Here is a 144,179-nt window from a genome sequence, read left to right as displayed (position 1 = left end):
TAACTGAGGCACAGAGAGGTTAGGAGACTTGCCCAGAGTCGCAGGCCTAGAAGTCAGAGGGAACTAGGTTCTAATCCCAGCTTCGCCACTTGTCAGCTGTGTGACTTTGAGCAAGTCACTTCTCTTCTCTGTGCCTCAGTTACCTCATCTGTAAAATGGGAAGTAAGACTGTGAGCCCCGTGTGGGACAGGGACTGTATCCAATCTGATTAATTTGCATCTACGCCAGTGCTTAGAAGAGTGCTTAACACATAGTAAGCGCTTAACAAAAGTAATAATAATGATAAGGATAATAGTAATGATAATAATGATAGACTTTGCTACACCTCCAGCTGGAGGAACCAGCAAAATAGTCAGGTCAGACGTAAAAAAAGACATCCCGCAAGAGCTCATTTTCAACTTGGAAGGAGGAGGGAAGTGAAAAGGACATTGCAGTCCAGGAGCAGTTGGGTTTTTAATCTACCTTTCTGAGCCCGGAGGGGATGATGTTCCAGCTTTGGTTGTTCATATTTTTAGAACCAACTCCTTAAGGACATGGGTCCTTCAGAGAAAATCCCTGTGTTTGTGGGGAAAAAAAGCCAATCTGCTTAAATGGAGAAGTCTCCTATGTTCTACTGTGATTTTTAATCATCAGGTCATCCAAGGAGTCAACATAATGCCTTTCTGGCCCTCCTATTGTCTTAAATAAAGAAAAAAAGCAGTGTGGACATTTGTCTGCTGAGTGAACTTGGGCAATTCACTTTGCTTTTCTATTCCTCAGTTACTTCATCTATAAAAGGGGGGTTGAGACTGTTAGCCCTGTATGGGACAGGGACTGTGTCCGACCTGATTATCTTGTATCTTCCCCAGCACTTAGTACAGTGGCCAGCACATAGTAAGTGCTTAACAAATACCTTTTTTTTTAAAAAAAAAGCCATAGCAATTGTGTATGTGAGCAATAGTGAGGAGGCTCCCTCTGCCTTTCCCAGCCCACTTATCCAATTTCTACGCATGCACTAAGCTATTTCAGCACAGCATGACAAGACATAGTTCTAAGACATTCCTTTTGACAACATGCAAGCCAAGAAGACAGTGTTGGAAGCAGGGGAAAGGCATGCTGAACTTCCATAGCATGACACGAGATTCGACTTTTTGCATGTCCTGACCCCCAGGCTCTGTTAAACACACATGGATGAGCCCAGCTAGAAGTTATTGCCACAGAATCAGCACATTTTTCTCCTTTCCCTGGCATCAACGCTGAAGAGGAAGATTATCTGAGCGGGCGGGGAGGTGAGAAACTCTTCTTCTCTTCCTGATCAGAGAAGCAACGTAGCCCAGTGGCTAGAGTACAGGCCTGGGAGTCAGAAAGACGTGGATTATAATCCCAGCTCTGCCACTTGTCTGCTGTGTGACCTTGGGCAAGTCACTTCACATCTCTGTGCCTCAGTTAGCTCATCTGTAAAATGAGGATTGAGCCTGGGAACCGAATGTGAGACAGGGACTGTGTACAACCCAATTATCTTTATCTACCCCAGCACTTAGTACAGTGCCTGGCACATAGTAGGCCCTTAACAAGTACCACAGCTATTATTATTATTATTAATAATAATAATGTGTGCCCTCTGACACAAAGGGGAAAATCTGGTCGGTTGCTCCGACTAATAATCACATGCAGTGGAGGACTGTTTCTCTCTCTTAGGATCCCTAGGACAACACAACACTGTGTCCATTACGCTCTTCAACCCAATCCACTTGGCTTGTTTTCCAAGCAGCTAATGTTTTCGATTATTTGAAGTTCAATTCAATGCGCTTACGGGTTTAGAAGGCAGCGGGAGTTGGTTTTTTGTGTTCTGTGACCTAATGCTGACTCCATTTGCTGTCTATCTGAGCAGCTAGTGGAGCAGAAAATGCAGGCAATACAGCACAATTAACAACAGGGCTGGAAAACCACACCAGGTCCCAGGAGGCAGCAAAGAAGGACCCCCCCCCATACAACGTGGGCTTCTTTCTTTATCTCTAGTGTCACAACACTTTTACATGTTTTAAAGTAAACATTCCGATTTCTTTTCTGTGTGTTCAACTGAATCCAAACTGCCTATGAATTGCGAGAGCCAGACTTCACAGGATGACATTAGGAAATATACCAGCTGGATAACATCTTTTGGTCTTGGGGAAAAACAAAGATTTTTTAGGACACGAGGCAATCTGTCTCTTTTGGCAAATGTTTGAAACTCATAATATTGACAGCTCCAGCGGCAAACAATGTGGCATTTTGCATTCATTGGAAAAAATCTAATCTATGGAGAAACAGGGAGGAAAATGGAGAGAGATCTATATCATTAAAACAATAAATGTGCCATATCTCTAGCTACTGTACTGCCCTCTATCATTCTGTTGCCCATGGAATAGCATTCAGCGTAGGTCCGTAAATAGGGACAAATAGCTATTCACGAAGAAGATGGCAGGGTCTTTGGTTTCCTCCTTGAGCAAAACATTTTCCAAAGTGAGGAATATAATTTCCAGCCTCACTATGAGAGAGATCTGGGAAGAGAAACCCAAATGAGACTCAGTCTGGAGTGTTTGTGGTGAACAGGGCTGTGGCTCTGGAGAAACCACAGAACTCTCCAGAGTCAACCCACTGAACATCTGGGCAAAGAAGAAAGTTCCCAATCAGTCCTCGACAACCTATGCCCTTCCTAGTTTCCGTAGTCGAGGTCCCCAACTACTATCAGTGCCCACTGGCTACCTCCTGGAAATGGTTGCCCACTTCTTTCTATGAGTGTCCTGTTTCGCAGGCCGGTGATGTCTGAAAACCATATCCTAGGGGGAACAATCTGGTGTGGGGTGGTTAGGCCATGCTGAGTGGATGTTTCCCCAGAGATATCTGCTTGGGATTCCTTATAACAATCACTGCATAGGAAAGCACTAATCAAAATCCGGCTTTGGGAGAAAATGGAACCCACGGAAAAATAGGGTGAAATGTTCAAACCCTCAGGCAACTCCTGTAAAAGCCGAAGTCACTCTGCACAGTTGGGTGTTCTGCTGAAGGTGCTGAAATTCCTCGTGCTTTTCTACTTGCTGAAGAATTTGTCCCTTCACGACAATTTTCCTGATGCAGAAATCCCTTCATCGGGTACAACGGAAAAGTTCTTGCAGTGGTCTTTTCCGAGGTGATAGGAAACATATCCACTTCCTGGGGGTGTCTGCTGTATTCTGAGCCCAGGAGAGCTTCATTCATTCAATCAATCAGTGATATTTATTGAGCCCCTGCTGTGAGCAGACCACTTGGGGGAATTTAATGTAACAGAATTGATAGACACGTTCCCTGCCCACAACGAGTTTAGAGTCCAGAGGGGGAGACAGACAGCAATAAAAATAAATCAATTATGGATATGGATATGGGCATAAACTTCGCTACTCTAACTTGGGGCAAACAGAGACACAACTTGTTCAATACCTGTTCTTCCTTCCTACTTAGACGGTGAGCCCAACATAAGCCAGGGACTGTGTCCAACCTGATTATCTTGTATCGACTCCAGCGTTTAGTACAGTGCCTGGCACACATTAAGCAATTAACAAGTACTACAATTATTATTATAACAACCTGGATGCCCTTCACAGGGCCCTCAGTCTGAGACCCTTTCAGATGACAGGAACCTTCAAAGGACGAGACCTTCCTGAGGGAAACTGAATGAACTGCTTAGTATATGCTCTGCGCACAATAAGCGCTCGATAAATACCATGGATTGACTGATTGAGAGTGGAGTGGTGCCTCCCACAAACGAGAAGCAATTGTCAACGAGTCTCATTTTGGCTTTGATGTGGACCAATCTCTTCCAGGCCATTTTAGAAAAGTCTTGGGGAAAGAGCCCAGTGTTGGTATTTTGGACCTGCTGCTCCACAGCAAGAAAATCAATCAATCGTATTTATTGGGTGGCCTCTTCAGTTTCTCTGCCACAGCCTCTCCTCAATCGTAGGCCAGAGAACTATTACTAGAGAAGGAGAAGGTTCTGAGTCCCACATTCCTAACTCTCAGCAGATGGCAGCTTCTCATTTCGCTGCTGCCTCATTGAATTAATAACAACAATAATAATAATAATGTTGGTATTTGTTAAGTGCTTACTATGTGCAGAGCACTGTTCTAAGAGCTCGGGGAGATACAGGGTCATCAGGTTGCCCCACATGAGGCTCACAGTTAATCCCCATTTTACAGATGAGGTAACTGAGGCACAGAGAAGTTAAGCGACTTGCCCACAGTCACACAGCTGACAAGTGGCAGAGCTGGGAGTTGAACCCATGACCTCTGACTCCGGAGCCCAGGCTCTTTCCACTGAGCCCAGACACAGTCGAAATAATCTTTCAGTCCATAGAGATTTTTATCAGCTTTTCTTAAGATTACCAAATCTAGATGTGGGTTTTATTTTCAGGTTCCATTAAAATCCTTTATATTTTAGGTCCTGGGGTTATGGGGCTGTTTTAAATTCCATGTGGGCTCCCAAATGCTCATGAGACTGTAGAGGTTAAACTCCCTAGGCTCCTTGCAGACTTGGGAAAGGTACTTGAGAAGACAGATCTGGGACATCTCCATGGGAATGGTCAATAAATGCTGGTCTGCTGCTATTTTCATTTTGGGACGACTTTATGCTGATGAAGGAAGAAGGCTCAAAAATCCCCATGTAACAGAGCAGAAGAGAGACTAAAATGGTCTAGTGGAGACAACTTATTGAGGAGTCAGATGTCCTGGTAATCAAATCAATCAGTGATGAGTAATAATGATTTATTTTAATTAATAAATTACTGTAAACTCCCAATCTAACATATAAGCTCCTTGTGGGCAGGGAACTTTTCTACCAACCCCGGAGTACTGTTCTCTCCCAAGTGCTAATAAAGTGATTTGTACACAATAAGTGCTCAATAAATAGGTTTGATTGATTGGACAGATACAAGGTAATCAGGATGGACACAGTCCTTGTCCTATAAGGGGCTCACAGCCTAAGTATTTATTGAGTGCTTGCTGTGTGCAGAGTAAAATATTAAATGGTTAGGAGAGCACAGTTCATTAGATTTGCTAGACACTATTCCTCCCCTCGAGGAGTTTACAGACTGGCAAGGAGTTTAAGTCTAGGATTTTACCTGAAGTTTTGCCACTGATTTGCTGGGAGACCCTTGACAAGTCTTCTATTCTAAGAGCTCCTCATCTTCCCTCCCAAACCCTGTCCTCTCCCTGACTTTCCCATCAGTGTGGACGGCACTACCATTCTTCCCATCTCACAGGCCTGCAACACTGGTGTCATCCTTGACTCCACTCTCTCATTCACCCCACATATCCTATCCGTCACCAAATCCTGCCGGTCTCACCTTCACAACATCACCAACATCTGCCCTTTCCTCTCCATCCAAACCTCTACCAACGTAATACAATCATTCATCCTAACCCCACTGGATTACTGCATCAGACTCCTTTCTGACTTCCCAACCTCCTGTCTCTCCCCACTTCAGTCAATACTTCACTCTGTTGCCAAGATGATCTTTCTACAGAAATGCTCTGGGCATGTCACCCTCCTCCTCAAAAACCTCCAGTGATAGCCTATCAACCTCTTTATCAAGGAAAATCTCCTCACTATTGGCTTCAAAGTTTTCCATCACCCTTGCCCCTTCTTACCTCACCTCCCTTTTTTCCTTCTACATCCCAGCCCACAAACTCCACTCCTCTTTTGCTAACCTTCTCACTGTGCCTCGTTCTTGCCTGTCCCACCATCGACGGCCCATGACCTACGTCTGGCCTAGAATGCCCTCCCTCCTCAAATCCACCAATCATACTCTCCCCACTTTAAGCCTCCTCCAAGAGGATTTCCCAGACTAAGCCCCCCTTTTCCTCAATTCCCCCTCCCCTCCGCATTGCCTGGACTCACTCCCTTTGCTCTACTGCCCCCGACAGCTCTAGTGTACATATCTATAATTCATTTATATTAATGCCTGTTTACTTGTTTTAACATATGCACATATCTATAATTCTATTTATACTGATGCCTGTTAACTTGTTTCGATGTCTGTCTCCCCGCTTCTAGACTGTAAACCCGGTGTGGGCAGAGACTGTTTCTATTGCTTAGTTGTATTTTCTAAGCGTTTAGTTCAGTGCTCTGCAAACACTAAGTGATCAATAAATAAGAATGAATGAATGAATAATCTCTTTAGATCATTGATCTCCACCTAAAGAATGAAGCTAGGAGTTTGCGATGACCCATACAGTAGTAGTAATAGCATTTATTAAGCACTTGTCGTGCATAAAGCACTGTGCTATGCTCTGGGAAAGAATACCCAGGGAGGAATTAGAATGGGTCCCTAGCCCTTGGGGGCCTCAGAATAATTTCCTTTAAGATCCTTGGACACAGGCCCTCTTTGGTCTTGGCCCTCCCTCAAAACTCCTGCCTAATCCCAGGAGATTTGGGCTTCTCACACTTCTGAGTCCTAGAGCTTGAACTTAATCAGAATTCTAGAGCTTCTACCTAAATGGAGAAAAATCACAAATTGTTTTCAAAACTTGTTGATCTGCTCCCTATTTCTTTCCAAGTAACCATTCCGAGGGAGAATTTGGGTTGAGATTAGGAGATTATCGAGGCTAGTCTGACTACCTAATTTGCAAATAGATGAGAGGGTTGAAGAAACATGAACTATTTGAAGAGAGCTCATTCCATAAAACATCTGCCCATATGTCCTTCAGTAAAAATAAATTGCTAGTTTCACATGGGAAAGTAGCTTCCCATAGAAGTCAGTCCCCAGTGTGAAGCCCACATCCCCCAAGTTTTCAAACCCCAATTTTATTTGATTCCCATTTTGTCTTGCCATGCCATCTAGTCGTCTCTCACCCACAGTGACACCATGTACATATCTCTTCCAAAATGTCCCACCTCCATCTGCAATCGTTCCGAGAGTGTATCCGTAGAGTTTCCTTGGTAAAAAATACCAAAGTGGTTTTCCGTTGCCTCCTTCCAAGCAGTAAACTTGAGTGTCCCCGCTCGACTCTATCCCATGCCACTGCTGCCAGGCACGGGTGAGTTCTGACTTGTAGCAGATTGCCTTCCTTTCTCTAGCCTCTGCCCAAGCTAGGAATGGGTGGACGTCTGCTTAACTCTCCTTCCTATAGTCAAGACTGGTAGAGTACTGGAAAGTCTCCAGGTGTAACCCTGAGAGGACATTTCATGATTAGAAGTAGAAATCCAAATAAACTAGGAAACTCACCATCACTAGCTTAGTTTAAATGCCAGCAAATCCTGCAGACCTGGCAGAAAGCCCTATCCCTTCAACTCCACAGAACAATTCAGCGGGCAATTATCCTCCATCCCTCTGGGACTCTAGCAAAACACCGTAGAATATATTTTTACATTATCTTTTCTCGCTTCAGTATTTAAACACATTGTTCATGTTTATTCACTAAAGTTCATCTCCTGATCATTAAACCTCCAAACTCCCATGTCGCTTGCACGACAACCTGCTATTTTCCAGTAAAATGGCCATCTCCAGCCGGAGGCCCAGAAATGCCAATTTTAATTAAAAATGGGATTCTCAAATCCATTTCACAGTTTAGATAGGGTAAGAAATGATTTTCACTCTGTGAACTTTCCCTGCTACTGCTTTGTTGATCAAAATGGATGCGGCTTTAAGTACATTGTCAAGTCTCCATTTAAATACTGAGAAAAATGACATTTACAAATTTACACTGTGAAGGAAGTGATATATTGAATTCACTCCTATTCCTGGATAAGATTGCTTTTGGATTATGGGATCCTTCAAGATGAAAGGTGCTCTTCAGACATGTTTATTATTGTGTTGTAAAATACTTTAGCCCATACTGGGTTTGACTTTTCAATTATCTAAAGACTTCTGAGCTTCACTAAATGACTGAACCCCAAATGTACGTGATAACACTTCAGCACTCTCCCTAGCTTCAAACCCTATTTAAATCACATCTCCTCCAAGTGGTCTTCTCTAACTAAAGTCCTCACTTCCCCTATTTATTCTCCCTTCTGCATAGCCTGCACACTTGGGTCTGTACCCCTTAAGCACTTTGATTTTCATTCCATACTCACAGTGCCCTGGTACATACCCATCTGGAATTTATTTTAATGTCTCTCTCCCCGACAGGTATAGATTATGAGGATGAGGAACCATATCTAATTCCCACCACTGATTTTTTTTAATGGTACTTGTTAAGCACCTACTGTGTGCCAGGCGCTGTACTAAGCAATGGGGTAGATACAAGTTATTTAGGCTAGACATCATCCCTGTCCCACATGGGGCTCATACTCTTAGTCCCCCTTTTACAGAGGAAGAAACTGAGTCACAGAGAAGTTAAGTGATTTTCCCTAGGTCTCGCAACAGACAAGTGGGGAGGCGGGATTAGAACCCAGGTCCTTCTGACTCACAGGCCTGTGTTCTATCCAATAGCCATGTTATTTCTCATTCTTCCCCAGCACTTTTTAAAGTGCTCTGCACACAGTATGCACCTGAGGAAAAAAAAACATTACTATTGCTGTAAGTGCTTAATTCAGTGCTCTCCACACATCAAACACTCAAAATGTCACTAACTGATGGATCGATTATAGTTTAATACATTAGGTGCCTTAGAGGTCACAGATATGACCCTTTCCCAGTGCAGGTGGTCACATTTTAAGGGCATGCAAATATAATCATTACCTCAAGATACAACTGCCACTCAAGTATACAGTCTCAGTTTTATGTCTTTAGTTGGATATTTGATTTCTTTTTTTGCAATAATAATAATGATAACATTTATGGCATTCATTAAGCATTTACTATGTGTCAAGCACTGTTCAAGCATTGCCCTGTCCCACATCGGACTCACAGTCTATTTAGGAGGGAGAAGATGTATCCCTATTTTGCAGTTGAGGAAACTGAGACACAACGATGTGAAGTGATTTGCCCAAGGCAATTCAGCAGGCACACGTCAGGGCTGGGATTAGAACCCAGATTCTCTGATATCCAGGTCCATGTTCTATCCACTAGGCCACACTGCTTGTAGTTTGAGAGACTTGCACAGATCCCACTTGGGATACCAGCCCCTTCCCAGTCTGGGGGTGGTCCCGCAGGGTTGGGTTATGAGAAAGGTCTGGACTCCCTGGGATGGACTGTGGCATAAGGACAGCAGGGTAGAAGGAAGGTGGGCCAGAGAAAGTGCTGAAAATGGGTAGAGGGTAGATTTGCTTGGGCAAGACAGAGAGTCCAGGAGGGGGAAAAGGAGGATGATGGAGCCAGGAGGAGAATAACAGAAGGACTTTTAGGGGTGAAAATGTTCAATTCCACATTTAAGACTGCACTAGGAAAGCAGCATGGCTTAGTGGAAAGAGCACGGGCCTGGGAGTCGGAAGACCGGGGTTCATTCACTCAATTGTATTTATTGAGCCCTTACCGTGTGCAAAGCACTGTACTAAGCAGTTGGGAGAGTACAGTATAACAATAAAAAAATACATCCCCTGCCCTTGAGCTTTCATTCTAGAGGCACAGATATATAGGTGTACCTATATACTATAGGTATGGCCATTTGGGGATTCTTCTAAAAGGTTATAATTGGGAATGTACTTTATTCAATCAATTGGAAGTTATGTGCATCAGTAAAAAAGCTCTCAAAGGTAGAGATAGGACTAAATGATTGAGCTACCTTTGCTCTCAAAGGGAGAATACAGTAGCGAGGCAATAAGCTGAACCACGTAACAGTGGTACTAATCCCGGCTCTGCCACTTATCTGCTGTGACCTTGGGCAAGTCACTTAACTTCTTTGTGCCTCAGTTTCCTCCTCTGTAAAATGGGGATTAAGACTGTGAGTCCTTTGTGGAGCAGGGACCGTGTCTGACCGGATTATCTTGTATCTACCCTAGCCCTTAGTACAGTGCCTGGCACATAAGTGTTTAACAGATACCACAATCATTAATATTATTACTGCAGAGAGCTAGAAGAGAATCTCTCTCAGGGGAGGAAGTGATCAAAGATCCTAGCAAGGAAGAGAGGACAGTGGTCACCAGCAATAAATGCATGAATCAAAGGCAGTTCCGTTGCCTTTCCCCGAGCCCCTGTCTGCAAACTAAGCATCGTTTATGGCTGGATGGGTCTAACGAAAAGGCTGCTTCCCACCCAAAATTATGTGTGGCTTGGATTTAGCCTGATCTTGCTTGGTCCCAGAGGGCAACCAGTTCCAAGGATCCTAGGAAGCTGAAATCAGTTGTTCAAACTGAGCCCCTGTTGGTCCTCCTGGGGGCTTCTCTGACCAAGAGCAGGTGGTGACCGGGCTGGAGCTAAGCTGGAGTTTCAGGGAGGAATGGAGACGATTTCGAACTTTCACAGACCGGCAGTACAGTCTCCAATTAATAAAGGTAAGAAGCCTACTTATGATTTACCATTAGATGTTGTCAAAATAACAAACAATCCAGGAGGAAAACTAATTGTCCACCTTGGTTCTTTAATTAGTGTATCTGGAAAGAGCCTCTGAGCTCCAAGAGACTTTTTAAAAGTAAGAAACAGCAAATTGCAGGTGCCTCACATTTAAGACCAGGCCCTGAATTTGCTAGCTATTTAACACATTTATTACTCACTCCAACTTATTGAATAATGATAAAAAGCCTCCAGAGACCTTTCAAAGGTCTTCCAAATTGATGCTTAAAAGCTTTCTATTTTCTCAAACAGTCTGAGCTAATGAATTTTATTACTTGGAGGACAGGCTATTTACATAAAGTGGAATTTTTATTATTGTGGTCAGGTGGCTGCCGGAGTGCGGGATTTCTTTTTTTCCTGAGAAGCAAATATTCCATTTCAATGAGCTTTTACCATAAATTATCCACTGTGACTTTGAATGTTGAGAAGAGAGTTGCAAAGACTAGTCTTTAATACAGGACAGGAGGTTGGAATTCAGAGATGGGAAGGGTTAGGATTGACGAGGTTCATGCTTCAGGTCCAAATGCCACCTCTGGGTCTTGGTTTGAAGCAATTTTAGTCAATCAATCAATCAACAGTGTTGATTATTTACTGGGTGCAGAGCACTGTACTAAGCATTTGGGAAAATACACAAAGTTGGTAGACTACTTGCCCACAAAGAGCTTACAGTCTACAGTCTAATTCAATAGTTGCATAAAAAGAGGAAAAAATAGGCCATAGGCTTGAATTTTCCAGGGATCATACGGGGAAGGCAATGTAGTCCCCTTATACTGATCAAAAAATCAATCTCCACAAGGCAAGGGGTTGTGGCAGGAGCTTTTAGTAGACAACAGGGGTCCCTTGTGCCTCTTGGGCATCCTGTGGTCTTAAAAGATATCCTATAGACACTTCTAATAATAATAATCATAATCTTGGTGTTTGTTAAGCACTTACTATGTGCCGAGCACTGTTCTAAGAGCTGGGGTAGATACAGGGTAATCAGGTTGTCCCACGAGAGATTCACAGTCTTAATCCCCATTTTACAGATCAGGTAACTGAGGCACAGAGAAGTTAAGTGACTTGCCCACAGTCACACAGCTGACAAGCAGCAGAGCCAGGATTTGAACCCATGACCTCTGACTCCCAAGCCCGGGCTCCTTCCACTTAGACACGCTGCTTCTCTACTTCTGAAATCCTTTCCTTTGCTGTGTCTGTGGGTCCCACTATCAAAGCGAAGCAATGGATAAATCATGCCAAAAAACCAGTCTGGGTCTTTTCCTCTTTGATATCGTGAATCACCTGGAAGCTCAGTGCATCAAAGAGAAGACACAAAGGATGCTAGTCAGTAAGTCAGTTGCATTTACTGAGCGCCTACTGTGCGCAGGGAACTGTACTAAGTGCTTGGGAGAGCACAATAGAATGTAACTGACACATTCCCAGACCATACTGAGCTTGCAGTTTAGAGAGGGAGACAGATATTAATATAAATAAATTACAGATATTTCCAGAAGTGTTGAGGGGTTGGGAGGGGGGATGAACTAGGGGTGATGTGGAGGGAGAGAGAGAAGAAGAAAGGATGGTTTAGTCACAGAAAGACTCTTGGAGGAGATGTGCCTTCAAAAAGGCTTAGAAGTTGGGGAGATGCTAAGGAGAAGAGAGAACCAGAGGTGAGGAGAAAAAAAATGTCCATCTCGCTTTGTGCAGAGCCCTGTCACCAATCATATCCATTAGTGGCATTTATTGAGCACCTACTCTGTGCAAAGCACTAAACTAAGCACTTGTCTGTGTGTGGCCTTGGGTAAGTCACTTCACTGTGCCTCAGTTACCTCATCTGTAAAATGGGGATTAAAACTGTGAGCGCATGTGGGACAACCTGATTACCCTCTATCTACCCCAGCACTTAGAACACTGTTTGGCACATAGTAAGCACTTAACAAAAACCATCATTATTATTATCATAAGTTGGTAGACAGCCTAGAGGGGAGTCAGACACTAAAATAAATTACAGAAAGAGGAAATGGCAGAGTGTAAGGATATGGATATAAGTCCTGTGGGACTGAAGGTGGAGTGCGTATCAAATGCTAAAGTCAGTTAATCATATTTATTGTGTGCTTGCTTTGTGCAGAGACTGTATTAAGTGTTCGGGAGAGTACAATATAACAGACACACGCCTTGCCCACAACGAGCTGGGTACAGGCCGGAGTGCATAGGTTACTCGTGGTGGGAGTGGGGAGGGGGAATGAGGACTTAGTCAAGGAGGGCTGCAGAGAAAGTTGTGGAGAAGCCCTGTCTTTATTCAGGGCTGAGTTTCTTTGGGGACCGTTGAGCGTGATTGCATCATTTTCTATGTCAGAGTGGATGAGACTGGCGCTACTCGCCTCTGCCCCTTGGCATCCCTGGGGAGCTACAATTGTTAATCTAAACTGACTGGCTTGCTGCGCTCGTCTCTACAGCTCCTTTCAGCTCCCCACTCGCTCCTGCTGGAACACATTAATGCAGCAAATTAACATCGTAATTGCCTTTTAACTATTTATCAATGAGGAAAAAGAGAGGCAGCGGGGAAGAGACCAGTCCCAGCACCGGACGGCGATTCTCAGTCCACACCTCAGTGTCTCTCCGTCTCAGTTGATAGACACTGTGAAGCTTTGCCAATCGAACCCCAATATTTATTGAGCACTTACTGTGTGCAGAATACTGTACTAAGCATTTGGGAGAGCACAATATTAGAATAAACAGATACATCCAGCCTACAGTCTAGATGGGGAAACAGACATTAATGTAAAAAAATAAATGGCAGATATATACCTAAGTGCTGTGAGGCTGGGAGAGGGTGGTGAATAAAGGGACCAAGTCAGGGTGATGCAGAAGGGAGTGGGAGAAAAGGAAAGGAAGCTTCTTGGAGGCGATGTGCCTTCAATAAGGCTTCGAAGTGTGGGGGAGAGTAATTGTCTGTCAGGGGAGGCATTCCAGGCCAGAGGAGGGATGAAGAGGGAAGGCATTCCAGGCCAGAGGAGGGATGCAATCCAAGAGTTGGAAGTGAGAAAGATGAAATCGAGGCATAGCGAGAAGGTTAGCATTAGAGGAATGAAGTGTGTGGGCTGAGTTGTAGTAGGAGAGTAGTAAGGCGAGGTAGGAGGGGATAGGATAAGTGATTGTATTAACCTGGTAGCATTTAGGATGCAGAGGAAAGATTTTAGTGATGCTGTGAAATCATCTCGCCCCCTCCTACCTCACCTCACTACTCTCCTACTACAGCCCAGCCCAGACACGCCCCTCCACTAATGACAACCTACTCACTGTACCTCAGTCTCATCTCTCTCGCCACTGACTTCTCACCCACATCCTATCTCTGGCCTGGACCGCCCTCATTCTTCATATCCGAAATACAATTACTCTCCCCACCTTCAAAGCCTTATTGAAGGCTCCCCTCTTCAAAGAGGCCTGCCCTAAGCCCTCCTTTCCCACTCCCTTGTCACCCTGATTTATTCCCTTTATTGCCCAACACAGACCCATTGCAGTTATGTATATGTCAGTAATTTTATTTATTTATATTATCTGTCTCTCCCTCTAGACTGTAAGTTCACTATAGGCAGGAAATGTGTCTTATATTGTTAGTGTACTCTTCCCAGAACTTAGTACAGTGCTCTGCACACAGTAAGTGCTCAGTAAATATGACTGAACAACTGGTTGACTAATTTTAACCACCTCATTTCTGGATTACTGCAACAGTCTCCTTGCTGGATTCTTTGCCTCCAGTATTTCTGTTCCCGGCTGTCCAGACGTATCGGCAAGCATCACCTTTCTCAAGCATTATTCTGATTATGTCACTCCCTTTAATCAATCATATTTATTGAGCACCTATGTGCGGAGCACTGTACTAAGCTCTTAAAGGAGTGTGCTATAACAGAGTTGGTAGACATGTTCCACACCCGAAAGGAGCTGACAGTCTAGAGTTTCAAAAGCATGCAGCGGCTCTCTGTTGCCCCAAATTTAAATTTCTGACCCTGGGTTTCAGAGCCTCTCATCCATAGCGCCCCCTTTTCTATAGCCCCCCCCCCCCCACATCTCCCCTGCTCATATGCTCCTCTCCAGCCTAACCTATTGCATCCTATCCCATTTGCAGTGCTCCTAAAATAGGCCATCTCTCACATGGTACCTCCCAACCCAAAAGCCGGCAACTTCTTCACCCAATTAAGTTCCTCTCCTCCTTCAAAGCTTTGTAAATAGTAGACCTCCTCCAGAGAGCTTTCCCAGATTACCTGCATTTGACTGCAGTCTTACCTTTTTCTCCAGCTACTACAGTGCTTTTGTTTAGCTCTATAAATAATATGTGAGCCCAGATATTATTTTCACTCAGTAAACATACCCTTACATCTCCCCATAGCATCTAGTGACTCCACACATATTAGAAATTCAATAAATCCAGGTAATTAGGAGAAGGCACAGAAAAGGAAGGAGGAGGAGCTGGAAGAAGAGGAAGAGAAGGAGAAGAAACAAGAGGAACCAATTCAGCCTAGTAGATAGAGGTTGGGCCTGGGACTCAGAGGACCTGGGTTCTAATCCCAGCTCTTTCACTTGTCTGCTGGGTGACCTTGGGCAACTCACTTCACTGCCTCAGTTACCTCACCTGTAAAATGGGGATTAAGACTGTAAGCCCCATGTGGAACATGGACTGAGTCCAACCTGCTTATCTTTTATCTCAGCATGGAATACAGTGCCTGGCATGCCTAAGTGCTTAACAAATAACTTTCAAAAAAAAAAAAAGAGAGACAGAGGAAGAAGAAGAAGAAAGCTGATTTTTTTTTAAGTTTTAAGATTTTAAAAGTGTGCTGTACACGGCTACCAGCAGAGAAGGAAATGGTCCCTGAAAGGCAGACTCTGTGTGAGGTTAGCACATAGAAAAGGAGATATGAGTACTAGAAAATGGTTTCTTTTGTGATTGTTTTTCCCCTCAGGCTCCAGAATAAGTCTTCTACCTGTGCCTTTTCCAGTGCCTCCCAGAGAAAAGCTACAAAACCCAATCTTGTTCAAAAGGCTTATTTCTTTATTATTCCTAAAACACAAAATAAAGCAAAAAATAATGATGATGATGATGCGCTAAGGCTACAGTGGTCCTGCTCTCTGTGCCTCTCATTCCCTCTGGATGTCTTCTTCCTGTCCACCCACACAGCGCACTTGATCGGAAGAAGAGGGTGGTACATTAAAATTTCATTTTATTTTTAAACAGACGTCCTGCCATTTCAAATGCTCCCTGGTGAGATGGGGATTGGCAGCCTGAGGAAAGAGTTGAGGGGAGGGAATGAGTAGCGGGTCGGAGAGTGAGAGGGGGTGTGCGGGGAGAGTGAGAGGATGCAGGGAGTGAAAGAAAGACTGCTGGGAGAGAGAGAGGCTGGTCGGGGAAAGAAAGGAGGCAGAGGGAGAAAAGAGTTGGAGGGCGGGGAAGAGAAAAGAGGTGGGGTGGAGGCAGGGCGGAGAAGCTGGTGGCACCAGCAGCAGCAGGAGGACAAGGAGGAGACGAAGAATAAGAAGAGAGGGGGAAGGAGGAGAAAAAGGAGGGGGAGAAAGGAGAAGAGAAGGAGGAGGAAGAAGATGGGAGGAGGTGGCATGGTGCCAGGGAGCGCAGCGAGGCTAATCACCTCAATTCCACACGCTTTTCCCGGAGCCAAGCCCGGGGTCCCTTTGTATTCCAACGTCACCATGCCCAATGCAAAACTCCTCAGCAGATGGTCCCTGACACATCGGGAAAACAGAGTGCCGGGTGGGGCGGAACTTATCAACCAACAGCTCTTTTGCTCCCCCTGAATTGGCCCAGTGTGGTAGGAGTACCCCCAAATCGATGGGCCTACGCACTGTTGACTCTGGGGGTGCCCTGAATCGGCCTCCCCATTTAAAGGAATCCCCCGGGTCCTGTTCACTCAGGTCTGTGGGGGTTTACTGGGTGTGGCCCAACCGCGAATCTCACAGGACCTGGAGTCATACAAGGACATAAGAAAGAGAAAGAATACAAGAAAGAACAAGGAAAGCAAGAAGAGTAGGAACATACAGTTGGCCAGAACTCTGTGGCTTATCTAGCCTAAGTTAAGTGTACCTTGCAATAATAATAATATTTGTTAATCATTTACTATGTGCCAAGCAGTGTTTTAAGCACTGGAGTAGAAACACAGTAATCGGGTCGGACATAGTGCCTGTACCAAATGGGGCTCAGAGTTTAAGTAAGAGGAAGAACGGGGATTGAAATCTCATTTTAGAGATGCGAAAACTGAGGCACAGCAAAGTTAATTGAGTTGCCCACAGTCACATGGCAGGCAAGTGGTAGAATCCAACTTCTGATTCCCAATCCCGGTATCTTTCCAGTCAACCAAACCGTCAATCAGTGGAATTTAGTGAGCTTAGTAGAGTGCTCTAAACGAAATAAATGCTCAATAAATACTACTGATTGATTGAGCACTTGCTACTTTACTAAGCATCTAGGAGAGTCAATAGAGTTGGTTAGTAGGACTCCAGCCTTAAATGAGTCGTGCTGAATGTGCCTCACACTACCCAGCATGCTCTGAGCGTGTCTTACTACCCAGCACACACTGAATTTGCTTTGCTGCCCAGCCATGCAGTGAGATTCCAGCTGGAGGAGGAGGAGGAAGAGGAGGAGGCGAGAGAGCACAGCAGAGGAACAGGATTCCGGGTCTTCCCCAAAAGATGCTAGGAGAGGGTGGAATAGGGCAATGAGGAGGAATCCAACTGTGCACTGGAAGTGGCTACAAGTGTAGGAAGACTGGAAAAGGACGCTGGCTTCCCCCGCTAGACTGTAAGATCATTGTGGGCAGGGAACATGTTTACTGACTCTTTTGCTGTACTCTCCCAAGCACTTAAAACAGTTCTCTGCACACAGTAAGTACAACCTGGAATTGGAGCAATCCATCAGTCTGCTCTGAGGATGTGACAACCCTGAGAGGGGGGAAAGCAGGTGACTGGTTTTGAGAAACCTGAGGGATAGCCTTAGGGTCACCACAGATTTGCTCTGGGATAAAAGTCCTTCCCCTCTCTGTGCCTCAGTCACCTATCTTAAGTTGGGCATAAAAATCCATTATTCCCTCCAATGAGGCAAAGGAGCTCTTATTTATTCAATCATTTATTGAGAGCTTACTATGTACTAAGCATTTCAGAGAGTACAATACAGCACTATAAACAGTCACATTCTCTGCTCACAAGGGCTTTAGGAAACAAAATAATTCCTTCCATTTTAATAGCACTTTTTATTTTCCCAATCCTCTTTCACATTTTGTCCTCTCAACATCCTTGTAAATAAGGGGGAGAGGCAAACACTATTATTATCCCCAGTTTACAGGTGGGATAACAGAGGCATAAACTTGCCTAAGGTTGTACAGCAGGCCAGTGGAGCAAAGGAGTTTCAAAGTGTGACTTAGAAGGAAGTTTTCTGAATAATTTGTATCCAACCCATCACTTAGTACAGTACTTACAATAGAGTCAGCACTTAATAAATACTATTGATGGATGAATGATTATTTGAGTGCTTCTGTGCTTGGGAGAGTATGATTCAACAAAGCTGGTAGACACATTCTCTGCCCACAAGGAGCTTACATTCTGGGCTGGGGTGGGGGCGGGGGGGAGAATGGACATTGATATAAGTGAATAAATTATGGATATGTACAGAAGTCCTGAGGTTGAGTATGAATATCAAGTGTTTAAAGGGTAGAGATCCAAGTGCATAGGTGACCCAGAAGGGATGATGATTATGGTATTTGTAAAGCACTTACTATGTGCCAAACACTGTTCTAAGTGCTGGACGGAGAGTGAGAGAGAGTACGGGAAAAGAGGGTTTAATTACAAAAGACTTCTTGGAGGAGACATGATTTTAATAAGGTTTTGAAAGTGGGGAGAATGTTGATCTTTGGGATATGAAGGGGGAGGGAGTTCCAGCCCACAGGCAGGACTTGGGCTAGGGGTCAGGGGTGAGATAGACGAGATCGAGAAACAGTAAGTTGGTATTAGAGGAGTGAAATGTGCGGGTTGGGTTGTAGTAGGAGAATAGTGAGATGAAGTAGGAGGGGACAAGGTGATCGAGTAGTTTAAAGTTCATGCAAAGATGAATGGGCAACCACTAGAGGTTCTTGAAGAGTGAGGAAACATGGACTGAACTGTTTTTTAGAAAAATGATCCAGGCAGCAGAGTGAAGCAGACTGGAGTAGGGAGTGACGGGGGCTGGGAGGTGCTAGATGACTGCATTGGTCAAGGCAGGAAAGGATAAATTCTTGGATCAACAGAGTAGCAGTTTGGATGGAGAGGAAAGGGTGGCTTTTAGCAAGATTGTGAAGGTAGATCCAGCAGGATTTGGTGATAGATTGAATATATGAATTGAAAGAGAGAGATGAGTCGAGGATAATGTCAAGGTCACAGGCTTGGGAGACGGGGAGGATGGTGGTGTTGTCTACAGTGATGGGAAAGACGGGGTGAATAGGATTTGTATGGGAAGATGAGGAGTTCTGTAAATAATAATCGTGATGGTATTTAAGCGCTTGCTATGTATCAAGCACTGTTCTAAGCACTGGGGTAAATGTGAGCTAATCACATAGGGATCACAGTCTTAATCTCCATTTTACAGGTGAGGTCACTGTTGCACAGAGAAGTGAAGTAAATAAATGTTGGTATTTGTTAAGCGCTTACTATGTGCCGAGCACTGTTCTAAGCGCTGGGGTAGACATAGGGGAATCAGGTTGTCCCACGTGGGGCTCACAGTTTTCATCCCCATTTTACAGATGAGGGAACTGAGGCACAGAGAAGTTAAGTGACTTGCCCACAGTCACACAGCCGACAAGTGGCAGAGCTGGGATTCGAACTCATGAGCCCTGACTCCAAAGCCCGTGCTCTTTCCACTGAGCCACGCTGCTTCTCAAGTGACTCATCTAAGGTTACACAGCAGACAAATGGTGGAGCCGGGATTAGAACACAGGTCCTTCTTACTCCCAGGGCCATGCTCTACCCACTAGGCTGTGCTGCTTCTCTAGGCCATGTTGATTCTCTGTGTGTAATATGAGGTGTTGGTGGGTCAGGTAGAGATATCCTAAAGGCAGGAAGAAATGAGAGGCTACGGAGGAGGAGGAGGTAAGGGCTGGTGAGGTAGAGTATAATAATAATAATGGTATTTGTAAAGCATTCTCTTTATACCAATCACTTGGGTTCCAATCCTGGTTCTGTAAAGCACTGGGGTAAATACAAGACAATCAGGTTAGTTATAGTCCCTGGCCCACACTGGGCTCACAGTTTAAGCAGAAGGGAGAACGGGTATTGAATCCCTATTTTACAGGAGAGGGAACTGAGCCGCTGTAAAGTGAAGTGACTTGCAAACTTGACAGCAAACAAGTCGCGGGACCAGGAATAGAAAGCACATCCTCTGACTCTCTGGTGAACACTGTCCACTGGATCACACTGTATATTTGGGAATAGTCCTGGTAGAGACGGTAGTTGAAGCCATGGGAGCAAAGTAGTTCTCCAAGGGAGCAGGTTCATTCATTCATTCGTATTTGAGCGCTTACTGGGTGCAGAGCACTGTACTAATCACTTGGAATGTACAATTCGACAACAGATAGAGACAATCCCTGCCAAACAACGGACTAACAGTCTAAACAGGGGGAGACAGACAGTAAAGCAAAACAGAACAAAACAAGTAGTCTGGCGTAGATATCATCATCATAATAATAATGTTGGTATTTGTTAAACACTTACTATGTGTAGAGCACTGTTCTAAGATATAGGGTAATCAGGTTGTCCCATGTGAGGCTCACAGTCTTAATCCCCATTTTCCAGATGAGGTAACTGAGGCACAGAGAAGTTAAGTGACTTGCCCACAGTCACACAGCTGACAAGTAGCAGAGCTGGGATTCAAACCCATGACCCCTGACTCCCAAGCCTGTGTTTTTTCCACTGAGCCACATTATAAATGGAATCATAGCTATATACACATCATTAACAACATAAATAGAGTAATAAAAAATATATACAAATATGCACAAGTGCTGTGGGGAGGAGGAGCAGAGGGAAAGAGAGGGCTCAGTCTGGGAAGGCCTCCTGGAGGAGGTGAGGTCTCAGTAGAGCAGGTGTAGATGAAGAATAGGAGATGCAGAACTGAGTCTCGAGGGCCTCCCACAGTTAGAGGATGGGAGGCAGAGGAGTAGCCTCTGAAACAGACTGAGTAGAAGCAGCGAGGGAGATAGGAGGAGGAACAGAAGAAATCAGTGTCAAGGAAGCCAAGGTGGACTCAATCATTCGATCAATTGTATTTACTGAGCACTTACTGTGTGCAGAGCACTAAGTGATTAGGAGAATACCATTTAACAGATTTGGTATGCATGTTCTCTGCCCAAAAGGAGCTTACAGTCTAGAGGGGGGATAATATTTTAAGGAGAAGGGGACGGTCCATAGTGCCAAAGGCAGCTGAGAGGTCTCGTAGATTGGAGTGGAATAGAGTCTGATTTGACAAGAATCATAATGATAATAATGGTTATCATTATTATTTCCCGCAAAGGTGGTCTCATGAAAAAACAGATCATCCCCTCTCTGTAAGACAGAGACTCCAGAAATTAAGTCAATAAATCCATCAGGTGTATTTATAGAGGGCTTTTCACGTGCAGGACACCATACTCGGTACTTGGGAGAGTACAAAGGAGTCAGTAAACATGATTCAATATCACTCTGTTGTATGGGACCCTCCCCAGTGCTTAGTAAAGTGCTCTGCACCCAGTATACTCAAATACCAATGATGGATTGACTGACAATACTACATCCAGACCACCTGTGCACAAATATGAGCAGACATTCAGCTGGAAGCAAGGGGAAGTAATTCCTCCCACTTCAGCCCTTTTCCTTCTGACAGTTCTACCGACACCAGTCAGTTTTGGAAGGTGACTCAGAAACCAGGGAGGCCATCATGTTTTTCACCCTTTCTTCCCATCCTTGCCATTGGCAGAAACAGGGTCTACACTAGCAAATAAGCCAGGTAATTTAAGCCTCTAAATACACACTGACCTCAATTATTCAAGTGTTTTTTTCCCTTAACCCCCATTATTTTCACCTGAAATATTAGGTAACTGGTGCTCAAGTGCAATCTTGAGAGACGACAATGTGCTTTCTGAGTTGGGGCAGGGGTGGCAGGGGTTGGAGGGAGAGGGAGGAGGGGAGAGAGTCACTTGTTGCATCTACCAGTAGATTTAGTGGATCCCATCTGTTTCAGAGCATTTTGAATCACGCGCTAGCCTACATCATTCTCTGTGCTAACTTACGGAGGCCCTGTTAAAATTACGCTTCCACAGAGGATCGAAGCTTTTTTTACTCTCTTCCTGGAACGAGGAAGGTGAGGTTATGTTATGTTATTGATATACTTGGCAAGCAGAAATCCCAAGACCTAATCAACGACTCCCGGCTGGGAATGTATAACAGCCTCAGGCTTCAGCTCAGCGATTGTTCCTTAGCTAAGAAAGCTTTTTTGTTTTAACCTTTGTCTGATTTCACAGGATTGACTCGTGGCAGAATCAATCAGAGAAGGGGTCACTGAAGACCAGTAAAGTTATTGAATTTTGTCCTTGTTTGTTTGTGTTGAGTGAAATAACTTAGAAAACTATTCACTGGGTATTAAAGGGAGTCTTGAAGCCAACCAAGACTCAACTAATAAAGCAACCCCCCTGAAGACAGCTTTTCTTCTTGCAGGGCTCGGAAAAGCTGGACATAAACTTAGAACAGTGCTTGGCACATAGCATTTAACAAATACTATTATTAAACTCAGTTCTTCGCTCCGCTAACACCAACCTATTCACTGATCCTCACTCTCAACTCTCTCGCTGTGGACCCTTTACTTACAAACTCCCTCCCGCCTGAACTGCATCCCTCCTGGAACTTCCCCATGCTTCATATCTGGCAGACCACTACTTTCCGCACCTTCAACATCCTGTCCCCCAGGAAGTCTTCCGGGATATATTTCTCAACTCCCCATCGTATTCCCCCACCCTTACATCACCAGTGTCCTTGAATCCTCACTCCCATTCATCTCCTCCACCCCAACTGCACTTGTGTACACATTCTTGTATTTGATTGCGTTTCCTAATAATAATAGTATTTAAGTGTTTACTATGTGTCCAGCACTGTTCTAAGCACTTGGGTAGAAACAAGCTAATCAGGTTGGAAACAGTCCTTGTCCCACATGGGACCTCCCCCCGTCTTAATCCCCATTTTATAGATGAGGTAACTGGGGCACAGAGAAGCTAAGTGATCTGCCCAAGGTCACACAGCAGACAAGTGGCAGATATAATAATAGAATATTACAGTAATAGAAATGCATTGCAGTGTATCTCCCACACTAGATTGTAAGCTCCTTAAGGGTGAGAATTTTGTCTACCAACTCTATTGTAATATACTTTTCCCGGCATTTAGTAGAGTGTGCTGCACAAAGTGAGCACTGAACATGAGAATGTGAGAAGTCTGTTATACCGTACTCTCCCAACCACTTAGTACAATGCTCTGTGCACAGTAAGCACTCAGTAAATATGATTGAGTGTTTGGAAAAACGTGAATACTTTCCCCATTCCTATTTGGAAAGAGGGTATGTGGAGTAGAGTAAGGGCCTGTCAGTTGTCTTCAGCAAGTAGGGGAAGGAGAAAGAAGATTATCATATCTGGCTGTAACCAGAGAACAAGTGAAGCAGCAGCATGTCCTAGTGGTAACAGTACAGGCCTAGGACTCAGAAGGACCTGGGTTCTAATCCCGGTTCTGCCACTTGTCTGCTGTGTGACTTCTGGCATATCACTTAACTTCTCTGTGGCAGTTACCTTAATTATAAAATAGGGACTTTCACTTACATAATCAAACACGTAATCAAACACTTTGATAATCAATTTGTATTATTTGACATGATGATTCTATTAGTTAAGCGTTTACTAGGTGCCAAGCACCGTTCTAAGCACTGGGGCAGGGACAAGGTAATCAGGTTGTCCCATGGGGGGGCTCACAGTCTTTATCCCCATTTTACAGATGAGGTAACTAAGGTCCAGAGAAGTTAAGCGACTTGCCCAAAGTCACACAGCTGACAAATGGTGGAGCCGAAATTAGAACTCAAGACCTTTGACTCCCAAGCCCGGGCTCTTTCCGCCAAGCTACGCTGCTTCTCCACCATCCTGTTGCATTTACTCAAACTCCACTGTGTTCCATGCTCATCTACTTCCCCTACCTGTAATTTATTTCGTCCACCTTCCTCTCTAAACCATAAGCTCCTCGTGGACAGGGACTGGGGCTACCGGCTCTATTGTATTGTACTCTCCCAAGCATTTAGCACAGTGCTCTGCACACAGGAGGTGTTGAAGAAACCCAAATGACTGATAACTGGACACTGCAATAAAAACACACCTTCTCTGTTGGAACTGTGCTGTCCTGGCTGAGGGAAGAAGGGGTTGGGAAAGAATCACAGTCAGAGCCGAACCCAAATATCTACATTGCTATTTTTTCTGCAGGGACGTAAGCCAGTAAAAAAGAAAAGAAAGAAGAGGAAACAAGGATGGAGCAGTCAAAGCCCTTGTTGCTGTTTGTCTCAGGCCCGTGGACTCAATGCTGATTAGATGACAAAGGCCTTTCCGTGTTATGGGAAGATAAGCCCAGGCCTGTACACTGCAGGCAACTGATAGCAGTAATTCCCAGAGCAGAGCTCTTCTTCCAGCCTGGGAAGAGATGAAATTGAAGCTATTTCCACCGCCCCACTGCAGAAGGGAAAAGCGTGAACTTTGCCGATGTGTGCTTGAGGAAGGGGCAGGTTTCGATTTCCTCAACTGTAGAATGGAAATTCAAATCTTCTTCTCCCTCTCCCTCCCCGTGTGGGACAGGGGCTGATGATCCTGTATCTACCCCTTCAGTTGGTACAGAGCTTGGCGCATAGTAAGCACTTATACCATGTTGACCTGCGTATTCAATTATTTATTCACTCATTTTAATCTACCATTTGTACGACACCTGTTCCATCCTTGTTCATCCTCCTACTCCTATTACTTGTAAATAGCTCTTGTCTGTCTGCCTCCTGTATAAAATTTTAAAATCCTTGAGGGGAGAGAATGGGAAGCGGTGTGACCTCTTAGAAAGAATTATGCACCTGGGAGTCAGAGGACCTGGGTTCTAATCCAAGAGGCCTTCCCCAACTAGACCCTCATTTCTTCTTCCACTCCTGTGTCATCTTGCACTTGGGTTTGCTTCAATCATATTTATATTTTATATTATATATTATATTATATAATCATATTAGAGAAGCAGCGTGGCTTAGTGGAAAGAGGCTGGACTTCGGAGTCAGAGGTCATGGGTTCGACTCCCGGCTCTGCCACTTGTCGGCTGTGTGACTGTGGGCGAGTCACTTCACTTCTCGGTGCCTCAGTTACCTCATCTGGAAAATGGGGATTAACTGTGAGTCTCACATGGGACAACCTGATGACCCTGTATCTACCCCACTGCTTAGAACAGTGCTCTACACATAGTAAGCGCTTAACAAATACCAACATTATTATTATTTATTGAGCACAGAGTCCAACCCAATTTTCATCTATCCATCCCAGCACTTAGTACAATGCCTGTGCTAACCAAATACTACAGTTATTACTACTACTCTCCCAGACAGTGCAGTGCTCTGTACACAGTTGTCGTGAGCATCCCCGACCCCCACCACCTCATACCAACCAGGACCTTCCCGGACCGGGGGGCTTCAGTGACACATAGTAGAAGTCAAACCACACCTCTGATCGCCAAGGTTAATGTGGAAGTTTTTTACTTAGTTTTACCAACATGCAAGGGAGTGACACGTACATCACTAAATCACTCACTCACCAGGGATCCAATACCAGTCTGCGGCCAAAGGAGCCCACTCTGCCAATGCTGCTTCTTTCTGCTTCTAAATGCCAGTCTCCTGCTCCAGCGCTTGCTTCCCTCTGCAGCACAACATGCTACCTCCAAGTGCCCCTTTGCGCTTCAAAACAAGCACCTTTTATCTGCCTTAGGTGTGACAGCTGGGGCTTTATTGGCAGTCAGTGGTTGGTCCAGGCATGTTACCGGGTAGAACGGAAAGAGAAGGCGATGCCTCCCTCCATAATAATGTCGGTATTTGTTAAGCGCTTACTATGTGCAGAGCACCGTTCTAAGCGCTGGGGTAGACACAAGGTGATCAGGTTTGGATCAGGTGGGGAAGCAGCATGGCTCAGTGGAAAGACCCTGGGCTTCGGAGTCAGAGGTCATGGGTTCGACTCCCGGCTCTGCCACTTGCCGGCTGTGTGACTGTGGGCAGGTCACTTAACTTCTCTGGGCCTCAGTTACCTCATCTGGAAAATGGGGATTAACTGTGAGCCTCACATGGGACAACCTGATTACCCTGTATCTACCCCAGTGCTTAGAACAGTGCTCTGCACATAGTAAGCGCTTAACAAATACCAACATTATTAGGTTGCCCCTCGTGAGGCTCACGCTCTTCATCGCCATTTTACAGATGAGGGAACTGAGGCCCAGAGAAGTGAAGTGACTTGCCCACGGTCACACGTGCTCCACGCACGCAGGCCAGCAATCACCTGTCTCAGGTAGAGCTCATCAGTGGCTTCGCCAAGCCTCTTCTTGTTGTTCACGGGATCATGAAGTCATTAATGAGGCAGATTGTTGTGGGCTCGCCACCACAGGAAGTACTCAATAAATACAATTGATTGATTGATAAATCCTAGCTCTACCACTTGTCTGCTGTGTGACCTTGGGAAAATCACTTCACTTCTCTGTGCCTCAGTCACCTCAACTGTAAAATGGGGATTAAGACTATGAGCTATTTGCGATATGGACTGTGTCCAACCTGATTAGCTTGTCTCTACCTAAGCACTTAGTATAGTCCCTGGCACATAGAAAGCACTTAACAAATACCATTTAAACAAACCAAAAAGCACACCTTGCTTCTGTTAAACTCTCCCAAGCCATTTTTACTACAGTTCTAGGGCAAAAAAACGTTGATTAGTTGATGAACATTTCTGTCTGAGCTCAGATCCAATCCCCGCCATCCAAGCAACGTGAAGCCACCCTTGCCTTGAATCCCATGACCTCTTACTCCTGTAAGTCTGCAATACCCCTTCCCTCCAATATTATCTTTAATCACAAGCATAATGGAGGTTCAATTTTAGTCTTCAGCCCCAATTTCTTCCTCTTTATTCACAACGCTGTAATTTTCCCTGAAATAAATAATTTTCCTGCTCTTTCCCGCATCGATCTTGCCAGGAAATTCAAAGAGGGCCTTTTACTTTGCGTTTGCATGATTATTTGGGAGCCTTTGGCTGGTAATGAAAATGAGGCTTTGAGGCTCTTAAGGGGAGCAGTCCAAAGCCCATAGCTACAGCCAGGATGGTGCCCCTTCCCTTTGTTCTTTTCAAACACAGTCCATGGGACTGATTACTATCATTTGCTGCCATTTACTGACAGCCCGTCTCCCCCTCTCTTCTCCTCTCCTCACAGCCCCAGAAAGAGCCTCTCCGTTCTTTGCGGGGAGATCGCCTGTTAGCAAAATAGCCCCTTGTGCAGTCCTAATTTCCCTCTCCTGCCGTCTTCCCCGGCGCATGCCCGATCCCCTCTATCAGGGTAATGCTTTGGGGTGGGGGGGGGGGGGGAGGGCAGGCCCTCATTATCCTGCAGCTGCATTTGATTACCCATGGACACGTTTTCCTTCCTTTTTTTGTGTGTTCTTTCTAATGTCTCCTGGAGTAGCCACTTTTCTCTCCCTTGCCGTCCGAACAGCAGTTGGTGTAAATCATTCCTGATTGCAGACACTCCAACTCCTCCCTCTCCTTTTTTGCTTTCCACTCCAGCTACGGTGGCAGACTTCTGATCGTGCCAGGGGATATGAGCCGAGGTGTTCGGAAACAGAATCCGGCTGGAAATGTCTAAAGTGACAGCAGAAACAGGCCGAGGGGATCAGAAAGGGATCATTTTATGCAGGCAAAATAAAAACAAACGCATCTGGGTCTGGAGAGCGGCAACTGGCTTGCCTGCTGTGTGTGACTGAGATACAGGCCAATTCGGATTATGAATGTAAAAAGGAACCTCTTATAGAAACGGCAGAATTCCCTTTAGTTCTCTTCCTTTCCTTTTGCATGTGTTAGTAAAAGGGATACAGACTCTGCCAGCCTCTTCGGCTGCTCTCTGTGGTGCCCGCTTTCGAGTTAGGATAGGGATTGAGAGCTAGGAATTTTGGATTCTAATCTTGACTGCTGCCTGTTCTCTGTGATCTTCAGACACAATATTGACCTCTCGGGTTATCCCAGCCCCCACTGAACACATCTGAACCAGATTCTCCCATTATTCGACAGGCGAACAAACCCAAAGATGCCATAACGTACCCTTGTAGGTCGAGCACGGGCCTGGGAGTCAGAAAGACCTGGGTTCTAACCCCAGCTCTGTCATTTGTCTGCTGGGTGGCCTTGGGCAACTCATTTAACTTCTCTGGGCCTCAGTTACGATGATGATGATAATTTAATCCATTGTTAGTATAAAATGCTACTCTTTAGATCTCAAGGGTATTCCTGATGTCTTCCTCTGGTTCTGTAAGGGACAGACTGTGTTGGTGATTACAAGTGGATGCTTGGTACCCAAACAAAGAGAAGACAATTACTCGTGAGCTTTCAAAATGGGGGAGGTACTATTATTTTTCCCCGGGCCTGAGAGTCAGAAGGTCATGGGTCCTAATCCCGGCTCCACTACTTGTCTGCTGTCTGACCTTGGGCAAATCATTTAACTTCTCTGTGCCTCAGTTGCCTGATCTGTAAAAAATGGGGATTAAGAGTGTGAGCCCAATCTAGGAAATGGATTGTGTCCAATCTGATTAACTTTACCATAGTGCTTAAAAGAGTGCTTGACACATAGTAAGCACTTTACAAGTACCATAATTATTATTAGTGAACTCTACCAGGTCAGTCAGCTTGTCAGTGTTGGCACCGGTGTGATGAACTTACCTCCATCCTTATAGAATTATTTCATTTTCCTCACTATGATCAATCAAGATGGGGAGAAGCAGCATGGCCTAGGGGATAGAGTACGGGCCCGGAAGTCAGAAGGACCTGGCTTTTAATCCCAGCTCCTCCACTTGTCTGCTCTGTGACCTTGGGGAAGTCACTTTGCTTCTCTGTGTCTCAGTTACCTCATCTGTAAAATAGTGAAGTAGACAACCTCTACTCCATCCTAATCCTCCCCGACCTCTCAACTGCCTTCGACACTGTGGACCAGCCCCCTCTCCTGGAAACATTATCTAACCTTGGCTTCATTAACTCTGTCCTCTCCTGATTCTCCTCTTTTCTCTCTGGCCGTTCATTCTCAGTCTCCTTCGTTGCTCCTCCTCTGTCCCCCACCACCTAGCTGTGGGGGGGGGGGGTCCCTCAGGGTTCAGTTCTGAGTCCCCTTCTATTCTCCATCTACATCCACTCCCTTGGAGAACTCATTCACCTCCATGGCTTCAACCATAACCTCTTTGCGGTTGATACCCAAGTCTACCTCTCCAACTCTGATCTCTCTCCCTCTCTGCAGTCTCACATTTTCTCTTGCCTTCAAGCTCATTGTGGGCAGGGAATGAATTTAGTATATTGTTGTGGTGTACCCTCCCAAGAAATTAGTGCAGTGCCCTGCACACAGGAAGTGCTCATTAAATATGATTGAGTGATTGATTTATTTAGTTGAGACATGAATTTACCGTAGACATAAGAACTGACTTTTAGAGCAGTTCCTAGGTGCTCTTTCAGGTCAAATAGTAAACAGGATCACAACCAATTAAGTCCATCAACATCAAAGCAGTATAGGCAGCCCTTGACTTAAGGAAAATAGCACTTATAATTTTCTAAATTTTCAGGCTATTTCAGTTTTGACTTAACAAAGCCAGGCTCCTTCACAGCACCGACTCTGGGGAGCAGGGAGTGGGAGCCAGGGAAAAAAGGAGGAACAATTTGAAAAATCATAGTGGGCGGGGGAGGGGGGAAGGAGCACTTAACAAATACCATTACAAAAGAGGGGTGAAATGGCAAATAGAGACAGCCATACCCTGCAGGAAGCAAATACAAGAGCACAGCAGAGACTGACCTCACCTGGATGCAAGGTAGATATTCACAGGGTAGAATTAATGGGGCATCTACTATGTGCAGAGCACTGTATTAAATACGTAGGAGAGTTCAATAGTAATGGACCTGAATCTGATGGTTTTAATCCTTATGGGCTTAATCCTTAGTAGTGTTCTCCTAATGACTTTGAGGCTATTAATAATAAGAATGATGGCATTTGTTAAGCATTTACTATTTGCCAAGCACTGTTCTAAGCACTGGGGGAGATACAAGGTAATCAGGTTGACCCACGTGGGGCTCACAGTCTCAATCCCCATTTTACAGATGAGGTCACTGAAGCACAGAGAAGTTAGTCACACAGCTGACAAGTGATGGAGGCAGGATTAGAACCCACAGCCTCTGACTCCCAAGCCCGCACTCTTTCCACACAGCTACACTGCTTCTCTTATATCTGCTTCACGAGAAGCAGCGTGGCTCAGTGGAAAGAGCATGGGCTTTGGAGTCAGGGCTCATGAGTTCGAATCCCAGCTCTGCCACTTGGCTGTGTGACTGTGGGCAAGTCACTTAACTTCTCTGTGCCTCAGTTCCCTCATCTGTAAAATGGGGATTAAGACTGTGAGCCCCACGTGGGACAACCTGATTCCCCTATGTCTACCCCAGCGCTTAGAACAGTGCTCGGCACATAGTAAGCGCTTAACAAATACCAACATTATTATATCTTCGGAGGGAGAAGCTCTCTTTGAGAGAGAATCTCTTGCATGCTTTTAAAAATACACCATAGAAATACAGGAACACAAGGTGTTACATAGTCTATTTAATATATCAACTTTGGGATTTAGAGGAAATGCTTGATTTTATCAAGGGGGAATCACGCTTTGGTTGCTAGAAGGAGGATTACAAAACGTGAAACTCTTTAAGGAAAATAGCAAAGTCACAGCACCCTTAATTGACTCTTTAACTGAGTAAAGAGCAACACAGGCCCTGCGAAAAGCTACTGAGAGCCAACGGGGAAGGAGCGATGCCCACTCCTCCCCGTCTTGGGGAATTGGGCTCAAGTTTCAGAAATGACATTTCTGTTTCCTTTTCCAAAAGACTTTCATTCAAAAGGTCACTGTCTTCCTCAGAAGGCAGTTGTAGAAGCAGCTTGCCTCTGTAAGCTTCTGTTAATTCATTTGTGAGAACAGAGGCTATAATGAGGACTCTTCTCAGGACTCGTGAAAAATTCACCAGAAATATCAATTGTCTCCATTTTACCTTACACTCTTCTTCTTTGCTGAGCTTACCTTATAAATTGCCTGGATAATTCAAGCCCCAAGTATATTCCTTAGTAACATCATTTGTCTGATTATTTCAGATCCAAGAACATTTTGTGGAGCCAGAATTATCCACATCATTTGCTCGTGTAATCTTGAAAGGATGGATTATTTTGCTCTTAATATGATCCAACACTGCTAGTGCCTCCCTTCCCACTCAACGTATCTTGGAATTTCATATTTCCACCTTCCAGTCTTCTTGAACATCAGCTACTATGGCAGTAAGGAACGTAACCGCGAGTGGGAAAACGTACCCTCCATGCACTCTGACCTCTTTCTCTCCAAATCTAATGGTCTCCACTTCATCCTAATCCTTGATCTCTCAAGTCACCTTTGACCCTATGGACCATTTCCTCTTGGTTGAATCACTGGTTTAGCGTCTACAACTGAGAGCTTTTTCTTCATCTCTTTGGCTGACGTCTCTTCTGTTTCTCACCCCTTAACTGTGGGTGTCCCTATAGACCCTTGATCCCATCCTTTTCTCATTTTATACTCCCTCCCTGAAGAGGTCATCCACTCCCACAGCTTCAGCTACCACCTCTAGGAAAACGACTCCCAAATTTATCTCACTAGCCCAGACCTCTGCCCTAAACTTCAACATCACATTTCCTTTTGCCTGCAAGACCGCTGTTCATTGATGTCTGGCAGGCATCTCGAGATCAATATATCAAAAATTCCATCATTTATTTATTTATGTTAATATCTGTCCCCTCGCTCTAGACTGTAAGCTCCTTGTGGGTGGGACTGTGCTTACCAACTCTGTAATATTGGTCTCTCCCAAGAGCTTATACATTGCTCTGCACACCGTTAAGTGCTCAATATATACAATCGATTGACCGATTGAACTTTGGGCAGGGAATGTGTTTACCGATTCCGTTATATTGTACTCTCCCAAGCTCTTAGTACAGTGCTCTGCACACAGTAAGTTCTTCTAGCTGTCTTTCAAATGGAGCTGGTACAGGTGGCCAAAATCTACTATAGTCCCTTCCGATTCAGGACTCCTGCTCACCTTAATAATGCTTATAATAATAATTGGTGGTATTTGTTAAGCTTTTACTATGTGCCAGGCACTGTACTAAGCACTGAGGTAGGAACAGGTTAATCAAGTTGGTTACAGTCCATATCCTTCATGAGGCTCACGGTCTTAGTCCCCATTTTACAGATGAGGTAACTGAGGTACAGAGAAGCAAAGTGACTTGCCCAAGGTCACACAGCAGACAAGTGGCAGAGCTTAGTGGATCAAACATGGGCCTATGAGTCAGAGGGACGTGGGCTTTAATTCTGGGCCTGCCACTTGTCTATTGTGTGACCTTGGGCAAGTCATTTCACTTCTCTGTGCCTCAGTTACCTCGTCTGTAAAATGGGGACTAAGACTGGGAGCCCCATGCAGGACATGAACTGTATCCAACTTGATTAACTTGTACCAGTGCATAGAACAGTGCTCGGCACCTAGTAAGCGCTTAACAAATACCAACATTATTATTATGATTACTTACCTCAGTGCTTAGTATAGTGCCTGGCGCATAGTAAATGCTTAACAAATAACATTAAAATAAAGAAGAATGCTATTACAGTCACAGGGCTTCCTACGGATTGATGGTCAAGGAAACAAATGGGAATTAAATACCTGTTCTTCCTCCTACTTAGGCTGGGAGCCTAAAGGGGGTCAGGCACTGTGTACAACCTGATTACCGTGTGTCTACCCAACACTTAGTAGAGTACTTGGCATACAGTAAGCACTTAACAATTAGCCTTTTTAAAAAAACCCTCTCCAGTCAACAGTTTGTAGCAATTTTATCTTAATTCAAGATGTCAGGGTTCATTCCAGTGATAGTGACATTCATTCTTTTTATGCTACCTTCTATTCTCCCTTTGTTAATTTCTAGACTTTTAACTTTACATCTTTCTCTAGTCCAATTCCTCAATTTATTTTTGACAATTGTTTCACACACCAAACAAAACTGAAATCTATCTGGTATTATCTCATCTATGTGGTTTAGTGGAAAGAACAGGGGTCTGGGAGTCAGAGGATCTGAATTCTAAACCCAACTCTGCCACTTGCCTGTTAGGTGACCTCGGTCAAGCCATTTCACTTCAGTGCCTCAGTTTCCTCATCGGTAAAATGGGATTCAACATGTGTTCTCCCTCCAACTTGGAGTGTGAGCTCCATGTGGGACAGAGACTGTCTAACCTGATTATCTTGAATTTACCTCAGCACTTAGTATAGTGCTAAGCACATAGTAAGTGGTCAATAAATATCACTATAAATGCTTTGACCAGGGGATTTCTGGGTCTAACTCAGTGCATAGGAAGATGGGGGGAAAGTTGTTTCTCCTTCCTGCATTCCAAAGGCATTTTAGAACGATGAAAATGAAGCGTACGTCTGCTTAGTACACCCTGTCGAGCAAGGAAAGGAATGGGCTGGTTCTTGAATATTTAAAGGAAATTGAAAACTAAAAGAACGTGAGACATCTGTGTGTATCTCTTGGCGAATGGGCCCCCAGAGGCTTAATGTTAATTACACAGCCAGTATAAGGTCATTGCTTATATCCAGAGCTGTGTTTTGAGTTATGGTTTTGTAATATTGGGCTATCAGTGATTGATTATTTGCATTCCTGGGTTACGATATCCAGTATATTGCTGTAGTTTTGATTTTCAATGCTCTGGGCTCTCTGGTCTGATGATTGATAGGTTCTTCTACTTTATCATAAATACCAGGCCATCATCCTCCGTGCGATATGGATCTATAGCCCATAATCCTCAATCAGTGTATATCCTGCATTCAATCATCCAAAGACTCATTTCTTTGGAACGTGCTATTATCAGCCTTGCTAAAGTAGTTTTCTAGCCCAGAAAACTTGCATTTAATTTGAATTAAGCATGTGTGTGGCAGTCACTTCTGCCTCAGAAAGAAAGTCAGATGAAGGAATGTAAATCCCATCTGGGGAGTTGATTCGTTTAACCTGTTGCACTCTAGGATTATACATAAAGGTTGAATTTTTTTGGATGCTTTTTCTCTCCACAAAAATTGTGCCGGGACCTATGGCCTGAGCGGATGAGGTGGAATTGTTCCCGCTTAAGCAAGAAGCAGCAGCTTCTTGCGTTGTTTAGACTGCTGTTATTTCTCAGTCAAGGGACCAATAGGAATAGCCAGAGGGAAGTTGTCAGAGGATCTAGGCGACTGTTGTACTTGCTCAAGCAGGGTCACGAGCCACAGAAGAGTCCAGAGTCCAGGAATACCTGCTGGAAATCTGGCTTTCATTCATAACACCCTTGGAGCTTGAGATGGGAATCGTGTCAGCCAGGCTTCTGAGGAGATGCCAGAAAGTTGAGGAAAGGCAGTTTGGACAAGAGAGTTGAACTTGGTGAGTCCTGATTCTATAAAGGGCCAGAAGCCTCAGGGTAATAAAAACCAGGATCAGGCCTAAAGTTGAAGGTCAATCAATCATGCAATGTCCAGTAGAACCTGGAAGGCTCAAAGAATGGGATTGTTAGAAGAGACGTCAGAGGCGCACCTCTGTCTGCAGAGTGCTCCAGACAGCCCTGGGATCAAATGACTTGCCCTTACTATGAAGATTCCCACTCACTTCCTCTTCAATAGGCCTGGAAAATTGTGATGAATTCTTAAATCAGTCAATCAGTTGTATTCATTGAGCACTTATTATGTGCAGAGAACCGTACTAAGCACTAGGGAAAGTACGGTATAACAGAGTTAGTAGATACATTCCCTGCCCACAATGAACTTAAGGTCTAGTGGGGGAGACAAACATTAATATAAATAAAAAAGCAACAGAGAGGTATATAGTGTTGTAAAGCTGATGGAGGACTGAATATAGGGAGCAAATTCAAGTGCAAGGGTGATGCAGAAGGGAGTGGGAGAAGAGGGAATGAGGGCTTAGTTAGGGATGGCCTCTGTCTACATATCTCAGCTCCAAGGTCCAATTCAAGGAATGGATGTTTTTTACTTTTTTATTATTATTTGTTAAGCATTTAATACGTGCCAGACACTCTACTAAGTGCCGGGGTAGATAACAAGACACAGTCCAAGTCCCACGTGGGGCTCTCGGCTATAATCCCCATTTTAGAGATGAGGTAACTGAGGCACATAGAAGAAAAGTGATCTGCCCAAAGTCACGCAGCAATGGGATCTTTCCTCCATTCCCGCATGACACATCTCTAGAGAGCCACGTCTAACTCCTGAGGCTGGGCGTGGGGGCAGTTGGTAGGGTTGGGTGGGGAAGAGTGGAAGCTGGGAGTCTAGAGGATTTGCCAAAGAATATCATGCTTCATGATTCGTTTCTAATCCTTGAACCAAATACAGCAACTGCCTGCCTCGCCCTCTCTGCCTCCTGACCCCTCCTTAGAGGGGAACTGAGTCATTGCTTGCTAATTCTGAGCCTCAGAGTCACGGTAAAAGCTGGTCCCAGGGACTCTGGGACATGTCAGGAGCACAGGATTGAGTCAGTGATTAGGGAACAAATAGGAAGATTCTGCATTTGTCTTTCCTTCCGCAGCTTTGAGCTTCAGAAGGAGAGAGAAGGTCGGCAGGCAGAAGGAATGTTTTATCATTGGGAAAACAGGATCCCAAATTAGAGCACTGCTGAAATCCCAAGTGTGGGGACCTGGGAGTTTCAGCTTTGCCCTTCCTGACTTTTAGCATGAGTTTGGTCAGTTAATCAATCAATAAATCAATAGTATTTATTGGGTGCTCTCTCAGCGCCAAACATTGTACTAAGGCCTTGGGAAGCAAAACACACATTTTCTGCCCTCAAGGAATTTACAATCTAAGGGTTCTTGAGTGGTCCATGGGGCAGGACTTGGTTTTCTTGGGTTTTTTATGGTATTTGTTAAGCACTTACTATGTGTCAGGAACTGAACAAAGCACTGGGGTAGATACAAGATAATCAGGTTGGATACTGTCCGTGTCCCACATGGGACTCACAGTCTTAATCCCCATTTTACAGAGGAGGTGACTGAGGTACAGAGAGGTTAAGTGACTTGCCCAAGGTCACAGAGCAGTAGAGTGGAGGGGGCGGGATTAGAACCCAGGCCCTTCTGACCAGCATTTTCTGCAACGCTTAGCTCAGTGCTTGGTACAAAGTAAGCACTTATCGCATGCTACAATTATTACAGACTCTTATAAGTACCAGACTCTTGCTACTACCAGCTCGATCCTTTTTGTTCCTCCTCCTCCTCCCACTCTATGCAAATTACTTGTGTCTAGTCATCTTCCCCTTTAGAGATGTCAAATCTTTGGGAGTTTTTGATGCATTCTTCCAAGAGCTTAGAACTGTAAGGACTTTGAGAGCAGGGAACATATCTTCCGACTCTGTTGCACTGTACTCTCCCAAGCACTTAGTACAGTGCTCTGCACACAGTAAGCACTTAATAAATATCACCGATTGATTAGAACAGTATTTTGCATTCTGGAGCCACTCAATAAATTACCACTGATTAACTTGAATTTGTCTGAGCATGCACAGAGGTGTACATAGTGACACTGAGATCTTAGATCTGGAACCAGAAACGCAGAAAGATTATGTCTCCCCATTCACTATAGCTCTTGTGGCTGTTAAAACAATCAATGGTATTCACCGAGCACTTGGTAGGCACGTTTCCTGCCCGCAGGAAGCTTACACTCTGCACTCTCTATCTTTCCTCACCACAGGTTCCTAAAAGTTTGGAGTTTCAGTTTGTGAAAAGGCCAGAAGATTTAGAAAAAGGGCCTGCTGGGTGGGAAAGGTGTCAGAATTCCTAGGTCTTGTTTCAACCCATTATCTGAGACAACTCAGCTCATATTTTTGGCAGTCCCAGTTTTACTTTCCTCATCTAACCAGTGAATTAATGGTATTTATTGAACCCCTATTCTGTGCAGGACACTACACAAAGTGCATGGGAAAGTACACGTTTCTACCTTGGCTGGGAATTTTGACAATGAATCCATATTTATTACTTGCTGTGTTTGACTGTGAGATCCTCGAGGACAGGTGAGGTAGGAAATGGAAGACTCTTTCAAGACAGAACTCAGCTGTAGAGATGAAGTCTCCTGTTTAGGGATGTGACTTTTAAATAGATCAACTGGAAGGAAAGTGTCCCCCTCAGAGGAATCTGTTCTTCTTTAGGTGTGAGGCCATTTTTATAAATGGCGACGCTTTACTCCAACAGCCAAACTTCTCATTCAACATTATCAAATCAAAATCCTACTCCTTGCCTAGACTGTGAGCCTCATGGGGGACAGGAACTGTGTCCAACCTGATCATCTTGTATCTATATCTTTCTTTCATCTCTCTCTATTTAGAAATACATATATCTAGATATATATCTTGTATATAGAACAGTACTTGGCACCTAGTAAGCACTTCAATTCCTATTTAGACTGTGAGCCCTATATAGGAAAGGGACTATGTCCAACCACATTGACTTGAGTCTATCCCAGTGCCTAGAAGAGTGTTTGACACATAGTAAGTGCTTAACAAATACTACATAAAAAAACAATCCAGAAAATTCACTGAGTGTTTAATACCGTGTTCTACACCCAATAAACACTTGGGAGAGTTCAATAGCGTTAGTAGACACATTCCCTTCCCACAGCAAGTTTACAGTCTAGAAGGTTATCCAACAGACTATCACTCTTCCCATCTTTAAAACCTTATTAATATCACATCCCCTCTAAGAGGGCTTTCCCAAATAAGCCCTCATTTGACCTATTCTCCCTCCCTTCTGCATCATCTGTGCACTTGGATCTGTACCCAGCACACTGGAAAGAGCCTGGACTTGGGAGTCAGAGGTCATGGGTTCTAATCCCAGCTCTGCCACTTGTCAGCTGTGTGACTTTGGGCAAATCATTTAACTTCTCTGTGCTTCAGTTACCTCATCTGTAAAAGGGGGATTAAGACTGTAAACCCCACGGGGGACAAGCTGATTACCTCACAGTAAGCACACAGTAAGCGCTTAACAAATGCCATCATCATTATTAATATTACCCTTTAAGTACTTGATTTTCACCCACCCTCAGTCCCACACGGACGGACGTAACTGCAATTTACCATAATGTCTGTCTCCCCCTCTGGACTATAAGCTTCTTGTGGGCAGGGATCATATCTACCAACTCTATTGTACGCTCCTAAGTAGCCTAGTGCTCTGCACACAGTAAACACTCAATAAATAACATTGATTGTTTGATTGCTTGATTTCCTAGGTGAAAAACCCTATTACCTTTCCGGGCTAATATACCTTGCTCCCTATGATTTCTAAATTCAAAGGCAGGGAGCCTGACCTTCTTTCTATGGGGATTTCTCCTGTGCTACTTTTCCTTCCACTCCTCTCCCAAACAGACCCAAAACCCACAGGGTTATATTACTGCTGATGTAGGTAGTCAGCTCGACCAACAGCCCCATGACTTCTGCCCCCCACCGTTTCTCTGCAGAGAGGGCAATTCCCCACCCTTTGTAAGGTGGCTCTGTGAATCAGGAAGCTGAGCCCCCGTCTCACGAAACCAACTCATTGTCAAACAGAAGCTGCCTCTCAGTTTATTTGTGTATTATTGGCCCGTCATGGTTTTGAAATATCTTAAAATAAATGAGTCTGAATGCTGCTGCCTCTAGGGTTATTAAACTGCACAGTACAAAGGAAATTGCTTTTCATAAACATACTGACTGCAGCGCTTATGGGGATCTTTAAAATGTTTAATACAGTCAATCGTAGTTAATCTGAATCAATCTGCCAATGGCACTACTAATAAGATTGGAAAATTTTTCATAGCTGGGTATAGAAGTCCTGGATGATGGAGGAGGAGGAGGAGGAGGAGAAGGAGGAGGAGGAGGAGAAGGAGGTAGCAGAGGAGGAGATAGGGAGAAGGAGGAAGAGGAGGAGGTGGAGAAAGGGAAGAAGGAGGAAGAGGAGGTGCAGAAAGGGAGGAGGAGAAAGAGAGGGAGGAGGAGGTGGATGAGGAGAAGGAGGAGGAGGAGAAGAAATATGAGGAGGAGGAGGAAGAGAAAGATAAGAAGGAGGGGGAAGAGGAGTAAAGAGGAGAAGGAGGAGGTGAACAAGGAGGAGGAAAAGAAGGAGGATAAAGAAAGGGAGGAGGAATGAGGGAGAGGAAGGCAAGGAAGAGGAGGAGGAAGAGAAAGAGGAGAAGGAGGAAGAGGAGGAGGGGGAGGAAGAGGAGGAGGAGGAAGAAGAGGTGGAAGATGAGGAGGAGGAGGAAGAGGTGGAAGAGGAAGAGAAGGAGGAGGAGGAATATGAGAAGGAAGAGAAGGAGATGGAGGAGAAAGGAGGAGAGTGTGAGGAAGAGTAAGGGGGGAGGAATGGGGGGAGGAAGACGAGGAGGAGGAAGAGAAAGAGGAGGAGGAAGAGAGGGCTGTAGTAGAAAGTTAGCAAAGTTAGGTAGGAGCGGGAGAGCTGATTGAGTGCCTTAAAGTCAGTGGCTCCACTTTATAATAATAATGATGTCATTTGTTAAACTCTTACTATGTGCAAAGCACTGTCCCAAGCGCTGGGGGCGATACAAAGTGATCAGGTTGTCCCACTTGGGGCTCATAGTCTTAGTCCCCATTTTAAGATGAGGTAACTGAGGCACGGAGAAATGAAGTGACTTGCCCAAAGTCACACAGCTGACAAGTGGTGGAGCCAGGATTAGAACCCATTCCCAAGCCCGGTCTCTTTCCACTGAGCCATGCTGTTTCTCTTGTGGAATGATAATGGGTTGGGTGCATTCTTTTAAGAAAGGTCACCAAGCCTGAAAGGGACAGTCTGTCAAGGAAATAAAGGAGCGGAATTGCTTAATTTGGGCAGAGACTCAAAAAATCCCACCTCGCCTACTGGACAGAACTGAACGGCCTTTTGGAAAGCTATTCTTTGATGTTTTTCCCCTAAAGAGAACAGAACACAGAAGCAGCATGGCTTCATGGATAGATCATGGGCCTGGGCGTTAGCAGGACCTGAGTTCTAATCCCAGCTTCTCCACTTGTCTGCTGTCTGACCTTGAAAAGTCATTCAACTTCTCTGTGCCTCAGTTACCTCATTTATAAAATGGGGATTAAGACTTGGTCTAACCTGATTAGCATGTATCTACCTCAGCACTTAATACATAATAAACACTTAAATACCATTAAAAAACCCACGAGAAATGAATTCCCCAGACATTCCTGTTACAAGATAGACAGGAATGACGTATTTTAAAGTTCCACCCGTGGACTGAATGGCACTGAGAGACGGCCGAGAGGCTAAAAATACTACAGTGGCCACGTGCCCCTCCTCTCTGAATCAACTTCAGTATCGCCCTCGTCACCTGAGTCTCTTCTTCATTACAATCTGGTCATCCAAATTCCTCCACGTTCAACTGGAAAACTACAAAACCTTTTGGCAGCTGAGAAGAAATTTCTATTTGCATTGTAGCTAAATTGAAGAAAATGGTGACTTTTTTTTTTTCAAAAACCAGAGATGGAGACCAATCTAGGTTGCTATGCAACTGAGGCCTGCACCCGGCTGATAACACTCAAGGCATTATTTGTCTGCCTCACTGCACAGACTCAGAACAAAGCTCAGCTAATGAAGCTTTCAAACGCTGTTGGCTCTGCCTTGGACCGTTTGCCCATATTCTCGCGGCATGTCTGTCACAGTTGCAGCCGTGATTTGACATCCCCCTCCAACCGCAGATCCGGCCCGAGATTGGGTGGGGTAATCCAGTGGAAAGTGACAGGCGAACAGAGTGGCAAAATGTCTGACAGATGTTGCTAGTTCCCAAAATGGAGGCCAGCCACAGAGCTAGCTGTGCAGGGAGGCTGATAGCGAGTCAGCCACTGGGATTTCAGAATCCTCGTATAATCTGAAATTGGATGGCACGTCTCTCTGCGGTCTTATCTTTCAGCACAACTGTCTCCGTCTCCCAAAACTCATGACTGGAATAGCATATCACTTGGACTCAAACTGGAGTAAGAGCCCAGCCATTACACTGGTTAAGGGAATACTGGAAAGTTAGAGAGATGAGAAATTGGGAAGGACAATGAAATCACAAAACACACAGACTAATAATCATTCATTGTTTCAATTGTATTTTTTGAGCGCTGTGTAAAGCACTCTACTAAGCGCTTGGGAAAGTACAATACAATAAACAGACACATTCCCTGCCCATAATGAGCTTACAGTCTAGAGACAGGGAGAGAGCTATTAATATAATTACAGGTATGCACATAAGTGCTATGGGGCTAGGATGGGGGAAGAAGCAAGGGAGCAAGTCGGAGCGTCACAGAAGGGAGTGGGAGAAGAGGAAAAATGGGGCTTTGGGAAGGCCTCTTGAAGAAGATGTGCTTTCAATAAGGCCTTGAAGCGGAGGGAGTGTAATTTTCTGTCGGATTTGAGGAGGGAGGGCATTCCAGGCTAGAGGCGGATAGGGGTGAGGGGTCGGAGGTGAGGGGTCGGCAGCAAGATAGCCGAGTTAGAGGCACAGTGAGGTTAGCATCACAGGAGTGAAGTGTGTGGACTGGGTTTTATTAGGAGAATAGCGAGGTGAGGTAGGACGGGGCAAGGTGTTGGAGTGCTTTAAAGCATCAAACAAATGCGGAGGTGGATGGGGTAAACACTGGAGTTTTTTGAGGAGTGGAATGACATGTCCTGAACATTTTTGTAGAAAAATGATTCAGGCAGTAGAATGAAGTATAGACTGGAGTGGGGCCAGGCAGGAGGGCAGGAGGGCAGCAAGGAGTAAAAGAGCCACGTAAAGATGAATTCAAAGTCAATTTAAAAAATCCAATTATCATTTGTTTTGTGCCCACTGTTCAGCTACTAGATGAACCATGCATTTTCTTAAGTAGAGCAATAGAAGAAAAAGACTAAGGAATAAAAGTGTGTCCATCTGGGGTTACCTTGGGTTGTCTTTGGACATGGATTTTCACCTGCATTTCAAATCCAATGTGGAGAACAGTCTATTTTGCCATCTGCATTTTATTCCAACATTAAATTAGTTAGTATCGCTCCTCTAGAAAGACAAAATCACTGTCTGTCCACAATAAGCCTCTCTCCCATATTCTTTCCAACCTCTCTACAAAACTAATTCAGCATTGTGAAAGGAGCTTTTCAGCAACATTGAAGTACCAACATATCATACCCAAGGGTAACAGGAAACAAAGTTGAGCTGTGCCCAATGGAAGGATATGAGCTACCACATGCTGATTTGGAGGAAAACTGAGGTTTTTTACTTTGTTTTTTTAAAAGAATTTTAAAAACAGGGTGATTTTGAAGGATCACTGTCCTTCCAAACGTGCCTAACTTGCATCCAAGCCAGCTCAACTGGTCTTTAACTTTAGCACCCCCAATTTGGAAGGTAGGATTCCTGCTCAGATCACTAGGCTACTACTGAATCGATCAAGTTAATTAATTGATAGGCCATTCTCTGGTGGCTTGAAAAGCTTAATGGAGCTCTGAAAATGTCTCATCCATCCTGAAGCCCCTTACTTGCCCACCAAGATGAAGTTTGTTGCTTGGGGGCCCCCCAAAAATGTCAACATGGCTTTATGTTTTGCTTCCCTGCCTCAAGAATCCAGGACTTGTCCAGACTCACGATCTCAAGTGGACTTGGAGGAGAGATTTGAAAGGATCGTGAGGAGAGTCTGTGGGGTTCAGAAGAGATCAGTATCCTGTGGTTTCCTCCAAAGCCCATTGGAATTGTGAGAGAGTTCCTAGGACCTCCCTAGGCTCCTCAAGTTGTCAATCCCACTTCCCTGGGACATCTAGGGCCGGAGAAGGCTCTCTGCGGTCACCGTGGCCATCCTGAATTCCTAAGGACTTCCCACTGCACTTGAGCCAATAGGGGCTTGGGGGAAGGGGTTTCCCTAGTACTGAAAAATAGGCAAATGTGTGAGCTCTAGGAAAATAAACACTTGTCTCCTTTCTCTTTTGAAAACTTTGATCTCTCTGGAGAAAGTTTCAATCCCAAAATAATAATAATGCTAGTATTTGTTAAGCACTCACTATGTGCCAAGCACCATTCTAAGTGCTGGGGTAGATACAAGGTTGTCCCACGTGGGGCTCACAGTCTTCACCTCCATTTTACAGATGAGGTAACTGAAGCACAGAGAAGTGAAGTGATTTGCCCAAGGTCACACAGCTGACAAGTGGCAGAGCTGGGATTAGACCCCACGACCTCTGACTCCCAAGCCCGTGCTTTTTCCACTAAGCCACGCTAAGGCAGCGTTCTCAGAGATCGTGGGTTCGAATCCTGGTCTTTTGAAACCGAGATTGTATTTCAGCCAGACAGCAATCGATCGATCAGTAGTATTTATTAAGCACTTACTGTATGCATTTATTTATATTAATGTCTGTCTCCCCCTCTGGACTATAAGGTCACTGTGGGCAGGGAATTGTGTCTGTTTATTGTTATATTGTACTCTCCATAGTGCCTAGTACAGTGTTCTGCACACAGCGAGCACTCAATTAATATGATTGACTGACTGACAGAGCACTGAACTAGTGCTCTTTAAAAATGGTATTCGTTAAGTGCTTACTATGTGTCAAGCACTGTTCTAAGTGCTGGGTAAATACAAATCAAACAAGTGGACACAGTCCCTGCCCCACCTGGGGCTTACAGTCTTAATAGGAAGGACAACAGGGATTAAATCCCCATTTTACAGTGGAGGAAACGGGGACCCACAGAAGTTGTGACTTGCCCAAGGTCACAGCAGGCAAGTGGCAGAGCTGGGATTAGAACCCAGGTCCTCTGACTCCCAGGCTGGGCTCTTTCCACTAAGCCATGTTGCTTCCCCGTTGCTTGGGAGAGTTCAGTGCAACCGAGTTGGTAGACATGATCCCTGCCCACAGGGAGTTTACGGTCTAGAGGGAGGAATCCCAATTTACTTCAGAAAGCAAAGAGGGCAGTGGAAGGAAGTGCTCTTTTTCCTCCTCTCTGCAGCTTCCCGCAACTATGACGATCTTGAAAAGGGGGGGTCAGTCAGTCAGTAATCATATATGTTGAGCGCTTACTGTGTGCAGAGCACTGAATTAAGCGCTTGGGAGAGGTCACTACAACAATACAACTGACATTCCCTAAGGCTAACAAGTTTGCCGTCTAGAGGGGGAGACAGACATCAATATAAATAAATTACAGATATATACATAAGTCCTGTGAGGCTTGGAGGGGGATTGAATAAAGGGAGTAAATCAGGGAGACTTTTTTCTAATAATAATAATAGTAGTAGCAGGCAGAGGAACCCAAAATTACTCTAGGAGCTCAGAGCAGAGAATATTCTGCTCCCTCTTACACTCACTCTCCCATCAAGCCACGCTGGCCTTGGCCAGGGTGAAACGCTGAGCAAATCTGTGGTTCTCCCTTCATGCTTGGCGTGGTGAGAGAGGCAGAAAGAGGTCTGTCCGTTACAACCACTTTGTCCTTATTCCTGGGATTTTTTAAAAAGGGTTTCCATTCCTCCTTCCTTTCCTAGACATCTTTCAGCATAGTGCTTGGCACAGACTAAGGACTTAAATGATTCCATTATTATTATTATGTCTGGAAACTAATTATGAAACAACACAGAAGCTGGCTCCTGTTCTGCTAGAAACACAGAGGGCTAAATATTTTATATCCATTTCAAAAAGGGCTTCACAGAGTAAACTCTATTTTTTTTTCTGGGCAATTGGGGGTATTTTAGAACAGAAGACCCACACTGCAAAGATGAATTCGTTTGTGAGATGATTTCTTGCCACTGACCACTTGCCCGAGTCCCCCCTCTGGGTTAGAACTCCCTCTTCCTTCATACTTGAGAGACCACCACTCTCCACACCTGCAAACCCCAATGAATAATCACATCTCCTACAAGAGGCCTTCCCCAAATGAGCTCTCACGTCCCTGCCTAAGCCCTGCTTTCACTCTTTCATTCAGTAGTATTTATTGAGCGCTTACTGTGTGCAGAGCACTGCACTAAGCGCTTGGAATGTACAACTCTGGGTTGTGGTGTAGGTACTTGGAATCGCACTCCTTAACCACTCTGATATTCACCATTCCCTCGGCTCCACAGCACTTACGTACATATCCAGTAGCAGTTTATTTAAATGCCTGCCTCCTCTTCTAGCCTACAGACTCCTTATAATAATGATGGTATTTGTTATGAGCTTACTATGTGCTAGGAACTGAACTAAGCTCTGTAGAGATCATCTATACCCACTCTTCCGTACTGTCCTCTCCCAAGTGCTTAGTGGACAGAGCTCGGCACACAGTAAGTGCTCAGAAAATACCACTGATCAACTGATCGATCGATTGACGTGGCAGATCGGAAATTTTCCGCAGGGGTGTTGGGCAGAAGACTATAAGTTCGGCCATGCCTTTTATAAGCGATAAAGACTACAAGGGAAGTTTACCAACCTGCCTGTATAATAATAATAATATTAATGTTGGTATTTAAGCACTTACTATGTGCCAAACACTGTTCTAAGCGCTGGGGTAGATACAATCAGGTTGTCCCACGTAGAAGGCTCTGCGTCCTGAAATTGCCCAATCAGCCCATCCTCCAGGCTCAAACCTTACTATTAAATGCCTTCCTCAAGACTCTTTGTTCTCCCAGGCTGGCAAAATGCAGCCAGGTCGCATGGCTTTTTTAATTACGGTAATTTTACCTTAAAAACAGGCAGCTGGATGTCCATCAAGTTGCACATTCGCTGTCGGGTAAGTGATTCTCCTCCCTCCCCCGCCGGCTAAATGATTAGGGATAATAACGAGTGGCTCATAATAAACTCCACACACCACAATAAGTGCTAAGGACATGATGCCCGAGTCAGGAGGGCTATTAGGCAACCCCTGGGTCCTTTTCCCTTTGGAAAACAATGCGGCATCCTTAATTGTCCCTCCGGTAATCCCGAACGCAGGTTTGTCAACCGGCCCTGTTGGCTTGTTATAATACCTAATTATTCCCCTCTTGATTGGCTCTCCTAGGGTCCCCCGGAAGCTCCCAGAGACATGTCACTCCCAGCCCACACGGACTGTCGACGACGGTTTTTGCCTTCAGCAGAGGGAACTGGGCTGCCCTCTGCCACTCACTGCTCCCTGTTCCTTCCAAACTTCAAACAGAGAAGCAGCATGGCCTCGTGGATAGAGCACGGGCCTGGGAGTCAGAAGGTCATAGGTTTTAATCCCGGCTCCACAGCTTGTCTGCTGCGTGACCTGGGGCAAGTCACTTCACTTCTCCAGGCCTTAGCTACCTCATCTGGAAAATGGGGATTAAGAGTGTGAGCCCCATGTGGGACAGGGACTCTGGCCAACCCGATTAACTCGTATCCACCCCAGCGCTTAGTACAGTTCCTGGCACGTAGTAAAGACTTAACAAATATCATCAGCATCATCATTATTATTTCCCTCTGCCATCCTCCGTTCTCTCTTGCTGCTCAGGCCGCTCTCTGCCATCCTCTGCTCTCTGTTGCTGCTCATAGCTGCTCTCTGTCACTCTCTGCATCCCGCTCCTTCCCTCTGCCATCCTCTGCTGCCTATTGCTACCACCTTCTGCTGCTCTGGGGAGCTTTCTGTTGCCCTCTTCTCCCCGCTCCCGCCCTCTGCCACCCTCTGCGACCTTGATATAGGCAGCAGGAGGGGACCCAGAAAGAACTGGAGAGGCAGAGCACAAAAGTCTGAGAAAATGGTTAACCGTCAGTGAAAGCCTTAGAGTACGCAGCATGCATAAGTCACAGCGGGCAGTCAGGGTGGAAGGAAAATAATCAACAAAAAAATGCCCTTGGGAATGCAAAGAGATTAGCCCTTGGATAACATTGAAGATGAATGGATGGACTAAAACTTGATTAAACCGAAGGTGTTTTCCCCTCAGATAATCATGCCTAAGGACTAAGAAGACAAACCTATCCGAAAGCACCTGTTTGTTTTTTTTTAAAGTTTGCCACAGGACCATCTGGAGATGTTACTTGCAAAAGTCGATCACCTTATTATCGTTATTATTACTAATATTTGTCTAGGGCCTATTCTGAGCACTGAACGGCATGAGGAAATATTTAAATAAATACAAGAAGCAACGATGGTTCCCGCCCTTGAAAAGTTTACCATCTAGGGGAGAAAGAATAAACACAGAAAATCTTCTACCCAATCAAATCCTACCCTTCCCCTCCCCAAACCCCAGTCCAGAAGTAACGAAACTCAAGCTTTATAAGTAGTTGTACGGAGTGCTTACTGTGTGCAGAGCACTGTACTAGGCACTTATGTGGTCGAGTCGTTTCCGACCCTTGGCACTTGGGAGAATAATAATAACTATGGTATTTGTTAAGCGCTTACTATGTGCCAGGCACTGTACTTAAAGTTAGTACACATAATCCCTGCCCTCAAGGAGTTTACAATCTAGCAAGCAAGACAGACACAGAAATAAATTACAGGAAGGAGGGAGCAAAAAAGTGTAAGGTTAGGGACACAATCAATGGTATTTATTGAGCACGTACTGTGGACGGAGAACCATACTAGGCACTAGGGAGAGTAAGAGTTGCCCACAGAGAGCTTACAGTCTACATACGTGCAGTGGAGCGGGGGTGCGAGTGTACAAGACCTTAGGTAATGAGAAAGTGCTGAAGAGGGGAAATCGGGTGGAGAGATGAGACTAATCAGGGACGGCTTCCTGGAGGAGTAGTGATTTCAGAAAGGCTTTAAAGATGGGGGAGAGGAGTGGCCCGCCAGATGGGAAGCTGCAGTCCATATCTCACCCACCATCTTGTCCAGTGGAAGCAGCAGTACTTGTAGCCATGGTTCAGTGGCAAGAGCCCGGGCTTGGGAGTCAGAGGTCACGGGTTCTAATCCCGGCTCCGCCGCTTGTCAGCTGAGTGACTTTGGGCAAGTCACTTCACTTCTCTGGGCCTCAGTGACCTCATCTGTAAAATGGGGATGAAGACTGCGAGCCCCACGTGGGACCTCATCACCTTCTAGGCCCCCCCCAGCCCTTAGAACAGTGCTTTGCACATAGTAAGCGCTTAACAAATACCAACATTATTATTAAGTACAGACCAATAACGTAACACTCTCTGTCCTCACAGAGCTTACCCTCTAACACGCAAGGCAAGCAGAAAAATATTTTCAGCTAGAATGGTCAAATGGGGCTTGTCCTCCTCACATATTGGCTAAGATCATCTGCTCATGGCAATTACATCTAAGTTAGACATGTAGCAACCTCTAACTACTCATTTCCAACACGATGTAATAACATCTAGCAATGTAAATGACTTAAGCCAAGATGAACTCTAGCTCAAAAGTTAGTAGTCATTCCTCTGGTGTGAAACAGCGCACCAACTTATAAATCCCTCCTTTGTGCAGGGAACTGGGGTAGAAAAGTCAACGCAATGAGTTAAGTGGCATGTTTAATTTCTCTTGTAGCTTTATTGATTAAACTGATTTTAAATACAGCATTAAAAAATTTTAAAAAGATAATAAAAACCAATATTCAAAACCTTGTAGTGATGGGGTTTCAACTTCACCATACTCTCCCCTCCTGCAAAAAATAGGACACTAAAATTGCCAACATCAACTCAATGGATAAATCTGAACTCTATACACCCTTTCCCTATGACTTGCACAATAGCGGTTTCTTACACTGCACACACTTCTGAAAAAGAGTACTGACTCTCCATCCCCATTTCACAGCTGCAGCTTCACAGTGGATAACAGTCAAAGTAATCTGCCCTAGGAAATTTAGTCTCCTAATGAGCTAGGGCCAATATAGTCCTCCTGATCCCACTGTCCTTTTCAGCTCTTCAAAAAGAGTATCCCACACCAAATGCTGATGAGAGATCTAATCTGTGGAGCTGAAGCATGGAAATCCTTGATCCTGACTAGTGCTGGAGAGACAATATGGCATCATCGTCCACAGCCGCATCCTTATATTAAGAGCTCCCCAAACCATTCCTCCCCTTTTTCCTTGTTCCACGAAATCTCTCTTTCAAAGCCTGAGGCTGAGGACATTTTGAGCAGCAGAGCTCGATGGTTAACGATTTCTACCCTGGCCTCCAGTCTTCATGGCGAGACATTCATTGCCTCTTCCTCCTCCTTCCCAGGGAGGGAGATGCCCCCGGATCCCAGAGATCCTTTCTTTCGTTCCTTAATCATTTGGCAACTCGCTTTTTAACTGCTTGGGTGGAGGGGAGGAGGAGGCAGCTGCGTAAGTGAAAGGAATATGCCGTTCCAGCAGTTCCAGTTATGTTTTGTTATTCCACTCTAAAATGAGGATGGGAAAAAACAACGGATTGAAGTACAGATCTTTTAACTATTAATACCAGAGGAAGTTATGATTCAGTATAGGTGAATAAACTGCTCCAAACACACCTCGGGATACAAAGCATGTTCTCCAGATGAATCTGTTCCGAGAGTAAGGCAAACCACTTAAAAAACAACAAAATGCCATCATGAAATTATAGTCATGCTCAGTGTTCACTTTCTCTCAGGGTGAAGGTCCAAAGTTTTTTTTTTTTAATCCCTGCTAGGGGGTATCCAGTTGGCTCTCTTGGCTTTTTCAACAGGATTAGAAAAGTGTGGAAACTATGTACTTTCTAACAAAAACTCTTGCACATCTTTTTCACATAAGACACTATAAATGAGCAGACGTTCTAGGCTAGTCACTAAAAATATCACTATCTCTCCTAGGAACACGCACTGTACACACACATACACACACACGCTTGTGACAAAAAGGAATTAGTAACTTGGCTCAAATGCTTCTGATTTGCATTGGTCATTTCCAAGGCCTGACAGTATCTGGATCAGGACACCCAATAGTGACTTTGAAAGAAGAGGAGGAGCAGAAGTTAGTCAGCATTCTATTTCTTTGTAAGAAGTAATACTCGGTCATCGAATTGATGTGGGATTGCCAAAAGTGATCTGTGAAGGTCTTTCCTGGAGGAGTTGAAAGTCAGTTGATTCTGAAAGTCAGGCCTCAGGAGCATTTAGGGACCAACAGCCACATTGAAGTGGTTTCCCTAGATGAAGTCTTGGGAAGAGAATTCTTCTCAATCCTGCATACGCTCATCTCAGACAGGGAAGGCAGCAGTTTCTCCGCACTCTTTCCCCAGAATGGCTTCCATCTCGATCTTTACAGCTTTCAACAGGATAAGGGTTTTTTTTTTTCCTTAAAAAAAGAAACATTCTAGAGATATCCCTCTCCGATATTCTTTAATTTAGAGTTGAAGGTTGCCCAACTGGACAGTCGTCCCTTCATACGTGCGGTCCTTCGACTCAAACTGCTCCATTTCATCTTTCCCCAGATGGCACTGTAAGGAACGGGTACAAGACAGACACTCTTGGCACATTGGTTTCACCAGCACCTGCAGCTCAAGAAGGGCAGCCAATCACATGGGGTAGGTAACACATCCAGTCACCCTACTTCTGGGGGCAATGAGAAGGGTAGGTCCTTCAGGAAGGTTAGATTTTTGTTTTGCTCTTTGTTAGACAAAATTGTATTTGTCTCATTGGCCCTTTAAACATCCAAGCAGCTTAGAAGCTGCAGGAAGAGAGCCATCTCTCCTAGCCCACCTGCAGCCCAAGATGCCCATCATTAAATGTCACTGGCAGAACAGGCTAGTTTGGGCCAGGTCGGAGAAAGTTGTCCCAGCCGTTCCCTCCCGCCTCAGCATGGAACGTCCAAAGCGAGTTTTGAGAAACTAACTGGATCTTGCTGGCGTCTTCCTCTAAGAGCGGGCTTCTCTCTGACGGTGGATCAATTCGCAAGGGGATCAGAGAGCTGTCGCCGAGGTGGACCGCCTTTTTACCAGCTCTCTGAGGGACTGGGGATGACTGCTCTCTTCACAGCCCGCGAGGCAGAAATGGACAAAGCTGGTTTCCTTCATGAAATCAGAGTTGCTTCCCTCTATTGCAGGGTGTCACATGTGGATCTCATGCGTTCAGGCCAACTGACCTCTCAGAAACTTGGATCGAAGACTTCGTGACCAGAGGAATATCCTCTAAAGTATCTGTGGTAAGGTTGGGCTCTGCTTAATGACCCACTCCCCATGAGGATTGATGTGGTACAAGTCTAAGAGGTAGGTGTCTGGGTCCAGGCAATGCTCACCTGGAAGGAAGAAAAAGCATATGGTTAAAATGGTCGAGAAGCAGCACGTCCTAGTGGGTAGGGCACGGGCCCCGGAGTCAGAAGGACTTGGGTTCTCATCTCAGCTCTGCCACTCGTCTGCTGTGTGACCCATGGGCAAGTCACTTCGCTTCTCTGTGCCTCAGTTACCTCATCTGTAACATGGAGACTAGAGACTGTGAGCCCTATGTGGGACAGGGACTGTGTCCAACCCAATTAACTTGTACCTTCCCCAGAGCTTAGTCCAGAGCTTGGCACATAGTAAACACTTAAAAAAACACCATAGACAAAACAAAAAAACCTAACATTTCTTGGGGTCTATTATTATTATTATCATCGTTGTATTTGTTAAGTGCTTACTATGGGTAAGCACCATTCTAAATGCTGGCGTATATAAAAATTAATCAGTTTGGACCCAATCCCTGTTCCATACTGGGCTCATAGAATAGACAAAGTAGGAGGGACAACAGACATTGAATCCCCATTTTAGAGATGAGGAAACTGAGCATAGAGAAGTGAAGTGACTTGGCCAAGGTCACGGCAGGTAGTTGGCAGATCTGGGAATAGAATCGATGGCATTTATCCTGTGCTTAATTTGTGCAGAGAAATGTACTAAGTGCTAGGGAGAGTACAGTGCAAACAATACACCTCCGACTCCCAGGCCCCTGGTCTTTTCACTAGGCCACTCTGTTTCATCCTCCATCTATGCCGGGCCCTTTACCATCCCTATCCCCGGGCTCCCTTCCATGTCTTTCCTTCCCCACCGTCCCCGCCCGAGACAAATCCACAGGAGACAACTCTGAGGAGGACGCAGACTGCTCCTCTGATACCGAAGGAAGAAGCAGGTCAGGGGAGAACAAAATGAGATGTAGTGATGGAACACGTCCTCGGAGATAATGAACAGGGGGACCATGGCCATGCACACTTCACCCTTCTGAAAGACTGACTGAAGAACAACCTTCTCCAAAATCTGCTATGGCTTCTTTCATGTACACAACAAAAATATCTATCAGCTGGCCAGCCTTTCCCCATCTGTGGTCTTCTCCCGTCACACCCCACCTTGTACTCCTTGCTCTGCCCCAGCAAACCAGGGAAATGGTGTGCCCTAGTGTAAAAATCATGGACCTGCATTAGGACCTGGGTTCTAATCCCAGCTCTGTCACTTGTCTGGGTGGCCTTGAGCAAGTCGCTTAACTTCTCCGTGCCTTCGTTTCGTCGGGGGTACAATGGGGATTCAATACCTGGTCTTCTTTCTACTTGGGCTGTGAGCCCCGTGTCAGACAGTGACTGTCTGACCTGATTAACTTGTATCTACCCCAGTGCTTAGATCAGTGTTTGGCACATAGTAAGCACTTAATAATATCACCTTATTACTATTATTAATAAAAGAAATCCCTCTGCCCATCACTCTACCTCCAACCTCTGCTCTACTGTTCAAATCTTTCCCCTACCGGCTTTAGCAAGCCACATGCCTTCCCTTCATCAAAGACTTTCTAGAAAGTCATCTCCTCTCAGATCCCATTCCTTATTTAATCCCACTCCTTCCCAGTCAGGCCATACCACCAGCCACATCAGTAATCCTGTGTTTGTTTATCCATTCCTGTCTCTTATTTTTACCTCTTCTCACTCTTAGAAATTGTGCGGAAGCAGCGTGGCCTAGTGGAAAGAGCACAGATTTGGGAGTCAGAGGAACCTGGGTTCTAATACTGGTTCTGCTACTTGTCTGCTGTGTGACCTTAGGCAAGTCACTCAATTTCTCTGTACCTCAGTCACCAAACTGGCAAAATGGGGATTATGACTGTAAACCCCTCGTGGCACATGGACTGTATCCAACCTGATTATCTCGCATCAACCCTAGCACTCTATACTGTGCCTGGCATATTGTAAGTGATGATGACGATGGCATTTGTTAAGCGCTTACTTTGTTCTAAGCCCTGGGGAGGATGCAAGGTGATCGGATCGTCCCACGTGGGGCTCACAGTCTTAATCTCCATTTTACAGATGAGGTAACTGAGGCCCAGAGAAGTTAAGTGACTTGTCCAAAGTCACACAGCTGACAAGCGGCAGAGCCGGCATTTGAATCCATGAGCTCTGACTCCCCAGCCCGGGCTCTTTCCACTGAGCCGCGATGCTTCTTAACAAACACAATTAAATTTTTAAAACATTGTACATTCATCCATTTGTGTCTGGTGCCTCTCCCATTGGATTGCTAGCTGTTCAAAGATGGAAATTAAATCTTTGATTTCTTTTCTATATGCCCAAGCATGTAATCCTGTGCTTGGCTTCTGGGAGGTGCTTGATAAATATTGTTGATTCTGGTACTTCAGCAAAACCTTTAGTGGCCACTTTTGACTCATTCGGGCTGCTGGACTCAACGTGTGGGAGCCCCACAAGCTCTCCCCTGCACACTGTTGCTCAGTGTGCTTCTCGTGAGGAGAAGCAGCATGGCCTAGCGGATAGAGCACAGGCCTGGCCGTCAGAAGGACGTGGATTCTAATCCCAGCTCTGCCACTTGTCTGCAGTGTGACGTTGGGCAAGTCACTTCACTTCCCTTTATCACAGTTACCTCCTCTGCAAAACGGGGATTAAGTCTGTGAGCCCCATATGGGACATGGACTGTATCCAACCTGATTAGCTTGTATCTACCCCAGTTTCTAGCACACAGTTAAGTGCTTAAAAAATACCATAAAAGAAAAAACAACTGGGCTCCACTGCTAGTCTGAGGTGAATGGAGATGATGCTTAGCCCCTAGGGATCTCCATTCCGCACACCTGGGCTCCAGATTTCCCTATACTGGATTACCTCTTCATTCTCATTCAATGCAACCTCATTACAGTGCTGTTTCATACAGCCCGCTGCGCCCCAGTAAGCGCTCAGTAAAGATCACTGACTAATGATTCCCCAGGAATCCCGCAGAGAGTCAGGCAGGCGTATTTACTGAGCGCTTACTGTGTGCAGAGCACTGTACTAAGCACTAGGAAAGTACAATATAACAATGTAATGGGGACATTCCCTGCCCTCAGTGACCCTACAGACTAGAGGATGTTATAACTGGGGAAAACGCCTGAACATTCAGGAATATTCTTGAAAGCATCGCTTTGTGTGGAAAAGTTGTAGGGGTCTGGCCATCCATCAGGAATCCCTCCCTGAGGGACTCTCAGAGCCCGGCGCACAACTGCCCAGCTGAGAAAACACTTGGGACTCACTCAGAAGGGCAACGTCCCCTGAAATGAGTTCCTTGCCATTTTCCCTTTTCCTTTTTTTTTTTTTAAAACGGTATTTGTTAAGCACTTACTATGTGCCCAGCACTGTATTAAATGCTCGGGCAGATACAAGCTAATCGGGTCGGACAAAGTCCAGATTCCCACTTGGGGCTTACTGTTTTGCTCCCCATTTTATGGATGATGTAACTGAGGCACAGAGGAAGTGAAGTGTCTTGCTCAAGGTCATACAGCAGACAAGTAGCGCAGTCAGGATTGGAACCCAGGCCCATGCTCTATCTACTAGGCCACATTGCTTCTCTTTTCCTCCTCCTGAATTCTGCAACTGGGAACGAGGCTTCCAAGGAGATGATCTCTTTGGAACTTGGGTCCCTGATATGTTGCAAATGTCCCAGTTGAGAACTTACTTATATTGCCGCCAACTTCATACAGGAGCAGGTTAGAAGCCTCAGTGGATCCATTGCTGTGGGAAACAGAAGGAGAAGCAGGCCCCTGAGTGGACACAGACAGTGAGGCAGGGCGACCCCATCCCATTCAACCAGCGGAAAAGAAACCCAAGGCGTTTTTATTTGACGGCAACCGACTCGCCAGGAAGCGGCCAGCTCTCTGACAGCAGGCTCCACTGCTCTCCGGGGCTTCCGGAAAGCTGAGTTGCACAGTCTAAGAAGCGGGGGAGGGGAAAAAACAGAAGCACTCTTCATCCCGATCAGATTCACCATGAGGAATGAAGACTGCTCCTGAAGAGGGAAACATTTAATTCGTGAGAGAGGCCTGGCTGTCAATACGGAGCCTGCAAGAGCCGTTCTCGGCAGCAGAGTTAATAAGTAGTGGCCCACATCCTTAAATTAATGTCACCCAGCCACACAACCCCATACAAAGGCTCAACAGTGGGTCAAAGTCGATAAAAACCTGGTGCTTTGAGCCCCTGGATTGCTGTTGTGTGATGCATTTGTTACATTTGCTGTTCATCAGAACAGCAGCACGCCACAGTGGAAAGAGCACAGGCCTGAGAGTCAGAGAACCTGGGCTCTAATCTCAGCTCTGTCATTTACCAGCTGTGTGACCTTGGGCAACTCACCTCTCTGTGCCTCAGTTCCCTCATCTGCAAAATGGAGATTCAATATACCTGTGTCCTACTTAGAATGTGAGCTCCACGTGGGACCTGATTATCGGGTACCTACCCAAGCGCTTAGTAACGTGCTTGGCACATAGTAAGAGCTTAAATGCAATTATCATTATTATTACTATATCTCCTCAGAGAGGCTGGTGAGGTTCTGAGGGGTGGATAACCAGCTTCATAAGTGAAGAGGGCTCTTCCATTTATCTGTCCTGCATCCTCACATCATTGCCTCCTTTAACAGAAGCCGTTCTTCGGCCCTGAGAAACAGGCAGGCGAAACAAAGTGGATCAGAACAAGAATATGGGATGATGACTTTTCTTTATCCCATTCTGGGACACTGCCTGTGTCACTGGTGAGATCCAGACCCTTTCTGAGGGAAAAGAAAGTGCTTAAGTCTCCCAGCTCCAGGCAATCAATCAGTGGTATTTATTGAGCACTTACTGTGTGCAGTAATGACCCTTTCTATTTGGAATCTAAACTACTGATGGGTTGGATAAGGCACAGTCCAGATTCACATCCCAAATGCTTAAAAAGAGAGTGAAAAATGAAGGGCAAACTGCAGTAATAATAAAGGCGGTACCTCTTAAGTGCTTACTATGTGCTAAGCACTGGAGTAAATACAAGATAATCAAGTTGGACACGGTCCCTGTCCCTTAGAGGGCTCACGGTCCATGTTACGTAAAAGGAAGGACTGGCGTTTAATCCCCGTTTTACGGATGGGACTACTGAGGCCCAGAGAGGTGAAGTAACATGCTCAAATTCACAGAGCAGGCAAGTGGCAGAGCCGGGATTAGAACCCGGGTCCTTCTGATTCTCACGCTGCAACGTTTACTTCACCTGGAAATCCCTTCCGGGTGGCACTGTCACACACTTCCTACCCCTCCCTTCCGCCCAGATTCTCTTCATCACTGGGGTGGGAAACAGCAGAGAGGTTCTGGTTTCACGTAACCATTCAGGCTGCTAGTTACCATTTGATGAGATTGACGGTATTCACAATATTCCAGTTACTGGAACAGAGATGCTTCTGGAACTGCTTGAGGACATCAGCTGCTTTGGTCCCATTATTCAAGTGCACCTCCAAAGAGTCTTTCAGAAACAAAGTAGCCTGGATTTTCACCACCTTGGATGGCTAAGCGAACACACAGAAGAAGGTTTAATCACGGACAAATGGCGTGAATCAGAGAGCCACTTGGGGTCTGAAATTCAATCACAAACAGCTTAGAGCTTTTCAGGTGCGCTGGAAAATGCACCAAAAACACAGAAAGAAATTCTGGATACTAAAAGGATTAGTCTGTCAGGTTTTTTCAGTGGCCTTCTTTCCACAAACGCCCTCACCTGTGTGTGGTTCGTTAACTCAGACCAAGGTCTCTCGTAAAAGTGAATCTGGAGAAGACCAGGAAGAAGCGAAGGAAACTTTAAAAACGTATATTTTTAGCAAATTCAGTTCTCAGCCTCCCACCGGAGTCATAAATACCAGCAATTCAGAAATAACTAGGGAATAAAGTCAGAGTGCCCCCAGGCGTTCACAAGGTAGTATAATTTTTATTTAGAGCCAACTAGATTTGTTTGTTGGTGTTGTTTTATTTTTAATGATACTTGTTTAGCATTTACTATGTGTCAATCGCAGTTCTAAGCCCTGGGGTACATACAAATCGATCAGGTTGGACACAGTTCCTGTCCCACATGGGGCTCACAGTCACAACATCGCTAAAATCTGCTCTTTCCTCTCCACACAAATCACCACTACATTAGTACAATCATCCTATCCTGCCTAGATTACTGTATCAACCTCCTTTCTGACCTCCCAACCTCCTGCCTCTTTCCCACTCCAATCCATACTTCACTCCACTGACCGAATTATCTTCCTTCAGAAACGTTCGGGGCATGTCACCCCCCTCAAAAATCTCCAGTGGTTGCCGTCCACCTCTGTATCAAACAAAAACTCCTTTCCATTGGCTATAAAGCACTCCTTCAACTTCCTCCCTCTTAACTCAATTCGCTTATCTTCTTCTACAACCCAACCCACACACACTGCTCCTATGCTGCTAACCTTTTCACTCTGCCTCGATCTTACCCGTCTCACCGCCGTCTCATGGCCCGCGTCCTACCTCCGGCCTGGAACGCCCTCCCTCCTCAAATCCACCATTTACTCTCCCCTTCTTCAAAGCCTTATTGAAGGCACATCTCCTCCAAGAGGTCTTCCCAGACTAACCCCCACTTTTCCTTCATCTCCCACTCCCTTCTATGTCACTCTGACTTGGTCCCTTAGCTCTTCCCCCCGCCCCCCCCCCGCCCCACAGCACATATATATATATATATGTAATTTTATTTATTTATATTGATGACTGTTTACTTGTATTGATATCTGTCTCTCCCCTTTACCCCCAGACTGTGAGCTTGTTGGGGGCAGGGATTGTCCCTCAAATACCGTATTGTACTTTCCCAAGCACTTAGTAGGGTGCTTTGCACACAGTAAGTGCTCAATAAATATGATTGAGTGACAATGAATGAATGCATAAAATAGAAGGTAGAACCGGTTTTGCATCCCTATTTCATAGATCCTTCCAGTTTCCATTAAACTATGGCTCTCTGCCTCATCCTCGCGTGAACATGTTCAAGAACGGAGACCTCAGCAATGGAGTCAAAGCCCAAATCCCTGCCCCAAACCACCTCTTGGAGAATGGATATCTGTGAAGACCCTTTCCAGGATTTCTGTTGAGATGGTTTCTGTAGAGTCTCTCAGTCAGCAGTCTTTGATAGAGATGGGAATGTGTGTGTGTGAGAGAGAGAGAGAGAGAGAGAGAGAGAGAGAGAGTGTGTGTGTGTGTGTGTGTGTGTGTGTGTTGTGGGGGCAGGCAGAGAGGGAAAGGGGGCTAGGGGAGGAGGTCAAAAAAGGTCTGGTGGAAAGGATCTCAGCTGAGCATCAGCAGGAATGCCCACGTGGAGAGACTTCCTCCTCTCCTCAGAAGAAGGGGGATAAAACAGTCTCGGAACTATTTCCAGTTAAGAAAGGAAAAGCTTTTCTTCTCTAACAGCAGACAGAGCGGCAACCTGCACTTCCCAGAAGTCTTTCAAGGGCTGGGTTTGACCTAGCTCTTTCTAGCCATCCACCCGAGAGAGGAACACTCCCCAAAGTCACATGTCTACAGAAGGCCACAGATAGTCAAAGTGCATTTGGGTTGAAGCCATGTGGCCTGTTGAGTGGGCAGGGCAGGGAGAGACGTGTGGCATGGCATGGTGGATTGAGCACGGGCCTGGGAGTCAGAGGGTAATGAGTTCTAACTCTGGCTCCGCCACTTGTCTGCTGTGTGGCTCTGGGCAAGTCTCTTCACTTCTCTGTGCCTCAGTTCCCTCATCTGTAAAATGGGGATTAAGATTGTGAGTCCTACGCAGGATAGGGACTGTGTTCAACCTTATTTGCTTGTATACACCCAAGCGCTTAGTACAGTGCCTGGCCCATAGTAAGCACTTAACAAATACCATAATTATTATTATTAGTGGTGAAAATGGGAACACTGACCCAATACCTGACCCGACTAGGTGTGCTGGGGAATGGTGGGCAGGGTGGGCACACGGGGAGCTCCCAGAGTCCTGTGCTCTCCCTCAAGTCCTTCAGGTTTTTTTGAGAAAACAGGGAGAGGGAAAGGTGTAAATGGGATGCAGAGGAGTGGAGGAGAAAGGGGAACAATACGGGTGAGGACAAGACAGGGAATGGGAATCAAAGAACATGGGGAGAAAAGAGATGGATACACACTGTGGAGCTTGTGTGAGAGCATATAGCCATCCACCTCTACTGTCTGCACTATTTGCAGGTTGTGACAATTGCAGGAATTTTCTGGCTACCTCGAGCCTGTAGAGACATGTTCTCAGTGCTTGGAGAGTGGATTAAATTACCTAACTTTTGAATTTACTTTCGTCCTTTAAATACACACCTACTCGCTTCAGTGAGTACAGTAAGCAGGTTGGCTCCTTGGAGAAGCAGTGTGGGCTAATGGAAAGTGCGTGGGATGGAGTCAGGAGACCTGGGTACTAATCCCAGCTCTGCCACTTGCCTGCCGTGTGGCCTTGGGTAAGTCACTTGACTTCTCTGGGCCTCGGTGGGGACTATAAGCCCGTCAAAGGGCAGGGACTGTATCTGTTACCGATTTGTACATTCCAAGTGTTTAGTACAGTGCTCTGCACATAGTAAGCGCTCAATAAATACTATTGAATGAATGAATGAATGACTAAACACCCATTCTCCCTCCCCCTAAAACTGTGAGCCCCATATGGGACAGAGACTGTGTCTAATTTGATTCTATTGTATCTGGCACTTAACATGGCACATACTAAGTGCTTGACAAATGCCACCATTCTTATTATTATTTAGTAATTTGTGGAGAAAGGAGACGGCGGCCTGAAGGTCTAGAGTCTCAGATGACACCATCTAGCTAAAATGCAGGTCCAACTGTGAAAATTCAGCATTTGCTCACATAGTAGGAGTAAGCCCTATCTGGCAGAAACCACCCATGACTGAGGCTCCAGGAAAACTCTAAATAGAGTAAACTGTGAAAATGCTTGGGGAATTTCTCGTTATAGGTAGGGAACGTGTCTGCTACTTCTGTTGTATTGTACTCTCCCAAGTGCTTAGTACAGTGCTCTGCACATAGTAAGCGCTCGATAAATACCATTGATTGATTAATTGATCGAGGAGGGGGTGGAGGGAGACAGCGGCCACTCTGAATGCGTCTGTTTATGGCTATACTGTACTTTCCCAAGAGCCTTAGTACAATGTTCTGCACACAGTAAGCGCTCGATAAATATGACTGAATGAATGGCATTGGTTGTCTGATGAATTGACAGAGCCCAGGTGAGCTCCAGGTCGCAGCACTCACTTCTCCAGGGGCTTTCCCAGCCTTGTCCTTGTCAGTGTGGATCTTTTTCAACAAGTTCTTGATCCGTTTATCGTAGAATTGGTACCTCCGGCTGCTGCTCTCGTTCAGTTTTCTCACTTGAGCTACCAGGAAGGAGGATACCTGGTGGGGAAAAAAAAAATCAATCGTATTTACTGATGGTTTACTTTGTGCTGAGCACTATACCAAGGGCTTGGGAGAGTATAACAGAGGTGACAGACAGATTCCAAGCCCACAGTGAGCTAACAGTCTAAAGGGGGAGACAGGCATTAATGTAAAGAAATAAAGTACGTAAATACTGTGGGGCTGAGAGGGTGGGGAATCTAAGTGAAAGGGTGACAGAAAAGGGAATGAGAGAAGAGGAAATAAGGGTCTAGTCGGAGAAGGCCTCTTGGAGGAGATATGCCTTCAATAAGGCTTTAAAGGTGGGGAGGGTGATAGTCCGTCAGATATGAAGAGTGGAGGAATTCCAACTCAGAGGCAGGACGTGGACAAGAGGTCAGTGGCAAGACAGAAGGGATCAAGGTGCAGTGAGTCGACTGGCATTAGAGTGAAGTATGTGGCCTGAGTTGTAGTAGGAAATCAGGGAGGTAAGGTAAGAGGGACAAGGTGATTGAGTGATTTAAAGCCAATGGAAAGGAGTTTCTGTTTGATGTGGCGGTAAATGGGAACCACTGGAGGTTGTTGAGGAGAGGGGAAACATGGACTGACATTTCTGTAGAAAAATTATCCAGGCAGCAGAGTTAAATATGGAGTGGAGTTGGGAGAGACAGGGGGCAGGGAGGTCAGCAGGAGGCTGATGCAGTAATGCCGATAAGTAATGCTGATGGAGTGGGATAGGATAAGTGCTTGGATTAATGTGGTAGCCATTTGGATGGAGAGGAAAGGGCAGATTTTCACAGTGTTGTAAAAGGATGAACCAACGGGATTTGCTGACAGATTGAATATGTGGGATGAATGAGAGAGATGAGTGAAGGATAAACCAAGGGTACAGGCTGGTAAGACAGGGAGGATGGTGGTGCTGTCTACAGTGATGGGAAAGTCAGGAGGACAACAGGGTTTGGGTCCATTTTGGGATAGGGAGTGTCTCTATTTGTTGCCGAATTGTTCTTTCCAAGTGCTTAGTACAGTGCTCTGCACTCAGTAAGTGTTCAATAAATATGATTGAATGAATGAATGAATAAGATAAGGAGCTCTGTTTTGGACATGTTAAGTGTGAGGTATTGGCGTGGGACATCCAAGTAGAAATGTCCTAAAGGCAGAAGGAAAAGTGAGGCTGCAGAGAAGAACAGAGATCAGGGCTGAAGATCTAGATTTGAGACTCATCCACGTAGAAATGGTAATTGAAGCCATGGGGGTAAATGAGTTCTCCAGAGGAGTGGGTGTAGACGGAGAATAGAAGGGGACCCAGAACTGAACCCTGAAGGTCTCCCACAGTTAGGGGATGGGAAGCAGAGGAGAAGCCTGTGAAGGAGATTGAGAATGAGTGGCTGGAGAGCCAGAAGGAGAACCAGGAGAGGAGAGTGTCACTGAAGCCAAGTTGGTTAATATTTCTAGGAGAAGGGGGTGATGGACAGTGCCCAAGGCAGCTGAGAGGTCTAGGAGGATTCAAATGGAGTAGAGGCCATTGGATTTGGCAAGAAGGAGATCGCTGGCAAGCTTTGAGAGGGCGGTTTCTGTGCAGGGAAGGGGATGGAAGCCAGATCGGCAGAGATCAAGGAGAGAATTGGAGGAAAAGAAGAGGAGAAAGCGGGTGTAGACAACACACTCAACGAATCTGGAGAGGAATCATAGGCGGGAAATGAGCCAATGATTAGAGGGAACTGTTGGGTCAGCAGGATGTTACTTTAGCACGGGCTAGCGCGAGACTGGGGGGCAACTGGGAACCGATTCACGGAGCCTCCGACTGACCACACCAGTCACACGTATCCTAACCCTGTTGTCTCAGACCCAATTGTCCCAGCCCCCCATCAGTGGACCCCCAGCTCCCAGGGCCTCTGCAAGCAGCCACTCAGGTGGGTGCAAATGGGAGACTCCTGGGTGCAGGGGGGCAAAAGCATCATGTGACCTTACCATGAACTGCTATGTTGGGGGGCACCCTGGGAGCTGAGAAGGGTGTGATTTCCTTCACCAAAATGTCTACCTCCTTCATCTTATGCACAGGACACAGCCAGCGGGGGTATGGATTTAAAGAGGAAGGGGAGCCCAATCTCAAACAACACAGCAGGGAGACCAGCCGGCCGGGGGTGGGACGTCACAACTGGGAGAAGGGGGTGGCTCTTCTTTAGAGGCTTTGGGAACATCGGGATTCCGGGAGGTGGATTCAAAACCGGGGCAAGCTGATGTCCCAGTGAGGTCTTTCCGTGCACATGGTGTGGAGCAGGGTGTCCACTGTATCTCCCAACCCACACCGTTGACTCTCACCATCAGGCTGGGCGTGTGTGCGTGCGCATTTAGTCATTCTTGCTACGGACCCAGACCTGGCCAGGGCTCAACGGGGCAGTCGTCTGCATCTGGGATGGAGCAGGATCCCAAGGGGAGAGGGAGGGACTTACCGTCCATAGCAGATCCTGGTAATGGATCATCATCCGAACCAAATCGGCCGCCCCCTCGGCCAGCTGCTTCTCCTTCCCCTCCGGGATCTTGTTGGGCAGCCCCTTGTGCATGAAGAGGTTGGGCGCGATCACCGTGGAGACGTTCCATAGATTCATCTTGTTCTTCTTCTCCCGGGCAACCACTTTGCTGAGAAACTCCAGCAGGGCCTGAAAGAGGCCAGAGGGTCAGCTAAGAGAATCGCCAGTGCTTGGCAGATCCCCCTCAGCTCAGGGGCAACCCAGAAGCCTCAGCATCCTCTCATTCTTCCTTCCTGGGGGTCAGGGTTCAAACACTGCCCATTTCAGTCCCGGGACGGGGCACAGAACCACAAGTCCTGGCTCTGACCCAGGTTGTGCAACTTTGGGACTGTCATTACCCCCTCTGGGCCACCTGGGAGATGGGGAAGAATATGTGGCCTCCCCACTACCCAGGAGTGGAGGAGACAGAATCTGAGATCACAGCCTGTGTCAGGAAACTGGACTTGGGCCTGCTCTTCTCCCAGGGCCCAAGTGATGGTCCAGGAGAGCTGCCAGCCTGACAAGAAATAAGCTGGAATGGCAGTAGGGTGGAATTCCTTTGAATCTTAAAGAATCAGCCAGAAACAACCTCATTTATTCATAATCCTATCTCACCCCCACCACCACTCCACCCACCTGCTGGCTTTCATCTAATCTTGACTGTGGAGAACCAACGCAGTTACCTCAGGTGGATTTTTTTCCCTCCCAAAGAGATCCGCTTCACAAGGTGACTAAGTTTCCCGCAACCAGGCCTGCAATTGTGAGGGGCTCGTGGGAGTGTGGAGAGAGGGGAGTCGGTCGTGTTAAGTACTGAGGGGAAGCGGGGAGGGAATTACCTTCAGGGTGTTCCTGTTGGGTTCTGGAAGGATCAAGATGAGCAAATTGAGAGCCTGCAGCCTCTGCTTCAGGTCAGGGATATCTGGATTAAGAGGAACACATATCCATCATCCCAACTACATGTTCTGTCGGTTATCAAAACACTCCCAAATATAGACCCTCTGTGCTTTCCATTAATCGATGGCATTTATTGAGTGCTCACATACAAAGCACTTGGAAGAGTACAGTAGGGCTAATGGATCCCTGCCCTCACGGAGCTTCCAATCTCAGATGGGAGACAGACATAAAATAAATGACAGGTAGAAGAAGCACCAGAAGATTCAAAGATATGCTCACGAGTGATGTTGGGGTGGGGAGAGATCGAGTATCAAAGGGCTCGGGGCATACGGACTTAGGCAGAGAGGTGACATGCAGCAGGAAGGGAAATAAGGGGCGGAGATGAGAGGTTAGTCAGGGAAGGCTTCTTGGAGGAGATCTTAGAGCACAGCTTTGAAGATGGGAAAAGTGGTGGATTGTTGGAGGGAGTTCCAGGAAAGAGGGAGGAGGTGGGCAAGGGGTCAACAGCAAGAGAGAAGAGAAAGCAGCATGGTCGAGCGGATAGAGCAGGGCCCTGGGAGTCAGAAGGACCTGGGTTCTAATCCCAGCTGTGCCATTTCATTCAATCATTCAACTGCATTTATTGAGCGCTTACTGTGCGCAGAGCACTGTACTAAGTGTTTGGAAAGTACAATTCAGCAACAAATAGAGACAATCCCTGCCCAACAACAGGCTCTCGGTCTAGAAGGGGGGAGACAAACATCAAAACAAGTAAACAGGCATCAATAGCATCAATATAAATAGAATTATAGATATAGACACATCATTAATAAAAATACAATAATAAATATGTACATATATACACAAGTGCTATGGGGTGGGGAGGGGGGTAGAGCAGAAGGAAAGAGTCGGGGTGATGGGGAGGGGAGGAGGAGCAGAGGAAAGGAGGATTTAGCCATTTGTTTGCTGGGTGACCTTGGGCCAAACTGTTAACTTCTCTGTACCTCAGTTACCTCCTCTGTAAAATGGGGATTACGACGGTGAGCCCCATGTGGGACACGGAATCCCACGTGCTTAAATTGTATTTACCCCAGCATTTAGTACAGTGCCTGTTACTTAGTAAGCACTTAAAAACCATAAAAACGTTCAGGTGATATCATGATAGCGTTATGTCTCAGTCGGTCTAGAATGAGCGTCCCACTGGAGGCTGCTAACACAAACAGTATCTTATATCCTCTTCCTCCGCCTCCTACCCACAGGGATTATTTTCACACGATGGCCTTGTTGTTTAGCAGCGTATCTGGCAAAGACGGGGGAAGGGGAGGCGTTTATTATATTTTCCCTTGCCAGATGATGGATGCGACTTGGGTGACGGAGAAGAGGAGCAGGAAAGGGAGAGTGCAGTGATAGAGGACACCACCAGAGAGCAGAGTCAAACTGTTATCCCGCACTAGAAAAGTAATTTTCTCAGCTTCGTGATTTGGGTCTTCTCCTTCCCCGCATCTCGGTTATTTCACCCTTCAGAGCAACTCGATTATCAATTTGATCATCAATCAATTAATGATATTGATTGAGCGCTTACTGTGTGCAAGGCTAAGTGCTTGGGAGAGGAGTTACACAGTAATTGAATCTGGAGAAAGTTTACTCTAGAAGTAGTTAAAATCCAGGAGATGTGCAGGGACATGCACAGTATTCATTAGATGACACTTGTCCAAGATGTTCCTTGTTTAAAAGGTACTTGTTAAGTGCTTACTATATGCCAGGCGTTGTAATAAGCACTGGGTAGATACAGGCTAATCAGGTTGGGCACAGTCCCTGACTCCCATGGGGATCACCCTCTTATTCCCCGTTTTACATATGAGGGAACTACAGCACGGAGAAGTGAAATGACTTGCCCAAGGTCACGCAACAGACAGGTGGTGGAGTCGGGATTAGAACCCAGGTCCTTCTGACTCCCAGGCCTGTGCTCCATCCACTAGACTATGCTGTTTTTGTCATTAGTAAATTAGCAGTCATTCATTTTCACAACCACAAGAGAATCAACGGCACTGAGCACTTACTGTGTACAGAGCGCTGTACAGAATGCTTGGCAGAGTATAAGAAAATAAAGTTGGTAGACGTGATCCCTGCCTACAAGGAGCTTACAGTCTAGAGGAGGACTTTACAGTTCAATGATTCTCTTAATACAGTAATTAAAAATAAATCTCATAAGGGCACTATAGACAGTAAATTCAGACAGTGAATTAGCAGTGTCTGCTAATTCTGTTTGTTGTAATAATAATAATAATGATAATAATGTTGGTATTTGTTAAGCGCTTACTATGTGCAGAGCACTGTTCTAAGCGCTGGGGTAGACACAAGGGAATCAGGTTGTCCCACGTGGGGCTCACAGTGTTAATCCGCATTTTACAGATGAGGTAACTGAGGCACCGAGAAGTTAAGTGACTTGCCCAAAGTCACACAGCTGACAAGTGGCAGAGCCGGGATTCGAACCCATGATCTCTGACTCCAAAGCCCGTGCTCTTTCCACTGAGCCACGCTGCTTCTCTAGTCACGCTGTATTCTCTCCCAAGGACTCAGTATGGTGCTATGCACTTAGTAAGCACTCAATCAATATCACCGATGGATCGATAATCGAACTGGCACTGCAGCAGTTGTTCTGAAGGATGAAATAACCGAGATGCTGGAAGGAGAAGGGGAAGACCCCGCTGGAGGGAACGGTATTTCTTGGTGTTCTTCTAGAAGAACACACATACGCGCTATCTTTCATTCATTCATCCATTCATTCGGTCAGTCATATTTTTTGAGTGCTTACTGTGTGCAAAGTACTGTAAAAAGTGCTAGAGAGAGTGCAATATAACAGACACATTTCTGCCCACAACGAGCTCAGTCTAGAGTCTATCTGATTCCAGAGTTTTCCTCCCAGGAAAGGTCTAAGAGAAAAACATTCAATCAAAATGGGGTTAGCAAGAACATTTGAGAATACTGCATTCAATCCTTCTTTCGTTCATTCAACCAATTGTATTTACTGAGTGCTTACTGTATGCAGGGCACCGTATTAAGAGCTTGGAAAGTACAACTCGGCAACAAATAGAGACAATAATGATAATAATGTTGGTATTTGTTAAGCGCTTACTATGTGCAGAGCACCGTTCTAAGAGCTGGGGGAGATACAGGGTCATCAGGTTGCCCCACGTGAGGCTCACGGTTAATCCCCATTTTACAGATGAGGTAACTGAGGCCCAGAGAAGTGACATGCCCACCGTCACACAGCTGACAAGTGGCAGAGCCGGGAGTCGAACCCATGACCTCTGACTCCGAAGCCCGGGCTCTTTCCACTGAGCCACAACGGCTCACAGTCTAGAAGGGGGGAGACAGGCATCCAAACAGGTGTCGACAGCATCGATATCAATATCATTATAGATATATACACATCATTAATATAAAGAGAATTCTAAAATACATAAATATGCTGTGGGGGGGAAGTAGTGCAATGGGAGCAAGTCGGGGTGATGGGAGCAGAGAAAAAGGGGGGCTTAGTCTGGGAAGGCCTCCTGGAGGAGGTGAGCCTTCAGTGGGGCTTTGAAGAGGAGAAGTGTGATTTGAGGAGGGAGGGCGGGCAAGAAGTGGGAGCTGAGGGACATCTCTTCATTTCCTGTGGTCTTAATGAAGGTGGAAAGGAAAGTACCCCACACATGCCCTTGGGAGGATCGGCCACATGGCAAAAAACCAATGAAATCTGGTAGGCCTCCTAAACCACAGATATGTCAGATAATACTGAAGGGCATCAGGACTTGAAAAGTATAAACCTATCTTCCCATTCCTCCCCTCCAGCGTGGCCTAGTGGAAAGACCCCGTGGCCCGGAAGTCAAAGGATGTGGGCCCTAATCCTGGCTCCGCCACGTGTCTGCTGTGTGCCTCAGTTACCTAATAACTGTGCTATTTGTTACGTGCTTATTAAGTGCCAAGCACTCTACAAAGTGCTGGAGTAGATACGAGGTAACTCGGTTGGACAGATGTGGTAACTGAGGCAGAGAGAAGTGAAGTGACTTTGCCCAAGGCCCCACAGCAGACAAGTGGTGGAGTCAGGGTTATAGCCCAGGTCCTTCTGACTCCCATCCCAGTGCTCTATCCATTAGACCACACTGCTTCATCTGTAAAATGGGGATTAAGACTGTGAGCCCCATGTGGGACAGGGACTGTGTCCAAATTGATTACTTCGTACCTACCCCAGAGCTCAGAACAGTGCTTGGCACATAGTAACCCCAATTATTATTCCTAATAAATGAGAATTTTTCCCTTCAGAAAGACCTTAGACGACAAATGTCTGTCCTGCAAAAGCCCGCTGCATTTCCCGCAAGCTAGACAAAGGCGGATTGACGGGGCTCTGATACCGGTCACTACCCTCCCCTGGTCCTGGTTGGGCACTGAGGCTCGTACAACCCCTGCACACCCCGTCTTTCCCCCTCGCCGGCCTCAGGACCCAGCTGAACTCACTCTGCACGGCGGCGAAGGCAGGCAGGTACTCGGCTGTGAGCAGCGGGGTGGGGAGCTCCCGAATGAACCTCTTGAGTAAACCCGACACGTCATTCTGGTGGACGTCGTCCCAGCTGAAGAGGCCGGCGTAGAAATCGTTTTCCAGCTTTTGCTCCAGGCTCTGGAGAGGGAAGGAAAATTTATTTATCCGTTTATGGCGTTTGTTAAACGCTTCCTATTTTCATTCATTTTGTCATATTTAATGAACATTTACCGTGGGCAGAGCGCTGTATTAAGCGCTTGGGAGATAAATAAATGGACACATTCACCGCTCACAATGAGCTTACAGTCTTGGGGAGGAGGGGAAGGAGACAGACATCAATGTAAATAAATAAATGACAGATATGTACATAAGTACTATGGGTCTGGGAAGCGGGGATGTGCCCACCACTTTTCTATGTGCTGGGGCACGGTGCTGCTTTCTTTGAATTTGCAGGTTGGGCACGATCCCTGTCCCACATGGGAGAGAGAGAGACCCTCAGATTCTCACCATGGCCCGTCCCCTTTTCCCCTTTTGATTTTCAGATTGTGAACCTCTCAAGAGATAGCGACCATGTCTAATTCCCGAGCTGGTATTCTTTCCCAGCACTGCCCACTATAACGCCTTCTCCTTCTCCTCATTCATTCAATCGTATTTGAGCACTCACTGTACTAAGCACTTGGGAGAGTACAGTATACAATAATCAACAGACACATTGCCTGCCCATAATGAGCTTACAGTCTAGAGTCGAGTGGCCTGCATCTAGCAGACTCTGAAATTGCTGGAATAAAGAGACGTGGGCAATAGGGCAAGGAGAGGGTAGAGTGAAGAAGAAGCACCACAACACTGGTAGCCAAGCCTCTCTTGGCAGACTATTTTCTGTGAATAAATGGGCAAGTAGAGTACGTCAAGTTGGCAGACGCTATTCCTGCCCACGAAGAACTTACAGTCTACAGCGGGACAATCCGCATCCCTCAATCAGTGGCATTTATTGAGCACTTGTCGTGTGCGGAGCACTATACTAAGCGCTCAGGTGAGTACAATGCCATAATGTTGGCGGATGTATTCCCTCCCCATCTCATAGATGTTTTCCTTGACTTGCTTGGGGCTGAGGTGACACAAGCGGCCACCACAACTCAACGTGTCTCTAAACTCTCGGGCGGAGGTAGTCACGGCTGATAGGAGCCAACCCTGAAACTAAAGCGGCAGCCTCAGCCCATGCTAAACCCTCTCGTTCAAATGGTTTCACTAGCATGAGCAGGTGCTACGGCTGTATCTAGCTGTCGTGGGGCTTGGAAGACTTTTAGAGCATTAGCTGGAACCTGCCAAGTTTTGATAGGTGAACAGGGTGGAAGGCAGGAGACAGAGAGATAGCAAAGGAAATTCGGGCTGGAGTAACGGTGCCCAGAAAAACTGAGTTACGGGAGGGGGGAATGAGAAGGAAGAGATCTAACAGCAACTGGAGAGGGTAATAACAACTGCAGTACCTGTTAAGCGCTAAATACTGTACTAAACACTGAGGTAGATACAAGAGAGGCAACGTGGCCTAGCGGAAATAGCACAAATAGCACGGACCTGGGAGTCGGAGGACCTGGGTTCTAAATCCGGCTCCACCACTTGCCTGAGGTGTGACCTTGGGCAAGTCACCTAACTTTTCTGTGCCTCAGTTACCTCATCTGTACGATATTAATGATGGAATTTAATAAGGATAGCATTTAAGTGCTTAGTATGCACCAGACACTGTAATAAGCACGGGAGGGGATATAAGCAAATCGAATTGGACACAGTCCCTGACCCATGTGGGGCTAGCACAGTTTCAATCTCCATTTTACAGATGAGGTAACAGAGGCACAGAGAAGTGACTACAATCAGGATTAAGACTGTGAGCTCTATGTGGAACAGAAAAGCTGTATCCAACCTGATTAGCTTGTGTCTATGCCAGGACTAAGCACAGTGCCTGGCATGTAGTAAGTGCTCAAGAAATACCATTTTAGAAAAAGAATCAGTTGGACACAATCCCTGTCTCCACATGGGACTCACAGGGATCCCCAGAATAGTGACCGTGGCTGTCACTCTGAAACCAGGATGAGGATTTTGTGCTACTTTCACCACTGAGAAGACCAAGCCTCAATTTCCAATCACAACCTAAATCACTGTACAGAAATATTCTCTGGGAACTGTATGCTATAAATTGCTACGTTTCACTCTCTCCCCGCTGGCTACCATGTCACAAGGGCCAGAGCCAGACTTGGGAAAGCAAACAACCAAGAGCAATTTCTCCGCCCTTCCCACAAGAAGGGCTGGTCCTCGGAGATATTCGATAAAAGTGAGGCAGCTTGGGTTGGTGGAGAGAGTGTGGGCCTGAGCGTCAGGAATCCTGGGCTCTGATCACAGCTCCACAAATCACAGCCTCTCAGTCAGTAGTATTTACTGAGTACTCGCTTCGAGCAAAGTACCGTTCTAAGCTCTTGCGAGAGTATAACAGAATTACAAGATATCAATCTGCCCTAAAGGAGCTTATAATCATGTGGGGAAGACTGACACTAAAATAAATTGCAGATATGAGGAAGGAAAAGGGGATATGTACATGTTGGCTCATATTTTTATCTCTGTAGAGAAACAGCATGGCCTAGTGGGAAGAGCATATGCCTGAGAGTTAGAGGACCTCGGTTCTAATCCCAGCTCTGCCACAGACCTGCTTTGTGACCTTGGGTAAGTCATTTCACTTCTCTGGGCCTCAATTCCCTCATCTGCAATACCTATTCTCCCTCCTGTGTAGACTGTAAATCCCATGTAGGATCTGATTATCTTGTATCTACTCCAATGCTTAGTACAGAGCTTGACATATAGTAAGTGCTTAACAAATATCACAATTATTATTATTATTACCTGTCTTGAGGAGTCTTACTTATTAACTGAATTTCCAGCAACTTCCTACCACATTGCTGTAGGAAACAGTTTTTTAAAGTTTGTGTTTTGGGAGGTAAAGATTTGGGTGTCCATTAAGGAAACTGATATAAATAGGAAAGGAGACCTATAGAGAATTGAGTATCGATTTAAACAAAAAACAAAAAACACTTTGACTTCAGATTTTAGGGGAATCGTCAGGTTCACCTTAGTTTTAGCACCTATGAACCTAGGCGCATTGCAGCCCATAGAGAAAACAAAACCTCACAATTTTAAATATCCACACCATACCTTACCTTAATCCGGGTTTGGGACCCACAGACTCTCAAAATGCCTTCGGTATCCAGCCCTCTCTTTTCCAAGCACCACAACAACTGGGAGAAAATTGAAACCAGTATCTTAAATACCAAAATGTGAAATTCTGGAAATAAAAATCAACCTATTCTCTGTATCTAAATCTCATCTATCCCACCACCGACCCCTTGCCTAACATCCTCCCTCGGGCTTGGAACTCTCTCCCACTTCACATCCAGCAGTCCATCGTTCTCCTCATCTTCAAAACACTCCAAAAATAGCTTCTCCTCCAAGAGACCTTCCCCTATCCACCCATCCTTCTGTATCATCTACGCACTTAGCTGTGTGCTCCTTAAGCACTTTGATACTCACCCCAGTCCCTCAGCACTTCTGTACATAGCCTTAAATTCTATTTCCCTCTCTCTAATTTATTTAACATCTGGCTTTCCCTGAAGCTTCCTGCGGACAAGAATTGTGTCTACCAACTCCACTTTGTTGTACTTTCCCAAGCACTTAGTACAGTGCTCTGCACACAGTAAGCACTAAATAAGTCAATAAGTACCACTTATTGACATCAAGGTGCAGGATGATCAAAAATGGTCACAACTTGTACCCTGAATACTAAAAATCAGGAGTGGCAGATCCCTCGTTGGATACAGTCAGTTCTTTCTTAGCACAGGGCTTAGGATCACCAAGACCCTCATATCCCCAAAAACCCTGGTTATGCTCTTAACCCTCGACTGAAGTCGCCCTCTTGTGCAACATCATTTCTTCTAAAGTCATAATGTCTTTTTATCCACACACACACATCCACTAAGTCTCCAGTTCTATCCAAAACACATAATGCAAACAAGCAGACAATCATTCCTTATTATCAGTTGGCAAAGCTGCCCTTTGAAACGCTCCTAAGAAACCACCTGAGAGAGTCCCCAAATGAAAACGAGAGGGAACTTACTGCTTGAAGAATCAATGGGACCTGAGTGTTGGGAATGACTTTTTGATCGGTTTCCAATAAAGTGCTTAGCGGAACTCCAAAGAGCCGTTTTTCTGTAGCGAGAGAAGCACCTTGAGTTACCTCCTTCTTCTTTAAGTGATAAGTCAAAGAGCCCTGGTGCACAGTACCTTAGGGGAATTAATTGGAGGATTCTACAATTACAGCACCAAGAGCTAGCCCTAGGTTTTTGAACACAAGGATCTTAATAAATCTTTTAAAGCCCAGCAACCTAAACATAGTAAGTCGATAAACAGCTAGGGGGAAAAGCAGGTATTTTCAAGGTAGAATTGCATCAAGTCCCAAATTCCCAAATGCCTCTATTCATTCCCATTAATCAATAGACAGGATTAAACAAACTTCAGAAAAAAAACCCATTCAATAAGATTCTCAACTTTTCCCTTACAGGAGCACTAAACTGGAGAGAGGAGGAGGAATTTAGGAAACCCTATTTATAAATGCCCATTCCCATCATCTTTTAATAGTAATAATTATGGTATTAGTTAAGCACTTACTATGTGCCAAGCACTGTTCTAAGCACTGGCACTGTTCTAAGTGTGATCATCAGCGTAAAATTACACATCAATCTGTCCTTTTCTTCTGCCCTGAGACGTAGTCAGGTTCAGCTGAACCTCTTTAAAGCTGATATTTGCAGACTGATCCTCCATTTTCATCCTTCCTCTCCTGGTTTTAAAAAATTATATTCAGTAGGATCCCTCTGCCTTCAGGTTTCTCGGTGAAAAATTTAAAGAGGGAAGCTTTTGTCTGGCAGGTGCTAACTTGGAGAAAGGGTCATTAAGACCGACATCCAACTAGGATGAGCACTGAGAAGAGATAAGCTTAGAAAGTCTAATTGGCTATTAATTCCTTTGGGCCACACAATTTAGCAACCGCTACTACTAATTTGTAAGCAATCCTAGGCAAAATTGGCAGTTTATCCTATCGATTCAAGAGAGCTGCGATCCCAAGGTTACACCCGTGCTCTAAAACTAAATCCAGAAAAGTCACAGAAACAAGCCACTCATATCGAAAGCCAGCATCTCCCAGAGCACCCTCCCCACATAATTCTCCAACTAGAGAAAGACAGAGCAAACGGGGGGACTTTTCCAACCCAAACTCAGGCTTCGGAGTAGATTGCAGAGAGCTGACCTGTGGCTTTCCGTTTTCCTGCTTTGTTTCTCTTCAAGTCCAATCCCAAGATATCGCAGAGAGCGGTGAGCTCAATCAGAGCCAAGGTGGGGATCTTCTTCATATCTTGAGGAGATAAGTCTCCAATTCGTGTGACGCCCAGTCTGCCCTTGGGAATTCTAAATTTCTACACAGAGAAGAGATGAAAATTAGTGATGCCTAAGAATTTCTGACTTTTGGCTTAGAAAAAAACAAACTGATTTTTCCAAAAATCAAAAATAATAATAATAGGATCTGTGGAGTGTCAACTATGTGTCAAATACTGTTCAAAGCCCTGGGGTACAGACAACTAAATTAGGTTAGCTGCAAACCATGTCCCACAGTGGCCTAACAGTTTAAGGGGGAGAGGGCAATAGGTATTGGATCCCCATTTTACAGATGAGGAAACTGAGGGTCAGAGAAGTTAAATGACTTGCCCAAGGTCACACGGGGAAGAGCCAGAATTAGAACTCAGGTCCTCTGACTCCTAAGCCCGTGCTCTCTCCACTAGGCCACGCTGCTTCTCCGAAAGGAAGAGGATGTGATCCGAGAACAGCGGATTGGCAACGTCGCACTCACCCATATGCTGCAAAGTTTGAAAGATCTGCCTCCCTTTAGAGGTTGGACTCAGTCCAGCTCATTCTGAAGGGATCGATATAATTCCACATACAGGGCTGGGTTCTCTTTCTCGGAGGTATGAGAAGCAGCAAGTGACTGGTGAGAAGACAGACGGGAGGAGGTCGGTGGTGAGGGAGAGTGGTCCGGGATATTTGGGTGACTGGTGACTTCTGCAGGCCTGTAGATTTCTGAGCCAGTCTGCTAGGTTGATAAACATTCTAAATTCCCTCATTTTAAGCCACAACATTAACACTTCCCAGAGGCTCAGAGCCACATAAAGCAAGGTGTACCCAAGTCGAAGTTTTTCCCTTACAGGCAACGAGCTTTCATCCTTGATCCGGATGGCTTCCCGTGGGAGAGAGGCTCTCTGCAGCACAGCTGCTTGTTCTGAATAGGCAGAGTCGGTGTTGAATGTTTCCTCGCGGCCAGAGGCCCAAAGGCTGCAGGGAAAATCCTGGAGTCCAGTTGGTCCTGCCACTGCCAAGAGACCACAGAAAAGTCCCCAGTCAGAAGGGAATCTTCCCTCAACACAGACACCAAGACACTCGACGACTCCTACCAGGGAGGCTGGGGAGAGATGACACCAAAAATGATACCGAAGATGACATCACGACAATTTCCTAGGTAGAATGCAAAGTCATTCCCCGGGCTGCTCCCCTGTCCCAGTTGGTCAGCCTCATCTTTGGTTATTTCTCACAGGATGAGGGCCTCCCCTGCTCTTTATCATAAGCCTCCTTAAGGCCTATCAGCGTAGTCTCCAGTCTCACTCGCTTCTCTACCACTTCTGTGAAGCACTGTCGCTCAGTGGAAAGAGCACGGTCCCGGGAGCCAGAGAGCCTGGGTCTTAATCCTATCTCTGCCACTCGTCTGCTGCGTGATGTTGGGCACGCCACTTCACTTCTCTTTGCCTCAGTTACCTCATTTGTAAAATGGGAATCAAGTCCCCCTCCCTCCTATTTAGACTGGACAGACCAGATTACGTTGTAGCAGGACTTAGAACAGTTTTGACACATTGTAAACATTTAACAAATACCATAATTATTATTACTTCTTGGTGGGAAGGGTGGGAACTGACTCGTATCATACCAGATATTAGTATCCTTGCTGCCTTCGAGTGAGGACTAATAATAATAGAAATAGCATTTATCAAGCTCTTACTATGTGCCAAGCACTGTAATGAGCGCTCGGGTAGATACAAAATAATCAAATCCCACTAGCGGCTCACATTCCAAGTCGGAGGGAGAACAGGTGTCGAATCCCCATTTTGCAGAAGAGGAAACTGAGGCGTGTATAAATTAAGTGACTTGCCCAAGGTCACACAGCAGGTTCATGGCAGAGCTGGGATTAGAACCCAGGTCCTGATTCCCAGGCCTGTGCTCTTTCCACTAGGCCACGCTGCTGTAGTGGAGCAGGGATGAGGGAGAACAAGAAGGGGAAGTACCCTGTAGTCATTTATATAACTGGACTTCTTTTGCTAAGTGCCAATATGAAACATCTCCCTAGACAAGACACTTCCACATGCAAAAAAAAAAAAATGCATTTGCCTGGAACTTAGCTTTGCCCACATGGAAGTGTATTTCACTATGGTTTGACCTCTATAAAAAAAATCAAAGAACTCAAGTAAATTCCAATTGAAAACAGCAACCTGGAAATTCCAGCAGAAATTCCAGGCTCTAGCTGTTCCTTTGAAGGATGATGCAGAACCTATATATTTCAGCACAGTCGAGATGCAGCGTGGTCTAGTGGAAGCTGGGAGTTGGAGGATCTAGGTTCTAATACCAGCCCTGCCACATATCTGCTCTTTAACCCTGGGCAAGTCACTTAACTCCTTGGGCCTCAGTTGCCTCATCTGAAAAATAGGGATTGAGTCTGGGAGCCCCATGTGGGACATGGACTGTGCCCAACCTGATTAGCTTGTAGCTATCCCAGTGCTTAGTTCAGGGTCTGGCACATTGTAAGTTCTATGGGAAGCAGCATGGCCTAGTGGATAGAGCATGGGCCTGGAAATCAGAAGGACCTGGGTTCTAATTCTGGCTCTGCCACATGTCTGTGTGACCTTGGGCAAGTCACTTTACTTATCTGTGCCTCAGTTACTTCATCTGTAAAATGAGGATTAAGACTGTGAACCCCATGTGGGACATGGACCGTGTCCAACCTGATCATCTTGTGTCTATCCCGGCACGTGGCACCTAGTAAACACTTAACAAAAAATTTAAAAAAATTACAAGATAAATAAGTGAGCTATTGGAGCCATGCCCTGATTTCAAACTCCCTCATCTTTGGCACAATAGACAGCTGGATGCCAATCTGTAGCCTGAGCCACTGCAGCTCAGTTTGGCATTTTGAGCACTATGCATTTCCTTCCATTTGGCTACTGGATTTTTTTTTTTTTTTTACAATTAAGGCATTGAGTTTTATTCTAAGCTCTAAGCTCGTGGTTGGCAGGGAATGTGCCTACCAACTCTTCTGCATTGTACTCTCCCAAGTGCTTAGTAGAGGGCCCTCCACACAGGTAGCTCTCAGTAAATACCATTGTTTGATAAAGCAGTATGTCTCAATCTTCTAAGACTGTAAACAGTGAAATGCTACACTGATAGTCATCGTGTCCTCGATGCTGTTGCCTCGATGCTGTTGTCCTGAACCAAAATGAGGGTCTACTTTTCCTTTTAAGCTCCATGAGAATGCCGATTCCAAGAGCTATGGCTAAAAGATTGGGCCCAAAATTCCCAGTCCTTAGAGGCTGGTGAGGAAGAGGAAGATTCTCCCTGCAGAATCAGCCATATTTATTGAATGCTTATTGTGTGCAGAGCAATATACTACTCGCTTGGGAGAGTACAATATGATTGTTCTTGTCTGTCTCCCCCGATTAGACTGTAAGTCCGTCACAGGGCAGGGACTGCCTCTGTTACCGATTTGTTCATTCCAAGTGCTCAGTGCTCTGCACATAGTAAGCGCTCGATAAATACTATTGAGTGAATGATGGAGTTGATTGACACCTTCCCTGCCCACAAGGAGCTTACAGTCTAGAGGGGAGACGTGTACTAATATAAATTAAGAAATTACAGATATATAAGTGTTGGGGGGCTGAGGGAGAATAAATGGCTCCAGTTATGATCAGAAAAGCTGCTCTGATCTTCACTTCATTGACTTGGACTCAAGAAGGGATTCATGTTCCCCCAATTCTGCCACTGGCCTTCCAGAAGGAAGAGGTCATTCCAGGAAAACAAGCCACCTTTGTATTCCCAATGTCTGGACCCAGAGATCGTGAACACGGATTTGTTTGAATCACAGCCAAGCTGACTTCCGTGCTCCTATGCCAAACTCGGATGTGGCGTTCACACTTTCACCCGTCAGAACCCAGGGGCCAAGATTCCAGCCTGCCTGTAGAGGGGCCATGACGGGTGATCGCAGTCCCTTCTCAACCTGAGGGGACGGGTGTCATTGATGTGGGGGACCAATCGGAGGAAGGGCACGGTGGACACTCGACAGGTAGATTTTGTCCACCAATCAGATCCGGCCTGGAGAAATCAATCAGGAGGAGGAGCCAGGAAGGGCAGGTCATAATAAATCATTGTTTTGAATGGGAAGAAACAAAGACAGAAGTTGGCTGGAAGCTTCTCACTTTCACAGGAATCTCAACTTTACAAGCCACTTTTTTTTAAATGGAATATGTTAAGCACTTACTATGTGCCAGGCACTGTGCTAAGCTCTGAGGTAGATATAAGCTAATCGGGTTGGACACAATCCGTGTCCCACATGTGGCTCACGGTCTTCATCCCCATTTTGCAGGCGAGGAACCTGGTGCCCGGAGAAGAAGTGAAGTGACTTGCCCAAGATCACACAGCAGACGAGTGGCAGAGCAGGCATTAGAACCCAGGTCCTTCTGACTCCCAGACCCTTGCACTACCCACTAGGCAACGCTGCTTCTGATGAAGCGTGTCTGGGACCTACGACTCCGTGACGGATTCTGGTTAGGGGAGCTTTCCCAGAACAGGTGGGTCACTGAGAAGAGCAGGGAGGGCAGCCGAAACTTCCTCTCCCCCTTCCTCATTCCATAATGGGGAAGTTGCGAGTGGCGGTCACGGCCAAGGGCACGACACTGTCTCTTGCAGGACCGCACAGAATGGATCAGGCCACAGTCGTTCCCCGCAGAGCAGCAGAGATTGTTCTGGTGGAGAGGAGGTGACAGGGAAGGAAGTGGAACTTAGGTTCTCTTGTCAGGGAATAGGTCACAGCCAATACCAGGTCTATACAGTCTGGAAATACCCAAAGACCCCTCAGGGCAGATGGTTACAGCGGAATGACTGTTCTCTTTTTGCTTACTGAGCTAAGAGAAGTGGGTTCTGGACTCAGGATCAACAAGGGAAGACTCTCAAGACATAGAAGGGAAATAATAATAACTATAACCGTGGTATTTCTTAAGCACTTACTATATGTCAAGCGCTGTGCTGGGATAGATACAAGAAAATCAGATCCCACATGGGGATAGGAGGGAGAAGAAGTATAGAATCCCCATTTGCAGATGAAGGAACTGAGGCACAGAGAAGTTAAGTGACTTGCCCAAGGTCACACAACAGGTATATAGCAGACCCAGGATTAGAACCCAGGGCCTCTGACTCTGAAACATTGATCAAGGATAAGGGAATGAGAAACCAGAGGAAAATGCAATTCATTTTGACACCCAGCCTCCTCATAGGCTCGTTTCTCTCCCTACTGCCCACCCCCTCACCAGACAAGCATCTCTATTGCAACGGAATAAGAAAGGAGACAGAATGAGACCTCTCTCCCTTTGAATCCCAAAACACAATCAATGGTATTTATTGAGCACTTAATGTGTGCGGAGCACTGAACTAAGTATATGGGAGAGTCCAGTATGGCAGAGTTGGGAGACATTTTCCCTGCCCCTAAGGTTGTGTACACAGAACAACAACAACTTGAAAGCAGAGTGTGTTTACAGAGAACAGAAAGCCCTTCTTACACTTTGGGGTGTTTGAAGATCTTGGTTGCTCCTGTATCAGCTTCACATCCGAATCTTCTCCTTCTGGCAATGTCTCCTGTATGAAAACAAGGGACAGATCATTCTAGATTTACCAAGGGGGGGGGGGGGGGCGGTGTCTACACTCATTAGGGAATAAGAAGCAGATAGAGAAAGTCAGGAGGGCAGTGTTTGGATTGGTGGGGAAAAGAGCCATTTTCAAGATTTTGAGAAACATGAGGGGATGGGCAAGAAGTAACTGCAACCCATTATATCCACATGCTAGAGAGGTTTTCATTAGGTAACCCAGCTTTACCCCCAAAAAGGCAGATACTAACTCAAACTGTTAGACTTAATAGTCAATATTTGTTTTCCTCTGGTTCAAGCCAACAATTAAACTAAGCACTCTTTTTTTGGCTGAAGGTAAACATGCCATAATCTCACCACAGGATTGATGCATTCATTCACTCATCCAATCTTATTTATTAAGTCCTTACTGTGTACAGAGCACTGTACTAAGCACTTGAGAAAATACAAGAGTGAACAGTGACCAGCTCAGACTGGGGGTAGCGGGGGGCAAGGGGGAGAGACATCAATACAAATAGGCGTCAATACAAATAAATAAAATACATATATATACATAAGTGCTGAGGGGCTGGAGGGGAGGGAAGAGCAAAGGGAGCAAGGTGAGGGTGATGCAGAAGGGAGTGGGAGATGTGGAAAAATGGGGTTTAGTCTGGGAAGGCCTCTTGGAGGAGCTATGCCTTCAGTGCATCCAACCATCTCCTATTGTTCTGAGAAATTTTTTTCCTGACTGTATTAATGGTCCATTTCAGCTCCAAATATGTTAAAAAACATACTGAATAGGGACTAAACATGAAAAATCACCTTACCAGAAGTTCCCACAGTTGAATTTACTAGTACATTTCTACCAACTTCAGCATATAGCGATATTTCGTTGGCCCAAATTACCCCCACTTCTTTGCATTTATTCAGGTCAGGCCAATTGGCAGCATAGGAAATGAGAGAGGGGAGAGTTCTGCATTAACAGCACACTTCCATGGCACTGGTAACAGAAACAAAGTGAAACCTAGAGGAGTTTTATTCTAGAGGAGTGAGAAAGCTCACTCTCTTTTATATCTCTCTTTATATCGAACCAAAGTTTGGCAAGATCAAATTCTGGGATAAGATTGCTGGATACAGTCCAGAAGGGTGGAGCAGCATATGAGGCAGGGTTGGCTTCCTCACACCGCTATCAGACTTTCACTCATTCCTTTTGGGGAAACTGATCTCTTACTGCTCCAATCATCCAGTCCTTGAAATGACTGTTTCCTGTGACTTGAGAATTCTTAAACTTCAGGTCCCAGTGAGATTTAGAGACAGACCTTCTCTTCCACCTGTTTCTAAAATCTCAGGAGAAAAAGAAATGTTTTAAGTGCATCTTTGTTTTCACATTATCTGACACGGTCAGGCATTATATTTTCTGTGAAGATTTTTTTTAAATGGTATAAGTTAAGCACTTACTATGTGTTAAGCACTTTTCAAGCGCCGGGGTAGAAACAAGTTAATCGGTTGCAAGTTATTTCACTGGTCATTCACCAGCCTGATTGAGTGCCTCCTGGTGCACAGCACTAAACACTTGGGAGAGGACAAAAGAGTGAGAAATGCAATCCTAGCCCTTGGTACTTCAGAAGGCACGTGGGTTGCTTTGCCAAAGCAAATCCTCCTGGCATGTACTAACGGGAATAAGACAGAAGAGAGCCAAGAATAATACGTCCTGCTCTACTCTGTGTCAATCAAACCATCATAGGCCAGTGGGTTCAGTTTGAATCTCTGCATTTTAATATAAAGCACGATGGAGAACTTGGACACTCCAGAAAACAGCATTAAATGCGATCAAGAGGCTTCTGGGAAGGAAGGATAAAAGGTGGATCATTTAGTTCGGGAGAGAAAAGGTTGAAGGATAACATGGGGAGGGTGTAGACCATAATAGAAGGAAAAAGGCTAATATCACAACAGGAGGAAGTTAGGTCCACTAAATCTTTTTGAGAGTTATTACACCTACAACTCCCTCAGGGTTGCACCTGGAGAATTTCCAGTGCTCTACCAGTCACAGCTACGGGACTGAGAGTCAAGCGGAGGCATATCCATCCCCTTCCTAGCTTGGGCAGTGGCTAGTGAGTGGAAAGCGATCTGTCACAAGTCAAAACTCACTTGTGCCGGGCAGCAGCGGCATGAGAGAGAGTCGAGGGCAGAGGCTTGTTTACTGCACGGAAGGAGGCAATGGTAAACCACTTCTGTATTTTTACCAAGAAAACTCTATGAAACCTTCTACAGATGGAATTGGGCTTTCTGGGAGAGATGGGTCTATGGCATCGCTATGGGTCGGACACGACTCAACAGCGTAAGACAACGATAACGACACCTACAACGGGTTGCTGAGAGAGTTTGTGAAACCCCCATCACCAGAGTTTTCTTAAAACCGAAAGTCCGCTCTCTTGTTCCAGAGGGATTAGGTACTCATAATCTGCTCAGAGGCAGGGGACTGAACCAGATCACCTCTTGAGGTTGTTTCATCTCTATGTCACAGTTAGTTCCATCGCAACTAAAACATATACCCAGATGATGGGAGTTTTTCCCAGAGCGCTGTAACTACTCCATTTAAAACCCTTAAGTAGGCGGGACGTTCAAATACAATATTTATTTTGGTGAGACAGTCCGCTACTGACACGGTAATCGAATTATGCCTGTGCCGGTCATTCTGGAATTTGATTCAAGGCACCATCTCTCTCTCTACCCTCACTGCACGGTAGACGGGCATTTCCGGTCGTGCTAAAAGACACGAAGGGGCATCACTGCCTGGGTCGAATTTGTCTGTTATGTAGTGTTCTGTCAAGTGCTTAGCACAGTATTCTGCACACAGTAAGTGCTCAATAAATATGACTGACTAAGGCACAGGGTCCTAGGGCAGATGGGTCTGTCTTGGCTCATCCAGGAGTGAAAGCCTAAATCTCTCTTCATTCTAGTTTAAAGTCAACTGGACACAGGCCTGGGAGACAGGATTCCTGGGTTTCAACCCTGGCTCTGCCACCTGCCTGCTGTCTGACCCTGGGCAAGGCTCTTCATTTGTCTGTTCCACAGTTTCCTCATCTGTAAAAATGGGGACAAAATCTTCTCCCTCCCCTTTAGATTGTGAGTTCCATGTGGGACAGGGATTGGGGCCTCTCTTTTTATATTTTATCTACCCCAGCCCCAAATACAATGTTTGCCACAAAGTGCTGGTCAAATACCATATATGTTTTATTATTATTTCAATGAAATGCTGAATTCTACAGCATTAAGGGTTTGGAAAACCATGTTCCGCATTTAAGAGGGAGAGAGAAATAGGGAGGAAGAGAGAAGGAGAGAGAGGCAGATGAGTGAGAGAGACAGAGAAGGGAGGAAGAGAAAAAGAGGAAGAAGGGAGGTGGAGAGAGAAAAAAACAGGGAGAGAAAAAGGAGGAGAGGGAAAGAAAGAGGGAGAGAGAGAGAGGGATTGAGAAAGAGTTTCCTTCCGCCTCTCCTCCACATGAAAGTCAGTCTTTTTCTTTCCTTTCACCTGGTATAAAGGACAACATCCTCCATTTAATCCGCAGCAGCCGCAGATTAAATGAATTAGGGAAGATGTAACTCGGAATCTTTGGACAGATTAGGACATCAGCTGAACACCCCGCTGGGCTGAAAGTGCCAACGGCCGGTTACCGTGACGCTTTCGGTCGCTGGCCCAGACACCGGGGAGACCTCACTCCACCAATATTTACCGTTTCATTTCCACTCCCACAGCACCCAGAACCTAATCCTCATTATAGAATTCATGCCTTTGAGATCATCGGAATCCCCGTGAGCCCTGCCAACAACTCCAAGTAGATTTATGAAACCTAATCTGTTTCTCTCTTTCTCTGATCTAAGACCCAGCCCTGGGTCCCAGAACAACCACGAAGCCAGGTGCTTGCTTGACCTGGGAGATATAGGATGCCATAGAAATAAACACAAACAGACCCGAAGGAAAGGTCTGGGTTGTCCCTTCCCACTAGTTTCAAACGGTCTTGTCTTGTTTTATGCCATCCACTCGTTTCCAACTCATAGCGACACCAGGGACACATGTTTCCCAGAACGTCCCGCTCTCCATCTGCAATCGTTATGGCAGTGTATTCATAGAGTTGCCTTGGTAAAAATACAGAAGTGGTTTACCACCGCCTCCTTCCGCGCAGTAAACTCGAGTCTCCACCCTCGACTCTCTCCCGTGCCACCGCTGCCCAGCACGGGTGAGTTTTGACTTGTGGCAGATTGCCTTCCACTTGCTAGCCACTGCCCAAGCTAGGAATGAAATGGGCAGACCTCTGCCTGACTCTCCCTCCCGTAGCCGAGACTGGTAGAGTACTGAAATCTCTCCAGGTGCCACCCTGAGAGGGGTGTTTCAACTGGTATGACCCAAGAAAATAAGAATTTTCCCTGGACCTGGACCTGAACTTCTAGACCCGGGACCCTTTAGACTGTAAACTTGTTGTGGGCAGAATGAGTCTGTTTATTGTTGTAGTGTACTTTACCAAGCGCTCAGCAGAGTGTTCCACACACACTAAGTGCTCAGTAAATACAGCTGATGGACTGACTTCTCTCTAGCTACGTGAGAGCAGAGCCGATGATGTAGCATCTCAGCACTGAAGCTGGGACCCAGAATGAATGAGTCTCCTTCTTGGGGAGATTCCTAACAAGAACGGGGAGAATGGGATTTCTGCTGTGGTCCTTTGAAGTAATAATAATGATAATAAGTAACAATATAATAATAATAATAATTTGTTGGTATTTGTTATGTGCTTACTATGTGCTGAGCACTGTTCTAAGCGCTGGGGTAGATACAGGTAATCAGGTTGTCCCACGAGAGGCTCACAGTTAATCCCCATTTTAAAGATGAGGGAACTGAGGCACAGAGAAGTGACTTACCCACAGTCACACAGCTGACAGGTGATAGAGCCAGCATTCGAACTCACGACCTCTGACTCCCAAGCCCGGGCTCTTTCCACTGAGCCATGCTGCTTCTCTCTATGTACTTCTTAGTAAGTACTTAGTTAGTACTTACTAAGCGCTATGTGCAAAGCACTGGGAGCGATCCAAGTTAATCGGGTTGGACAGACTCTGTCCCTGTCTCCTAATTAGTCCCTGTCTAATTAGGAGGCAGTAGAATTCCCACTTTACAGATGAGGCAATTGAAGAACAGAGATAAGTGACTTACATATCGTCAAACAGCAGGTACGTGGCAGAGCTAGGAATAGAAGCCAGGTTTTCTGACTCCCAGGCCCGTGTTCTAACCACCGGGCTCCAGCTGAACGACTTTCTCCCCACTCTCATTCCTTCCTTATCAGACCATCCCATCAGCCACCTTTGCACTTATGGATTGACCTATTCGTTATGAGTCATTTGGTGATTTACTTGGGTCTATTCCAAATAGACCTAATCGACTTTAATCTAATCCCAGATCCTCCACTTGCCTGCGGGGCAACCTTGGGCAATTCACTTGACTTTTCTGGGCCTCAGTTCCCCCCATCTGCCAAATGGGGATTAAATACCTGTTTTCCCTCCCCTTAAACTGTGGGAAAGGGACTCTGTCCAACCTGATTAACCTGTCTCTACCCCAGGGCACCATAAAGTAGTAAGGGCTTAACAAAAAGCAGTCATTTTTATTAATTATGTTTATCAATTTCTCTCTCCTTCATGGGAGTGTAAACTCAAGGGCAGAGTGTTCTGCACAAAGCAGGGAATATACCTAACTCTAGTATATTATCCTCACCCGAGCACTTAGTTCAGTGCTTTGCACACAGTAAGTACTCAATAATACTACTGGATGACTGACAGTAGTAGGGGGTTCAACAAATACTGCGATATAGATATATCTGGCAAAGGTTATCTTTTCCACTCAGTACTAAGAAGGGGAGTTCAGACTCCCAAGAGTTGCCCTCAGAGTGATAAAGGGGCCCGGGAACAGGAAAAACAAAAATCAGAAATTCAAGCAATGGGAGAATGAAAATTGAATTACAGCAAAGGAAAGCAGTATTCACGACAAATGCAAGCAGTGGCGAGCAGATACGTGGATATGTAGTATCTGAGCTCACCTCAACTCCAAATATCGCCATGCAGAATGGTATCTTACGCCAAATGCCATTGTCCACTGAAGTATTTAAATATATTAAATATTTAGTATTTAAAGCAATTTGTCGGGGTGGCCTCCAAGCCCGGGACAGGTAGATTTATACAAAGCCACTAAAAATTTCCAAATATAGGCCACAACCACACGGGTCCAAGGTTTTCTGAAGGGAAGAAGCCCATTTTGTTGGGTTTTTTGTTTGTTTGTTTCCTTTAATGGTACTGTACTCAGTGCAGGCTGGACACAGCCCCTGTTCCACATTGGGCTCCCAGTATTAATCCCCATTTTCCAGATGAAGTAACTGAGGCACAGAGCAGTTAAGTGACTTCCCCACGGTCACACAGCAGACAAGTGGCAGAGCCGGGGTTGGAACCCAGGCCTTCCGACTTGTCAGGCCCGACCTCTTTCCACTAGTCTAATCTTACGTTAGTGGGATCTGTGCCACGTAGATCACATCGCTCCTTCTGGAATCAGCCCTATCTCCAGACACACCTCAGGACCCAGACAGCAGCACGTTCGAAGGACGCGGCAGTTAGGGCTCCTGGGTCTTGCCCGGTTCCACATCCCAAGCCCTGCATCCCGCCCCTCCTCCCCAACCCCTGGAAGGTTCTGGAGGAGTCCTCAGGGCTACCAACAGCCCAGCTCCTTCCGGGACAACCCGGGGTAAACCCGAGGAGATGGTCACACAGAAAGAAACACCCCATCAGTTGATAGGATTTACTGAGCATTTACTATTTGCAGAGTGCCAAACTCAGCGAATGGAAAACTGTAATATGAAAGCGTTGGCGGATGAGGAGTTCACGATCTCACGGAGGAGTTTACAGCTCACGGAAGTTACAGGAAGCGCCACGGCCTAAGTGAGAGAGCATGGGCCCGGGAGTCGGAGGACCTGGGTTCTAATCTCAGCTCTGCCCCTTTGCTGTGTGACAGAGAAGTTAAGTAACTCACCCAAGTTCACACACAGCAGGCAAGGGGAGAGCCAGGATTCAGTCACTCAGTGGTATTTACTGAGCGCTTACTGTGTGCAGAGCACTGTACTACTAAGTGCTTGGGAGAGTACAATACAGCAATAGGGATTAGAACGTAGGTCCTCCGGCTTCAAGACTTGTAGTCTTTTCACTAGATCATCTCAACTCTGCCACTTGCCTGCTGTGTGATCAAGTCACTTAACTTCTCTGGGCCTCAGTTACCTCATCTGTAAAATGGAGATTAAAGCTGTGAGCCCAACCTGATTAGCTTGTATCTACCCCAGCGTTTCGTACAGTGCCTGGCATGAAGTAAGCACTTAAGAAATGCCATTTTTAAAAAGGAATGGATGTGACTCCCCAAACATCTCGTACATAAATCAAGAAATCCAAGAATGTGCCCTGTTCAACGTGCCCCGCTTGCCACCCCAGCCTGCTGCGTTGGGCAACTCACTGCATCTCTCCACCTCAATTTCCCCGTTGGCAAGATAAGGCTCTCACCCACATACCTCCCAAAGGCAGGGGATTCATGACTTATTGTCTGCTTAGCGCTCTGAACTCTCTGGGGGAAACTGAAAGTTGTTGCAAAAATGTCATTATCTGGATTGACGTTGAACAGGCCCCAAAGAGGTAAGAGGAACTGGCCCTCTGGACTCAGGGTCCTATCGCAAAGCGTACTGGATACAAAGAAAACCTGAGAAGCGGCACGGCCTAGTTGAAAGAGCACTGGCTTGTGAGTCAGAGGACCCGGGTTCTAATTCTGACTCCGCCTCTTGCTTGCCGAGTGACCTCGGGCAAGTCTCAACTTCTCTAGCTTGTCGGGGGCAGGGATTGTATCTGTTTATTGTTCTACTGTAGTCTCCCAAGTGCTTAGTACGGGGCCCTGCATACAGTAAGCGCTCAATATGACTGAATGAATGAAGGTGCCTCAGTTTCCCCATCTCTAAAATGGAGATTATGACTGTGAGCCCCAAGTGGGATAGGGCCTGGTCCCACCTGATTATCTTTTATCTACCCCATCGCTCAGTACAGTGCCTGGCAAAATGTAAATGCTTAAATACCATTAAAAAAAAATCCAAACCCTAAGAAGTTTCAATTCAGAAAAAATCTGCACCAAAGTCTTGAAATAAAATTCAAGATGCCAGTTACAATAGCTCAGGCCATATATTTTGTAGAACCATAAAAAGGAAGAGTAGTCACCACAGAATCCACAGATCCAAATATGTCTCGGACGTCCCTCACTGGCTGCTTGTTCTTCTTGCGAATCGACCGCGTGTAGGTGTCCAGTCGACGTTGCACGGCGGCAGCCTGGGTCTTGGTCAGAGTGGACAGGAGCACGATGTTATCACTGTCCGAGGTGGGATCACCGAGGAGATTGGACAGTCCCGCATCTTGCAGCCACTCCGCCTCAGCCTCCCCTTCTGTGGAATAAGAGAGGTGGACCAGTGGCCTCCAGTGATCCAGTGAGCCCCCCGACAAAAGGGCACCATGGTAAAGCAGATAGATTATGGGCCTGGAAGTCAGACGGTCATGGGTTCTGATCCTGACTCTGCCACTTGTCTGCTGTGAGATCTTGGGCAAGACACTTAACTACTCTGCGCCCCGGTTACCTCGTCTCAAAATGGGGTTTGAGAATATGAGCCCTACATGGGATAGGGACTGTGTCCAACACGAATTGCTTGTATTCATCCCAGCACTTAGTACAGTGCCTGGCCCATAGTAAGTGCTTAAATACCATAATTATTATTATCATCTCAAAATAGGCAGGTTCAGGTCGCTAAAGATGAACCAGAGAAATGATCTCCGAGGTGGCTCTTTCCACAAGGCCGTGCGGTTCCTGGTCTGCCCCTACATGGACCTGGGAGCCAGAGGATGTGGGTTTTAATCCCAGCTCCACCATTTGCCCGCTGCATGACCTTGGGCAGGTCGCTTAACTCCTCGGCAGCTTAGTTTCTTCATCGGTAAAACAGGGAGTCGATATCTGTACTCCCTTCCCTTTAGACTCGGAGTCCCATGTGTCCCTCCTGCTCATCTTGACCCTTCCCCAGCACTTAGTACAGTGCTTGGCCCACAGTTACATTCATAGAGAAGCAGCGTGGCTCAGTGGAAAGAGCCTGGGCTTGGGAGTCGGAGGTCATGGGTTCGAATCCCAGCTCTGCCACTTGTCAGCTGGGTGACTGTGGGCAAGTCACTTCACTTCTCTGGGCCTCAGTGACCTCATCTGTAAAATGGGGATGAAGACCGGGAGCCCCACGAGGGACAACCTGATGACCCTGTATCTCCCCCAGCGCTTAGAACAGTGCTCTGCACATAGTAAGCGCTTAATACCAACATTATTAATTACATTACACAGCACTGGATTCCTTTTTTCTTGGTATTTTAAGCATTCAGCCTCACCCCTCCTCACTTCCCATGACTGAGTCCCATAGTCTGGAAGCTGGGCCAGTGTTTATAGAGACCCGGTAGGGGAACGCGATAGCTCTGGAGCGAGGTCAGGAGACAACTTTCTTTCATTCATTCGTTCCGTCGTATTTATTCAGCACTTACTGTGTGTGGAACACTATACTAAGCACTAGGGAAAGTACAATATAACAATAAACAGACCCATTCCCTGCCCACAGTGAGTATACAGTCTAGAGGGGGAAATAGACATGAACAAAAATAAATTACAGATATGGCCACGAGTGCTGTGGGGCTGAGTCAACGCAGCAACCAGCCATTATAAAGGTTTTGCAAACTTCTCCAAAGCAGAGAGATTCTGTGTGTGTGTGTGTGTGTATGACTATGTCTCCTTAGGATGCCATTCCTCATGCCACAAATTGTGCTACAGAGCCAGCAAAAAGGTGTCTGGAATTTTTTAATACTCTCAGGGACAATTCTATCCAGCTCTTGAGAGTCCCTTTCTCTTTTATTCATGGTCAGACTTCTTTTTGAAAAGAATTTCATGCCCACACCAGATGCTTGACAATGAAAAGCAACACACATACACACACACACACACAAACAATTCAGTGCTCAGCCCTCAGGGGAGTTTGATAAATACTGTTAATTGACTATCCACAATCACTCCATACATTTGTTGTGTGTTTTAGAGAAAAGATTAGTGCTCTACTCCACAGCAATTTTAAAGGGGTGTCCTGTAGATTAAATATTGTAAAGCCCAAAGACATTTTCTCACACACAAACACACGTGCCTTTTGTGTTGGTTGCTCTGGTAACTGCTGCATTTGAGTTTTCAGGTTTTAATCAACACAACAGAAACCGGAGACTTTTTCCCCCTAAGTTATTTTCCAACGCAACGTTTTTTAAAGTCAATTTTTTTGCTTGAAATTAGGACATTCACTTTTGTCTAGCTGTTTCTTTTAGTTGGAGAAGGGAATTGATGACAAACTCCCAAACCTAAGCTCCTGCTGAGACTATTGCCTTCCTAGCCAGACTTCCAGGGGGCAGTTTTTCTTGTTCTGGCTCCACGTTAAGCCACACGTGAAAAATGAATCATAAATTTGTCCAGTGTTGTTTGGAAGCGGCCTGAAAATTCTGCACAAAGAAGTCTCGCTGGTTTAGGACAAAGCTTAACCTAGAAAACCTGCCTGTGTTCTTGGAAAATTCTCCTCACAATCACTGATCTGTTCTCCTGACTTCCCAATTATTCTCTCAAGAGTACAACTGCAGGCAGAAGTGAGGTTTCTTAACTCCGTCACAGTATCGACTCCCTGTCTGAGGTAGCTGGGTCCATTCATTTCTATGTTCCAAGCCCTGATTTTGATCGTGGCTCAGTGGAAAGAGCTCGGGCTTGGGAGACAGAGGTCATGGGTTCAAATCCCAGCTCTGCCACTTGTCAACTGTGTGACCGTGGGCAAGTCACTTGACTTCTCTGTGCCTCAGTTACCTCATCTGGAAAATGGAGATTAACTGTGAGCCTCACGTGGGACAACCTGATCACCCTGTATCTACCCCAGCGCTTGGAGCTGTGCTCTGCACATAGTAAGCGCTTAACAAATACCAACATTATTATCCTCTTGAGATTTCCTTATGCCAAGCTTAAATTTTCACCAGCACCTGCACGAAAGTTATAAGGGGAAAATATCGGTGTCACAATCTTCGGGAAAAAGAATGAATAAAACAGGAATCGGAATGTAATCATCCTGCCAACACTCTCCATAGCCGGGAGCTCTTTCTTAAGTAACGTTTTCAGATCTGTTCACTTTGTTGTTGATCTTCCAGGTAGTTCTGTGACTCCTCATCCCCTTTTCACATCAAGGTTTCTTCCTGCCCGCACCCTAATGGCTATGAAAAATCAGGTTGAGCTCTGAAGTGTAAATCTGTGCTGCTGGCAGTAAAATTAATGATCTACATAATTACAAAGGATTTTTCTGTCCAAGAAAAGCAGTCTGGCAAGATGTTGTAATGCCACCTGGTGGTCTCCATGGTTTCTGGAAAAGTGTTCGAAATTCGGATCGTAATTTACACCCAGTTTCAAACTTCATCAGAATGGACCTGGGGGATGGGTGACTCCCTATTCCTTCTTGTAGGTAGGGAAGAAGGGGAAGTCCTGTTTCGCAAAGAGGAAAGTCTTCACCCCTGCTCCCTCTGAGGCAGGACCAAGCAGGTTTCCTTTAGGTTTACGGGAGACAGGCGGCCAGGCGGAAACAGCCAGAAGCAGACAGCCAGACGGAGCAAGACAGCCTTGGTCCATCTCTGTAACTAATTTAATGTCTGTCTCCCCCTCTATTCATTCAATAGTATTTATTGAGCGCTTACCTTGTGCACAGCACCGTACTAGGCGCTTGGAATGTACACTGTAAGCTTGCTTTGGGCAGGGAACGTGCCTACCAACTCTAATACTGTGCTCTTCCAAGTGCTTAGTACAGTGCTCTGGACACAATCAGCACTCAATAAGTACCACTGATTGATTGAGACAGTGCAGGATACGTGGGGTGTGTGGGTGTGGGTGTGTCTGTGGGAAGTGACAGGGACTCCTTAAGATCGGCTTCTCTAAAAGTACTCAGCGGCTACACAACTGGCACATGGAATTATTATTTGAAAAAGGAAATTATTTTTAAAAGACTCATACATCCCATGCATGTATATCCCACTCGCATAAATGTCACCAGATCTGACCCTGCTCTAGCCCTGCCCCAGCATGGCACGCTAGAGATCGGGTTGACTAATGCTAAACAAAAATATTTCATCCTGATGGCTCAACTCAACCAGGTTATGACCTGAACATCCATTCTCCCACGTTGTTTTCTAAAATGAAATTCTCCACGCAAGATCCTACTCGGGCTAAACCGAAACACAGCCTGACCGCTCTCCTTCAAGCCAAGGACTCTTCTAGTTGTTTACTTACCCTCAGGGAGTTTTACTTCGGTGACGCTGCCCTCCTCCTGTTCAGACTCATTGCTCCGTTTGATGTTCTCCACCTCTGTCCAAAAGTCCTCCATCGATAAGCTATCTGCCGGGTACGGTTCGGAAGGCAGAGGCGGCAGGGTGCTCTTTGGTGGAAACTGGTTCATCTTGCATGGGAAATGTTGAGAGCTGTGAAAGAGGGAAAAGAAGGGAGGGAAAAGAAATAGGTAAGTGCTTTACTGGATCAGCTGTAATAGTTGGGATCATTCTTTATTATTCTTTAACTTATTTCTTCCCAAGAATTCAATGCTCACTTGAGACCTTGTTTCACTAATCACAATCCCGTGGTAAAGAGGAAAGGAGAAGATATTTTTCTCATTTACCCTAAGGTCCACGAAGAGGAAGTAACTAGGCAGACATCCATAGGTCAATGATAACTGTGGTAAGTATTAAGTGCTTACAACCTGCCAAGTACTGTGCTAAGCACTGGAGTAGATGCAGTACAATTCGTTCGGAGGCAGACCCCATCCCAAGGGAGCTCACAGTCTATGGGAGAGGGAGACCAAGTATTGAATCCCCTTTTTACGGAGGAGGAAACTATGGCACAGAAAAGTGACTGGACCAAGGTCACACAGCAGACAGGTGGCAGAGCCAGGATTAGAAGCCAGATCCCCTTACTCCCAGGCCCGGGTTCTTTCCACTAGTCCACCATGTGATTAGCCTATAAGCTCCCTGAGGGCAAGAGCAGGGGCTGAGCCTAATTATTGCCAAGAACCCAGAGAACGCAAGAGAATGTATTATGTCCTATGGGCTGGTCGACAAGCATTAATATTTGTTGACATGTTTAAGTGGTTAAAGCTTTGGCAATAACATCTTGTGCTAACGACGATACAATTTTTGTCAGAATTCTAGGGGCCCTTTTCTTTTGTATTTATTCATAGTAAATACCTCTGAGCTAGAAATTGTGCATTCCAGGGCAGGGCATATTTTACATGAAATTTTTTTTTCACCATACTGTCCTGCTAGTAGATCCCTAGAAGCTTCTGCCCTTCAGTTGAGGCCTATGAGGTCGCTGATAGCCCATCAGTGAGGTACAGCATTTGAAAGGGGTTTTTAATTGATCAGCCCACAGAGCAAAACCTCTTGAAGTGCTAGAGCCAAAAATCCAGCAGCACAAACAGCACCCCAAATAAAAAGCATCCACACATGTACACACCCCCAGGAGGTCAGGGGGTCAGTAGCCAGATACACGATACCCGGTTTCAAGCTCTACCTTACGAGGCAAAATGCTAAATATATATATATATATCTAAGGACTGGGGCAAACCAGAGGGCAGGGATGGTGCCGGCCACTCCCACTTGGACTTTCTATCGCAATAAAGCCGCAATAGTACAATTGTTCTGCAATTCAAAGAATCAGCATGGCCTAGTGGATAGAGCACGGGCCTGGGATTCAGAAGGACCAGGGTTCTAGCCCTGGCTCTGCAACCTGTCTGCTTTATGACACTGGGCAAGTCACTTAACTTCTCTGTACCTCAGTTACCTCATCTGTAAAATGGGGATTAGGACGGTGAGTCCCGTGTGGGACATAGATGGTGTCTATGAACAGTGCCTGGCACATGGTAAGCATATAACAAGCACCTTAAAAAAAAAAAGCCAATGGTGAAACTGCATCTATGAGTATGAGTTTCAGTGGGAAAGAATCTCTTGCACTATCATTCAAATTCAAATTCATTGATATTTACTGAGCACCTACTGTGCACAGAGCACTGTACTATGCCCTAGGGAGAGTATAATACAACAGAGTTGGTAGACATGATCCCTGTCCACAACGAGCTTAGAATCTGCAGAGGGAGACAGACATTAAAATAAATTACGGATATGTATTTAAGTGCTGGGGGCTTGCTTGATCCAACTAAGGCAAGACAGAAATATGCACAGTTGGCTTTGGAGGTTACAGGAAATGGCATATTTTTCGTTATGTTCGGAACTGAATAAATCTATCATAGGCTTGAGATGATGGAAGTCCAGGGGGTCCCTAGACCAAATTTGCACCCTTCCATCATCTGTGCAGCACACGTGCACCGCTGCTTCTGTGCATCTGTCCCCCTCAGTGGCTACAGCAGAGGAAATGAGGTGGCAGGTAAAAGCCACCCAGCTCCCTGCCCCTTCATCCAAATAATGGCTCATTTATTTTATAGTATTTGTTAAGCATTTCTTAGGTGTCCCAAACTGTTCTAAGCACTGGGATAGATACAAGTGAATTAGCTTGGACACAGTTCCTGTCCCTCATGGGGCTAGCCGTCTAAGTAGGAGGGAGAAAAGGAGAACTGAGGTATAGAGAAATTAAAGAACTTGACCAAGGTCACAAAACAAGTATTAGGCAGAGCAGAGATTAGAAGCCAGGTACTCTAACTCCCAGACCGGTGCTCCTTCTACTAGATCATGCTGCTTCGCCACTGCACTAAGCGTTTGGGAGAGTACAATACGACTGAGTTGAGAAACACTTTCCCTGCTGAACAATTTGGTAGGGTGACCTTTTGGGTAAAGATGGGACATGAAAGGAGAGAACTATTCCTGGACTCATTCAGAGCAGAATGGAAGTTCAACCCCTCTTATCCAGAATGCTATATATAATCAAATATAACCACATACATCAGAGGCAGTAAAATGTGTGTGTGTGTGTGTGTGTGTGTGTGTGTGTGAGAGTATATGTAAGCATTAATATACCTACTGATTATACTCACATATACACATACAAATTCTCATGTACAAATCACATAAGGGACTAATCCAGTTTTTTTTTTCTGTGAAAGAAAATGGGATTCATGATTTTCTTTTCAAAGGATAGTCTGGCTAATCATCTCCCCCAGGAAGTCTTCCCTGACTAATCCTCCCCCTATTTTCCTTCCCTATTGCATCACCTATGCACTCGAGTCTGTAAACCTTTAAATGCTTACTCACCCCACTGCACCTATTTATATGCCCTTAATAACTGTTGCTTCCCATCCCTGTCATTTATTTTTATACCTGTTTCCCAGCTAGATTGTAAGCTTTCTGAAGGCAGGGTTCATGTCTACCAATACTTTTGCATTGTACTCTCCCAAGCACTTTGTGATCTGTGCACAATAAGCAGAAGAAGCACTGTTGCCTAGTAGAGCACGGTCCTGGAAGCCAGAAGGACCTGAGTTCTAATCCCAGCTCCACCACTCATCTGTTGGGTGAACTTGGGCATGTCAGTCACCCCAATCTGTAAAATGAGGATGAAAACTCTAAGCCCCACATGGGACATATACTGTGTTCAATCTGATTAGCTTGTATCTACTCCAGCATTTACTACAGTGCCTGGAACATAGTAAGAGCTTAACAAATACCATAAAATAAACTGAGCACTCAGATACCACTGATGGATTGCTCAAGGAATTAAAGGGTAAGCAGACAGTAAGACTGAAGCAGGTGCTGAGTACTGTGCCCTGCAACCAGAAAGCACTCACTAAATACGAGTGATTGATTAGGGATTTGAATGAGGAGCCAGTGGCTTTTCTGAATTGCTAAAGGGGCAAAGCCAAATAGAATTTCTCAGGCGGGAGAATGGAAAACTCAGGCTGTTGTTCAAGGGCCCTTCCTTCTCCCTCTCATTTTCGTTTCCTCTTCTCACAAGCTTGGTTACTGGAGAAGCTGCTAGAACCTCCTGAGAACTTCTCATTTTTACAGGGACTTTCCAAAACTGATATATTGATGAGCGATTATCGGAACATCTGGAGAAAAGAACATCACTCTACCCTTATGCATCTTTATCTGTGCGATTATCAACGTCAAATTGGGCACCAGGCCCGTCCTGGATCCGGGCATGGTTACAAATGAGAACGAAAACATGGTCTCTGCCTCAAGGAGTTTTCAGGTTAAATAAGAGAGGCAGGTCAAGCATAAATAAAATTATAAAAATATATTCAAAAATAGCAAAGTACATGCAAAAATGAATTATAATTGTTTATACTGTACTCTCCCAAGCGCTTATTACAGTGCTCTGCACACAGTAATCAGAGTGGGTAGCAGCATGGCCTAATGCATAGAGGATGGGCTTGGGAGTCAAAAGGACGTGGGATCTAATCCCAATTCCAACACTTGTCTGCTGTGTGACCCCGGGCAAGTCACTTCACTTCTCTGGGTCTCAGTTACCTCATTTGTAAAATGGGGATTAAGACTGTGAGCCCCATGTAGGACATGGACTGTGTCCAAACTGATTAGCTTGAGTCTAATCCAGTGTTTAGCCCGGTGCCTGACACATAGAAGATACTTAAATACCATAAAAGAAAAAAAAGTAAGCTCTCAATAAATACAATCGATTGATGATTGATGAAGAGACATTCAGAGGTGCTAAGGGCTTGACCAGTATTGACTGAGGTTATTTACTGCAGTTGTTATTTAATGTGATCATCCTGTGTGCAAAGCTACTAATAACTGTAGTAAAAAAAAAGACACAATCCTCATCTAAAATTGCGAGACCTCTACCCCAGGACTCAACTCAAACAATGGGTATTACCAAGTGGGATTTAGTGAGAGGAGAGAGGTTTTGCCCATTCCTTTGAAGGTCTCACCACAGCTACTTCAATAATTACTAGTAATTACCTCTCCTTTGCCCTCCTCCTTTTCCTCCTCCTCCTCCTCCTCCTCCACTATCCCTCAAATTTTAAACCTCTTTTTTAAGAGTGAGAATATACTCATTTTGTAAAGTTTATGGGTTGTGCTGGAGTGGGAAAAAGAGAAAGAGAAATGTCCAAAGTGTGTCTGTAGAGAAAAAAAAATCTTATAAACAGAATCAAAGAGTCAGTAGCAATTAATAATAATAAAAAATTGTGGCATTTGGTAAGTGTTTATTATGTTCCAAGCACTGTACTAAGTCCTGGGAGACATACAAGACAGATGATTATTGTTGTGGCAGTTTTTAAGGGTTTCCTATAGGCCAAACACTATGCCAAGTGTTGGAGTACATAAAATACACTCAGTGACTGTCCCACATGGGGCTCAGAGTTTAAGAGGCATTTAATCCTCATTTTACAAATAAGGAAACTAAGGCACTGAGAAGTAACTTTCCCCAGGTCCCACATTAGGCAGGTGGAGCCAGGATTAGAACCCAGATCTCCTGACTCCCAGCAGTGTGCTCTTTCCATCGGACCACGTGGCTGCTAAACTTCATATTATCTGCAAAAACCCTTATGCAATGCACTTAATAAGTGTTAATAATAACCAAAATCCACAGATGCAAAGAGGGGGAAAAAGGAAGTAGTAGATCACAAAGAGCTTCAGACTTTTGAAAATCATTCTCAATTCAATTTCCTCACAAGCACTGCACTCTGTGGTTAGCCACGATGTGTGTTTGTGCACTGAGACCACTGTCTGAGTCTTTGGCAAGGTTATATATGGCTGAGTGAAAATAGTCTGGATAAGAGGTCACTCACCTCCAAGGAAACACAGAAAAAAGAAGTTTAAGAGTTTCAAAATAGCGAGGGATCATTTATTTTGCTTGTCTAACAGGGAAGCTGGAATTGAGAAAAGTTTTTATATACTGATTATATAGAAAGGAGTCAACAGTTACAGAAACGAGGCATTTACTCCACAAAGAATTCTTTCTTCCATAAAGAGAAAGGTGGAGATGATCAAGTTTGGCAACTTCACTATCTCTCTCTTTGAGGGGTTCAAATTTTCATTTTTCAAAAGATCATTTCTCTTGTAATCATTCTATCATTCTCTTTTAAGTAATTTTGGCTAACGTTTGCTGCTTCACACACTCTTTTCCCAACAAGTATCAGTTTACGCCTACTTCATTTTATGGACATTTCCACATTTCAGAGAGAGGTGTTGTCAATGGACCCTACTCTGTGCTTCCAAATCCTTCAATTATGCACTGTCTCATTGAACGGCTTGGGAAAAGAGCCAAGAGAACTGTTAGGACATGCCAGACCATACAGGAGTTTGAGCTAGCCAGGCATTTGGGGGAGAGTGATAGGGGCTGAGAATAATGCGCGTTACATCGCACTTGCATTTTGCCAAAGCAATTATCTCTCTTTATCCCCACGACAGTCCTGTGAGCTAGCAAGAGGCAGGTATCATTGCCTCCATTTTACAGATGAGGAGACTGAGGCTGAGAAAGCTTAAGTGACATCAAAGATCAACTGGCAAGTCAGTAGTGGAGCTGGGATTACAACCCCAAGTGTCCTAACTCCCAACCAGACCACTCTGCTCTCTGAAAAAGGGAACTGGACACTGCCCAAGTCTCAATTCCCAGATTTCAGAGGAAGGGGACCCTTCTGAAAAGTCCAGGCCCAGGAAGGGGAGGAGTGAATTCCCAAGATTGCCTTAAGAGAATCCTACTTACCAGGCAAAGCGAAGCACCGATCCAAAAGCCTTTACTTCAAAGAGATTCACTTAAAGAAGCACCAGATGTGCCCGGTAAGGAGAACCTGATGGAATTTGGGGTGAGAGGGCACTGATGGGAAATAATCTGATCTATCAGGAAAACAACCAAACAACCTTCTCATGGGCATCGGATGATGCTCCTACCCTAGTTGGTTGAAAGATCTTTGGAAGAGAATTTGAACACTAGTTTCTAAGTCCTTGGCAGCATCCCCAGGTATGGCAGCAGAGAAAGTGAAATCCTTTTTCACACCCAATGGTGAGGGGGAAAAGGGTCAGATAAAGCACATTAAACTCTTCACTCAAACAGTTGCAGTCATTATCTACAAGCCATACCCAATGCCTAATGGCGAGGCAGGATCGCCTACCCCACGGTCTCGGGTTATAGCCCATTTCCCAGGATTGGGACCAAGTTCAGAGCAACGCGACTTCAGTTCATTCTCTGGGTGAACTGAAATGGGTTGCACAGATGTAGGGAGGGCAGAACAACTGCTTGGACAACTAGCGAAGCGCAGGTTCAAACTATTTGGTTTAGCAACAGACTGCGGGGTGACAAACCCGTCTGGCACCTGGCCGTCCTCGGGAGAGGGGGCTTGTTGTCCTGGAGGGGGACTGTGGGAACATCAGAACACCAACAGACCCATCCAAAAATCGTGACAAGCCCTGCATGAGAGAAGGTGATCAATGGGCAAGAAAAACTAGGTTTTTTCAGCCACACCCACTGACAGATAAGATCTCTCTGTCACTAGTCTGATTTTTGAAAATGCAGAAGGCAAGATCTGCATCCATGAAGGAAGAAGAGTTCTAGCAGATCTTCGAAGGAGGGGAGGATTAGGGAGGGTCCTCCCAGCCTCCTTTCTGTAACAGATACTTAAAGAAGCAGCATGGCGTAGTGGATAGAACAGAGGCCTGAGAGTCAGAAGGTCACAGGTTCTAATTACGGCTCTGCCGCTTGTCTGCTGTGTGACTTTGGACGTCATTTCACTTCTTTGTGCCTCAGTTACCTCATCTGTAAAATGGGGATTGAGACTGTTTCCAACCTGATTTGCTTCTACCTACCCCAGCGCTTAGTACAGTGCCTGGCACATAGTAAGCGCTTAACAAATACCACAGTTATTAGTATTATTATTTTCTAAGATGGAAATGGTATAAGAGGTGATGCCAAAGTATATTTTCTGAAGGGGGAAAAATTACTTAAGAAATGGTCTGTCTACAAAGCCAGATTTTTGTGGGGAATGAATGGGAAAATTTATGGGCCATTATAGCGCACAAATCAAAACCCGAGACATGGTGCCAGAGTGGAATCACTCCTCGGATATTGGGAGATCACTCTCCTTTTGGATGGGGAAGCGGTTTGCTGGGGGGGGGGGAATGGGAGGAATTACCATGCCTCGTGAGTGGGTTAGCAAGGAAGGCTTTGGGAAAGAGGAAAAAAAAGCCCTAGATGGATGTGGGATTTAGAAGCAGCATGGCCTAGTGGATAGGGCAGGAGCCTTGGGAGTCAGAAAGACCGGGGTTCTAATCCCAACTCCACCATGTGCCTGCTGTGTGACCTTGGGCAAGTTACTTAACTTTTCTGTGCTTCAGTTCCTCATCTGTAAAATGCAAATTAAGACTGTGAGCCTCATGTGGGACACGGACTGTATGGACTGTATCCAACCTAGCAACTACCTCAACGCTCGTGGCTCAGTGGAAAGAGCCTGGGCTTCGGAGTCAGAGGTCATGGGTTCGACTCCCGGCTCTGCCACTTGTCAGCTGTGTGACTGTGGGAAAGTCACTTAACTTCTCTGTGCCTCAGTTACCTCATCTGGAAAATGGGGATTACCTGGGAGCCTCACGTGGGACAACCTGATGACCCTGTATCTCCCCCAGCGCTTAGAACAGTGCTCTGCACATAGTAAGCGCTTAACAAATACCAACATTATTCAAGTGCCTGGCGTAAGCGCTTACCAAATACCTTAAAAAAAAAAAAGCAGAGGGAAAGGATCAAGTGCTAGCTGGGAGTCCAAAATGGAAAAGCACAGGGGCAGAAGTGTTTCTTTCAGTAGAGAACAGGCTGGGGAGTAGGGGATGTGGGAAAGGGATAAAATTAAAAATAATGATAATAATAACAATAATTGTGATATTTGTTAAGCACTTACTATGTGCCAGGCACTGTACTAACCGCTAGGGTAGATACAAGGTTAATAAAATAAGGCAGAGGGAGGCTTCTACAGCCAAGAATGATGAAATGAACTTTGATAGGGGCTTGCAGGACAAAGATGCTTGAAGACACTAAGCCAAACCATAGAGAGAGTACTTATGCATTTGCTATTCCTGCTGAGATGGCAAGAGCACAAAATATCCGGTTCCTCGCCCCGTCCAGCCCCGTCCATAAAATGAAAGGGGTAGATTTTTATCACACCAGTTGCTTTCAGCGAGCTACCTGAATGGGATTTTTACAATGGAGTTTTAACCCCACACCTCTCACATAATAAAGTTGACATCTTATTCATCAGAAACCCTCAAAAATAGGAGAGTCCTGACAGATTAAACGGTCACTGTGATCCAGTCTAACAAAGGCCCATGTGAATCCAAGATCTTCTGGCTGACAGAAACTGGGGCCCCACAACCCCCCACAAAAAAAATGAGTCAATACCAGGCAGGGCAGACGGCAGACCCCACCAGCCCAGACCAGGTGAGCTATCAAGGCTGGGCGGAAGGTAGGAGAACTGCCCCGGTGCAGAGAAATGGACAAGGAGGACTCAGGAACCCCAAATGTGTCCCTGATGTGATGTCGGAACCAGGGGGTAGAAGACGCCTTCACTAGGCTCCACTCGACTCCACACTTCTCTCTAAACTCCTCCAGCTAAACTCAGCAGCAGAAGAATAAAGACTGCATTTCTTCTGGGACAGGACACTTAGAAAAAAGCACTCAGGCTTCTACCTTCCCTTCACTTAAAATGTGATGACAGGAGGCCAGGGCACAACCTATGCCCTTAGAGTAATAATGAACAAAAAAGAATCTAGTCGGTATAGAACTGGTGAGTAAATTCTTTTTAAATGTGTACCAGTATCCTGAGAAAGATAACAGGTGAGATCAAACCAGTAATAATTATGGTATTTGGTAATGCCAGTCACTATACTAAATTCTGGGGTAGATATAAGTAAATGGGGTTGGACATGGTCCCTGTCTCACTTGGGGCTCATAGTCTCAATACCCATTTTACAGATGAGGTAACTGAGGCCCAGAGAAGCAAAGTGACTTGCCCTAGGTCACATAGCAGACAAGTGGCAGAGCTGGGATCAGAGCCACTCGCCATGGGCTAGTAAAGAATAATAAAAGTAATAACAATAATAATAATAATGAAAAAAAAGAATCTAATCAGTATAGAACTGGTAAGTAAACTCATTTTAAATGTGTAGCAGTGTCCTGACCTGATAACAGCTGAGATCAAACAACATTTGATGTTAAATCAAATATGCCTTTATTGAACCAGAAGCCATGGAATAATAATCTAAAATAATTTCAAGGAGGAAACACTGAAACTTCCCACTAGGAATTAAAAACATCCACAGCACATTGGCAGGCAATCTACGAGTTGCAGTTGTTAGGATTCAGAGAAAATTCTTATCTTAAAAACACAGGGCCCTCCCCTCATTCCTTGGCGTCTCTGCTAAGGGATAAAAAGCAAAATTCAGAGTTTGAATGGAGGAGACCAAATGCTTCTTCTACTTGCTTTCAAATGGTTCTTATCTCCTCACTAAAAAATGTAGTTGGAATAAAGGTAGCATGCCAAAAACCAACAGTTTCCAAGAAACAGGATTCCCAGGAGTCCCGTTTAGACAAAGGGAAACCATGCGAAGCAGCATTGTCTAGGGGAGAGAGCACGGGTCTGGGAGCCAGGAGACATGAGTTCTAATCCCGGCCCCTCCTCTTGTCTGCTGGGAGGCCTTGGGCAAGTCCCCTAAATGTCTCTCTGCCTCAATTTATAAAATGGGGGTTAAATATCTGTTCTCCTCTCCGACTCTGAGCCCTGCGTGGGACAGAGACTGTATTTGAACTCAGTAGCATTGTGCTTGGCCCATTAAATATCCTTAAATATCATTATTATAACCTCTTTCATTATTGCTCTTCTAATAAGTAATCACTTTCACACATCATTCAGTAACATTTTGAGGCTTAAATTGAGTTGTGATCGCAAAGCCCTCAGGCTGCCATATGAATAGATATTTTTAACGAATTAAGCAAAAAAATTCAACCCATGAACTCTCCTAAAACAATCAGACCTGAACACCCAGGCCCTCACCGACTTTAATTTTAGGATCCTGGCCAGACAATCTCTTGCCTGTTTCAGAGACAGGAAGCTTCAAGGGGAGAGCACCTCTCAGTAAATTAGAAGGCTGCCTTCTTTGCCAGAAAAAAATGTCACTGGATCGCCTGCGGGACTAGTAAAAAGTCCACGGGATGGAGTGTCAGAAGACAAGTTCTGGTCACATCCTCTGCCAGTGACCTGCTGTGTGAGCTAGAAAACTTCACTTGACCAGTCTCTATCTCGGTTTCCTCCACTGTAAAATAGGAATAAGTCAGGTTCTCTCCCTTCCTCTTAGCCCGGGAGCCCTGCATGGGACAGGGCTGCGTACAGTCTGGTTGCCATGTATCTTTGGCATATAGGGTTTATTTCTTTTTATTTCCGTAAACTCACCTTATGACTCCTTGCTGGAACTAATATTACTAGTTTATAGAGCTAGCTAGATTACGGAGCTTCTTGCTCAGAGAAAATGCCGGTATCGATGAAATTCACCTTAAGGCCACAATGTGTGGCTGAAGAAGTCAGTGTAGACCAATAGTCCTAAATACACTGTCTATAATTTACTGTTCCTTACCTAACTTTGTCATCCATTTTTGAGAAGCATCTGGTTGTTTTCAGAACTATTTGATAACTGATCTGACTGAGCCGAAATTAAAGCTAAACATCACGCAGTTTTGACTACCAGAGTGATGAAAGGAAAACAACGGCCTCTCGGAGTGCATTTTTAGAGGAAGAGAAGGACACAGCTGGGAAGGACAGAAATGAAATCAAAAAGAAAAGCCCGCTTATTCCAAGGCCATCCTGTGCTACATAGAATCACATCAGTGTGACTTATCGTGTGACTTTTATTGTCCAAGTAAAAGTCAATGCTTAGCAAGTCAGAGGGGCACCACTACCCAGGACAAACTCAGAAAGATTTAATTTCCAGGATATTTATTCGGCATATGGGCCTACCCTGGGATTACCACAAGCAGGATCTCAAGAATCTTCTTTCTCTTAGTCCAATCACTTCTTTTCTCGGACAGGTGGACAGTGGGCCTGGGAAAATAATCCTTCCTGGCCACGGTGAAGAGAAAACTAGGACAAGAGGCCGACAAAGATTCAGGGTTGTCCCCATTTCACTGTTGAAACTGGCAGTTGAAAATTCTTCTCTTTTTTCCAAATCTTAGGTTGACTTATTAACCTGAGTTAAATCCAGAGGAGCTTAAACAAAAGGCAACACTAATCCTTGAAAAAGTACATTAAGGCTTTTAGTACGATTTTAGCCTGCACAACTTAAGCCTCTACTGCCTAACACGCCCAAATAGCAGTCTCCAGGAGGACTGTCATCTTTGAACATGGAGGGTTACCCCATAATCTACACAAGAGAGAATCCCAACTAATTCTCCTATTTTCCCTTTGGCCTTCATTACCTATTCTTTTTCTCATCTGGCTTTAGAGTGGGAATACGCTCTCTCCACATTCCTCCCAAGTAGGTCAATGTATTCTCCAAAACCTGACACACCCAGTCCACCTACTGGGTATTTTAAAACCAGTTTCAGCTCCGTAATGCCACCATGCTTCACCGTGATTTACCCTTCGTCCCGGGGAGACGTTTCGAGTCAGAACTTTGCCAAGGGTGGCCACAGTTTATCTCCACCCCAGACTCTGGGATTTCATTCTCCTTTCCAGTTTGCTTCAAGACGGCGGCAGGAGAAATTCCTAATTGAAAGCTGCCGACTGTTGCCTGGTGGGGATTGGATCGACCTGGAGATACAGAGGCTGAAAAATTCTAGTCAAATCATTTGTAGGGCTTCTGCTCCTCTGGGTTCCTCATTAACAATAAGGCAAAAAAAATAAAAAATCCAAGTAATGTGTGGAATCTCCAAAGGAGTTGATTGCATTTACTCAGCTCTTTGAAAACAACTCGGAATAACCACCAGTACTAGAGGAGAGCAATGAAAATCTTCCTTCCACCTGAGAAGGAACTTTCCTTCTTCCAATCTTAGTGAAAAGTTCACCCCTCCTCCCTCTCTACCACAATTCAGTGCTTCGGCATTCTTTACAATCGCTCTATTCTCCTGATGCGGATTGCCCCTTGGCATAAAGTACTTCCACTGACTTCAAAAGACGTCCATTAGGAGGAGGAAGTCTTGGGGAGGCAGGGATAGAGAGCAGAGAGGATAGCATCCATTGGAATATGGAATCACATTCCTCGGAACAGGGTGACCCACAGGCTAGATGAACACAGTAGGAAGGCCATGATCTGTAGACAGCTTGAGAAAGCTATTAGATGAAGAGCTGATTTTTTTTTTAACCTTAGGAATAGTCAACTGGAAACCTTAACTCTCAGTTCACAGTAAAACTGTACCTACTCCCCACCCCTCACATCCCTTAAACAGTTATGTCCATATCCTTATATTTTGCTACCTCCCTTAGCTGTAATTTAACGTCTGACCACCCTTTAGATCGTAAGCTCCATGAAGGCAGGGGCCATGTCTACTTTATAATATTGTAAAGTGCTTAGTACAGTGCTCTGTTGCAGCATAAGCACTCGTCAAAGATCATTCAGTGACTGAGTGGAAAAACCAACAAAAAAAGAGCCCGGTGTGTCATTATGAAAGTCAGGCTTTGAATCAATTCTCCTACATCCAGGTTTTGGAGGCATTTTCTGTGAAATCACCTGCAAAAGAGATCGGTCAGTCAGTGACATGATTACTGAGCATTTACTGGGTGCAAAGCATTGTACTGAGCTCTTGGGAGAGTACAATAACACAGTTGGTAGATATGTTCCCTGTCCACAAAGAGCTTACAGTCTAGAGGGGGAGAAAGACCAATTAGATTACAGATATGTAAGTAAAGTGCTGCGAGGCTGAGGATGGGGTGAATAAAGGGTACGAAGCCAAGTAAAAGGGCAATGCAGAATGAAGAGGGAGTAGGGAAAATGAGGGCTTAGTCGGGGAAGGCTTCTTAGTGGAGATGTGATTTCACTAAGGCTATGAAGGTGGAGACCACCCTCAGGCTCGCACCTGGAGAGGTTCCAGTACTCTACGATTCTCGGCTACATGAGGGAGAGGCAAGCAGAGGCCTACACATTCCATTCCTAGCTTGGGCAGTGGCTAGCATGTGGAAGGCAATCTGATACAAGTCAAAATTCACCTGTGCTGGGCAGCGGTGCCATGGGAGAGAGTTAAGCGCTGCAACTCAGGTTTACTGCACGGAAGAAGGCAGGGTAAACTACGTCCGTATTGTTACCAAGAAAACTCTGTGGATTCACTAGCAGAATGATTGCAGGTGGAGAGTGGGGTGTTCTGGGAGAGATGGGTCCATGGAGTTGCTATGGGCCAGAGACGACTCAACGGCATATGGACAAGAAAATGAGGGTGGGGAGAGTTATGGTCTGTTGGATGTAAAGGAGATGGGCCCTTTCCCCTTGGCCCATCTGCCCAAAGCCACTGAAATGGGAGAAAAACCAAGGTGGATACAGGGGATATAGTTCCTGATTTTCTGGATGTGATGATCAGAACTTTCAACTTCCACTCAACAACCTGCCATTCAACTTGGCTCAGGGTAGAATTTGAGTGGGTAAGGGGAAGATGCGGAATCGACTACCGGTTAGAGCAGAAATTTGAAACAATAAAGTTCCAAATTCTCTCAAGTTGCCTCACTATATTTTCTGTCTATATACATAACTAACGCTCAGTTCCTAAACTCCAGCTGTCAGGAAATACAGCCAATCAATAGTATTTATTAAGTTTTTACCCTATGCAGAACACAAGTACAAAGGAAAGGACAAAGTAGTAGACATGATCCCTGCCCTCAAGGAATTTACAATCTAGCAGCGCTTCCAACATCATCAGTGTTTCCCAAAACTTGAACTCAACCATTTCAGTAGTTGAAAACACTGGTTAAGAGGCATGCTGCCGAGTTTTAGAATTAGAGCAGGGGTTTGGGTTTCACAGTACATTGGCTTCTTTAACCTCTGGCCTAGCTAGTGAGTAGCTTGTCAATGACTAAGCCATAGACATTTCATACCTCAGATGATTTAACGTTATTTGTGGATTAAATAACCCTTAGCCCTGCACCTCAGTTTCTGATTCTGCAGAATGAGGATGCTAAACCTCCAGGCAACTTCCCTGTTCAGATACTCCCGTTTCCCATTGGCTTCAGCATCTGTGAACGATCTGGTCAGATGGGTGTACAGATTTTGTTTCCCAAACTCAGGGATCTGTGTAATGTTTTTAGAGCTTAAACAAAGTAATAAAACTTGTAGTGCTTGTTAGACACTTATTAGGGGTCAAGCCCTGTTCTAGGCCCTGGGGTAGATACAAATCAGTTCCCTTGTCCGCATTCTCTCTCTGATCTGGAACTCTTTCACCTTTCTTATCCAACAGTCCACCGCTCCCCACTCCTTAAAAGCTATCCTGAAATCCCATCCCCACCAAGAGGCCTTCCTCAAAAAAGCACTCATTTCCCCTACTCGCTCTTCCTTCTGCATCTCCTATGCACTTGGATCTTTACATCACCTTATAACAATGGCATCTGTTAAGCACATACTATCCTTCCAGGTACTGTACTGAGCACTGGGGTGCATACAAGCAAATACGGTGAGAGTTCCTGTCCCGCATGAGGCTCACAGTCTGAAACCCCATTTTACAGATGAAGGAACTGAGGCACAGAGAAGTTGAGGGACATGCCCAAGGCCAATCAGCAGACAAGTAGCAGAGCTGAGATTAGAACCCATGACCTTCTGACTCCCAAACCCATGCTCTATCCATCGTTCCACACTGCCACGCTCAAACTCAAAAAACTTAAGTACACTTATCCTGTCATTTCCCTCATCTCTAATTTATTTCACTGACTCCCTCTAGACTGTAAACTCCTTGTGGGCTGGGATTATGTCTCATAACTCTAATGTACTCTCCCAAATCCTTAGTCAAGTGCTCAGCACAGAGTAAAGCTCAAAAATCAACAACATTTATTGATCGGTTACTGTGTGCACTAAGCACTTGGAAAGTACAAAAATAAAAGAGTAGGTAGACACATTCCTGAACTATAAGGAGTTTACAGTCTACAGGGGGGAGACAGACATTAAAATAAATTATGACTATGTACATAAATTCTGTGGGACCGAGGGTGGGGTGAATAAAGGGTACAAATCCGAGCGCAAGGGGAACACAGATAGGGAGAGGTAGCAGGGGAAACGAGGGCTGACTCAGGGGAGACCTAAATACCATTCATTGACTGATTGATTAATTTCCCTGAGCCCAAGTTTCCTCATCACTGAAATGGAAAAAAGAATACATTTTCTCCTTCCCCTTTAGACTATGTGTCTCGTGGACAGGAACTGTGTCCAACCGGATTATCTTGTATCTAGCCCAGCGTTTAATTCAATGCTTGGCACAAAGTAAGCATTTCAATCTTCTTCTTTAAATGCTGTCATTTCCAATTCATAGCAACTCTATGGTTTTCCATAGAGTTTTCTTGGTTAAAAAAAAAAATACAGAGGTGGATGACCATTGCCTTCTTCCATGCAGTAAAAACTTAAGTCTCTGCTATTGCCTATTTAAAATTTGGTCACTCGATCATCCACCTTTGACGTTTTCCCATGTCGCTGCTGCCTAGCGCAGGTAAATCAACTTTGTCTCACAATTCAGCTTGGACCTTCCCATTCTGGGTAACCCAGGAGAGAGAATCTCTCTCAGGCGCATAGCCCTTACCTTCAGTGGTGTACACAATCTCTCCTGCCACGATAAGGCATTGGTTCAAAGAAGAGCGTTTCAATACCACAGTTATTATTGCCGTGATCCAACATTTTAGCCCCTACCTAGTGTCCAAATCAAAGCTCATTAGCTATTCTATGTAAAGGTTCAGAGGGGAGGGAAGTGCAAAACAGAAGTGAGGATTCCAGAAAATTTATTTTCCCACCTGGGTGTATTTTTGCCGTACTGGCACATAAAGCAAACAGGAAGAATTTTTATTGTCTCACAGATCCTGTTGGATGCTTTTTTTAAAATAAAAGGGTGGGTGTGGGGGCCAGATATACAAAAGCAGGGAACAGTTAAGAAGGTTCAGCAGTCCTCTCAATCACAGTTTTACAGAGTAGCTTGATAGTAAAACCCTGATGATCAGAGTTTCTTTATATTATACATGTAAATGTGTAACTACACACACACACACACACACAAAGCCAGGATTAGAACACAGGTCCTTCTGACTCCCAGATGTGTGCTCTGTGTGTGTGTGTGTGTGTGAGTGAGTGAGAGAGAGAGAAGGAAATGCTAGGCAAGTTCATGCCCCATGGATTAAAACGAACATCTCACTGCACTAGGCTACATTCCTTCTTGGCTAAATGATTAAAAACACATTGTGGAATTTGAAACGATCGTGATGTAAAACCCTTGGGTACACGTGCAGGCTGGAAAAATTCATACAGACGAAACCTATCATGGCAATGAGGCACAAAATACAAACTTAGCAACAGGAGTTCTTCCAATTAACTATTCAGGGTCCAGGCGTATCCAATTGTTTTAATAGAATCCCACCCACTGCCACATCATCTTTGACTACTGACAGCTGTGTGTGTGTGTGTGCTACTGTGTGCACACAAAACTCTTGCAAAATGGGTGAGTACGGGCTTCCGGGAAAAAAATTCCAGATTGAGCAGTTGTAGCAAATTCCAGGGAGACATATTTGACTCAAATGACCAACATAATGAACAAGGACCCTGGCAGGTTAACAGCGGATCAAACTGCTTAAGAGATTTACACACAGGGGAAAACTGGGAAATAGAATCGCAATCCTTGCTTGAATTTTGCCAACTCTTCTAGGTACAGCTTGACATCGCTACGGGATGGGATATCCATCCTCCTCCTCTTACAATCAGTGGTGTTTATTGAGGGCTGGCTGTGTGCAGAGCACAAGACAACAGAGTTGGGAGATACATTCCCTGCCCATGACGAGTTTACGGTCAAGAGAGAACAGGATAACAACCAGAAACTGGGCAGTCCGTGTTGGTAAAACATGAGGCAGCACACCCACGGAAGAGTGGCCTCTTCGGATTGGGAACTTTCTAAGGGGACTCATTCTAACCAGAACACCAACCTTGGCAACTGATTATGATACTGAACTGGTCCTTTAAGTACTGCTGCCATTTTGAGGAATGCCACTAAGCAAGTTCTGGAGCTTGAGAGCCTGCTCTGTTGCATTCCCCAGTTTTCAGAGGACCAACACATTGTCTTTTGACATGCAGATATACTGACAGACTTATTTTGGAAGTGAGGAATAACTGACCTTATTGGGGGGAGAAAAGGAACCAGCCCTCACCTTCTCTCAAGAGTAATTAGAGAAATGGCAACGAGCGCCTTTTGAGACAAAGGTTAAGTGGTTTAATTCTTCAGTAGGCATTTATTAAACCTTCAGTGGTCTCTTCCTATCTTTTTTTATGGTATTTGTTAAACGCTTACTATGTGCCAGGCACTGTTTTAAGTACTGGGCTAGATATAAGTTAATCAAGTTGGACGCAGTCCATGTCTCATATGGGGCTCATAGTCTTCATCCACATTTTACAGATGAGGTAACTGAGGCACAAATAAGTTAAGTGACTTGCCCAAGGTTGCACAGCAGAAAAGTGGCAGAGGCAGGAATAGAACCCAGGTCCTTCCTACTCCCTGGTGTGTGCTCTATCCATTAGGCCACACTGCTTCTCAAATCATCGAATCATCCTCAAATAATCCAACAACTAGGATTTCAGTGAACAGTCACAGATAAAATTTTTGTTTTTCAGGCAGTTTCTATAAAAGGGGTATATTAAAAATAGGAGATGATTGTTTAAAGTAGTTAACTGCAGTGTTTTAATACTTTCACTTGTTGCATTAAAAAGGCGAAGAAAATATATGCAATTCTGATCTATTAAAAAGGTAAACAAATGTGACTGGTTTTATATATAAGGAGCTATTTTCCTCCAACTCAATTTGCAATCTGATAGATACTAAAAATAAATTGAACTAATACTCTTCGTACACACTTTCTCATTTTGTTTGTTTGCTGCATATTCTTGTGGTAAAGTACATCAGTGTCTCCTCCAGAATAGATACCATTATCGACAACTGCTAGAAAAGTGACTTAGAAATCAATAGCAAATACGGAATTGGAGAGAGGAGTGAAGCTAAAACAATTCAGGCAACCTGATGCCGTCCAGACCAAGCATGAAATGAATCCAGGATAAAAATAGTAGTAATACTATTTATTATGGTATTTAGAGGACGGAGAAAGATACCCATGAAGACGTTAAAGAAGAAGGAATCACAAAATTCCACAGGTTAGATCTACCAATATAATTCTACAGTACTCTCCCAAGGTCTTTTCACTGATTAACGTGAAGACCTTCAATATTACATTTTTCTACCATTATTCGCTTGCAAGTTTGTCCTTCCTTCCATTGCACCTCCTTTCTCCTCTCAGTCCTCTGGCTTAACAGGAAGTATTCTTCCTTTCTGCTACCTACCCTCCGCCCCCCGATAAAATTTCTCCTCTTCCTTTCTCTCCCCGGACTGACCCCCGCCCCCTTCGTTAGCCCCGCAACTCGGAACACAAACCCTTAGTACCTGAACGTTCTAGACCCGGGCAAGCGACTGCGATATTCAACTGGCCGCAACACCATCTGGGGTCTGGGAATCCGAGTTCTGGTGAAGCCAGGACACGGCTTCCCCAACTGCTCCATCTTCTCAGTTTCACCCAGGGCTCCCAGTTGGTTGTTCTCCCCCCCGACCCCACCCCAAGTCAAGGCGACATTTTTACGCACATCCCCCAGACAGCCACAAGACAAAGAAGCCGCTTCACTCCTGGTGCTAAATTTGAATCTGCTAAGAGCGAAAGGGAAAAAAAAAATCTGGAGCACCACCTCCTGAGAATTTGGTGACGCTCCTATTGGGAGGGAGCTCCCTCCTCCTCCTCCTCCTTTCTTGGCATGACAGATGGAGCTAACTCATTGTCGACATATCCATGACTTGAAACACACACACACACACAGAGCATTGCCAAAGGTTGGTAAATGCTGCCAACCTGTCTAAACACCTGAAGGGCACAGCACAGTCTATTTTTCACACTAAGCATTAGAAACTCCTGACAACTTATTGTGACAGGTTAAAACCTTGGCTTCATACCATAGAAGCCTAGTCCACCCCTCCCCCACACCACATACTTATAGGCTATCAATGCTCAGGGCTGGGGAGGAACCCTAAAAGAAATCCTCACGACAGGTAATATTATTTATGAGAGGTCAAGGAACCAGCCCGTAGACCTGGGCTGTGGCATTTGAGGCTTTAATCGGGTGGATTTTTAGAGGCATGAGTCAGGATATTTGTTGGGTTTTATGGATAATGACCACCCAGTTTTGCCCCCAAACTTCACTCTAACGAATCGCCCAATAAGCCCTCTTGCCCCAGGAGGGGGAGAGCTTCCTTTCTTTCAGCAGGGCCTTTTCATTGCCCACCCATCTTGGCTTCGTCCCCTGGGGCCAGAAATCTGGGCGCTTGGCCCAGACTAAGACAGACAGTTGTGGAGAGAAGGGGAAGGGTGAGAAACGAGGACCACCCATCATCCGGGACACACCCACCCCACACCACCATCCCCTGCCTGAGGGTGGCCAGATGAAATCTCAATTGCAACTCAAGATTTCTGCACGCCACAACTGGGTGTGAGTGGCAGCTTGTTCTTTGGCGGGTAGGAGGGACTTTTTCAAACACCAAAGGTGGAAAAATAGATGCAGGGTGAGGCAAAAGTCACCCTTCAACTGCACAGATTGCTCTTCTATAAAGGATCTGCTGTCCAATTTTCCTTTGTTTTGATGTCCCTCCGCTCTGAGACTAAGCAAAATTAAAATATTGAAACATTGAAACCAGAGTAAAAAATCATTTATGGCCAGTTATGGAATGGAATTTGCCGCACCCAGGATAGATGCCCCATACGGTAATATCCATCATATCTATTGAGCACTTGCTTGAGCACTATACTAAACACCTGGGAGAGTATGACAACATCAGACACATTCCTTGCCCACAATGAGCTTACAGTCTAGAGGGGAAACAGACATTTATAGAAGTAAATAAATTAAGGATATGTACATAAGTGCTGTGGGGCTGAGGGTGGGTGGTGAATGAAGGGAGCAAGTCAGGGCGATGAAGAAGGGAGTGGGAAGAGAGGAAATGAGGGCTTAGTCAGGGAAGGCCTCTTGGAAAAGATGTGTCTTCAATAAGGCTTTGAAGGTGGGGAGAATAAGATGAATACACTGGGAGAAAACACCCCAATTATGGGACTGAAGTATATGCTCATTTCTACTTTAACATGGTAGCTGTATTTTTTTAAATGGTATTTGATATGCACTTACTTTGTTCCAGGAAAGAATAATAATAATGGTTTTGTTAAGTGTTTACCATGTGCCAAGCACTGTACTAAGCACTGGGGTAAACATAAGCATATGAGACTGGACACAATCCCTGTCCCACATAGGCTCATAAAGTCTCAAAAAACTCCATTTTTCAGGTGAGGTAACTGAGGCACAGAGAAGTTAAGTGACTTTCCCTAGGACACACAGTAGAGAAGTGTGCTAATCCCAGTAGGAATTAGTACCCAAGTCCTCCAAGTCCCAGGCCGGCGATCGTTCCTCGAAGCCAATATACTTCTTAAAGAAGCTCATTTTATGGGGAAATTTGCATCATCGTAACCATCGATTCACTGGAAATTGAAAAGTTGGTAGTCAGAAGAAGCCACCCTAATTGACATTTTTGGATACAAATTCTCATATTATGTCCACCACCAGCACAGTGTTCAAAGTTGTACACTTCTGCTGCTCAGAGCATTTTGCTGTCTACTGAAAAGTTTCAAAAGCACAGGACAAGAAGGCTGAGGCAGAAGCTGAGCAGCAAAGCAGCATCATGCCGTGACCCACAACATGTGATGTTTCTTCCTATACTGAATCTACTGGTGCCAATAATAATAATAATAATGGTATTTGTTAAGCGCTTACTATGTACCAAGCACTGTTCCAAGCGCTGGGGTAAATACAAAGTAATCAGGTTGTCCCCTCAGGGAGGGGTGGAGGGAGAGGGGCGGTCTTAATCTCCATTTTACAGATGAGGTAACTGAAGCACAGAGAAGTGAAGAGACTTGTCCAAGGAGACAGGATTAGAACCCACATCCTCTAACTTGTGGATCATCTTTTACCCATGGTAGACTGGTGCGGTGTTACGCCCAAGTCTTGAATCAAAAAGACACGTAAAGCAGAAATGACAGTACTTCCAAATTCAAGGAGAATAAGGGAGTCAGACGGTACCTCAAAGCAGCAGTAAGATGCTCCCTGTTCCACCACTCTTTCCCGTGAATATGCAACAGCTTTCCCCAGTATCATTTTATCTGCTCTTCATTCTAGGTGACCTTTGCACACAAATGACTTTTCACATCCGGTTCCTTCTCCAGACCAGACCTCCGTCTTCAAGGTGACACGCTCGGCTTTTCTTGCTCATTAAGACGGCCTCGGTTTCGGCCTCGGTTTCCTTTCCTTTTCCATGGAATACATGGAAATCATCCAAGACTCTCAGATGAAGAACTCTACTGTCTTTACAGTAGATTAGAAACACCCAACCCAAAAAGGGGGGGGGGGGTCAGCTACCTGCACTTAAATATTTACCCTTTGGGCACTTGGTATTCACCCCACCCACAGCCCCATAGCACTTATGTACATATCCATAACTCACTGATATTAATATCCGTCCCTCCATTTAGATTAAAAGCTTGTTGTGGGCAGGAAACCCATCTACCGACTCTTGTTACAACTCTCCCAAGCTCTTAGTACTGTGCTCTTAACACAGTAAGCACTCACTCAATGATATTTATCCAGTGTTTACTTTGTGCAGAGTACTATACGAATAAATATCATTGATCGATTTGCGGATTCAGATATAGGACACCTGCTAACTTTGTTCCATCTCAAACAAAAAACAAAGGTAGAGAGAAAAGCTTAGTTGCCTCTTTCATTTGGACTCATTTCACTTACAGCTTTGATGACAAATTCTCTTTGTAAAATGCCCTTCCCCCGGCCACAAATCTGTCATAAGATGAACCAAGTTATTATGTGCAGATATAACATGATAATGGCAAGCTCTACTGGAAAAATCACGGGTCTGGTAGTCAGGAGACCTGAGTTTTAGCCCCACCTCTGCCACTGGTCAAATGAGTGGCCTTGGACAAGATACAACTGCTCTTAGCCTCAGGTTTCTCATCTGTAAAACAAGGATAATACCTGCCCCTCCCTCTCCCAAAGGGAGGTTGGAAGAATGAAGTGAGATAACTAAATTGAAAACAAGTTGGGAAAAAAAAATCAAAGAACCTATAAATTCAAGGTATTAGAAATTTCCCCGGGGCTCAACCTCTTAAAAAAAAAAAAAAAACCACCAGCCTGTTTCAGGTGAGAAGTGCTTTCCTACACCGATCCTTGAGACGAAGAGAAAAACTTGAAGGGACATCTGCTGGTCATGGGCACTAGGCCAAACTTCTCTCTCATGGTAAAATGTGCATTTATGGAGTGCTTATTATGTGCAGGGCACTAAACTAATTACTTGGGAGATTACAATTCAAGAGAAATAGGAGGAAGATAGAGCCCAACCCAAGCCTAAGGAAGCTTAGTATCTCTTTTACAGGTTCAGAGACATCTGGTTTTTGACTCAACAGCTTTGTCACAGCTCCAGGCCAGCCACAGATAAAACTGCAAGGAGACCCCTGAAATCTAAAGGCCTCATTATTCTACAGACATTCCATCTTAGCTGGGCTTTTTTAAGCTTCTGGTGAATTATGAATGCTTAGTTATTGTTACAGCCGCACCACTAATCCCAACCTGGATAGTTTTACTTTCACAATCCTACTACTAACTGGCAATATAAGAAGGATTGCTGCTGACTGCCTTCCGGTTAACAAACACACAAAACATTTCCTACCAACCAGATTTGATTGTTTCCACCCCGGCTCTTAGTACGGTGCCTGGCGCATAGTAAACGCTTAACAAATACCCTCAGATACATATAAAGGATGCTGCCTTTAAGTTTCAGTTCGATATTAAATCCGAAGAACGGGGCTTAATACCAAGTAAAGAGCTTAAGAAGCAGCTATTACAACAACTGGAAAATTAGCACTCCCCCTAAATCTCTGTCCACCTTGACGGCCTGGTTACATAGAGAACTGGATAATAGGTGTACTTCTTCCGCTTAGAACAGTGGTCTGCACATAGTAAGCGCTTAACGAATACCAACATTATTATTATTATTCTTCCATACTAGTGATGTTACTGTTAAAGTTTTCCTTCCGAAGTTTCCTCCTTCTGCGGAATCTTCCCGCAAAATGTTTCAAACGAGGAGGGAGGATAATTCTGCACTTGTTCCTTGGCATTTCGGGGCCAGCATACAGCGGTTTTCCGATTTCGGGTGATCAGGCAGTTTAGCACGGGTTTGGAGAGCATGTGGTCTTTCATCTGTCAAAATCAAAACTGTTTGACCGAAATAACTGAATAAACATCTACCAAGTAGGAGGCATGTTAAACAGTTTCTGGGCTGATTCCGGGTAGATGGAGGCTTCCAGTTTTTCGTGATGGTATTCAAAAAGTCTACCTGCAACTGAACTCTTCTGGCAACAAGATTGGTAATTAAGCTGGATCAGATTGTCCCTCAACACACACAACAACAGGGTATTGTACTAGTGAGAAGCAATGCGGCCCAGTGGAAAGAGCACGGGCCTGGGAGTCAGAAGATCTGGGTTCTAATCCCAGCTCCGCCACTTTCCTGCTGTGGGTGATCGGGAGCCAGTCATCTGACTTGCCCAGGGACTCAGTTCCCTCATCTCCAAATCAGGATTCAACACCTGGTCTCCCTCCCACTTAATCTATGAGCCCAAAGCGGGACCTGATTATCTACCCCAGTGCTTAGCACATATTGAGCACTTAAATACCACAATTATTATTGCTACTAGTCGCTTGAGAAAGTAAAATACAGATAAATGAGCCATTTCCTACCAACAGAAAATGGTAGGAATGGGGACAATAAAAAATATGTACAACTGGGGCAATCAAAATAAACAATAACAATAATAATTATGGTATTTGTTAGCGCTTACTATGTGTCAAGCACTGTCCTAAGTGCTGGATCAAATGTCCCATTACAGAAACAAATATATGTAAGCACAGAGGGTGGGCATAAATTATATATGTGCTTAAATGGAGCTGGGTTTGTACAGCTTGGAGGGTTGGGGACTAAACAGGAAATGCTTAATGAAGAATTTGATATTTTGACACTTACCCTGCCCCACAATCCTCATGAAAATAGTCTTAGGTGAGCAGTCTACTATTTACCCTAACCCTAATCTATTTTAATGTCTATCTCTCCCTGTAGACTATAATCTCCTTGTAGGCAGGGATCATACCCACCAACCCTGTTGTATTGTACAGTTCCAAGTGCTTAGTCCAGTGCTCTGAACACACTAAGTGTTCAATCAAAATCATTGATCGACTGATTGAGGGGCAAGTGTCTCAACAAACGCCACACCATCAATCTCTACAAGTCAGCTTCTGGCCAAAATAAATATATGCTGTGATGTTCATCAGCACTCTGAATACTCCCTTTTCCAGTGGTTTTAGAGTAGTATACTATGCTTGCTAATTTTGCCGCATTAAACTCTCCGAAGCACTTAGAAAGTGCTCGATAAATACCATAGATACCAGCATTAATTCACGAATGCTAAGTTAGTGTGAAATCACACCAGGGGACCGTGCCCAAGTAAGCACTGATCTACCCACTTTGTGCCCCTACACTGCAACTTCAACCCTTCTGTGCCACCTTAACCCCCGTTCTACTTATGAACTTTTCTTATTATTTCCCCCTAACTGTAATTCAAGTGTGTGTCTTCAAGTGTGTGACAAAGTTCCTGGAGGGGAGATATCGCATTTACTACTACTGCCATACTCTCCCAAGAACTTAGAACATCGCTGCGCTCTTGAGGCAAAAGGGCTCGTTAAATGCTACTGATTGGATCCGTACAAAGGTTACAAAACCACTAACACCACCACGCAAAATGTTTTTTTTCTTCACATATCCTTGGCGATCAGCCTTCCTGATTTTTCTGTGCCTTGTGGGTGAAGAGGCAGAAGTGTCCCAAGATTCCCTTCTTTCCTTACTGCAAATCAGCAGGAAACATCAGCATCTGGGTTCATCTCATCAGGAAAAGGGAAGAAAACTTTTCTACACATGCAATCACCTGGATTTAATCGCCTTGACCCTCATTAAATCAGCAAAGAAACATATAAGCAGCTCTAAAATTCTCAAAGCAACTGGAGCCTCAAATCAGGAATCCAGAACTACGTGCTGATTGCAGACTAGCACTGCTTCTTCCTTCACCTCTCCCTCTACATCCCCTCCAAAATTGAAAGTTTTTTGGCTTCCTTGGACCAGATCATCCTTCTTTTCTCCGACTCACCTGCTTCCAGCTTCTTTCCCTTTCATCAGAGAGGCGGAGTTGCCTTGTGGATAGAGCCGGGGCCTGGGAGTCAGAAGGACCTGGGTTCTAATCCCTCCTCCATTTTTGTCTGCTGTGTGACCCTGGGCAAATCACTTAACTTCTCTGTGTGCCTCAGTTACTTCATCTGTAAAATGGGGATTAAGATCGTAAACCCTATGTGGGACAGGGACCGTGTCCAACCTGTTAAGCTTGCATCTACCCCAGAGTGGCTGGCACATAGTAAGCGCTTTGCAAATATTAAAAAAAGTCAACTCAAGGTCCTCCCGCAGTACTGCATTTGTTAAAAGCTTATTTTGAGCAAAGCTCTGAACTAAGAACCGGAGAAATGTATAAAGATATCAAATCACACATAAACCTAATAATAATAGCAATGATAATAATGATCATTATGCTTTAAGGGCTTGCTATGTGTCGAGCACCATACTAAGTAGAGTAGATACAGGGTAATCAGGATTAACGGAGTCCCGGTCCCTCATTGGGTTCACTGACTGATCAACTGATCAACAGTATTTATTGAATGCTTACTGTGTGAAGAAGACTGTAATAAGTCCTAGGGAGAGTATTAAATGCTTGGGAGAATAATAATAATGATAATATTAATGGTATTTGTTAAGCACTTACTATATGCCAGGCACTGTATTAAGCATTATGAAGGACATAGTCTCGGTACTGCATGGGGCTCACAATCCCTATTTTACAGATGAGGTAACTGAGGCACAGAGGAGTGAAGAGACTCACCCGAGGTCACGCAGCAGACAAGCGGTGGAGCAGAATTAGAACCCAGGTCCTTCTGACTCCCAGGCCCATGCCCTATCCATTACACCTCACTACGAGTTGGTAGACGTGTTCCCTGCCCACAGTGAATTTACAGTCCTCATTTTACAGACGAGGAAACTGAAGCACAGAGACGTTAAGTGACTGTGGGCTGGAGTTTGGGTGTGTGTGTTGCGGGGGGAGGCCTTGTCACAGGGTCGGTAGAGGTCTGATCCAGAGGGAAAGAAACAACCAGGCACATTCTGCAACAAACATGATCACAAAGACGAGAAGAAGAAGAAAAACAGTAATTTTCACATTAATGAATCACAGCTCACTCGGAGAGAATTGTCCTCAGGCTCCTCACCAGCCCAGGCAGAGCTTGGTCATCCTTGATCTAAACAGGCACAGCCGGCCCGATGTTCCTCAGCCCGTCTGCTCTGACTGGGCCACTCTTCTCCCCCGTGCTTGTGGAAGACAAGAGGGGAGGGAGGAGGCCACAAGGTCTCTGACACTGACCCGCGAATCCCAGAACCTGGATGGCAGGGAAAGAGAAAGGGCATTAGCCTGGGAGTCAGAGGACCTGGATTCTTATCCCGGCTCTGCCACTTGCCTGCTAGTGAAAAGAGAATGGGCCTGAAAATCAGAGAATCAGAGCATCTGGGTTCAAATCCAGGCTCTTCTGCTTTCCTGCAGTGTGACCTTGGGCAATTCACTTCACATCTCTGTCCCTCAGTTACCCCATCTTTAAAATGGGGATTAAGACTGTGAGCTCTCTATGGAACAAGGACTGTGAACAACCTGATTCTCCTGTACCTATCTCGGTGCTTAGAACAGTCGCTGGCACATAGTAAGCGCTTAACAGATACCTCAAATAACAATAATAATGACGACAATAAAAAGTATTTGTGGTATTTAAGCACTTTATTGCCAGGCACTGTACTAAACACTGAAGTAGATATAATTGAACTGCATCAGACAGTCCCTGACCCAGTCTAAGATATCTTATCCCTGTCTGGCAGATGAGGTAACTGAGGCACAGAGAAGTTAAGTGACTTGCCCGAGGTCACACTGCAGGAAAGCAGAAGAGCCTGGATTTGAACCCAGATGCTCTGATTCTCTGATTTCCAGGTCCATGCTCTTTTCACTAAGCCACGTTGCTATTATCATGGCCAGCTTTTACCAAAATTGTCAACGTAGCCAGATCAAATCATTTGAATGTCCCCTTCCCTCCTCTTCCATGACCCACTCTCTGGGGGAGGTACTAATGAGCAGTGAAACCATCAAAATGAGGACAAAAAGCAGGAGGAGGAGAAGCATGTGGCTTGGTAGCTTGTTAATCCATAAGAGGTTCATTTCTCTTCATTCAAAAAGCAGTTCAGCATCAGGAAAAGCAGGAAAACCAGATTTACTCTTGCTCTCTAGAATATACCTCGCGAAGTGTAGTTTTTAAGTATAAAAATGTGTTTTTTCAAAGCATGTCTATTTTCTCTAAGTGCAAATGTTTAAATTTCCCATCTGCAGTAGAAAGATGCCACATGGACTAGTAGAACTAGGGGGAGCTTGGAGTCAGAGGACCTAGGTTCTAATCCTGCCTCGGCTACGTATCTGCTGGGTGACCTTGGGCAAGTTACTTGACTCCTCTGTGCCTCAGCTCCCTGGTCTGCAAAATGGGGATTCAATACCTGTGCTCCATCTTACTTAGACTGTGAGACCCACATGGAACCTGATTATCTTGTATCTACCCCATTGCTTAGTGCAGTGGTTGGCACCTAGTAAGTGTTTAACAAAAAGCACTTTTTAAAAAATTTTATTTACTCCATTTTAAGGGCTGTTATTAGCCAGCACCAGCAGTTTATATTGTTAAGGAAAGAACGGTAACAATGGAAGGAAGCACTCAGCTACAGTATCTATTTATATAAATAATCCAGGCTATTATTCTACTAATTAAATTTTGCTGATCTAAATTTACACAATGTTGCCTTGGGATACTTTTTAAGGGAGCTTGGGAAAAACAACAACACACTAGCTAAAAAAAAAGTCCACAGTTTAAAAGCTATGTCCTCCTTTTCCTCGGGATAAGAACACATTTCACTGCCCTGTGGATCCTCCTACAATTAGTCTGAATAGTCTCATTATCAACATCAATGATATTTATTGAGCACTTATGGTGCGCTGAGCACTATGCTCACCCTCCAGATGCATCTATCTCCTCAACTCAGCATGCACTTACTGTGTGCTGAGCATTGTGCTCACCCTCCAGATGCATCAATCTCCTCAACCAAGCATATATCCTAAGGATAGAAATTGGATCCAGGTTCTCCATCAAAATTGATACTGATAGATTTCACTGATTGATTTGATACATTTGACATTTGCCCCACCCGCAACCCCACAGCGCTTACGTACAAATCTGTAAATAATTATATATTATTTATTTATTCATATTAATGTCTGTCTCTCCCTCTGGACTGTAAGCTCATTATGGGCAGGGAACGGGTCTGCTAATTCTGTAGCATGGTACTCTCCCAAGCACTTAGTACAGTGCTCTCCATATAGTAAGTGCTCAATAATTTCATTCAATCACATTTATGGAGCACTTACTATGTGCAAAGCACTGTATTAAGCGCTTGGGAGAGTACATCATAACGACAGACATTCCCATAAGATTGATTGAAATTGGCTAACCACTTTCTCATAGCCAGGTGGAAGTAATCAGGATGACAAGGTGAACAGCATAACTGTTACCAAGTCCTGAATTTCAGTAAGATAGTTAATGCTCAATTTATCATCATGTAGTTTTCTCTTTTCCTCAAAACGGAGAGGGTTGAACAGGACTTGAAAATGTTGAAGTTTAAGGAGGACACACACACACACACACACGTGCTGACAAGTCACCTGACAGGACAGCCATCTAAAAGATAAACAACCCCCAGACTTAATACTGTGATTCATTTTGAGAACGGATGAACCTGGGATCTCTTCCGGTAAGTAAATATTAGAGTACCTGCCGCTTGAATCCCTTTGCTCTGAAATGAGCTCTGAGGATCTTCCCAGAAGTCAAAAATGTATTTCGGATGGTACGCCCTTGACTCGTTTTAAAAAACATGCTACAGAGAAGTTACATTCAGTCCAATTCCAGAAGATCAACAAATCATTGCCCAAAGTGCACAATTCTGGTTTTTTTTTTTTTGACGTGGACTGGTGTTTTGTTCCCGTACCTTGTAAATATCTACACACTCCCCCACATGCTGAAGGTGACATGAAGTTCTTTGTTTAGTCTATAGCCACATACACAATCATATCCATTTTAACTCAAGACACCACTACAATGGCCTGTACTCTTGGACATCAGCCAAAGCCTCAACTAACCAAAGGCAAAGAAACGACCCATCGATCATAATGCGACTAGTCTCACTTATGTTTCCCTATAGCAAAACACAAAAGAGAAGCAGTGTGTCCTAGCGGAAAGAGCACCCGGATTCAAATCCCAACTCTGCCACTCGTCTGCTGGGTGACCTTGGACAAGTCACTTCACTTCTCTGTGCCTGCTCATCTGCCAAATGCCGATTCAATACCTGTTCTCCCTTCGACTTAGACTGTGAGCCAATGTGGAACTTGATTATCTTGAATCTACCCCAGTGTCTAGTAGAGTGCTTGGCACAGAGTAAGCACTTAACAAATACCACAATTATTAATCACAAAGTGGTTCCTTGAAGCTGCCCAACCCCATAGCGGCTGACTGCTCTTTCTCCCAGGTTCACTCCCGTCACCTCTTTGTCAGTTTGGGTTTGCTGCACACTGTTGCTTCCTCTTTGACTTAAACAATAAAGGTCTAGCGGGCTTACAAATCCTCGAAATTGAAGAGTGGGAAATGAAAGAAAAGTGGTTCAAGGCTTCCAAAATGGAGAAATGCTTTCTTTTCTAAGTTATAACAATTACGATTGCTATTGACATCTAGCTCCAACAAGCTCTTTCCAAACTTATTTGTAACCCCAGCATATAGGTGAGGTAAGTGAGAACCGATAGCCTGAAGGACCCAGCAGAGAGGGACTAGGTTATCTGTGTGGATGACCTCCACTGTCTAAATCGATCAGCGGTATTTATTGAGCCCTCACTGTTTGAAGAGCCCTGTACTAAGCGCTTGGGAGAATTCAATACTACAGAGTTGGTGGACAGGAACCCTGCCTACGAGGAGCTTATAATGAGAATTATTGGAAGGCAAGTAAGTAAAGCCTCTTCATCCAATGTGTGGCAGAGAAGACAAGTTTGGCCTAAACGTACCACAGCCCAACAACAAAAAAAAAAAGAACCTCAAACTGCTCCCTTTGGTGGCAATATTCAAACTGTAATTGAACCAAATTTTGCTCCTTACTCAAATGGACTTGCCTTAACAAGTCCCATTCACCCACTTGCACAAAAGAAGCTCAATTCCTGGCATTGGCTCATTCTTCCATCAGTCATCAATCCACCAGTGATATGTATTCTCTTTATGGCATTTCTTAAGCGCTTACTATGTGCCAGGCACTGTACTAAACGCTGGGGTAGATATAAGTTAATCAGGTTGGACACCCAGTCTTCATCCCCACTTTACAGATGAGGGAACTGAGGCACAGAGATTTGCCCAAGGTCACACAGCAGACAAGCGGTGGAGCTGGGATTAGAACCCAGGTCCTTCTGATTCCCAGTCCTGGGCTCTTTCCACTAGGCCAAGCTACTTCTCACATTGAGCACCTACTGGGTACAGAGGACTGTACTAAGCGCTTAACCTTTGACACTGAAGGTTTGGGGTAGGCAAGAGTTTCATCTGCGTGGTTCGGGCCTTGGCAGCAGTGCTAATATCGCAAGAGAAGGAATTTACCCTCCAGGGCCTTCTGGGCTTGTCAGCAGGAGGGAGGGAAATGAAATAAAAGCGTAGTGTTCCCAGGTTACAGACTCTTCCCCTGGATCCCCATTCAATAGACGGTTACATCATCCAAGGAAATTCCATTTAAAAGGGCCACCTGGGTCAACTGAGCCTGGCAACTAGAAATATTGACAATACAAAAATCGAGAAAGCCACTGAGAAGCTTTCTGTAGAGCGGCCAAGAAAGGACAGACGAGGGACACTCGACAGACACGGCCTTAAAAAAACCCTCCGGCCCCCCGACATTTGGGGTCTAGAAGAATTCAGGTCCGACCTCATTGAGGTTATTTTCCTTTTTCAAACACAAAGTGCTTCAAGGGAGACAGCCATATGGGAGGGGTCTACTATAAAAGGTCATTTTCTCGATTCCTAAGAAAATATGATTGCATCATAGACATAATGCAAGATTGAATTTCGGAAATGATGATGCAAAATCTTGTTGACTCCTAAAGTATCCAAAACACAGCAGCACAGGCAAAGGCACTTATATTAGAGGCTATAACTGAATTATTTCTGGCTGACTTGAGGTAACAATATCACAGTTAATGTAGATACAATTTCTCCCCAAAGCTCAATCTACTTTCTTCGTTCTTTAGTCTACCTTCTCTCTTCTAGTCCTTAGCTTTGACAGTCATAATATGTTCACCTGAAGACCACTGCTGAAACAGGAATCTCAGCCTGCCTACACACACAGACACACCCATTCCAGATAACGAAATGTTATGTGAGGGCTCAAATGGTTAGTGTTTTTTTTCTTATTCTTTAATATTTGGATTTACTTTTGTTGCGAATTTCCATTGGGAACAAAGGAAAGGACTTTCATACTGCTAAGTTTTCACTAAATCTCTGTGCTCTGAAAAGTGACTAACAAAAGACAAAAGTTTTTCAAGTGTTTATTCCCAGAGGGCTCTTTTAAAGGGATAGGCAGCTGCAAAACAAAACAAAACGAAACCCAGTTCCTGTATATTGTTTGTCTCAGCCTGAGCCTTAGAAATTTTCAAGTATAAATACAGCTATTCTTTTTTTAAAAATTTCATCTGGGGTTTACTTTGATCCATTATCATATATTATTATCAACTCTTTTTTAATGGCCACAGAACAGGATACTCTGAGGGGTTTACAAAACTTCGGTTAAACACAGTGCCAACCTCCGAGAAGCTTAGGATCTAGAGGAGATACGAAGCAAAAAAGACACAGATACTAGACTAATTCGACATTACACATCAGCCACCTTTACTGGAGATTTATGTATCCAGAACTGTACTAGAAGCTTAGGAATATAAAAATCTGAATATATGGAGATACGATTGCCAGGTTTGCGGAGCTTACAATTTCCCAGGGAATTGCGAGTAACTACTGGACAATATAAGAACAACTTTTCCTTATAAAGAAGAACCCTGGAGGTATCATGCATATAATAATGATGATAATAATAGCATTTGTTAAGCCCAGGCTATGTGCCATTCCTTCAATCATATTTATTAAGCTCTTATTGTGTGCAGAGCATTGTACTAAGAGCTTGGGAAAGTACAACATTACAATCAAGAATGATAGTCCCTGCCCACAACGAGCTCACAGTCCAGCGACGCCAAGCATTGTACTAAGCGCTGGGGAGACACGGATATGCAGTTCGGGCACAGTCCCTGACCCACGTGGGACGTACGGTCTAAGGAGGAAGGAGAAAAGATATGGACAGAAACTGAGGCACAGAGAAGACTGTGAGCCCCCCGTGGGACTTGGACTGTGTCCAATCCCATTTGCTTGTATCCATCCCAGCGCTTAGTACAGTGCCTGGCACATAGTAAGCGCTTAACAGATACCATCATTATTACTATTATTGCTTTACAGTTTTGGTGTCCTGCTTTTCAGGGGGAATTTCAAGGTTCTTTAAAGAAGAAATAACCTATTTTACTTTGACAAGAGCCAAACTGCAATCAAAACCAATCCATGCCAGCAAATGAGAGCTCCCAATTCAGGATTCACTCATTCCCTCACCTGTCCTGAGGAGAGTGGAGGTGGTGGCGGAGGTTCATCTAGGCTACTTTCTGGAAAGTCCCACTGAACTCCCCACCTAGAGATGACTGGCAATGAAGAATCAAGATCGAATATTACAATAGGCTGAAAAGAGCAGCGGCGTGACCTAGCTGACAAAGCATGCACCTGGGAGGCAGAGGCCCTGGGTTCTAATCCCAGCTCTGACACTTGCCCGTTGTGTGACCTTGAGCAAGTCTCTTAACTTCTCTGTGCCTCAGTTTCTCCAATTGCAAAATGGACATTCAATACCTGTTCTCCCTCCTATTTAGTCTGTAAGCCCCATGTGGGACAAGAACTGTATTGGGCTTAACATATCTGCCCAGAGATTAGAACATTGCTTGACACAGTAAGCACTTAACAAATATTAAAAAAAACGACCATGGGCCTGGGAGTCAGATTACCTGAGTTCCAATCCCAGCTCTGCCAAGCACTTGCTGTGTGGTCTTGGGGAAGTCACTTAATCTCACTGTGCCCATTTCCTCATTTGTAAAATGGACATCAAATACCTGTTCTCCCTGAAAGACTGTAAGCCCCATGTGGGACAGGGACCGTGTCCAACTTAACTTGTGGCTACCCCAGCGCTTACAACAGTGCTTGACACATAAGTGCTTAAATATCATAATTATTTTTTTTTTAATTCCTCCTCCCTTGTCCTAGTTCCTGTTCAGATGAGTTTCAAAGGTGAAAAGTGAAGCGGCAGAGAGGTAACGAAGCCCACTGGTTCTCGTGTATTTTGTTTTGGAACAGATAGGACTTGAGCGTCACATACTGAGTCCATCGCCTCAACGGGAATGCCCGGATTCATGTCCATCCTGCCCGGAACCACACCAAGCCTTCCAGGCAAATTCCTCCCTCTGCCTAGGAGCAGGGCCTGGAGAGCAATCCACCAACGCACCCCCTTCGGTGGCCCCGCTGTCCCTCGGGACTGACCAGCTCTGCTTAGTTTAGGGTCAGCAAAAAGTCACTGGGCGGGGGCCTGGGGGGAGAGGGGAGGGAATGAGGATTATCTGCTTTAAACACGCGGTTCTGTCTAGGACTAAATTGGATTATCAGGGTGGCCCGGAGAGAGGACAGAGGAGTCAGGTGACTTGGGCCAAGGAGGCAGGACAGAACGGGATCGACAATTCCAAGCGGCAGCGGAACCGAGAGGTCAGGACCCGAGGGGACAGCCTCGCCGTGGGCCATTTCCTACATTTCCTATCGGGCCTGCAGTCAGATCCCGTGGGAAGAACAATGGACGCGGTCCCAGAGGAGAAGGAAGGGCAGCTGGCAACGCGCCCAAACCTCGGCCCCGACGACGCACGGAGCCGGGCCCGGAGGAAGCAGCAAATCCGGAAATAGGACGACCTCGTGTTTAAACGAACACGCGGAGGCCACAACCCGGAGGATCCCAGGGATTTGGGACTCTTCTGAGCCCGGCAGCTGTGTTTTCCATCGGCTCCGGGGAAGTCCCCGGGGCAGCCCTGCTCCTGGTTTCCTGCACCAGGCCGGCAAGGATTTCCTTTTCCACCACGTGGGCCGGAGTGCTTTTTACCATCAGCATTGTCCGAGCGTTACCTTGACTGGGGAAAAACAACCCCGTAAGCACATTTCGGCCGCCCCCGAGGGATATCCTTTCACGCTGTTTTATATCGACCACCTGCCGCTAAGCTGGAAGCTCAGATTCCCCCACTTCCCCAGTAATGAGGGTTTTGTGACAGCTTCTCTGAACCCAGAGGAACCCACACAAATATGAAAACAATGCAACATGGCCATCTCCTTCCTCCCTCCCTCATTAACTCATGAGTGTATCATGACTGGATGAATAGGGTTTCCTCAGGATGAAGAGCTCCAGACCAGCACCAGAAAATGTCATATGGCATCTGTCTAAAGCAACGGGAAGCAGCCGGCCTAATGGATAAATCATGGGCCTGGGAGTCAGGGGGACCTGGGTTCCAAACCCCCTCTCTGCCACTTATCAGCGGCGCCACGGGCAAGCACTTCACTTCTCTGTGCCTCGGTTCCCTCATCTGCAAAATGGGGATTAAGACTGTGAGCCCCATGTGGGAGAAGGACTGAGTCCAACCCGATTAACTTGTATCTACCCCAGCGCTTAGAACAGTGCCTGGCACATAGTAAACAGTTAACAAATATCATTACAAGAAAAAAAATCAATAATCCCATCAGCATGTGTAGCTCAACCGCTACATCTCTCAACATCACGCCCGCTCTCGGGGCAGCTGGTAGGGACGGTTACCCCCATGTCTCACCTGGCCTCCGAGAAGGTGTCCAACATGGCGAAAGCTCAGGAGAAGCCAGAGAGGAGAAGCAGGGGGAGCTGGCAAACTTAGGGAGAGTTTCAAGCAGCTTTGCCCTGAAGTTCTCTGAGCTCTAGATAGCTCAGAAAAATCTCCTCTTCATAAATCAAGAAGCAGAGGGGCCTAGTTGATAGAGCACGGGCCTGGAGTCGGAAGGATCCGGGTTCTAATCCCAGCTCTGCCGCTTCTCTGCTGCGGGGCCTTGGACGGGTCACTTCAGTTCTCCGGACCTCGGTTACCTCATCCGTAAAATGGGGATTAAGAACGTGAGCCCCGTGTGGGACACGGACCGTGCGTCCAACCCGATTAGCTTTTATCTACTCCGTTGCTCAGTGAAGTGCCTGGCAGACAGTAAGCGCTCAAGAAATACATTTTTAAAAAGCAACCCTGACAGAGTACCTACTGTGTTCCAGGCAGTGTGGCACGTCCCCTGCCAACTACGCGGGTGAGGGAGAAGTTTCATCAGAGTAACAGAGGGCAGGAAGAATCAGAGGAAGGGGAAGGAGAGGCTGTTCTTTTTCATTTCTAATGAAATTTCTACTAGTCTGTTCTAAAGTCGTTTAGGGAACCCAAATTCAGGCCTTGGAACGGCAGGAGCCGTGGAATGGGCAGGTATGGGGGAACCTGGAAGGTGAGAGATCAAATCAGAGCTGGGGAGATCCTGGTCTTCCAGAGGTCAAGGGAGGCGCCACGGAGAACAGCACCGGCCTTGACGCCCGGTCACAGTGGAGGAAACAACGTCTCCCCTGCTGTGGTTTGCGCTCCGTCAAACCTGCCCGAGCCAGCGACCAAGTCGGTCAATCCATCGTATATATTTGGTGCTTACTGCGGGCAGAGCACTGAACTCACTGCTTGGGAGAGTGAAATACAACAATATAACCGTGCCTAGGGGTCACAACTCTTCAGGCCACAACTCAGCAAAAATACAAATGCACTGAGAAGGCAGGAAAAAAAAATGGCAGCTAAGCCAAAAAGTTAAATAGGATTTCTATAAGCTCCTGGAGGGTGGTGATCATTTGGCTTACACCTGTTGTATTCTCCCAACCGCTTAGTTTAGTGCTTGGCACTCAAATAATAATAAGAATGGTATCTGTTAAGGGCTTACTATGTGCCGAGCACCGTTCTAAGCGCTAGATGACGACGGTGATGACGACGACGGGAAGCAGTGTGGCCTACTGGAAGGAGCCCGAGCCAGGGAGTCAGAGGACCTGGGTTCTAATCCTGGCTCTGCCAATTGTTTGCTGCGTGACCTTGGGCCAGTCACCAAACTTCCCTGAGCCTCAGTTGCCCTCATCTGTAAAATGGGGATTCAATTCTATTCAATCCCCATGTGGGTAAGTCCCATGTGGGACAGGGACCGTGTCCAACCAGATTATGTCATCCAACCCAACACTTAGTACGGTGCAGAGTACATAGTAAGCTCTTAACTCGTACCATAATTATTACGATGAGTGGACTGTTTCTCCTGGAAAAGAGACGGCAGAGGCGTGGCTGCTAGATCTGCAAATATGGGAAGAGATTTCTACAGCGCCCAGGGAATGGCACTGCTCTTTCCTTCCAGGGCTAACAGGGGGAAGTGAGTTTAGATTGCAGCAGGAGGGATTCAGGTTAGACAAGAATAACTCCCCGATAGTACAGATTGTTAGACTTGAAGGATTACCTACATATCACATGCTGGGAAACGGCGCTCTGCAAATTTACCGACCGAGTGGAAGCTTGAAGTTCTTTGGCAAGGAAGTCGGCGGCTCTAATTTTCCGGGTAACTGAAAAATGGACTCATCTTCCCCCTCCCCAAATATTACCATTTCTGAGAAGTCTGCCTATTGCTCGGAGGCAAACGTTAAGCCTCGGATACATCACCGGGATCGAGAGCTCTTCTCCCTCGGGAGCCTCCCCAACCACTGACGACTTTCCAGGGTGATATCAGAGAGTTGACGTCCAGAGTGACGCGAAGCGGCCTGGCCTCCCTCGCAGAAAGAGTACGGGCCTGGGACCCGGAGGACTTGGGCCGTAATCCCGGCTTCACCGTTTCCTGCCGGGTGACCTCGGGCGAGTCACTTCGCTTCTCTGTGCCTCGGTTCCCTCATCTGCGAATCGGAGATTCAATCCCTGTTCTCCGCCCTACTTAGACCGTGGGAACTGATTATCCAGTATCTACCCCAGTGCTTAGTATAGTGCTGGGCACACAGTAAGCACTTAGACGCCACAATTATTATTATTAGTACCACCCCTGAGAGGCCCCTTCCAGGTCGGCGATTCTCAATCTCAGATATTTAGAAAATGTAAAATGAAAGACAGATCACCCTTCCATGAGTCGGTCAATCAAGCCAGGTGGTAATGAATCAGCCCAGCTTCCCTCTGCCCTTATTATCCACCTTGTAAAATAGCGAGCTGGACACATAGCTACACGTGGGCACAGACACACAGACACCCTCTCGCATACATACCAGGCCATTTCTGCCTGGCACACTGGCATGAAAAGCATCTTGCATGACAGCTCACAAGGCTTTCCTGATTCCACAAGGATAATCCCGCGTTAACGCCTCGAACACCAAGGGGGTGGAACTGAGAAAAACAAAGGCCAAAAAAGCCGCCAAGCTGTCTTCAGGCTCTCTCCCATGTCCAAAGTAGAAATATTTGAGTCCAGATCCTCCAAGAAGAGGGAGATACAAGTGGGAAGATGGAGGGAAAGCCCCATTTAAGGAGTTTTTTTTTGAATAGTATATGTTAAGGGCTTACTATCTGCCAGGCACTGTACTAGGTGCAGGGATAGATACGGGCTGATAATGTTAGACAGGGTCCACTTTCTACACTGGGCGCATAGTATTAATCTCCCATTTTACAGATGCGGCAACCGAGGCACGGAGATGTTTCAACGTGTTTGAATAGATCGGAAATCCAATCGGCTTAAAGAGGACGGAAAGCAGGCGCTGCAGGTGTCAGGGAGGAGAAAGGGTAAGGGGAGAGAGAGAGCTGAAGCGAAAAGCAGGGACTCACCAAGCTGTCGTTCAGCGATACCAACCACTCCTGTAGCCAGCACCACCCATCAATGAATATTTAGCATTAATAACAATAATTATGGTACCTGTCGAGCGCTTACTACGTACCAAGCCCTGTTCTAAGCACCAGGGCAGATACCCGTTAATCGGGTCGGACCCCGTCCCCGTCCCACTTGGGGCTCACACTCTCAGCCCCATTTTACAGAAGAGGTAACTGAGGCCCAGAGAAGTCAACTGACTCGTCCAGGGTCACCCAGGGGACAGGTGGCGGAGCCGGGATTAGAACTCTGGTCCTTCTGACTCCCAGGGCGGTGCGCCGAGCGCTTACTGCGTGCAGAGCACTGTGCTGAGCATACCGCTCGGTACGCAAGAAGGGCTTAATAAATACGACTGCTCGACGAGCTCTCGGGAGGCTTCAATACGACAGAGTGGGTCGGCATGCCGCCTCCCCGCCACTTTCACCACCCGGAGAGAAGGTGGGGACGAGGGGGAAGAGAAGCTTCCCTTTGCCTCAGCTCCCGACCTTGGCACCATCCTACTGAACTGCCCATCTCGGAGCAATTCAAGGGAATTTCCAGGACAGCCAGAAACATACAATCCAGGTGTCCTGGAAACTCCCGCGGGTGGCCCAGAATAGGCAAGGCACGGTGGTGATGGCAGAAGCGAGAGCAGCGCCCAGGCCAAGAGCCAGGGACCTCCTCCCCCTCGGTGATTCCCCTCCACGTCCGCCTCCCTGCTGCCATCGGGGTTTGTGCCGGCTCCTCGCCGTTAACCTGGCAAGAGTAGGAGGAGAAGCGGTGTGGTCTAATGGAAAGAGCGACGCCTGGGAGTCGGGGAGACTGGGTTCCGATCCCGGCTCCACCACTTGCCCGCTGGGTGACCTTGGGCAAGTCACTCGACTTCTCCACGCCTAAGCTTCAAAATGCGATGAAATACCTGTAATCATAATAATAATGGTACTTATGAAGCACTTACTATGTGCCAAGCGCCTTTCTAAGCGCTGGGGTGGATGCAGGATAATCAGGTTGTCCCCACGTGGGGTTCACAGTCTTAATCCCCATTCTACAGATGAGAGAGGTTAAGTGACTCGCCCAAGGTCACACAGCAGACGAGTGGCGGAGCCGGGATTAGAACCCATGATCTCTGTCTCCCAAGCCCGGACTCTTACCACTAAGCCACGCTGCTTCTCTGTAGACCATAAATGCCTTTTGGACAGGAACCGTGTGGACCGACTCTCTTTTTTTATGGTGCTTGTTAAGAGGCGTGTGCCCGGTTCTGTACTAAACACCGGGGTAGAGACAATCAGATCAGAGTAGCCGCTGGGCGAGTCCTATATGGGGCTCACGGTCTCGATCCCCATTTTACAGATGAGGTAACTGAGGCACAGGGTAAAGTACAATAGTTTACCGTACTGTACTTTCCCAAGCACTCAGTACCGGGCTCTGCATATAATAAGCTCAAGATATACCCTTGATTAATTGCTTAATTGTTCTCCCACCTTAGGCCAGGGACTTCAGATCTGGTAAATACAATTTACCGATTAATTATGCATATCTTAGCACTTGGTTCAGTGACAGGGGCAGAGCGAGAAATTGACAATACAACAAATACTATCAGAACTGGGTCGAGTCCCAGCTTTGACTTTTGGAGTAACGGAAAGATTCTCCAAAATCTTGACCTATTTCAGAAAATCTGGTCCAATTATTTTGCTACACGCAACCTTCCCTCCGTGGAGTTCAACTTTTCTTATGGTGTTAAGCGCTCAGTATATGGCAGGCACTGTATTAAACACGAGGGCAGAAACAAGCCAATGAGGTTGGACACGGTCTCTGTCCCACGTGGGGCTCACAGTTCTAATCCCCACTGTACATGTGAGGAAACTGAGGCACAGATAAGTTAATTACAAAGGTCCCTACCTTGGTCCTCATGAGAGTCAAAATTCGCAATAATAACTGTTGTAGTTGCTAAGCACTTACTACGTGCCAAGCCCTCTATCAAGCGCCAGGGCAAGTACAGATGATCGGGTCCCACCCGGGACTCACAGTCCAAGTAGGAAGGAAAACAAATACTGAATCCCCGTTCTGCAGATAAGGGAACTGAGGTCCAGAGAAGTCAAGACACTTGCCCGAGGTCACACGGCAGGCAAGCAGCGTGGCTCAGTGGACAGAACCTGGGCTTCGGAGTCAGAGGTCATGAGTTCCAGTCCCGGCTCTGCCACATGTCAGCTGTGTGACTGTGGTCAAGTCACTTAACTTCTCTGTGCCTCAGTTACCTCATCTGGAAAATGGGGATTAACTGTGAGCCTCACGTGGGACGACCTCTGATCACCCTGTATCTACCCCAGCGCTTAGAACGGTGCTCTGCACATAGTAAGCACTCAACAAATACCAACATCATTATTATTATCGTTATTATCAGGATCCAGATCCATCGCTTCGGAGGCCCGTGCTCTTTCCATCGGGCCTTGCCGCTTCTCAATCCTGCCAGTGGCGATCCCGGCCGGCCACAGGTCCCGCCCCCTCTCCAGCCCCTAACTACCAACCCATCCTCCAACCAACCCTCCCCGCGGCGAGCTCACCCGGGATCCGTGATTATCCGCGGGCTCAGAGACCATCTGTCCAGGCCTGATGACCTTAAGTCATCGTTTGGGATTAAAGTTTATAAATAGTTGGGGCTGAGAGAGGACATGAAAGAAGAGAATTCAAGGCCCGTTTATTTCTCCACAGGCAAAACGGAAAATTCTTCCTTTAAAAATGTCACAGGAAATGTTTGGTTCTACCCTACTCGGCAGGCAGCTCTGCTTATATGCATAATGCAATTATCTACGCCCGGCAAGGAAGCCAACCTCCACTTCGTGTTTTATTCTCTGAGGGTGGTTCAAAAAAACCTCCAATGGTCCCGTGAGAGGGTGGAGAATAGAAATAATTGAGCGAAGAAAGTTTCAGGCTCTCTTCTCTGTCGAATGTAGTGGACTCTCCCAAGTGCTCAGTATGGTGCTCCGCACAGAGTGAGTGCTTGATAAATGCCACTGACTGGCCGCTCTTCTCTGATTACCCCAAATCCTACATCATAGTAATGTTAGTATTTGTTAAGCCCTTCTACGTGCGGAGCGCTGTTCTAAGCGCTGGGGTAGATACAGGGTGATTAGGTTGTCCCACTTGGGGTTCACAGTCTTCATCCCTATTTTACAGATGAGAGAACTGAGGCCCAGAGAAGCAAAGTGACTCGTCCACAGTCACACAGCTGACAAGTGGCAGAGCCGGGATTCAAACCCATGACCTCTGGCTCCCAAGCCCGGGCTCTTTCCGCTGAGCCGCGCTGCCTCTCTATATGTCACGGCAAGCTATGTGGCTTTTGTATTTGCGGAAAATCAAGAGTGTTTATTGAGCACCGTACAATATACTGAACCAGATGGTTGGGAGAGTACTTTAGAATCGACATATATTAAGAGACAAGGAGAAGCAAAAGTGTCCTACTGGAGAGAGCGTGGGGTCTGAGAGCTGTCTGATGTGTGGCCTTAGGTAAGTCACTCAACTTCTCTGTTCCTCAGTTACCTCATCTGCATGAAAGGTTTTAGGACCGTGAGCTCTGTGAGGGACAGGGACTGTGTCCAACCGAATTTTCTGGTATCCACCCCGGTGCTCAGTACAGTGTCTGACACAGCAAGCGCTTAACAAATACCACACTCTCATTATCATAGACACGATCCCTCAGCTTACGATACCGCAGAGGAGAAACACACGCAAGTATATCCGCTCCTCTAGATTTACTCTTCTGATCTTCGACATTCCTGAAGCACCGCCAACCTGAAAGGCACCCCGAGCCACCAGAATCTCCTCCCGAACCATAACGATCAGAAATAGCCGTTACGTCGGCCGATAAATTTTCAGTCAAATGTTCACGGTATTCAGGACACGGAGTGCTAACCACCGACCGCCTCGTCCCCCCGGCAAAACCCTTGCGGCGCGGCAGCTACGACGCACTCGATCCGTGGAAGTCAAGCTAATGTGAAAGTACGTACCGCGATCGAAGCCTAAAATGCAAACGAAGGACCCGGGGTTCGATTCAGAGCGATCACGGGACCGGAGAGAGGTCAGGCGACGGACGCTAAAGATGGAAAAATCAAACTTAATCCAACTAAGCCGACGTCATAAGCGCGTATCTGCTCTTTCTCCTAAGCGGGAAAGGTTTCATTTAATGGGCTCTTAGGAAAAAGGGTCTGGATGGGTCACTGTGGGGTTCACTCCAATCTAGTAGAGGTCATTAAGAATTTTGACAAGGTTAAAATTATATTTCTTTGAGAAAAGTGCAATTACCTAATCAAAGGGGAAAAACAAAAAGCAAAAATCGTATTGCAGCTCTAAGCCCCGCCGGATCTAACAGCGCAGCCATCGTGTCGGCCGCTGAATGCTACAAGAGAAGGCGGTAAAAGCCCGAGTTTCAATGAAGCATTCCGAAGGTTCCGGTTTGAAGTGGATCCTCTCAGCCAACAAGCAAATACCAATTATAGAGGCCTAAAATCATTGCGGCACCGGCCCCAGGCTTTTCCCGAGAAGCAGCATTCTGAAGACCAAATCCTTAACGCGCTAACGATGACCCGGCAAAACTTTTGGGGGAAAAAAAAAAAAAAAAAAAAAATCAGCTCTGGACGGTCTTTCCCACCAACTATCTCGTCCGCAGGCATCTTGGGTAACGGAGTCATTTGCCCCCACAGATGTTTCGAGCTGGACTAAAGCTCCGTTCTACCCCACAGGCAAAATGGAAAACTGGCACCTGTGACCCGGGCCAATCAGTGCAGCTGGGTGACCTTGGGCAAGTCACTTAACTTCTCTGTGCTTCAGATCCCTCTCCTGTAAAACGGGGATTGAGACTGCGAACCCTACGTGGGACAACCTGATGACCCTGCATCTATCCCAGCGCTTAGAACAGCGCTCGGCGCATAGTAAGCGCTCAACACATGCCGACATTTACTGCCCTCCTACTGGGCACAGAGCACTCAACTGAGCATCCGGCTGAGTACAAGAGAATACCACATCGTTCAGGCCCTGGCCCTTCCTCATCCTTGCCCTTTAACCCTCAGCCTAATCCCTGGCTTCTGGGCTATAAAATGGGACCTCTCACAGTCTGGAATTAGTCAGTTATATTTGCCCAACGCTTCCTGCGTGCAGAGCGCTGTGGTAAGAGCTTGGGAGAGTGATTAGATTTGAGCCCCATGAAGGCCAGGCACCCCGGTTAATCCCACCTGTGATTCTCTCCCGGCGCTTAGTACGGCGGTCTGCGCACAGGAAGCGCTTTAGAAACCCGTTACTCCTGGAACACGTTTCTCGTGTCCATACGAGACGAAGGTAGAAGACGGCGAGGAGATGATATCTGGGGCTCTAACAGCGAGAGCGGGAGTGGTCTGATTTCAGGGAAGGCAAAGGAAATATATCAAGCGATTAATGCCGACGGCACAATTCCTCCAGAATGCCAGAGAAAAACAAAAGCCAAACAACACTCCGCTCACCCAATATACCGACAGACAACTGCAGGATACGTTGAGTCCGCTCCGATTTTAAGGGATGTAAAGCAGACCAATCTTCCGTGGGAGTTTGTTTTTTCCGCAGGAGCGGAACTGCACCTGTAGAAAAACCAGAGACGAATGCAAATCGCAGCCACGGAACGTTCGAGACTCGATCCTGTGTTTGGATAGGAAACAGATGCCGGGATCAACACTCAAGAATGTCCTTGAGGAATACTTCCCGCTGATAAATTTCACAGGGAAAGGAATATGAATGCTCGACATTCATAAAAATGACAGCCCGGATCTGGCAGCATCTCTGACCCGAAACGGCAGCTGCAACGCGGCGGAGGGAGAGAACGCCGAGGTCACGTCAAGTCTGGGTCGAAATAGAGGGAATCGGGAACTGGGGGAGAGGGGACAAAGAGTAACGGCCCGCCACTCTTTTATGCCGGTATCTGTTGGGCGCTTACCGCGTACGGGGCACCGTACTAAGCACCGGTGTTAGATAGATACGAGTTAATCGAGTTGGACACAGACCCTGCCTCACATAAGGTTCGCGATCTTAATCTCCATTTCACAGATAACTGAGGGACAGAGAAACTAAGTGACTTGCCCGAGGTCACACAGCGGCATGTCCTTCTGCCTCCCAGGCCCCTGCTTTATTGCGCGGGCTTGGGAGTCAGAGGTCACGGGTTCTCATCCCGGCTCCGCCGCTGGTCAGCTGTGTGACCTTGGGCAAGTCACTTCACTTCTCTGGGCCTCAGTTGCCTCATCTGTCAAATGGGGATTCAAAAACTGTGAGCCCCACGGGGGACAACCCGATCACCCTGTATCCCCCAGCGCTTAGAACGGTGCTCGGCACATAGTGAGCGCTTAACAAATACCACAATTTATTTTTATCCTCTAGGCCAAGCTGTTCCTCGTGTGGGACACCGGGTAGTCATTTAATTTCTCTCAGGGCTTCAAATTTCCAAAAACCGCTGTCTATTTGGGACGCATTGACCGAAAGCACCTTTCTACTGAAAGGTTACGGCAATATTATAATAATAATAATAATAATGTTGGTATCTGTTAAGCGCTTACTGTGTGCAGAGCACTGTTCTGAGCGCTGGGGGAGATACAGGGGAATCAGGTGGTCCCACATGAGGCTCACAGTCTTCATCCCCGTTTTACAGATGAGAGAACCGAGGCACAGAGGAGTTAAGTGACGTGCCCACAGTCACCCAGCTGACCAGTGGCAGGGTCGGCATTCGAACCCATGACCTCCGACTCCCAAGCCCGTGCTCCTTCCACTGAGCCACGCCGCTTCTCTAAGAATCTTCTCTTCTACCTCAAGATCAGAAACCACGGGACGGGAACCAGCACCATTCCCTCCTACCAACTTTTTATTTTTATTATTATTATAAATGGGATGGGTTAAGCACTCGCCCCGCGCCAAGCGCCGGGGTAGATACTGAATATGCAGCTCGGACACAGTCCCCGTCTCAGGTGGAGCTCATAATCTAGCAGTAGGGCCAACAGGTACCAAATCATCTTACAGATGAGGAAACTGAGGCCCAGAGGAGGTAAGTGACTTGTCTAAGGTCACATGGCAGGCAAGTGGTGGAGCCAGAACGCAGTTCCTCCGCTCCCGGGCCCTTACTCTTTCCACTAGACCTCGCTGCTTCACTCTGCCATTATTTTCCCCAAATCTTAAATACCAAAGTTTTGCTGTGCTCTTAGCAATCAGGGGACACAGATTTTCCGATCAAATTAGCAGTAGGGGACAAAACAAATATCCCTTTAGGAAAGAGGTCCCAAAGCCCCATCCTTTTCCCTGCCAGTAATATTTTAAGCTCCATTTCCACAGCGCCAAAGGAGAGCGTCTCGAAAGCGGTTTCGGCCATCACGCGGAGGTTAAACGTACCGGGCGTTCTCACTGGGAATTTGAGGAAGGCTTCCCGACCAGCTCAATTATAACAACGATCCACTCGATCGACGCTGCCGCCCCAACTGCCGGCGACTTCGAGTCACTCCTCCCATCCACCGCCCTCCAGTCTCGTGGGGGTCGGCGGAGAGAAGGATTCCCGACCGCGGCGTGGAAAAGCCCCAGATGCTCCCCGTCGATCGGCCTCGGGAGGGGACTGAGAGGCGAGACTGGGGCGAGGGGTGCGGCACCGCTTCCCTCGCCTACCCGGAAGGTCCATTTTACCTTGTGCCGAGTTGAGTCAAAAATGAATATCTGCTGCGGAAGTATCGGTCCCCAAAATACACCCGGATCCCGCAAACCCGGCCGGAAAGCCTCGCCGTTGGGGGTCTTTTTAAACGAAGCCTCGTCGAGACCGGAAATACTCGATTCCCATTTCATAGGGGAAGGCGATGCTATCTTCTCGACCGTAAGCTTCCCGCGGGCAAGGAGCGTGTCTACCAACTCGGTTGTCTCAGAGAAGCGGCGTGGCTCGGTGGCGAGAGCCCGGGCTTGGGAGCCAGAGGTCACGGGTTCGAATCCCGGCTCCGCCGCTCGTCAGCCGCGTGACCGCGGGCAAGTCACTTCGCTTCTCTGTGCCTCGGTTCCCTCATCTGTAAAATGGGGACGAAGACCGTGAGTCCCACGGGGTCCCACCCGATCGCCCCGTATCTGCCCCAGCGCTTAGAACAGGGCTCCGCACATAGTAAGCGCTTAACCAAATACCGACATCATCATTCTTACTACTCTCCCAAGCACTCGGCACAGAGCTCCACCCACGGTAAGCGCCGAATGACGACGATCAACGAGTCGAGACTCTAAACGAGTGGCCGAGATCGGAACGGGAAGCCAGAACTCTTGAATCTTAACCCATCTTCTCATTGTTTACGTTCCCCTTCCCCTCGTACCAGCTGCTTCCGCGCTCGCACCCTGCCGGCTCTAGTTACAGCGGCGGCCCGAGTCTCCTCCTCCCACTTCTCTCCCCGTTCCCAGCGCTCATCCCACTGAGAAGTTTGAGGTCTCGGAGCCGGAGGCGGGCAAATAGAGAGAATTCCTGGCAGGTGACGCGGTCGCGAAGAGCAGGGAAGGTGCCTAATAATAACAATAACAGTAATGCCGGGATCCGTTAGGCGCTTACCGTGTGCCGAGCGCCGTTCTAAGCACTGGGGGGAGATACAGGGCGATCGGGCTGTCCCTCGTGAGGTCTGCTAACTCTGCTGTATTGTACTTTCCCAAGTGGACCGCGGCACAGCGCTCCGCGCGCACAGTGAGCGCTCAACAAATACCACGGACGGATCTCACGGAAGGAGAGACTGCCCTAAACGGATCATAATCCGGTGACCGATGACCGTCCCCTCCCAAGCACATGAGCCGCTCCCAGAAAAACTCAGGAAAAACCACCGATCGACTCCTCCATCCCACAGGAAGAAGCAGAGGCTACCGCGGCCGGGTCCGAAGCGTGGGCCGCCTGAACGAGAGGCGGCGGTTCGGCTACAAGCGGGCCGCCTTAAAAGACCCAAAGCTTCGGAAACTCACACGTCGCTCTCCTCCCAGAGACGTTTAAATGAAACCGAGGTACGGCGTAAGCCGAGAGAGAAGGGACGCTTTGGTCCGAAGAAGCGAAGCGCGTAAAGAAATAAAGGCCACGGACAAGAACGACACCGGGCCGGACATGGAGCAAGAAAAAGCCAGGCGCGCGTCATCTTCCGGATAGGATTTTAAATAAATAGGGAACTACTCAGCTATGCGAAAGCGGGGGGATAAGAGTTACAATACTCCCTGTCCCGTCATTTCTTTTTCTCCTCTGACGCTCCGAGATTAAGCGAGGGAACGACGCGGGGAGAGATCGTCACGTCGTCCCCGAGGGCGACGTAACGAGTCGAGTTTTAAAACAAACAATAGCCGTGCGGAACGGCGGCGGTCGGCTCCTCGCGTTCTCCCGCGGAGAGGCACCCGTCCCCTCCGCGGAACGAGAACCCGGGGAGCGGGAGAGCGAGGCGAATCCGGGGGCACAGCCGTCACGATGGGAGGAGACGATTTCGCTCCAGAGGGACCGACATCCCCCAGCTGCCCCAACGGGACAGGTTTCCCGTCGTCGGGATGCGTCGGCCGGATCGGTGCGGATCCGCCCCGGCGCTCGGAACGGCGCCTGGCACAAAGGAGGCGCCCGGGGGATGCCACGGCGGACCCGACCCGGCGCGAGCCTACCCAGGATGGGAAAACACGTACACGTACGAACATACAAATGCGTCTCTACACGTACACGTACACACATATGTACGGATATGTATAAATACACGCACGTACGTACACATATAGACATGCATACATATACACACATATACTTATCTGCACACACACGTACACACGCACACACATACATTTACACACACATATACACACACATACATATATACATACACATACATATACACACATATACATACACCCCCCCCACACGCCTACATACACACATATACATAAATATATGCGCACACATATGCACACATATACGCATACACACACATATATACACACACACATACCCACACATACACACATATACATACATATATACACACACACATACCCACACATACACACATATACATACATATATATATACACACACACATACCCACACATACACACATATACATACATATATATATATACACACACACATACCCACACATACACACATATACATACATATATATATATACACACACACATACCCACACATACACACATATACATACATGTATATATACACACACATAAAAATATACACACATATACATACATATATATATACACACACATAAAAATATACACACATATACACACACATACACACACAGAGACACACAAATACACACACACTATACACATATACCTACACACATATATATAGACACACACATATACACACAGAGACACACAACTACACACACACACATATACACGTGCGCGCGCACACACACACACACACATATATCTATATATGAATCTGGCTCATTTGGGACACAAATATCTATATATGGAATAGGTAGAGATAAAATATATATCGGATGTATTAAATATCTCAAACCTACCTACCAACTACGTATATGATCTATCTCCGAGTGTCCCAAATGAGCCAGATTCCCCAGTTCGGATGAAAGACGTTGGAGGGGAGGGGAGGGGAGGGGACGGGAGGGGACCCCGGGCGATGGGCAAAGGGGGCCGATGGACGGACGGACGGACGGACCGACCCCTCCCCACTTGGGGACGCAGCGTGTGGCGCGGCCCCTCCTCCCCGAGGTCTCCCCCCGGCGGCGCTGGACCAGGGGAACCGGGCGGGGACCCTCGCCGCTCTGCTCTGCAGGTTAAGGGAGGGGGAGAAGAGAAAAGAAAGGAAAAGAAAAGAAAAGAAAAGAAAAGAAAAGAAAGGGGACATTCCAACCGGGCGGGCTCGGAAATACCGCTTGGGTGGTCGGGCCCGCGGGGACCCCGGGGAGGGGCTGCTCCGGCACGACTGGCACGACGGGTCCGTCCGCACCGCACCGGTCCCCGCCCCCTACCTGCGCCCGCGGACGGTCCGACCTCCGGCGCCGCGTTTGAACGGACGGCGGCCGGCGGGAGGGGGCGGGGCCGGAGCGGGGGGCGGGGCCCGGGGGGAGGGGAGAGGAGAGGGGGCGGGGCCGGCGGGGATTGGACGGGACCCGGGCTCGGGGGCGGGGCTTAGGGGGAGGTGGGCGGGGCCTGTGGCTGAGGGGGCGGGGCCGGCGGCGATCGGGCGGGGCCTGGGTCGGTGGGCGGGGCTTAGAGGCGGGGGGCGGGGCCTGGGGGGCGGGGCCGGCGGGGATTGGCGGGGACCCGGGCAGGTGGGCGGGGCCTAGGCATGAAGGGGGCGGGGCCCGCGGTGGTTGGGCGGGGCCTGGGAGGGAGGGGTCGTTCGGGCCTGGGAGTGGGTAGGTTCTGGGTTCGAACCCTCCCCGGCCAAGTCGAAGCAGCGTGGCTCAGTGGAGAGAGCGCGGGCTTTGGAGGCAGAGGTCGTGGGTTCGAATCCCGGCTCGGTCACTCGTCAGCTGTGTGACTGTGGGCGAGTCGCTTCACTTCTCGGTGCCTCAGTTCCCTCATCTGGAAAATGGGGATGCAGACGGGGAGCCCCACGTGGGACGACCGGATTCCCCCGGGTCTACCCCAGCGCTGAGACCGGTGCTCGGCACCTAGTAAGCGCTTAACAAAAATACCAACGTTATTAACGTTATCAAGTCCCTGCTCCGTGGCCTCGGGCGGGTCGCTGCCTTTCCCTGGGCTTCGGGTCCCTCGTTCTTCCTCCTGCTTAGACCGTGAGCCCCGGCCGGGTCGGAGACCGCATCCCACCTCATCGCCTCCGTCTTTCAAAGCCAATAATAATAATAATAATAATACTAAAAATGTTGGTATTTGTTAAGCGCTTCCTCTGTGCAGAGCTCTGTCCTAAGCGCTGGGGGAGGCACTTCGCTTCTCTGGGCCTCAGTTCCCTCGTCTGTAAAATGGGGATGAAGACTGGGAACCTCACGTGGGACAACCCGATGAGCCCGTCTCTCCCCCAGCGCTTAGGACGGTGCTCTGCACAGAGGAAGCAAGCGCTTAACGAATACCGACATTATTATTACAGGGTCATCGGGTTGTCCCACTTGGGGCTCACGGTGAATCCCCATTTTACAGATGAGGGAACTGAGGCCCAGAGAAGTGAAGTGACTTGCCCACAGTCACACAGCGGAGAGGTGGCGGAGCAGGATTAGAACTCATGACCTCTGCACCCTAAGCCCGGGCTCTTGCCACTGAGCCACGCTGCTTCTCTGAGGAGATGTTCATCCCCTTGATCCTATTTATTGCTCTTGTGTTTGCCTCTCTGTCTCCCCCCATTAGACCGTGAGCCCGTCAAAGGGCAGGGACCGTCTCTAGCTGTTGCCGATTTGTCCATCCGAGCGCTTAGTGCAGTGCTCTGAACGTAGTGAGCGCTCAATAAATACTATTGAATGAATGAATGAATGAACTTGCAGCCCCAACAGGGTTTGGTGCCCGTTTAAAAAAAAAAAAAAAAGTTGGTATTTGTTAAGCGCTTGCTGTGTGCCGAGCACTGTGCTAAGCGCTGGGGTAGGCAACGGGGTGATCGGGTCGTCCCACGTGAGGCTCACAGTCTTCATCTCCATTTTCCAGATGAGGGAACTGAGGCACCGAGAAGTGAAGTGACCTGCCCAGAGTCACCCAGCCGACAGGTGGCAAAGGCGGGATTAGAACCCGTGACCTCTGACTCCCAGACCTGGGCTCTTTCCACCGAGCCCCCCTGAAGTGACCCGCCCGGAGTCGCCCGGCCGACAAGAGGCGGAGGCGGGATTAGAACCCGTGACCTCTGACTCCCGGCCCGGGGCTCTTGCCCCAGAGCCCCGCCGCTCCTCTGATCCGCCAGACTCTCCTCTCCGAAGGGTAGTTTGGCCGTACGGAAATAACCGTCCGGCGGTTGGTGGTTCACACCCGGCTTGGCTTCGGGAACGATCCCCATCCGAGTCGACTGCTTGGCCAAGGTAAACTGACACGCTTCTCGGCCTTCCAGTCCACAGCGGTACCGCCTGTTGGCCGCCTCGCCCGAAGCCGGACGGTTAGCTTTGTCCCGAGCGACGTTAATCCATCTTGAACCCACTGAATTTGTTTCCGAAGCCAATCGATTCCCAGACGTAATTTACAGAGGGAGAGCCAGCCTGAACCTCGTTATTTACCGAAAGCGTTCCCGGACTTGACCCGACCTCTAAAATACTCACTTTCTGTTTACTAAACAGAGAAGGTTGATATTTCCTGTTTACCTCATAATTCCACCTGGCGGGCCATTCCAAGATTCCATTCCATCCCGCTCAACTGTATATATTTTCATTACCCTCTTTATTTTGTTAATGAAATGTACGTCGCCTTGATTCTATTTAGTTGCCATCGTTTTAATGAGACGT

General features: G+C 46.1%; 1 protein-coding gene and 1 non-coding gene across 5 annotated transcripts; both read right to left on the bottom strand.

The window, feature by feature from the left end:
- Nucleotides 1–48,126: 48,126 nt before the first annotated feature.
- ARHGAP40 (Rho GTPase activating protein 40) lies at nt 48,127–138,477 on the bottom strand. 4 transcript variants are annotated; one of them, XM_029071011.2, is made up of 16 exons: nt 138,166–138,477; nt 136,263–136,376; nt 91,529–91,716; nt 87,379–87,599; nt 79,039–79,114; nt 74,374–74,537; nt 73,425–73,590; nt 72,240–72,331; nt 71,287–71,364; nt 68,065–68,224; nt 63,531–63,613; nt 62,638–62,844; nt 60,065–60,205; nt 56,159–56,319; nt 54,478–54,533; nt 48,127–50,831 (listed from the first exon to the last, which is right to left on the bottom strand). In XM_029071011.2, exons 3-16 carry the CDS (start codon nt 91,692–91,694, stop codon nt 50,725–50,727), a joined length of 1,878 nt encoding a protein of 625 aa, XP_028926844.1. In that variant the 5' UTR covers nt 91,695–91,716; nt 136,263–136,376; nt 138,166–138,477; the 3' UTR covers nt 48,127–50,724. The 4 variants fall into 4 exon arrangements, with proteins under 4 accessions (XP_028926844.1, XP_028926841.1, XP_028926845.1 ...); XM_029071008.2 differs by lacking the exons at nt 136,263–136,376; nt 138,166–138,477 and adding an exon at nt 110,819–110,986 and having other exon boundaries at nt 48,127–50,034; nt 50,679–50,831; XM_029071012.2 differs by lacking the exons at nt 136,263–136,376; nt 138,166–138,477 and adding an exon at nt 134,778–134,863.
- LOC114813956 lies at nt 83,350–83,487 on the bottom strand. Its single transcript, XR_003761700.1, has one exon. It is a non-coding gene; the product is annotated as a small nucleolar RNA SNORA7 (small nucleolar RNA).
- Nucleotides 138,478–144,179: the final 5,702 nt, after the last annotated feature.

This window comes from Ornithorhynchus anatinus, chromosome 8, assembly GCF_004115215.2.
Source record: "Ornithorhynchus anatinus isolate Pmale09 chromosome 8, mOrnAna1.pri.v4, whole genome shotgun sequence".
NCBI classification, from domain to species: domain Eukaryota; kingdom Metazoa; phylum Chordata; class Mammalia; order Monotremata; family Ornithorhynchidae; genus Ornithorhynchus; species Ornithorhynchus anatinus.
The sequence above is the reverse complement of the archived record's forward strand: the minus strand, read 5'-3'. Positions and strand labels throughout refer to the sequence as shown.

Excerpts from the sequence above, each read along its gene's own strand:
- ARHGAP40 (XM_029071007.2), bottom strand. The coding sequence starts at position 110,934 with ATGGAGCAGTTGGGGAAGCCGTGTCCTGGCTTCACCAGAACTCGGATT. Across the intron at positions 73,591-74,373 it reads AGGATGAAAGCTCGTTGCCT|AAATTTAGAATTCCCAAGGG; the intron begins GTAAGGGAAAAA and ends TTCTCTGTGTAG. Across the intron at positions 60,206-62,637 it reads ACCAGGATCTGCTATGGACG|GTATCCTCCTTCCTGGTAGC; the intron begins GTAAGTCCCTCC and ends TTTCCCCACCAG.